At 42.4% G+C, this 144179-nt stretch overlaps 1 protein-coding gene across 10 annotated transcripts; it reads left to right on the top strand.

Moving 5' to 3' along the window:
• The first annotated feature begins 29668 nt into the window (after positions 1 to 29668).
• On the top strand, positions 29669 to 91828 carry Smad2 (SMAD family member 2). 10 transcript variants are annotated; one of them, XM_038330503.2, is made up of 13 exons: positions 29669 to 29849; positions 35863 to 35914; positions 50890 to 50995; positions 54170 to 54457; positions 72892 to 72981; positions 73949 to 74142; positions 74868 to 75002; positions 78223 to 78297; positions 84667 to 84720; positions 85658 to 85870; positions 88125 to 88262; positions 88456 to 88600; positions 90693 to 91828. In XM_038330503.2, the coding sequence occupies exons 4-13, from the start codon at positions 54222 to 54224 to the stop codon at positions 90814 to 90816; spliced, it is 1404 nt and encodes a 467-aa protein (XP_038186431.1). In that variant the 5' UTR covers positions 29669 to 29849; positions 35863 to 35914; positions 50890 to 50995; positions 54170 to 54221; the 3' UTR covers positions 90817 to 91828. The 10 variants fall into 10 exon arrangements, with proteins under 10 accessions (XP_038186431.1, XP_038186426.1, XP_038186429.1 ...); XM_038330502.2 differs by lacking the exons at positions 29669 to 29849; positions 50890 to 50995 and adding exons at positions 34647 to 34822; positions 38241 to 38315; XM_038330504.2 differs by lacking the exon at positions 29669 to 29849 and adding an exon at positions 34647 to 34822.
• The last annotated feature ends 52351 nt before the right edge of the window (positions 91829 to 144179 follow it).

Consider the following 144179-nt stretch of genomic DNA (forward strand, 5'->3'; position numbering starts at 1 on the left):
TGCCAGTTTGTGTGCATGCAATGCCCCTGGAGGCCAGAAGAGGGCATCAGAACCCTTGGAACTAGATTTACTCATGGTTGTCAGCCAACGGATGTGGGTACTGGGACCTGAACTTAGGTCCTCTGCAGGAGCAGTAAGTGTACTTAACTGCCCAGTCATCTCTTCTGAGCCACAGTCTCAGGTTATCGATAGAGGCAGAATAATAAATACAGCAGGCACTGACACGAAACAGACAAGTAGATTGAAGGGACAGATTAGAAATTCCGGACATAAACCCATGCGGCTATAGCCACTTGCTTTTTAACAGATACTCTGTGGTGGTTCGAATGAGAAATTTCCCTCATAGGTTCATGCATTTGACACTTGCTCTCCAGCTGGTGGTGCTGTTTGGGAAGGTAATAGAACCACTAGGAGGTGATGCCAAGCTGGAGGAAGTCCATCACTTTAAAGTTTTATAACCTGGCCCCACTCCTGTTCTCTCTCTGCTTCCTTTATGCAGATGAAATGTGACCAACCAGCTTCCAGCTTCTCCTCCTAGGCTTTCCCTGTTGCCACACCTTCCCTACAGTGATGGGCTCTATCCCTCTGGAACTGCAAACTAAAATAAATCCTCTCTTCCCCGAGTTACTTTTGGGTGTGGTATTTCATCTCAGAAACAGAAAAGTAACCAATGCAGATGCCAAAAGACTCACGGAAGAAAAGACGGCTTTTTTAGCAAATGGTGCCGGGGAAACTGGATATTTGCGTGTAAAAGAATAAAACTGAAAAGCTGACTCTTCATCTCTCATTGTGTGAAAAAAAATAAAAAAACAAACCCACCAACTTCAATTAGGTCAAAGACCCTAACTGTGAAATTCCTAGGGAGAAACGCTTTCAGACTAGGTTACAGGTGAGGAGTTTCTGAATAAGATTCTAGTAACTCGCAGCTAGAGAGATGGCTCAGGAGTTGAGAGCATTAACTATTTTTTCAGAGCACTAGAATTCAATTTCTTCCCATCACCCTCATGGCAGGTTTCAAGGGCCAACAACTCCAGTCCCAGGGGATGACGCCCTCTTCTGGCCTCTGAGAGCAGTGCACACAAGGTACAGACACCCATTCAGGCAAACACTCACACACAAAATAAAAATAAATATAATCTAAAAGAAATTTAGCTAGGCAGTGGTGGTACACACGTTTTATCCCAGCACTAAGAAGGCAGAGGTAGGTGGATCTTTGTGAGTTCAAGACCAGCCTGGTCTCCAGAGTGAGTTCCAGGACAGCCAGGACTACACAGAGAAATCCTGTCTCAAAAAATCATAACAAGGGCTGGAGAGATGGCTCAGTAGTTAAGAGCACCGCCTGCTCTTCCAAAGGTCCTGAGTTCAATTCCCAGCAACCACATGGTGGCTCACAACCATCTGTAATGAGATCTGGTGTCCTCTTGGGGCCTGCAGGCAGAGTACTGAGAATATTGTATACATAATAAATAAATAAATAAAAAGATTGAAAAAAGAAAAAATCAAAACAAAACAAATTAGAAAACAACAAAACCACACACACACACACACACAAACCAAAAACAAAAAGAGAATCCAGTCACTCAGGAAATAATGCCAGCTACTAACAAACAAAATCTCACACAATTAAAGACCTGTGGCGCAAAGGAATCCTTTAGCCAAGTGAAAACACGACCTATGGACCGGCAGAAACTTAGCTAGCTGTGTATCTCATGGGCAATTAACGTGAATACACAAAGAACTCAGAAGGTAAGTTCAGCAAGAAAGCAAACAGTCTAGCAAAATGGGCTAAACAGAGACTAGGAACTAAATAGAGAGTTCTCAAAAGAAGAAATACACATGGCCAATAAACAGCTGTAGATATGAGGGAAGTGCCAATTGAAACTACATTGAGACACCTTCTCACCTTGGTCAGGATGGCTTTTATCAATAAAGCAAAGGACACCAAATGCTGACCAGGGTGAGGGAGGGGAGAAGCTCTTGCTCAAGGTAGACGCACAAACTGGTGCAGCCACTATGGAAATCAGTGTGGAAGTTTCTCAGAGAGCTGAACCCAGCACTACCATATCCCAGATACACTATCTGGGCATATACCTAAATACTCCACATCCTGCTATAGAGAGATACCTGCTCTTACCTGTTCGTTGCAGTTCTGTTGTAATAGTAAGGATACAAAATCAACCTGGATGTCAATCAACCGATCAACAGATAATAAAAATGTGGTGCCTATATCCAATGGAATTTTATTCAGCCATAAGGAAAAATGAAATAATGTAATCTGTGGGGAAATGGATGGAACTGGGAAATTATATATCAAGTGAGGTACCCTGGCTTAGAAAGATAAACATTGTATGTTCTTGCTTGTATCTGGACCTTAACCTCAAATTTTATGTATTGGTATTGATGGGGAATGAGTGTGTATAGAGGCCAGGAAGCTAGGAAGAGACTCACAAGAGGAGAAAAGAAGCCTTAAGGGAAAGAGGTGGAGAGGGTTTGAAGGTGGAAGGATGGAGGCAGGAGATGAAAGGGTCCAACCAAGGATGTGGAGGAGGGTCAACCAAAAACAAGTATGTTTGGAAATACCATAAAGGAACCTTCTATTTTGCAAGCCAATTTTAAGAATGTTTAATTTACAAAATAATCTTTCTTGCAACGCACTCAAAACATACGGCATTAATTTCCATTTTTGTATAAACTATGAACTCAAAAATTCTTTTCAAGTCCCTCAGATTCCAGATAGCTAACCCTCACTTCTATCTGTTCCTTTGCCCGCTGGACAATGATCCGTGTCATCCCGGGCAAGGGAATGGACACGTTCACATCTGCTGTCAGCATAACTTCGTAAGGAGAGGACTTGTCAGATCCATTAAAGTTAAAAACATTTACACTCACTGGCAGAAGCCTTCCTGGCAGCATTGTCTGTAGTTTCACAAAACTGAACACAACTAAAAAAAAATGTACCGATATGGCATCGATGAAACAGATCCAAGTCCATTAATCCAACCAAATATGGATCGCCCGCCATCTATGAAGCTTGAGTTTTCCTGTGAGGAAATGGAGAGCCAGCAACTCACCGGGGACCTGTGCGCGGTCTTCAGTGCGTGCCTGGTGTATTCAGAGCAAGATTGGTGAAATGTGTGTAGACGGGGGTGCGTCTGACCTGCCTCTTCTTTTTGTTTGCCTTGGAAACTCAACGATGATTTTTATACTTTTAGATTATTGGGAGAAAAAGGCAAATATTACTTCACAGCCTATGCAAATCATGTTAAATTTCAAATCTCGGAGTCCATAAATCAAATCTAATTGGCATGCAGCTAGGCTGACTGACTGCTGCTCTCATGGCAGTGGAGGGTTTGGTTACAGTGGTGTACTCGCTGTGTCTTGGTAAATAAAGCTTGCCTGAAGATCAGAGCGCAGCAGCCAGACTAGTCAGCCATTCAGGCAGTGGTGGCACACAGCTTCAGTCTGAGCAGCCACTCTAGTTAGCCACAGAAGCCGGGCAGCAGTGGTGCACACCTTTAATCCTACGAAACAGGGAAAGACACAAAAGGTACGCGCTGCAGAGGATGCGCTGGCTCCCGTGTCGATGACAAACCCCACTGAAAGAAGCAGCAGCACGTAGGGTGGTGAGGGGCAGAGGTGATCTGTCCTATTCTCCCCCAGCCTCTCTTGATCCTCTGTGTTACCACAGTACATGGTCCAACCCAGAAAGTTAGCACTGGCACAATGCTGTTGCTTAAACCGCAGATTGCAGGATCCACCAGCTTCAGTCATGTCCCAGGCCAGGGTGCCACCCAAAGCTCCTTATTACCTTTGTTACTTCTGAGTTGCCAGTCTGCAATTACTCCTTGGTCCTCTGTAATCTCACCCACAGATTTCGGCCCTACCCCAAGAAAAGACCAGGATGTGACGAAGGAGGGGACCATACCTTGGAAGGGGACTGAATTCTGCTGTGGAATATTATTGCTAAGGTTTGAATGTGTCTCCCCCGAACTAGTGTACATGCTACATGCAAACCATCCATAACACAACTGTGCTGGGAGGTGGGACTGAATGGGAAGCATTTAGGTCATGAGGGTGGAGGCCTCATGAACAGGTTAACACCATCATTACAAGGCTTGAGGCTACAGATTCCACCTTTCGGTCTCTCTCAGCCTTGGGAAACCTTGTGCCATATTCTGCTGCAGCCAGAAGGCTCTTACCAGAAGCCAAACAAATACTGGTACCATGCTCTTGGACTTCCCAGAATCAACAACCAAGTACATTTCTCTCACTTAATCAGTTTCTCTGTCTGTCATCTAGTGACAGCTGCACAGAATGGACTAAGACAATTATGCCTTTGTATCCCCGGTGTATACAAACGGATGTCAAGAAAGCATTTAAAGCCAGGGACAGCAGTATAAACAGCATGAACCATCCATTTTTGAAAATGACATATATTCGTATAATTATATGTATTTTATATTCATGAAATGACGCTGGAAGGATATCAAAAAAATCGGCTCTGTCTGGGAATGGAAACTGAGTGGTTGAGTGTGTGAGAATTTGTTGTTTTGTAGGGGTTTCCCCTGCCTCTCTCTCTTTCAAATCCATGGCCTCTTTTTCTTTAATTGTTCACACACACACACACACTCACACTCGACTGTCATGTAATGAGTTGCATTACCTACCAAGATGGTAAAGATGATAATGATGATAAACCTATCGCATTTTGGAAAACCCCAGTTAAGGGCAGGTATGGAGGTTCTAAAAAGAGCAGCCTCTGGGAATCTCCCAGAGGAGAAAACCTGCAAGTAAGCACAACTCAGCCCTGTCCCAGTTTAGAGATTGTTTGTGTTGAGTCCCATGGGAGATAAGATTAGCAAGCGGATTATAAAGATGAAAGAGGGGTCATAATAACTGTTGATGGATAACAAGCACTGATCTATTATCTAGGGATGTACGTTCCTCGAATGTTCTAGAACTGCAGGTAAGCAGTTTGGCAGCTGGGTTTTGTCTTCATCGTGTAATTTTCCAGCTATGAGCTTGGGCAAGAACCTCCATTCCCCGGGGCCTCCCAGAGAAGCAACAAGCTTACACATTCAGTTTCCCTTCTTGCCTGATCCTGGGTGTTCGTGCACCAAACCACAGAGCCACGAATGCTCTGAAGGCTGGCTGGGGAACCAGCGAGTATGTCAAGGGAACCACAGCAGAAGTGGGCGAAGCCTCACGAGAATTACCATATCCTGTTTGTTGCGGGAGCTTCGCCAGACTCTTCACTGGGTTCCAGTGACTCATAGGATCCTCCCAGAACCACTCACCGCACCACAGATGGCGCCAGGGACTGGGGAGAGCCTCGCAGGGCCGTAAATCTCAGCGGCTCTAATCCCCGTCAGCACAGGCTTCATTAGGCAAGGGTGTGTTGGACTTTCATGCACACATAATTGATATCCGCGCAGGAGATGCCTGGATTTTGTCTTTAAAAATGATGAAATAGACAAGTCTGGAATTTTTATGGTGCTCTTCACTTTACAGAAAGTTAAGTTTAACCATGATGCTACCCTTCTGATCTTATCTAATAAAAGTATTTATTGTGTCTTTTATTGCAAAGGTAATGCATGCTTTTATACACAGGTAATTTTATATACCTTTTATGGAAAACATAGAACAATATAATAGCAAAAGTAAGATCCATGAAGTACCAGGTGCGGGTGGTACACACTTGTAACCCCAGCACTTTGAAGGCTGAGACAGGAGGATCACAAGTTTGAAGGCAAGCTACCAGTAGGGTGAGCCTGTCTTGAAAACAAAAAGTAAACAAAACATAAACAAACGACGATAAAGAAAAACTTCTGGAAGAAAGAGAAAAGGAAAGAAAGGCTGGATTAATCTGAGCACTGGGACGTGAGGCAGGAGGAAGGAAGGTGGAGGGAAGAAGGGAGGAGGGGAGGCTGTCAGTCAGGTCGCAGATTGTTCGAGATGCACTTTGCTATAGTAAGAAAAAGTAGTATTGCTGAGGCTTTGTACCGAACTGATTAAATATGGACAGTCCGTCATCATACCCTCAGGAGCCCCTCAGACTGGTCAGGGGAGAGCCTGGTACTCCCCTGAGGACAGTACCCCTGCCTCCTTTGATTTAAGTGCTAATTACTTCCCAGCAGCAACCCCCCTCCCCGCCCCGCGCTGCCCCCCTCCCCCCGACGCACACACACACACACACACACACACACACACACACACACACGCACAGTGTCAACTTCATGGAAACGCAATCTAAACCTGGTCCATTTGGAGGGCACCTGACCTCTTGGGATTGGCTGTGTTGGCGTTCACTGCTAAGTGTTCTGGGCTCACCAGTGTAGCCCCACTGGCTTCTATTAGGCTCCTGACCTCAGCACAGCGTATTTCCTCCTGGACATTGGGCTTCAAGTGATCCTTTGCTAGGTACAGGGAGGACATGGAGAACCAGAAGCTGATGGCCCATGCATCCATCCAGCTCCTGCCCAATTGCCTCAGTCTCCTCTGGGATCACTGTGTATCCATGTGATGGGCTGCCCCTAAACTCTGAATGCTGAAATGCTTTTCTGGCATACGATGAGAGGAAAAACGGGGGGGGGGGGGGGGGGGGGGGGTTGAAGTCCTGGCACCTGACCTTCTTGGCCCAATCAGCCTTTTTCCCTCTTCGTCCCATGGGAGCAAGATGGTCAGTTTTACTTTGGGCCCTCCACTGCAGCTGCACCACCTCTTGCCTTGTTCTCAGGTTGTCAGTTCTCAATAGTTCCAGGTCAGCGGAGAGGCTTCCCCAGAGCTAGGGACTGCAGGTTCTGAATCATCCAGAGCCAGGCCCTGACACAGGGCTTCAGGAATTGATCTGTCTTCCTTCTCCTGATTAAGTCTGCCTCTCAGGCCTTTTCCCATGCTATAAAACCCCATTGTGGATATCAAAAGCAAATTATGGGCTCTTTCTTTTAGTTACAGTAAAGCGATCTTATCTGTTCTGTCTCCCCCTCCCCCATGCTATCAATTCCTCTCTAATTTCATAGGCAGATTAAGGCAAAGTCGAAACACAGAACAAAAACTCAGTTTTACCTTAGCTATAACACTTTTTTCTGTATCATTTTGTGGGAGCATTTAGTAAGAATAAACAGTTTATGAGCCATGCCCTATTTACTCTTTGCATTCAATATACTTTTTGGGGGGTTAGGTTTTTTTGTTTGTTTGTTTGTTTTTTGTGTAACCCTGGCTGTTCTGGAACTTGCTCTGTAGACTAGGCTGGCCTTGAACTCACAGATCTGCCTGCCTCTGTCTCCTGTGTGCTGGGATTAAGCATCCCCAGATTCAGCATACCTTTTTCCTATAAATGTTTTTATTCTTAGGGTGTGCTTTAGGTAGAGAGACAATTCGTGCAATTTTGTTTCTTTTATGCTTAGAAAATGAACTCCAAGGCTATTTCACGTATATTGGTTATCTTTTTGATCATATTTTGATAACACTACAACTTTTTAATTTGTTTTTTCCCTTTCATACACTGAGAATTTATTTTAGAGTATCAAGGATGGTAAAAATCAAGCTTGCTCGGCTCTAAATTGCCACTTTCCCAGAATCCTTGGTGACTTCCTAGGAACTAATACATCACGGTTAGTAGAGCAGTTGGCCTTTTCTGGAGGCAAGGACACTAGCCTCTTATGTCTAAAGAATGGTTTCCCTTCTGAGCAATGGCTATAGAAGACTGGCAATGAGTCTAAGGATGCTTATGTTGCTGGAAAGTTCTTTGCTAATTTCCTTTGGAGATTGTTTTTGGAAGCAGCTTTTGGGCCACATAGGAAACCAGTCTTTCAAGTTAATAGCGCTTTCTCGGACCCCAAATTACATCCTGCGTCTTGATTATACCCCTTTTCCCAGGTAACGCGATTCAAATGGCTCCTTCCTGTTTCCAAAGAGGAAATACACTTGGAAGCATGCTGAAGACGGGGGATAAGTTGAACCTCTGTTCTATATGTTTATTTAAGTTAGTATTCTTATGGCTATGTTTGATGGCAGGAACAGGATATACACACACAAAGGAGGTGCCACTGTTTGGCTCTGTATTATGACTGTAACCATGAAGAAAAGCAAGAAAAAAAGCCATGTGTCTCTGGGAGGAAGATAGCCTTGGAAAGACACTGGCCTGCCGCCTCCAGGAAGACGAACAGGGGATCTTGGTGCTCTGAATTGGATTCACCACTGAGGCTGGTGAGTGGTTCCTGAAACACACTGAACTCTGGATATGAGCAGAGCCTATGGTTCTGTTGGATTTTTTCCTAAAGCCCTACACACTTCTAACAACACCGACTATAGGAAAAAATGACAACATGGATTCCCCCTGGATTTTATACATCTCCCAATTTTCTAATTGCTACAGCTACTGCCAACAACACACACTAAATCATGCCCCATAGGGAGAGGTCTCAGAACACACCACAGGATAGGACTGCAAATTTCAGTGATTACAAACAATTAAAGTGGGCAGCCAACATGTAATTTTCTTTTTAGGCATGGACAGAGAATAAGAAATGACTTCCTGGGTTGGGATGGAGAGGAACAGAACTGTTTCCCTTTGTGTAAAAAATCATACTTGATCAATTTGAGATTAAAGTCAGTGTGCCCTCCCCTATTTGCTTTTAAAATTGAGGGATGCAGACATTAGCGAAATTAAATTCACAGCTGCGTTAGCTGCAAATAACAAAAACATGCTATGTGATTTTGTGTAAGCAAAAACCAAGGATATTTCAGCTTGTAGGCAAAAACAGAGTTGGGCATCCCAATAAAGGGAGAGTCAGATACACCACTGGTTCTTCAGAATGATTGGAGCTTTGGTTCCAAAAATGACAGTATCATTCTTTCTTGCACACTTTAGCTTACTTCCACAGACTGTCTTCCTGCTGTCTCGCTTCAGACCTGCCTTTTCCATGTCAGAGTGGGTGTCTACCTAAGTTGAATTGTATTCAGTTCTAGAGTGCTTGCTCTATTGGTTCCAGTCTGCATTTAAAAGTCTCTCTGTTAGAATGACCACTCAAACTCTAGGACATCATTGGTACTATAAACTATATTGATGCCAACAAACGCCCTCACGGATTGGATTAATGGGTCTTGAGGAATGGCCCATTTTCTAAGTTGCATAAAAGTATCAGTGGGTGGTCTTAAGCAAGGACATTTAGATTTGCACAGGTTGGGCAAGGAGCCTGTCCCTAAACCTATAAATGAAAGTTGTTTAAGAATATTAGCGCCTCTGCAGAATCTCTACAGGTTAAAAAGAGGCCACTACTAGAGACGGAACAAGTCAATTGCGCTGAGCAAGCAAACCAAGACTGATCTTTGCTTAGAGTTGGGTATTCATTTCTTTTGACTTAGGAAGAATTTCTTGCTTTTGCTCATCTTCTTGCTAAACTAGAATTCTGCTAGGGTAACAACTCCGGTTCTCTATGTTCTCAGAGCAGGGGAAAATCCAACATCATTGTACTTTTAGTAAATGGTTACAAGGCTACACTCATTCATTAAGTAGTTAGCCTGAGTGTGGGATTGGTTGGCCTGTATTCCTTGACATCTGTACCATTCTTGTAAGATGCTTTGACCAGTGCCATTTCCAACACGAAGAGACCTAGTTTAGTGGACTTGGATAGGTCAGTCCTGACTCCACCACTGATTAGATGGCTACCTTAGAGCGCATACTTCAACCCTATATCTTCATCCACTCTTCTGAAACCTGGGAAAATGAAAATACCGATCACAGTATCCAGCATATCCATCTCACAAAGGATTGTGAAACCCAGAGAGGAAAACGAATGGATGAGTTTCTAGCATAGGAAGCATGGCAAACTATATTAGAAAGCCAAGGCTAACCTTAGACTTTGCTCAGTAATATGACTTCCACCATCAGAAAAGGACGGGCACTTCCTACAGTTGCTAACTCTGAACAGGACCCCCAGCTATAGACTTGACGCTGCTATCAGCTGTCTCTGCTGGGGACTGGAATGGTGATATGACCATTGCTACAGGAGGATTAAAGCAGGAGTGAATTAAGCAATCCCATGCCACATTAAATATGTGACCTAACAGACTAATGCTTTTCTACTAACCAAGCATAATTACTTCTGCTGTTATTGTGGACTTGGGCACACAAGAAAATATTTTTAATCAAGCCAGAAATAAAATCTTATGCATTTTTATTTTATTTTAGACAGGATCTCACAATGAAGTCTTGGTTGGCCTGGAGCTCACTGTGTAGACCAGACTGATCATAGCGATCTGCTTGTGTCTGCTTCCTGAGAGCTGGGATTAAAGGCGTGTGCCTCCACACCTGGCTTGTAATATTTATCCTTATTCTTGTTACTAATAGCTATGGATAGCATTTACAGGATCCTAAGCGATATCAGTCACAAGTTCTTGAGTATTTTCACGTGTGCCACACCGTGTTTAATTCTTCTCAGCAACCTCATTTGGTAAGGATCACTATTACTCTAGTTTAATAAAGCGACCTCCTACAACGGTGCTCCTATAGCTGGAGAGTGGAGTGGAGTGCTCCTATAGCTGGAGAGTGGAGCAGAGTGCTCCTCCTATAGCTGGAGTGGAGTGGAGTGCTCCTCCTATAGCTGGAGTGGAATGGAGTGCTCCTCCTATAGCTGGAGTGGAGTGGAGTGCTCCTCCTATAGCTGGAGTGGAGTGGAGTGCTCCTCCTATAGCTGGAGTGGAGTGGAGTGCTCCTCCTATAGCTGGAGTGGAGTGGAGTGCTCCTCCTATAGCTGGAGTGGAGTGCTCCTCCTATAGCTGGAGTGGAGTGGAGTGCTCCTATAGCTGGAGTGGAGTGGAGTGCTCCTCCTATAGCTGGAGTGGAATGGAGTGCTCCTATAGCTGGAGAGTGGAGTGGAGTGCTCTTCCTATAGCTGGAGTGGAGTGGAGTGCTCCTATAGCTGGAGTGGAATGGAGTGCTCCTATAGCTGGAGAGTGGAGTGGAGTGCTCCTCCTATAGCTGGAGTGGAGTGCTCCTCCTATAGCTGGAGTGGAGTGGAGTGCTCCTCCTATAGCTGGAGTGGAGGGGAGTGCTCCTCCTATAGCTGGAGAGTGGAGTGGAGTGCTCTTCCTATAGCTGGAGTGGAATGGAGTGCTCCTCCTATAGCTGGAGAGTGGAGTGGAGTGCTCCTCCTATAGCTGGAGAGTGGAATGGAGTGCTCCTCCTATAGCTGGAGAGTGGAGTGGAGTGCTCCTCCTATAGCTGGAGAGTGGAGTGGAGTGGAGTGCTCCTCCTATAGATGGAGTGGAGTGGAGTGCTCCTCCTATAGCTGGAGTGGAGTGGAGTGCTCCTCCTATAGCTGGAGTGGAGTGGAGTGCTCCTCCTATAGCTGGAGTGGAGTGGAGTGCTCCTATAGCTGGAGTGGAGTGGAGTGCTCCTCCTATAGCTGGAGTGGAGTGGAGTGCTCCTATAGCTGGAGTGGAGTGGAGTGCTCCTATAGCTGGAGAGTGGAGTGGAGTGCTCCTCCTATAGCTGGAGTGGAGTGGAGTGCTCCTCCTATAGCTGGAGTGGAGTGGAGTGCTCCTCCTATAGCTGGAGTGGAGTGGAGTGCTCCTCCTATAGCTGGAGAGTGGAGTGGAGTGCTCCTCCTATAGCTGGAGAGTGGAGTGGAGTGCTCCTCCTATAGCTGGAGAGTGGAGTGGAGTGCTCCTCCTATAGCTGGAGAGTGGAGTGGAGTGGAGTGCTCCTCCTATAGCTGGAGTGGAGTGGAGTGCTCCTCCTATAGCTGGAGAGTGGAGTAGAGTGCTCCTCCTATAGGTGTGCTCATCTATCACCACAGAAAGGATCTTCACATTCTAACATACTTCCTTCATCCCAGCCTAGATCTGCAATTCATTTTCTAACAGAGCAAATTTGTAGATCAGTTGCTGATTTTGATCATGCTTCTTTGGGTTATCATTGCTTTCTTCAAATGCCTTACAATGAGAGGGGTACTTGTTTATTTATTTAGCTTTGGTTTTTGACTCTATTCATTACTTAGTAGGTTTCAGTGTTTCTCTCTTCCTGCACCGAGCAGCTCATAAGGAATCAGCATTCCTGCTGTGGCCTGTGTGCTTCCTGTGCTCCAGATGGAGGCGGCAGGGGGGGGCAGCAGGGGACTTGTGGCTCTTGGATATTGGTTATGTTACCATAGCCAATATCTATCTCATCTTCCTCAGTTTCCCTCTTGTTTTCATCAAACCAGCAACCTTACACCAAATCCAGCAACAGTCTCACTGTGGATGCTGCCTGGAGTCCAGGAACCCAGGCAGCCACGGCTTGTGTCCTATTTACTATCTGATCCTCATGTTTTGTTTCTGGGCCATGCATGACACTTTTGATTTTGCTTTTGGGGTTAGTTGGGTTGGTTTCCTTTGTCACCATCCACAACTGCCCTGCTGGAGAATAAAGGGGTGCTTCAGGATTTACTGTCTCCCCTGGGGGAAGCTTCACACCACCAGGATTCTCTTACCTTCTCCTCTCCACCCCCAACTCTGTGTTCCCTAACTGGTGGCTCTCTGAGAACAACACAGATGGCTTCTGGCTGCAACCAAAGAGAAAAGGCGTCCTTCAATGGTGGGGTTCTGACAACCCCGGGAAACTATTCTGGGGGAGGGTTTACCCTTGACCTTCCTGCTCTCAGTCCCTTGATCCCTCCCCTCCAGGGATCTTACCTTCTGTCTCACTAAGCCACAGGCAAAGCAAAAATTTTAATTCCATATTTTTAAAGTATAGGATCACCCAGAGAGGAAACATTCCTCAGATTGAATATTAGTATGTATCCTTTGCTATATTCCACTAATGAAGATGAGTTATAAAACACAGAGTAAAATAGAAATATTATATTTTAATGCCATTAAATGGTAACATATAAATATTAAAATCTAAGAAATATAAAATTCCATACTCATGTATGTAGAGCACAAAGGTTGGTGTGGCCTAGCGTGCATTTCTGTTGCTGCAATAAACTGTGAGCAGGAGCAACACAGGGAGGAAAGGACTTGTATTTCAGCTTTGACTTTCAGGTCACACACCAACATTAAAGACAGAGCGGGAACTCAAAGCAGGAGCCTGGAGGAAGGAATTGAAACAGAACCCATGGAAGAATTCCTACTCCCAAGCTCCCTCCCTTAAGCTCAGCCAGCTTTCTTATCCATCCCTGGACCACCTGCCTAGGGATGATGCCGCAGAAAGTGGACAGACCTTCCTACCTCAGTTATCAACCAAGATGAAGCCCTACACGTTGGTTCTCAACCTTCGCAGTGCTGCGGCCCTTTAATACAGTCCCTCGTGCTGTGGTGACCCCGGGACACACAAGTCTTTGGTTGCTACTCTATAACTGTAACTCCGCTACTATCATGAATTGTAATGTAAATATCTGATATGCGACCCCCAAGGGGGCATCACCCACAGGTGGAGAACCACTGCCCTGCAGACATGGCCACAGACCAACCTGAAGCAGTTCTTCAATTTAAGTTCCCCTCTCCCAGGTGCCAAGCTGTGTGAAGTGAAGGATAGAAACTAACCAGGATATGGCCTGGATGTTTGCCAATGAGCTTCTAGGCAACAGAGTGACTAACAATTGACTTTTAAGTTTTCTTCTGGCAAAGAAAATCCTTCCTATTTCTTTAAGAAAAATAAACTTTTTTTTTTTTTCAAAAGACTTTGAATTATATGCACCTATGTATGCCAGTGGAGGCCAAAAGAAGGCGTTGGATCCCCTGGAACTGGACTTCGGGGCTGTTGAGAGTTAGCTAATGTGAGTGTTAGGAATCAAACTCAGAGCTTCTGCAGCAGCAACTGCTCTTAATCACTAAGCTTTCTCTCTGTCCCCAAGAAGTTAGTTTTTCTGGCAGGAAACTCTAAAGTACAGTGAAAGTCCTCGGCAGGGGGCAGCAGGAGGAGACTTAGATGATGCCTTCAGCAGCTTTGCCTCTGTGAACAAGGGAACAGTCAGAGGTCCTCCTGAGGAAGCCTCTAGGCACAGTGCCCATTAGCTGGCAAAGGGCAGAGTTCAGGTAAGCACAGGCAATCGTCTTGATGAGATGTTCTTGAACGCTCTCAGAACTTCATCCTCCTTGGCATCTGACCGAGCTCCATATCTGAACCTTGTATTAGATTACTTGGACCACGGGGCGAGAGGTGAAATTCCTTATTAGTCATTTTATTGTTGCTGCAGATGGAAGATAGGAATGCAATTCAAACCAGTATGTGTGTGGGGGTGGGGTGCAGGGGGCTAGCAAGTTATTCACGCTAAAAAGAACCAAATTGAAAAGTTGTGGAGGACGTGGAAATCTGGCTATGGAGACCCCTGACTGCAGGAAATCTCATACCACCAGGATCCTCTTCCTCTCCCATCTCCTCTTTGAATGCTGTGTTTTGTCCCCTACCAGCTTTCTCTCTGTGGTACAGCGCAGATGGCTGTATAGGGCTATGGGCGGCAACCAAAGAGAAAAGAATCCTTCTTCAGTGGATCAGGTTATAACAATCCTTCTAATGGTGGGGTTGCCCTGGCCTTGGCTTCTGTTCCTTGATTGTCACCCACATTGATCTTACCCTTGGCTTTACTAAGCCCTATGGTCACCTTGTAGTATTCAACGATAGTAGCACAGTCCCAGTGTAAAGCACCCCACTCCAGCTGCTCTTCCCAGCACCCTAACTCCACATTCTTGGGGTTTCCTGTGTCCTCTGATCCATAGACTCTGCCACTTCCCATGAGCAGGACACCATGAGCCTCACCCTCTCCTTGCCTCCTTCAGAAGCTGTGGTCCATCACTGTCCTAGCTTGATTACCTCACAGCCGACCCCGAGACAAAGATTTGGGAGTAATTTCTTGTGCATGTGGGCTGATCCCAGGAGACATTGGTTAGGTGTGAGGTCAGACAGGGAAGGAAGGGACACAAAACATGGAGTGCTCCACCTGTCCTGCTGAGGTTGCTCTCAGGGGCATTCATCTCCCAGTGCTGCCAGCTCACGTAAATGCAGATCAACAGGAAACTTGGGTTGAAAACTGCAGGCTGACACAGGAAACTAACTGCATTGGTACTGGAAGTCTAAAGAGCAAATGGGGTGTGGATGGCCAGTGTGATCACTTTTTCTCTTTTCATATTTTTATTAAAAATACTTTATTTTTCATTTTACATACCAACTCCAGTTCCTCCTCCCTCCCTTTCTTCCAGCCCCACCTCCTAACTTCCCATCCCCCATCCACTCCTCAGAGGGGCTAAGACCTTTCTTGGGGAGTCAGCAGGTCTGGTATGCCAACTTGAGGCAGGACCAAGCCCCTCCCAGGATCACTTTTGTGGAATCACCTTTGTCCCAGTAAAGTCCCAGTCCTGTTGAACATAATCTCTGCCTAAGCTGAGCGACGTGGCTGGAGGGAAGCCCAGACCTCCTGACTAGTTTCATGTTAAGATGTCCACCACTATCCACTAAATCTTCATATTCTCCCCAGTGCAGCTAAACACCTAAGGTCTTGTGCACTCTCTGCCTTCTCAAGGAACTGCAGGTCAGCACACCCCTTTTTCATGGATGATGCCTTCAGTTCCTTTGCTTCAACCTGAGAGAGCAAGGAGACCATCAGAGGTCATCCTGAGGAAGCCTCCAGGCACAGTGCCCGTCAGCGGGCAAAGGGTAGGCAGAGTTCAGGTAAACTCAGGCAATCATCTTCATGAGATGTTCTTGAATGCTCTCAGAACTTCATCCTCCTTGGCATCTGAAGGTGGCCCATGTCTGAACCTTGTACTGGATTACTTGGCCCATGGGGCGAGAGGTGAATTCCCTTATAGTCATTTTATCATTGTTGCTCATGACAGGAATGCCCTTTACAGTTTTTAGATTTTCTGCCGTGAAAATTTAATGCCATGGATACACTGTATGTCTGTTGCTCGACCACATGTATATGCGCTCTGTGCATAAGAGAAAGAAACCCAATGTTGTCCCCACTGAGAACATACACAGCCCTGAACCATCAATGCTGCTCTTAGTCCATAAAGAACTGGTTCCCACTCCCTAACCCCAGGTAAGCACCATTGCATGGTGTACCCATTCTCTTACACAACCAGTTCTCCTTTCGGGCCAGATCACACCTTCCAACCTACAAAAACCTTCCTTGTTCCATATTATTAAAGTCCTCCCTCAGGGAAGGTGAAATGGACCAGTGGGTGAAGGAACCTGCCTTGAAAACCAGCTAGAGATCATCCCCTGGAGCCCACTTAAAGGTGGAAGGAGAGAACCAAGTCCACAGAGTTGTCCTCTGAACTCTACTTGTACCCTGTAGTGAATGCGCACATGTGGAGATACACATGTGTGCATTTGTGCGCGCGCACACACACACCTAATCAACCCCCTCCCCAAATAAGCTTATTTATGCCAGTATTTCCCTTCACTTGACTGTCCCATTTCTATGTTTCCATTCTCTTTTACAAAAATAATACCAGAAGACTATGTACAGATTGTTAGTCGATAGGCAACGTCACAACCCGTTTGATGTGTGAGCGCAGGCGTGGCCAGATGACTCCAGCCACACAGCTTTGGTCTCAGCAGGGCTTTGCATCAGCTTCTGCAGAGCCACGGTGGATATGTAGAAAAGACCCATGAAAGTCAAGTGCTAGAGACTCCAACCTACTGCTGCTTGGCTGAGCTGGGTGGCTGATCACATGCCTGCACTTGGTGTGCTCGTCTTCACTCTCATCAGAAATGGTTGCTGATCTTGGGCAAATTGCTTGTCCTCTCCAGGGACTTCTGTGCTTCAGGAGAGAAATATCTTCTTTATGGGACTATTAGCAAATTAAACACGACAAAGGAGCCTTAAGTGTCATACATCCGTGCAATGACTACAGATTAACAGGAAACTCCCAGATTGAAAACTGCAGGTGGACACAAGAAACTAACATGCATCGGTGTTGGAAACGTAAAGGCAAGCTGGGCTATGGATGGCCAGTGTGATCACTTCTGAGGAGGCACCTTCGTCCTAGTGATTGTTCCTAGCTGCTTTATTTGAAAGAATTTTAAAAAATGGAAACAATCTAAATATTGATCAATGGGTAAATAAAATTGTAACATGTTCACATGATACTATGTAACAATAAAAAGAAATGAACATTTGGCAAACAAACACATTTAGGAATGAACTTTGAACCTTAGTAGCAGGTGACAGATGCTGACCATTTTCCTTTTCCAGTCTTCCTCCCTAATATGTCCTATTTTACCAGCTGAGCTAGAAGCTCTTGGTGCACAGTACCTTACTCTCCTCTGTATTCTTTATTACTCACTGAATGGCACATTGCTTATCATGTGAAATGCTTTTGTGTGTGTGTGAGAGAGAGTATTGATGCATGTACCAATGGGAGTGAGTACGTGTGTGCCTGCATGCATGTGTGTGTGCGCGCACACACACACACACACACTAACACACACCTGGGGGTGGGGCGGAGCTAGACACTGGGTATCTTCTCTCTCTCACTCTCTACCCCCACCCAGTTCCCTTGAAACAAGATCTCTCACCCAACCTGATACTTGCCATTTTGTTTAAACTACAGGCCAGCAAACTTCTGGGATGTTCTCGTTTCAGCCTCCCAATGTTGGGGTACAGGCACATGTAGCCATGGCCAGCTTTATGTGTGAGTGCTGGGGATTTGAACTCAGGTCATCAAGCCTCCACAGCAAGTGCTCTTACCTACAGAGTCTTCTCCCTAGTCCCATAGAGCTTTACTTGTTATATTCTCATGGTTCTTTCCTGATCTCATTGAGAGGATAGAAAGATTTCCAAAGCAAAAGAAGCTAAGGGCCTTCTTGGTTGAATTGGGTTAGGACTCTTAAGCAACATAGTTGTTGGACATTAGCTCAGTGGTAGAGTGCTTATAGCAGGAAAGAGGCCCTTGGTTTGATTCCCTGGCACCACACAAAGAATACATATATGATAAAAAATATCCATAGTACAGAGGTACTAGATAGTATTACATTATATGATTATTTATGTGATAAAAGCAGTATAGCTTTAAAAGTATATAGTGCTACAGTATCCACCCTGTGTAATATAGACCCAGTATATATCATATATAGGTGTATATATCATATATAGAGTAGTGTGCTAATGACAGATAGTAGGGCTGAGACTTAAAGTTGTTTTTTGGTACTTGTTCTTTGAAAGAAGTGAGTCATTAAAGCTGTCATATTTAAAATATTGTTGTCCCCCCCCTTTTGTTCATATCTCACCTGCTTTACTATTTAATCTCTGAAAGAGAAGGCCTGAGCACTAGGTAACATTCTGTAGCATCAGAGATCAGAGAACTCTCATTCATGTATTTGTTCGATAACAAAATTAAAACATAATAAGCTGGAACCAAATGGAAGTGTGTGTTAAGAGATAAACACACTGATTGTCATATGAAGACTGGGAGGTGAGCAATCCATGAATTCCTTTCCCCGTGTTTGTCTCCGAGGCTCACACACTCAGTGTGTATGTTTAAATCTGCTCAAACTTTCATTTTCTCCATCAAACAGAGGAGTTTTCCTTAACTTGGCAGTCAAACCCTTAACAGTGGGGCCCCTCTTTGTTCAGCTTCTCTCTACACCCTCTCCTCCTAACCAGACATGCACCTCATGTTTGGGCGTCTGTTTATGTTTATCTGGTTCTTTGCCTGGCTAACTTCAGTATCCTTTGCACTTCAGTTGGCTGCCCTGACCACCAAGACCAAGTGAACTGTCTCTCGTAACAGAATGACACGTCTTTGAGGACAGGTACCCTGTCCTGCTCTTTGACTTCCCAATAGAGCACACAGCTGATGTAGAACAGGTTTTCAAAATCATTTGCTAAAGAAGCTGGGGAGAACAATATAGCTCCCTGGCATCTTTTAGCCCAAGTCATTAAAATGCCATTAGCCAGACAATTGTTTCATTAGTTTGGTGAGCCAGTGTAGGCATAAGTGTGTGTGCGTATGTGTGTGTGTGTGTGCATGTGTGTGTAATATATATCTAAGCCACTACCATAGTAGTGAGCTGTGATATCCATACCTAGTCTTTTAGAATATTTGGCAGTGTTGGGCATCATACTTAGATAGAGAATCAGAAGGGCAGGGGCGTTTCCTAGCAAATCACTATGTGAAAAATAGAAGACTTAGCTCTGAAGTCTAACACAGACTTTGAATTTGATCCCTAGTATGGAGGGAAAAAAAGTAGAGAAACATATAGGAATTCTCAGAGCAGGGTTTTTTTTTTTTTTTTTTTTTTTTTTTTTTTTTTTTTTTTTTTTTTTTTTTTTTTTTTGGTTTTTCAAGACAGGGTTTCTCTGTGGCTTTGAAGCCTGTCCTGGAACTAGCTCTGTAGACCAGGTTGGTCTCGAACTCACAGAGATCCGCCTGCCTCTGCCTCCCGAGTGCTGGGATTAAAGGCGTGCGCCACCATCGCCTGGCTCTCAGAGCAGTTTTTTTCATAAGAAACAAAAAGTGAAGAATTCCTGAAAGTGATTATGATTCTATAAAATTTGGTGTCTGTGTAATCAAATATTATTTGGTTATGAAAAGGAAACAATATAAGAAGAATGGACCTTGAAAATACTATACCAAGTGAAGGATGCCACAGCCCCACCCCACCCCATATCGCATGACCCCACTTGTATTAATTATTCAGAATAGATAACTTCATGAAAGTTAAAAAACAGATAGTTGCCAGGCAGAGGTAGTGCATACCTTTAATCCCAGCACCCGGGAGGCAGAGGCAGGCGGATCTCTGTGAGTTTGAGGCCAGCCTGGTCTACAAGAGCTAGTTCCAGGACAGGCTCCAAAGCTACAGAGAAACCCTGTCTCGACCCCTCCCTCCACCAAACCAAACCAAACCAAACCAAACCAAACCAAACCAAACCAAATAAAACTAGATAGTGGACCAAGGTTGAGGACTGAACGTTTACAGAATGGGTTTGATGAAAACATGAAATTGTGGGGCTAGCTCTGTGATATACTAAAAGCCATAAACCTGAACATTTTAAATGATCAAGTTTCATAATAGGAGAAATAAATCCTAATAAAGCTTTTTTATTTGTTTGTTTTAAGTTATAGATGCTGGCACATGGTGCACATTTGTAATCCCAGCAAATGTCAGGCTGATGCCTCGGGAGGAGAGCCCCAAGTTCAAGGCTAGCCTGAGTTACTCTGGAAGACCCTGCTTAAACTAAAGTAAACCAAACCAAAGGGGCCATGTCCTTTGCCTGGCTCCAGGGATTAATCTAACTGGGGGTGGTGAGGAGATAGAGAAAAGACAGACACACAGACACATGTACTGGGCTCAGGTAGGCCTGGCTCTCTGGTGGAGAAACCTCAGTAACCTGGAAGCTCAGGTGTTTATTATATGCAGTTAAACAGAGGCGGATTATTGCACACAGCTGAACAAGAGGATAGGCTTATTGCACTGATAAATAAGAAGGCAGGGCTTCAAGAAGGCAGGTTTGGCTGTTCTCAGTAGGAGTGGTCTCTGTAGGGGAGTGGTTTCCAGGCTGTGAATATCTGGCAGGAGATAGCTATGACGGTCATTTTCTGCACACTATTGACATCTGCACACAGATTGGGGGAGGCTTTGCCATCCGTCTGAGCCTTACTTGAGGGCGGGGGGGGGGGTTGCCAACCCTCTGAGCTTTACTCAGGGGCGTGGTGCAGGGGAGGGGGAGGAGGCTTTACCATCCCTCTGAGCATTACTGGGGGGGGGGGGGGGGGGGGGGGCGGGCTTTACCATTTCCCATGGGACTGAGGTTATAGAGTACTTGGCATGGTTGTGCCCATGTCAGGAATACACACCTACTCAGGCCTTTATTCAGGGCTTCCTCAGCGCTTCACGCAAAGCAAAAGGAGTAGAGAATGTTTGCCGCAATAAACCTGAATATGTGTGAAAATACTTTTAAATGGTTGTTATGTGTGCTTCTTAGTGATAAACTACACCTCTAAAGCCTGGGTCTTAGAAACCTTATGCATTCAGAACAGAAAGCCTCAGGATGCCAGCAAAATGGATGTTGCATGATGAACTTAGGAGGAAGCTGCAGATGAGGTGAGCGGAAAGAGGGTTCAAGGGATACAGCACGACTAAACAAGAGTTTGGTGTAAAACGTAAACATGTGGAGAACGCAATTCAGAAACATGGTTGTTTAGCCACTTCTCTCTGGCGAGCTGCTTCAAATAGGAAGCCTTCCTCTCCAGCATCATAGCTGCACGTGGAGGGCAGAGGCTGAGCTGAGGGTCAGGATGAGGGTCCAAATCTGTGCTCTTCTTTGTTCACATTCCAGCCACTGTTCCTCAGGCCCTGCACCTAAGCCTGGTGAGGAAGTTTCAAGACTCAGACTCAACCTCAAAGCTCTCACTCTTGAGGGAAAGATGAAGGAGGGAGGAAAAGAAACACTGCTAAAGGGAACTCTGTGATAATGAGGACGGGCCCTCACCCATCTGGAGGAATAAGGAAGGTAGGGGGAGGGGAACCTAGAGCTGTGTGGCTTCCATGTCAGCTTTTGGCTGTCTGCACACATCCACCCCATCACTGTTCAAGTCAACAGTCCCCAGTGCACTCACCAAGGACACTCACAACCACTGGGTTACTTTTCTTCAGGATGACTGAATCCCAGAAAGATTTAAGGGGGTGGGGAGGTTAGTTTTGGCTCACAGTTTGGGAGGCACAGTCCATTGTTGCCCAGAGAGCAGCATGGTTGGGGTCATGTATACGGTGGTGGGAGCTCATGGTGTGGCTTGTTACATCTCAGCAGATCAGGATACAGAGGACCAAGGTGCAAGGGAGGCAAACCTCAAATGCAAGTACAGTCATATTTGGAGATGGGGCTTCTGTAGGGCAAGTGATTGATCATGGCTTTTCTCACTTCAATGGATTGATGCAATGAAGTGGTCATAAGTTATGGAATATGTAGATGATGGAAACTTTAGGAGGTACAGTCCCACTGGAGGAAGGAGGCCACTGAGGTGATGGAGGAGGCAATACCCAGTTGGAGAAGGAAGTCCTTGAGTGTGTGCTCATGAAGGTGAGATCTTATCCCTGCCCCTGTTCTATCCAGGTCACTTTTCCTTTGCTTTCTGGCTGCCATGAGGTGAATGGCTTTGCTTCAAGTGTTCCACTATGATGCTCTGCTTCAGCACAAACTCCTAATGGGGCCACGTGACATGGACTAAAGCCTCTGAAATCTTTAACCAAAATAAGTCTTGGTCCCTTAGTTGATTTTCTGAGGCACCGTTGCCAGGATGAAAACCCGAGACAGAAGGCATTCCTCACTTGCATGTTCCCTAGCACCTCACTGTGTTTCATTTGTAGAGTTTACAATGACTGCAGGAGAGAAGCAGCTCCCAGTGACAAAACAGAAGCCCCTAAGTGTCAGCTGCATACTTTTCCAATTCTTCCTGTGAAACAGCACCGATCGCAGTCTATGGCCGGCTAATCTAACGTGTCTGCTTACACATTATAAGAGACCTTTCAGACTATGCTAAGGACTTGTAGTTTCATCCTGGAAAATAAGGTAGTAGCATCAGATTTACATTTAGACAATATATTAGTGTTTTAAAGAGGCTGGCAGCCGGGGTGAGAATGAACTCGAGTAATATTAGTGTCAGGAAGTTAAGGAGCTACAGCAACGATTCCACTCTTTGATGACAGTGGGAACCACAACAGAGAGCCTGAAGAGATTTGGGAGATGCTAAGGTAGTAGAGCCAACAGGAATTCTGCTTTCATTGTGACACAAAGGAGCTAAGAAAGGAGGTAGCTCATGGATGACTCTAGGACCTAAGTATAGCAAGTAAGTGGTGATGTCGCTCATGCATTCACTTATTTCACAGACAATCAGGGCTTACTGTGATAGGGGCTGGCTGTAATGTCTGAATAAAGCAAAGCTGGCCTACCTTTGCTGCAATGCCCATGACTTTGATTAGCCTCAGTGTGATATATTCTCAGGTCTTTTAAGACATGCTATTTTGCTCCAGCCCATGGCCAATAGACTTAGTAAGTCCTTTATGGTTTAATTGCTGAGACCAACCAGTTTTATGCATCTGGCTTCTTTCTGCTACTTCTAGATTCTAGGGCATGGCACCTGGCTTTCTGAGTTGCTATGGAGAAACATGGATAACACAGCTGGAATCTTAGGGATGAACTTTGGCCAACTGGGTATAATGTCCCTTCCTACTTCAGATATCCCAAAGCACAATGACTACTCCATCATGATACTTGGAGATATCCTGTTTGAATGGGTTGTGGCACTTGTAGAGAGGAAGGCTGTTATTTCTTCAAGGCTTGTCCTGGATCATTGTTGGTACAGAACTGTATCACAATGCATTGTTTGTCAGTCTTTCTTGGCTTTTCATCTCCCTACTGATGTCCTGGACTCATATCTCCTAAATAAAGGAACTATACCATGTCTCAGGCTGTTTTCTAGAGAACTGAGCTAAGACACACAGTTTGAGCAAATAAAAATATAATAACTAGTTTAGCTTTGGTATACTGAGTCTGAGTGAAATTACCTATCCATTCAAAAATATTTGAGGGTCACTATGTATCCAGGAATTAAGGATGCTACAGGTGAGCCAGGTACACATGCTTAAGGACACTGTGGTGACAGAAGGCGATATGGCTCCTGGTCATGTGGAGTTTATATCAGCAGGAGGGTGAAAAAGATCAGTCCCTATATGGACATGATGATTCCAAATAGTGTTAAGCGTTTTAAGTATTAGAGTACATATGGAATATTTGTCTGTCACTAGAGGTTTAGGTGAGGGTAGAAAATTGGCCTCTGTTTTCACTGAGAATTAAACATGAGCTCATATGCATAGAATGTATGGGAATCGGAAGACTGAGGAGGTGAAAACTCGGAACAGTTGTTTGGCAGCATGGTGTGGGGAACAGTCAGAGTTGGTGGACAAAACCAGGAAGAAGATGCTGTGTGAGTGTTCACAGAACTCCGGGGGAGCCTGAGTCTCAGTTTCCTTCCCGGCAGAGTAAGAACATTCAATCAGGTTCCGTGGTTACATGGAGACAAGGAAGCGCTGACATGGGAGTCTTTCTGGAGCCTGAAACCCACCACTGTAGGCTTTAGGACAACAATAATTGGTTCTTTTCTACCATGAATTACATATGGCCCCTCACCAGCTAATACAATCACCAGACCCTCCAGCAAATGTCTTTGTCACAGTTAAGGACAAACAACTGGAGTTCATTAATTTAGTCATCAGGACACTGATTATGTACCTATTGTTAATTACATCAACCACGTTAAGTTCTCCATGAGAGCAATTATACTAACATGACTGACTCCTCAAGAGTCTTCTACCTTCATACACTTGTTCTGCTTAACATCAGCCTGGCTCAGCCAATATGGTCACACAGACTATTATAATCAAGGCATAAGGCCCTATTGTTGACATCTGACTAGCATATTATTCTCCTTCACAAAGAGCTTTAAACAATTTGTATATTGTTCTCTCAGGGTTTAGACATTGGCTTTTGTTTAGCTTTTTCCAAACATGTAGATCTCTGATAATGTTTAAATGCCTTGGCAGTAATGTTCAATCTACTGGAACTGCACTGCAATTTTCCAAATAACATTTCAACAATCATTTATGAATTCTCTAATGACCAATTAATGTAATAATCATTTGTGGATTTAAATATGTAAATGAGAATAATGTAATAGATTATCAGAGAATGAGAAATACAATTTATTTTGTCATACTATTTTCAACCAAAGTAAATTTGCCTTATAATTTTTAATTTGTAAAAACCCTACCTCTATGTCTCACTTTTTTCACTTAAAATAGATTTTTTTTCTCTCTCACATAATATATCCTGATTATGGTTTCCCCTACCTCTACTCCCAACCTCCCCTCTCATCTAAATCCACCCCCTTTCTGTCTCTCATTAGAAAACAAACAGGCTTTTAAGGGATAATAATAAAATAAGACAAAAACAAACAAATCAGAATAGGACAAAAGAAACAAACAGAAGAGAAACAGCCCAATGAAAGACATGAATCAGATGCAGACTAAGAGACCCACATGTTTATACACTCAGAGACCCTGTTAAAACACTAAACTGGAAGCCATAATATATGGGCCTGAATGACAGAAAAGAGAGAGACAGAAATAAAATTAAAAGATTAAAGAGAAAAAAGCCCTAGCATGATAGACAGGAGACAAGTAAACCTCCAGCGATGCCACTGAGTTCTTTCTGTGTTGGCCATCTCTTGCTGGGCATGCTGCCCGCTCTTAAGAGTAGTTTGTTTTCCCAGTGGGACTTCCTTGGAGAAAACTAAATTTTCATTTGCAAATGGCTATCAACTGGAGATTCCTTATGGTCTAGGGATGAGGAAACTGTGTCCACTTCTCCTTTCAGCTCTGGGATCCCCTCTGGTGCAGACCCATGCTGGTCCTGTGTACACTGCACACTCTCCTAGTCTCTGAGTTTAGATGTGTGTCAGCCTGTTGCACTTAGGAGGCCTTGTTTCCTTGGTGTCCTCCATCCCTCTGGCTCTTCTCCCTTTCTGCCTCCTCTTTCTCAGGGTTTCTTGAACCCTGAGGGAAGGGATTTGATGGAGACATCCTGCTTAGGGCTGAGTGTTCCAAGGGTTTTCATTCTCTGCATATTTCCTGGCTGTGGGTTTCTGTGTTTGTTCCCATCTGCTTCAGGAGGAGGCTTCTCTGATGATGTACTGATCCATGAGTATAGTAGAATGTTAGGAGTCATTTTGTCACTGTATTCCTCTAGGAAAATGGTAGTGTTGGTTATTCTCCAGGCCCCTGGGCTCTCTAGTCCCAGATCCCTAGTCACCCAGGTAGTGTTGAGTATTGGTTCCATTTTGTGGAGTGGGCCTTGAGTCAAATCAGAGATTGGTTAGTGACTCCCTCATGATTTGTGCCATCATTGCATTAGCATATCCTGCAGGCAGGACACGATTGTAGATCAAAGCATTTATAGCTGTGTTGGTGTTTACAGGTCTTCTTCGGTAGCCTGCAGGGTACCTTCCAGTACCAAGAGCACTAGTCAGTAAGGTCAAGGCTCTAGGTAGGTACCAGCTTTCTCTTTCAACAAAAGTCTATTTGTGTTACAATCTTTAATTCTCAAAAACTACCTCTTACCTCTCTCTCTCTCTCTCTCTAAGAGGGAATTTGGCCAAAGAATGAGAATATTCCATGATCAGCCAATACTTTTATGGTAGGTGCATAACAAATGCCTGATGAACACCTGTTGAATTTAATATTTCCCGTTTATATTCCTGTGGTTGTCTCCAGTATTTCCCATTAGATATTATTTCCTAGAAAAATCTAGCACGTAAATAAGGCACTTCTGCATTCTCTCTCCTCTTTCTGGGGTGTGTGTAGGTGTAAACATCATCAGTACAGATTTATTTCAAGCATGAAGATTCATTGTACTGGTACACAAATCTAGCTGAGATCGAATATCCTCATAATTTTTCAAAAAAAGTAACCACATAGTTGTTCTTTATAACTTTTGCCATAGTTGTTCTTTATAACTTTTTCTCAGGTTATCTCATTCAGTCAATATTGTTTCAGTTTCAAATAACCATATCTTTTCTTATGTAATAATATTCATTGCCACTTAGTCTCACCACAACAAGCAAACATCAGTCTTGAGAAGAGACCCAACAGTTACACAGAGAACTACAAAGAAGGATGGTACCCACTACACAGTGCAGACCTGTGATACACGTTACTTGCCGGCTGTGAAACACTGTATCTTATCCCTTATTAGCATGTTGGTAGGGGTGTGAGGAGGCAACTGGGAGGCAGCTGTTTTAACATTCAGAAGTTTACAATTTAGATGTGGAGACAAAGTAAGAACATATGAGAAGTTAAGAAACTCCCATTACTGTATGAATAAATCGTCGATCCAAACATTGATCCAGGTAAAGTCACGGTATGTGTGTAAATCAACATTAACAAAAAAAGAACACAGGTACTATAACTTTGGTCTGAGTAGACCGAAAGGGATTTCGAGATTTACAGATAGGACATGAACATGAGTTGGCTCTTTGGAAAAACTAATGCATGTATTATTATTTTTTAAGCCAAACTATACAAAAATTAACAATGGCATTTAAATTTTTTACTCATACCTCTCAGGCTTTTTCCAGAAAGTTATAATTTTTTTTGTCTTTCAAATGCACTTTTGAGTTGATTTAGGCTTAATTGATTTTATGCTGGCTTGAGAAATGAAGGGTTAAACTTGCTGTTCATTCATATAGAAAACCAGACTCATTCAATATCACTTATACAATAGGGACCTACTTATAGATCTTCAGGTACCCTAGTGGATTTCTAAGCTGATTGTTGCCATGGTAATCCTTGCTCCATGTGCCTTCAGCTTCTCTTGACCCACTTTGGTTTAGATGCATTTCTAACCGAAGGGGTAGCAGGCATGCTCCCATTTCAATCCCCTTGGAGACTACATTAGTAGCCAGGTTGCTCCTATTTCTTTCTTCAGTCCTCTAGATCCCCTTGGGCAGTGGTTCTCAATCTTGCTAATGTTGTGACCCTTTAATAGAGTTCCTCATATTGTAGTGACCCCCCACATAAAATTATTTCGCTGCTACTTCACAACTGAAATTTGACTACTGTTATGAATCATAATGTAATGATAGGCAGGGTATGATATTGTTGAGAACCACTGCTCTAGATCTTGGAAGGCTTTCTAAATGGAGGAGTTATGATCTCAAAGTCTGACACTTTGGAGAGATGGTTTAACTCCAATTCAAGAAGCATATTCTTCTAGAACATATTGCCCCTCTCCTTGACAATTACTCTTGTGACACCCAAATCCACATATGAATCACACAATTATATTTTATGATTCAAGACCACTTTTAAGAGGCCATTCTGTATTAAAGCTGTTGATTTCTATCAGTATAAAGAAGGGTTGCAAGCCAGAACCAGTTTTCCTACTTTCAACTTGAGCATCATTTGCCTTAACCACACCCCCAGGTAGCTTTGGAAGGTGGAGACCAGAGATCTCCTTAAGTGGTGCCTCTCAAACTTAACTTTTATTTTGGTGGTTCTGGGGGGGGGGGGTAAAACCAGGGTCTAGCGTGGGCCAGACAAGTGCTCTTCCAGTGAAGTACATCCTTGGCCCACAAACTATTAAAACGGGGTTATGTGGCCTTCCTCTAAAACTGTTAAACAGAAGAAACACCCAAAACCCTCCGTGAAGGGGAATTTCATGTTAGCATAAATATTTGTCCACAAAGGGAAGCTAATGATCCTTAATTTTCGTTTAGTTTCAGGTCTTGTTCTCTTCATGTTTACATTTATGATTTCATCAGCACATAACTATGTAAGTCGGTGTTATCACTGCAAGTGAGCTCCACTTTGTCAAAAGCCTTGGATTTGGATTAGCACTGCATGCAAAACCAGCTGGGATGCTCTTCCCAACTCTCCCATAACAGAGGTAGCGATTTTGAAAGCCTATTTAAAAAACCTGTAAATCTCGAGGAATGACCAAATAACTCAAGGTCCAAATGAAGGTTCCTCCTCTGGGATGCCCTCACATATGAGGACATCCCTCACTCGTAACTGCTTCAAGTTCCTGGACTGCTCTGTACTGCTAGTGAGGCTTACTGGATTAACTTGAAACTCCCAGGAAGCGTATGAAGAGGTAGGTTGCACGACAAACATTCAAGGAAACTGTCTTCTGGCATTGTCTTTACCACTAGCAACCTGAAAGAGGCATTTCAAATTTGGGTTTATTATGCTCCCTGTCTAACACAGGTGCTTTACACTGGGGCTCAATCTTTCAGCTGCCAGAGTTGAGTTAAAATCAAGATTACTGATGAATCTGTTTACAGCGATGTGGGCAGTCTTAAGTTTGGGGACTTTCTTCTTCCATAGGTAAAGGTGAAAAGTTGGGGCCTAGCAACAGGGGCACAGTGAAGGTAAAATGAAGCAGGGGCAGCAAATCCAAGAGTACACTTCTAGGGGCTCACACTTTACAGTGAGCATTCGGGACCCAAGGTCCGGGTTGGAGAAAAGCCCCTATCAGCTGCCCAGCATTAACCCCAAGCACTCAGACAAGAACTCTCTACTCCGCGGATTTTTGCCCCCGTTCCCCCACGAGGCTCCGCCCACTCATTTGCATAGGACACGCCCCTCTGCGACTAGCACTCGGTTTCTGCCGAGCTCTGCGGGCCCAGCGGCTCATACCGGGCTGGGGGCGGGCCCGGGCCCGAGCACGTGTCCACTCGGGCCTCACGACGGAGGTGGGCGAGAGCTTCGCCGCGGCGCTCCACCCAGAGGCGCCGAGGCGGGGGTCTGCGGGTGTGGCAGGCTGCGCGGCCTTCCGCGCGTCTCCACGAGCCCCGTGGGAGCGCGCCGGACACGAACTCCAGCGCCACCGCGGGCGGGCCACCCCACCCGGCCGCGCCTCGCCTCACGCTCGACGGGGAAGGCGGGACCAATCAGCGAGCGACGTCTCCCTTCCGATTCCAGGCCCCCCGACACGCTGCTCACACCCCGGGCTCCCCGTTCGCTGATTGGCTGCGTGTGCCGCCGGTCGGGCCGGAGGCGGGAGGCGGCGGCCCGCGCCTGCCCGCGCCCCGCTCGGCCCCCGGCCCTGCCCGCGGCGCCCGGCCTCCTTCCGTCCCTGCGGTGCTCCCTCCGTCTTCCGTGCGCGTCCCGCTCGGCCGGCGTGCCTCACGCCTAACGGGCGGCCGCGGGCGCCAATCAGCGGGCGGCAGGGTGCCAGCCCGGGGCTGCGCCGGCGAATCGGCGGGGCCCGCGGCTCGGGGAAGGAGGCGGGGCTACCGCGCGCGGCGGCGGAGGAGCTGCTCGCCAGCCTGCAGCTCGCGAGCGCTGTGCGAGCCGCCCGAAGGTAGGTGCTCGGCGGCCGCGGCCGGGGCGGGAGGGCGGAGGCGCGGGGTGCGGGCAAGGCCGGGGCGCGGGGACGCGCCGAGCGGAGCTGGCGGCGTCCTCCCTCCCTCCCCACCCGTCCGCTGGCCTCGGCGAGCGCGGGCCTGGGGGCGGGGCGGGGGCCCGCGGCGCAGTTCCGCCTGCGCGCGCCCACTCCTCCGGCGGCGCGGAGCCCGTCGGAAGAGGAAGGAACAAAAGGTCCGAGGCTCGGCTCGGACGGGGCGGGACCTGGCGCTGGGTGCAGGTAAAGCCGGGGCGCCGGGACTCCCGGGCAGGGGTGTGCGGGGCCGGGTCACGTGGCCGCCCGTGTGGGGTGTGGCGGGCCGTGGCGCGCGGGCCGGGGTCGGCGCCGTGGGCAGGGCCGCGAGCCCCCGCCCCGCCCAGCCTGCTTGCGGCCCGCTTCAATCCCAGCGCGGGGCCGCACTCGCGGTTTGCGTTGCAGAAGGGCCCGGGAGCCGACTTAGGGGCGTGTGGTACTTTGCTTCGCTTCCACTTTTTCCTTTTTTTTTTTTTTCGTCTTCAGTCCTCTTTCCTGTAGTCTTTGTTAACAGTCGCGTAACAGTCGCGGGTCCCGAATCGCAGTGTGGACTCACAAACACGCTCGTTGCTGAGACTCCCGGGCTCATCCTCCACGCACTTGGGAAAGTTGCTCCATGGGTACAGCCTATTAGTTTCTAATCACACGCCTTTCGGAAGCATGCTAATTGATTGCACATATTTCAGACTTGGTTTTCACAATCGGTGCTTGGATTATTTTGTTTTAGGGAGACTGTCCTTGGGTACTTTTGTCTTCTCACCCTTGCGTGTTATGGTTTCCTTGTGAACCTGAACAAAAGGAAAACAAAAATCGAGGTTGATTTTGTCATTCCTTCCTTTCGCCCTTAAAGGCAAATACTACCTGTTTGTTGGTTCACCAATTTAAAAGAAAATAAAAAATGACCAGGTGAAAATAATTCAGAAACAGCTTACCGCCTTATTGTCAGGCCTTGTTGGAATATTCTAAATGGTGATGTTCTAAACTAATAAAACGACATTGTAAATCAATGAATCATCAGGCAAACTTAGCTGAAGATCATCTTTTTAACGGTGGTACCCTGATATGTCAGTTTTCAGAGTCCCTTTTAGCTTTTGTGATTTCAGCTGACCCCTTAACATTGATAGAGAGGATGTTTCTCTTGAGCCTAACACAAGAATACCTTTGCTGCCATACTGGAAATATCTTTCCTATTAGTTTACTTTGATCCCTGTAAAAAGCAATTTTCTCCTTTACAGAGAAGTGTTAAGTAGTTAAAACGAAGTTGGAATAGTTTCAATTCATGAGTTATTGAAGCAGATGGAATCCAGACATGGAAGAAGTATTATAGTTTAAGGGTTTTTTTCCTTTCCTTCCATTTAACTATGAAACAACTCCATAAGGAATTTTTTTTCTATTAGGTCATTTGGCAAATGTTTATGTTAAATTCATAAAGTAATACTGTTATTTTTATAATTTCTTTGTTTTTGCATAAACTTACCTGAGGTGGTAAGAAAAATTGTTCTGATCTTTGGACATTTCTAGAGTGTCTGCTTACTTGCCTAATGTTAAAATCCAAGTGACTTAAATGAGTTGAAGGCTGCTCACTGGCCGGGCCTAAGGAATGTACTGAGATTGGCGTTTCCTGTATTGTAGCTGCATCTCAAGTGATTTCATGTTGTAGGTGTTCAGCAAAGTTTGGTTTTCACGGTTCTAAGGTGCTCGTCACTAAACAGCTATGCAATCTGTATGGTTTACAAAGTAATAGTCTTGGGGAAAACTGCAGAGTAATTTCCTGTTTGGGGCCTGTTAGGCTTGACTATGTGTTTGAACTCTCGGTAAGAATATTGGAGCTTGTTTTGTACACAGCCTTTTCCTTCAGGTGAACAGAGGTGGTACTGAATGAGGACAGCAATTGATACTATAGGTAACAATGTAGCTTTTACTCAGGACTTGGCCTTACCCGGAGGATGTACATGAGCAAACTAACTCAGTTTAGCTGCGTGAACTAGTGGATAAGGACCTTCTGAGTTTTTATATTCTGTCAAAACTATCAGATTTAACTTGTGGGCCTGTTTCCCTTCTTGCTGGGCTTTGATTCTGTTGGCTTAATGCTCTGGATTCCAGAAGCTGTGTTCGCAGCAGCCTTTTTTATACAGGTGCTTTTGTAGTGCACGCAGGAGCTGTATATAGTGCAGTCTGGCAGATGGAGGTTTATTCATATTCTTGGGACAAGAATCCTTTTTAGGGGGTGGAGAGAGGCATATCTTTTTGGATGCTTTGTCTGTGTAGAAGCAGAAAAGACATTTTTAGGCCATTGGTTTCTGTAAGTGCAAAATGTTTTTCACTAAGTATTGCAAAGGTGTGTCAGAAACAATATAAAGAATTTGGTATCAGTCTTACTGGACAAGTAACACTTGCCCACTTTCACACAAACTTTTTCTGTGGCTAGTCACACCAGTATTCCCAAGTGGAATTAGGAAAGTAAGAACTGTCTGATGACCAAGGCCCCAGAGTAAATTATGTTAGAGTTTATAAGTTGAGCCTGAGCATTCAATACATTCATTCATAGTAGATTCTTGAAGTATGCTTGCACTGCTTTCTATCAAGTGTAAAGGATGGCATTAGGGTAGATGGGATGTATTATCTCCTATGTCACTAAGAACAATCTCTTTGTTGGGGTGGGGGGTAGTATCTGCCACTTTGCAGTTCGTTCAAATTGAAGAAGATATGGCTGATCTTTGAGAAACATGCTTGTTGAGCAGATATATACAGTTGCTAAGCTTACTTTGGTCTCAGTTTGATTAACCATTGCCCTTAGTTAAACAGAGTGGTTAAGGAAAGAAAAGGAACTTGAGTCATTTGGGTTCCTGTGAAAGGAATATTGTATGCAAATAGTTAAGCTAAGAATGCGGGATTGGGCAGCATCATCATGTAGTGGAATGGCTGGCGGTGGAGCTTGGACTAAAAGCAGTAGGCTGGTATTTGGTTTCTCGGTTGTGGTATTGGGTAAATTAAACTCCCAAGTCTTGGTTTTCTTACTAAAAGTGGAAGAAGTAGCTTTTACCTCTTAAGATTGTTATAAAATTAGAGAACTGAGAGAGACCATTCTTTGAGACAGGAGTCTCTCAATTTAACATTCTTGTTCTTTAGTTAGTTATCTGGGCTCTTAATGCAAATGATTTGCTAATACTGTTATCCCCGACCTCCTATTAATTGGGATGAGAAACAGACATTGGACAATGAGGCCTTCAGCCTAGTTGTACAAGTTTGTATCTTAAATCATAGGGGAATCCTTTCAGGTCCTTAGTTAGAACCTGTTAGTATTTATTTAAAATGTTTTTGACAAAGTTATCTGGCATCTAAGTCCACAGTAGATTGAAACTAGTAGATGATGGGTAGTGTGGGAGGCTTCACAGGGTGTGGTGGGGAGTAGATAGGAGGATGGGGGACTTACAGCTTACTGTCTTTGTTAAGAGAAAACAGATAACAGCCTGGAGGGGATAGTAGAGATAATCTTCAAGACACAGAAGAGTATCCCAAACTTGACTAGCTTGTCTGGGGCCATTCAGAGCAGGGCCAGACCTGAAAGCCTAGCAGTAAATGTTCATCAGTTAACTTCAATATGGTTTGGGGAAAACCCTTTTAAACACCCTATTAACTACTAATATACTTAGATGATTATTCAGCATGGTTTACAGATGGGGCGGAGAGTATTGTGCTGTTGCCAAGGACTTCATGAAAGATCCACAGTACCTTGTATACAAGAGCTCTTTCTCAGGAAAGGTGACTTTCGGGATACAGCGTCAGATCTGGAGAGAAGTCCATCCTTTCTTTAGCCTGCTGGTGTTAGGTGAGAGTTTTCTTTCAGGCTTTGAGAAGCAGTATACTACAAATTTCCTGGACAGAGCAAATGTGAACAATGCACCCACCTCTGGTCAGGGTTTCTTGTTTCTTCATTTTATTAGCTTTGATTTTGAAAAAAAAAAAAAAAACCTTCCTGAGATAGGGTCTTACTGTGTAGATCAGATTTTCTCAAACTGGCCTCAAACTTTCTATGTAGCTCAGGCTGGCCTTGAACTCATTAATCCTTCTGACTCAGCCTACCAGGTGCTGAGATTACAGGTATAAGCCAATATGCCTGGCGACTTTGGTTATTTATTTGGGTCCTACTTCATACCTCAGGGTTATTTTATAAATCTCTGTCAAATAATTGTTGGTGACCTTTTAGTAAAGCACCCTTGCCTGACTAATGAAACTAATTGTTTTCATTAAAAATGCACCAGGACTGATTGCTTGTCACTGGTCAGTTTTGGTTATTTTTTGTAATGTAACGGTGATGCCTTTGGCTGTGATTCTAGATTTATGTCCTTAACTACGGTTTTTAATTCACTTCAGTAATTTGATTAAGAAAATAAAATTTTGTCAGTCCAGTTGGATTTAGGCCTTGCCTCTAGTTTGACCAGGTGGCTAGATGTGTTACGGTGATTTTTGTGTCTGTCCTCTTCCCTCACATCCTGCAGTGTGAGTGGTCTACAGCTCAGTCAGTTTTGCTTATTTTATTAATCTTAGTACAGTTGCCTGGGGATTTGATGTTTTAATGTTTGTTTTAAAAATATTCTTCATAGTTTTACACAAGCATAATATTCTTTGACCCCCCATTAGCTGTTATTTTCCCCCATCTCCCATCAAACCCCTTCCCAACAAAGATACCTTTCTACTTTGATGTTCTTTTATTTATTATAGGTGCTTGCATGTGCATGTGTTGTGGGTTATTTACTTGAAAAGAGATAACTTAGTAGTGACTGTGCCTCTGAGGAATATGACTCCCCTCCCAGCACTGTTGACTGCTTATCGCTATGGAACCTTATGAGCCCTTCCTCTGCCCATAATGGACTCTGGATGGTTCCAGTCTCGTGCAGGTATCACAGCAGCTGTGTGCTCGCTCATCACTGCTGCAGCCCCCATGCCCAGAAAATGGTGTTTCACAGCCGTCCTTCACATCTTCTGTTCTTCCTTCTTTTTCTTCTGCTTTCTCAACCATTGATATTCCCTGAGCCTTGGAGGAGAGTGATAAAGATGTCTTGTGTAGAGCTGAATACTCATCACATCTCTTATTCTGAGCACTTTGATGGGTTATGATCTATATGCTAACTGTCACCCACTCACTGCAGAAGCTAGTTTGTAATTATGTAGAAGGCGGTTGGATGCCTTGCCCATTTAGCAAACACCAGTAGTAGGTTCTTCCTTACCACCTGGTACCTCTCTAGTCAAGAGCTTTTTGTCAGGTTTACAGTGTCAGAAAGTAGTTGGTTCTCGCCTAACAGTCATGCCACTGTTGCACCTGTGGGCACATATTGCTTGGCAGGTTGATAACCTCAAAAGACTACAGCTAGATCAAAGAGTTGATTTTTCTTTCCCTTTCAGTACTGTAAAAGCTGGCAGGGGGAATCTTCCAGCTTAGTTATAACATGATTCCTTTATGTGCTTAAATCAAAGTGTGATATTTTTGGTAATAATCATCTAGTTCTGGTGATTAACCATGAGATATGGCAATAGCTTATACGTACACACACACATGTTGGAGGGGGTAGAGGTGGGATCTCTCTCATAATAACTAATAGAAAAGTATCTTATAGCCTGGCATTGGAGATTTATTTCATTTAATAATGCATGGCTTTCAGTAATAGCATTATCTACCTGTGCAGATACCCCCCTTCAAATTTTTATTTTATTTTTAAATTGTCTTACGAAGTAGTCGGTTTCCATATGACTCTTTCACACATCATTAGTTCAGTTAGCCCTCCCCCACCTCCTCATTCCCCCCATTTCCTCTCTAGCCTTGGCCTCTACAGACACTGTCTTTACAGCTGTACCCACGAAGAAATCCTGAACAGATTCTAAGTTTGTTGTTAACATTTGGAGCTTAATGTGAAATTATTACTGTTTTTTTGTTTTTTAGATGTACAAGCTTTGAAAATGTGGAGTTTGTTGGCCAAAAGTCTATAAAGTCTGTAAGTAGCTTTTATGCAGTTGCAGCTGAAGGAAGGCCTGTGTTTCTCTGAGTTATCTGCAAAGCCCCACTTCTTTCTCTTTTTTGGCTGGGTACCTGTAGGTTTAATGTATTCAGGAAGGAAGAATATTCTATGAAAAGACTCAAAATAATTTTTTAAATTGGTAGTAATAGTAGGAAGGGGGAGTGGGCATTCTTGCTCGCAGAGGCCTTTGAAGCTTGCTTGCAGAGCAGGAGTTTTATAGAAGCCTGGGCTGTGTGTGTGTCAGGTAGCAGTCAGATGTGGTACCTGTTTAGCACTTGAAGTACAGATGATTTGGCTGAGGAACTGAAGTTAGATTTTATGTTGTTTTAGTTAATTTTCATCTAACTTTAGATGGCTATATTATAGGTGTTGGCTGCTGTATTAGACATCACAGGCAAAGACCACTTTCACCATTGTAGAAAGTGGTATTGGCAGCAGCTGCTCTAGGTGTGCTGAGTTAAATTTGCAGCCTACAAGCACTGCCACGTGATTGATGTGGGACTACTAGGTGATGCTTTAAGAGTAGACAAAATAGACCTGGGACTGGAAAGGCCATTAAGAAAACATGGCACTTTGCTGACTTGCATTTGGGCCTGTGCAGTCTTGTGCTGGTGTGCATTTATGGTCTAGGATGCTTACGAGCTGATGATAGAGAAGCAGCTTCCACACAGCCTATTAAAAGTGTAAATTTGGCCAGCATGGAACAGGTAGTCTACACAGGACTCACTCCCTGTGTCAGCTTCACTGAACTAAATGAAACAGCTTGTCTACATAGAGCTCACCCCTTATGTGGGGTAGATTCATTGAACTAACTGCTTGCTTCAGGGGTTAGATCCAGACACATTTAGTTGTAACAGTTCATAAAATTGCACATGTGAATGTTTTCTTCTTGTTTGGAAGGCACATTACTTGCCATCTCTGTGAGGCTGCCTTAGGTTCTTCTTTACTAGTTTAAAACTTTGGAAGAAACCTGATTACTAAGAGAATTAAAGAATCTGCTTTTCATTTTTTAAAATATATATTTTAATTGGGGGGTAGTGGTGAGGTTTGAACCTACTAAGCAAACACCATTCCTGAGCTATATCCTCTACTCTGTTTTAATTTTAAAAATCCTTATTATTGCCTTCTTACTAGTGATTTCTTTGATTAACACAAGAAATTTCAGGTCATTGGTGATGTTTTTCTCTGTTTAGTGTACTGTGTTTGCCTATAGTCTAAACTAGTGATTCTTGTAGTATTTCCCTTGGAGCGTTGGATATCCTATAAGGCATTCATCATTCTCTTTTCAATTTTTTTTGTTAACATAATTAACTGTGAGTTTCTCTTAAAAATCTGTTATTTATTGTGCTGTATGATGTGGGTGTGAGTGCCAAGGTGCTCATGTGGAGGTCAGAGAAGAGTTTTATGGAGTTGGTTCTCTCTCTACCTTTTATAGGTTCTGTAGGAAGAATTAAGGTAATTGAGCTTGCAGTGACGACCCCACCTCAGTTTCTATTTTTTATATGTAGGATGTGTATGTGGAGGGGGAGGGGTGCACACACACAGGCCAGAACCTCAAGGACATGAGGTGTTTCCCGTCTCTGTCTTAGTCCTTTTAGATAGTGTCTCTGTTGAACCTGCAGCTTTCTGTTTTATACTTAAGCTGGTAGCCAGCAAGCTCCAGTGATGCTCCGTCTCTGTTCCCCTCCTACCTTTTTACATGGGTGCTGGGGATGCAAACTCAGGTACACATGCTTGTGCTGCAAGTGCTTTTACCCACTGAGCCACTTCGCCATTTCTGGTTTCTGTTGAAGTAAAAATTCAAGTATGTATTAGGGAATACTTTATATTCCTCAGCCATTTGAAAGAACAGTTTATATTATTTGCTCGCTCTCTCGTGTTCTCTCTCTCTCGTGTTCTCTCTCGTGTTCTCTCTCTCTCGTGTTCTCTCTCTCTCTCTCTCTCTCTCTCTCTCTCTCTCTCTCTCTTTCTCTCTGTGTGTGTGTGTATGTGTGTGTGTGTGTGTCTGTATGTCTGTCACCAGGGACTGTACCTGGAGTTTCTTGTATCCTAGACAAGTGCTCTATCACTGAGCTACCTCTCTAGCCCTGCATTTGCTTTCTGTATTTGACTCCTGCTTCTGTTCTCCATTTGAGCTTTTGGCAAGGATTTTTCTTGCCAGATTTTCTCCTATTCTCTTAGATGAAATGTCAAGTTTCATAGTCTTTTTCTCAAATGGTTGTGCTAGTTTCATCATCGTTTGCCAGAATGAACTATTTTATCCAAATACTGTTTGATTTGTTTGGTTGTTTACTTTTCCCAGACAAGGTCACCTTGTGTAGTCCAGGAGAGGAACTTGAGATCTTCCTGACTCAGCCTTTTAGTGCTGGGATCAAAGGTATGTGTGATCATGCCCACTCTTGGTTTCCTGTGGTGACATGCAAATATGCTAGTACAGACACAGGTTAGGACCATTTCTTCCACTTTAAACACACAGCAGTGTCAGATAAAATAGACTACATAGTTTCTCATGTGTTTAGTTGAGAAAGGGAGAGATGGTGATTGTAGGAAAAGTAAGTCAAAAGTCAAGCTTCTGGTTTATTGAAACATCTGCTTCAGAGGATACATAAGCCTTTGCCACTCACCTGCCTTTGCAAAGGCAAATAGTGCTACCAAGCTTTTGTTCACCCACAGGCACACTTGGACAAATACTGCCTTTTAGCACATTGTGGTCAAATATTATACTTGGAAGTTCATCTCATAGATTGTTTTATGTCAGTACATGATAAATGCCTTTTGTTCTGGTTATGTTAGCATTCAGATTTTATACATTTTACATGTTGTGTGTGTTGTGTTCACATTCACACTTGTGCATGCACATATCATGGTGTCCTTTTGGAGGTCACAAGACAGCTTATAGAAATTGGTTCTTCAACATAAGTATTTTGGGGATTATCTCAGGTCATCAGGCTTGGTGGCAAGTACCCTTTTTGTTTTCTTTTTGTTTTTTTTCGAGACAGGGTTTCTTTGTGTAACAGCCCTAACTGTCCAGAAACTAACTCTGTAGACCAGGCTGCCTTCGATCTCACAGAGATTTGCCTGCCTCTGCCTCCCAAGTGCTGGGATTTAAGATGTGGGCCACTAATGCCCAGAGGTGGCAAGTATCTTTACTCTTTTGCTGGGCATTTAAGTTGTTTTTAGTTTTTTGATACTAGAAACAGTGTGACAGCAGATCCTTACCTCGTTAAGTGCCTGTACAGCTGTGCCTCTTAGAGTAGTGGGCCAAAAATATCTGTCTTAGGGAAGGGTAGTTTAATAATTTCTGCATAGGTAATAGTTATACATATAGTACACAAATCAAAAGCAACAATATAGGAAATTGAAGTGCAAAGTAATTTCTCTCATCTCCTACATGTAGTTTTGCTTTGCAGAAATGTCCCTATTATTACTAGTTTCTTACATATTTTGGAGCTATTCTGTCTGGCATGATAGCCTTTAACTGTGTGTGGCTCAACAGCTCTTAAGATGGTTCATCTGAATTGTGATTGACTATAAGGATAGGATACACAGTGTTAGATTTCTAACAGTGCAAAACATAAAATGTAGAATGCCTCAGTGTTTTTACTACTCCGTAACAGTTAATTACAAAGAAATGCTTCCAGAAGTACAAGTAATTGGAAGGGAAAAGAGTGACAAGTTAGAGCTCATTAATATGAGACATGGCATGGTTTATGAATTCACCAAAGGTACATGCACGAACAGAAAAGGGGAGTTGGAACTTTATGAACTTTTGTGCATTAAAGAAAATAAAATGTGAAGATAATCCTCAAAATGAGAGATTATATTTGGAAGTAGTATATCTTATAAAGGTTTAGTGTCCAGAGTGTTTATTTAAAGAGTTCTAGAACAAAAGAATTAAATGGGTAAAAGGACTCAAATGGACATTTCTCTGAAGATGTACAGATGGACAGAGGCATTTGAAAATACACTCAGTAGCACTGATCACCACTAAATCAGAACACAGTGAGAGTCACCTCATTTCTGGGAGAATAGAAATTAGATTGAGAGTAATTGTTCAGTTAACTTAGTGCTGTGTTGGGAAAACCAGAGCCATTCTCGTCCTTTGATCTGTATGGCCTTTTTTTTCATCCCTCAACTTACAGCTTTGCCCTCAACATTGTGAGGTTTCCCTGTCATCAACTATAGCTAAGGTGGGCTTTGACCCTTTGCTGTACTTCAGTTGTGATGGCCTCTTTCATGTGGAGGCATCTATGCTCTAGTTTGGAGATTTTCCTTGGTTTCTTTGGCACCTTCCCCTCTGTTACCTCTGTTGTCTTTCTGGAATTACTGTTTGGACCTTGGACCTCAGAATTGCTCCACCTATTTCTTCACATTTCTGCTCTTTTTGTTTTCTACCTTTGGGGAGTTTTCATGTATTTTTTACTCTGTTGCTGTGTGTGTGGGTGGATGGGGTGATTGTTCTGTCTTCCTCAGCTACTACACTGAGAGTTCTCCTTTGTGCTCCCTCGGAGTGCATGCTGCTTTTGCGTCAGTGTTGCTCTGTGCTGCTCTGTCTTGATTGATTTTTTTTTCTCCTCTATGTAATATCAATTTTCTTGAAGCTCCTTTTTTGTTTTTGCCAGTTTTCTTCAGGTAGTCAATGATTGTATTTATGCTTCACCAAGAAGTTGGGGTCTGCAAAGCTGTAGAGAAACTGGAGATGTGGGGATACTTGTCTTCTTTAAGTCTTATGGACGACAGCTGAGTGGGCTGTTTGTAAGCTCTCAATGTTAGTGTGTGTATATCTTCTCTGAGGTTGATAGATAACCTATTGAAGAGTATTAAGAATCTAACCAATGAGGTAGAAGTCTGACTGTTCATGTTTAAAGGCCAGGACCCAACAGAGGACAGGGCTTGGGGAAGTCCTTAGTGTGTTCTTGTTCATTTACTGTCAGTGATACCTAGCCTAGGACATGTTTTACTCACAGAACAGTGAGACAGAAGCAGTCAGTTAACCTGTAGAGGTTTGGGAGTTACTTGAAGGATCTCATCTGGCCCTGTCAGTTTTATCTTCTCCCTCCCTCCTGACCCCCAGTTTCAGCTTGTGGGTTAGCCTGCTGTTTCTTAGCCTCCTGGGACTACAGCTGATCTAGAGTTAACAGTTCCTAAGTTATTTACAATTACTATTTGTCATTTTTCACCTATGAGATAGGTTCCCTTTTCCTTACCTAATCTCCCTATTCTTATGAGCCCTTTTTCTTTTTTTAAAAAAATTCACTTATTTTTAAGGGGAAGCATGGGGACTTATAGCTGTGTTGCACTAGGCTGGTCTTAAACTTGTGGATTTAAGAGATCATCTTTTGTAGCCTCCCTAGTAGCAGAGAGTTGGTATTTATCACTATACCTGGATCCTTTATTATTATTTATAATTTAAAGTGGCTTTTATTATTCCTTTTAATAGGCTATACTGTCTTTACTTGTAATCACTGAGTTCAAGTTTCCAATTCAAACAATTTTAAGAGTCATCTTTTGAAGAATTAAAATAGAATGTATAGTTTGATAAATCTGTTAGGATGAGCAGATATAAATGAATAAAAAATGATCATAAGGGAGTGATGGAGAAAAAGAATAAATATATAGAAATTAGAAAACAAAATAAAATGGTAGAACTTAAGTATATTTATAAGCCTGTGTATTTTAGTTACTTTCCTCCTGCTGTGTGTTAAAACACCATGTCCAATGCAGCTTAAAGAAGAAAGGACTTCTGACTAATACAGAAGAGTTTATGGTTCCAGAAAGATAAGAGTTGCCACTCCTGTGCATGTGGAGTGGAGGGGCGGAGCAGCTGAGAGCATTTTGAGAAGCAAGTAGAAAGCAGAGAGCAAACTAGGAATGGCATGTGGCTTTTGAAATGTCAAAGCCTGCCCCACTCCTTAGCAAAGCCATGCTTCCTAATGCTACCCAAACACCACCACCAATGTGGGGGGAACCAAGTATTCAAATGCCTGAAGCCATGGGGGGGCATTTCATTTAAAACACCATATCCAGGTATATAATTTTAGGTTAAGTTTACAGATGAAAGAAAAATGAAAAAATTCAACCAAATATTTTATTAGGAAAAAATTGAAAGTCTTAGGTTCTTGGGCTGAGTAGAGTTTTTGTTTTGTCTTGGAATATGTGCATATACATAAAAAGATGTCTTAGAGATGGGGCACAAGCCTGAGTATGAAATTTATTTATGTTTGTATATATCCTGTATGTATAGTATGATATTAATTTTGTACAGTATTTTTAATGAGCTTATACTTTGAAATCAAACACGTGAGGTCATGGATGTGAAATTCTGCATTTATAGTGTCATGTTGGACTAAAAAGTTTTACATTTTCAATTAGGACTTTGATTTGGAGAGATTCCTGAAAGTATGATTGCATAATTTAATAGTAAAAGAATGGAAAAGGATTTTCTCAGTAATCTATAAAGATAGACAGAATTAGAAGGATAAACATTTTATAGTAGGAATTTTAACATACCTCTGAGTTATTTAAGAAAAGATAGATTTTAAAAAGATACCAAGGTGCTGGATTCAGTCCTCATCACTGAGAAACAAGTCAGAAAAGCAAAAGTGTCCAGGTTTAGAGTGGGGCAGTTAGCAAGTACGCCACAATGACAGATATGTGGTCTTTTCAAGTAGTCATAGACTTGTACAAAAATTATGTGTTAGACTCCAAAGGAAGGGTTCAGAAATTCTTTGCTTAAATCACAATCTTTGGTTCCAGTGCAATTAAGTCAGCAACATAACAGTCCTCTAATCCATAGTTGATAGTAAAATACACACTTAAAAAAATGACGGGGTCTGCCTGCCACGGCATACTGGTGTAGTTTGTGCTTCTTCACAGTTACCTGGGGTTACAGATTGTACTCAGGTTGTCAGCTTGTTTGACAAGAGCACCTTGTTGTCCATAAAATACATACGTCTGAGTATGTGTGGAACCCCTCAGTGAAAACTAGAAAATATTTAGAATAGAATGATGAGGATACTGTTGCCCTAACCAGAGGAAGGAGTAGTAATGTATAGTTCAGTTAGCACGCTTGGGGTGTGTGCAACAGAAAAAAGTCCTGTGGTCGCAATGCAGTTAGTTCTATGAGGAACTTAGAAGCCTAAGGATTTGTTAGTAAATAACTTATGAGCATGGTGAAAGTTGGAGGTAAATGTTAATGTTGACTCAAAAAAAAAAAAAATAAAACCAGACCATAATTAATTGAAGTTAGCCTTAAATGTAAGGATGATTGAACATTAGCAAATTGGTAAATGAAATTCATTGCACTGACAAAATTATCACAGCAAAGGGGAATGCAGTAGGAAGGTCATGATGGAGGACAGGAGAAAATTGTAAAAATCAGCCCTTAAAGCAAAAATATTTAGAAAACTAGGAAGACAAGATTAGAATTTTTATATAACTGATAAGTGTACAGATCACACCAATAAACAAACAGCTGCATGAGTTGGAAAGGCAGAGTGAAGGATGTGAGAGACTTGGGTGAAAGGCTTTGTTGATTGAGATAGTTACAATAGAAACAGAATTCATCCAACCACATATTTAACATATTTTCTGTACAAATTATGCCTCAATAAAATTAATTTTAAAAACTGAAAGTCAATGTGTTTGTATTGTAACAAAGTTTAAAATTAAAAACCTTGTCATTTAAAATAACACAAGCTACCAAATACCTAGGAGCAAATATAACTCAGTTCAAATTATAGGAAAGAAATGTTTGCATTTATAGGAAGAAGCAGTATTGTAAAGCTGTCAGTATTCTCCAGTAATTCATTCCAGAGAGCATCTCAGCGGGGAGAAAGTTCATTCATTCACAGGTTCAGGTGTAGCAGCATGTAGCTTTGGGGTTAATACACAGTGGTATCTGCTTCAGGTGTAGACTACCAGAAGAAAACCAAAGAGCCCAGAAACACAGTCATACACTGTCAGAGAAAACTTGGAAGTTGTGGTGCTGGTGCACTTTGTGGTCTGTATCAAGGAGGGAAGATACTTTTATCTGTAAATCGGCTACTAGAAGGTGAAATGTTAAATGTGTTAGATACTTGGACAGTGATGCTGCTCTTTCTTTCGTTCTTTCTTTCTTTCGTTCTTTCTTTCGTTCTTTCTTTCTTTCTTTCTTTCTTTCTTGTAATTTTACTTTTTTAAAAAGATTTATTTATTATGTATATAGTATTCTGCCTATATATATCCTATAGGTCAGTAGAGGACACCAGATCTCATTACAGATGGTTGTGAGCAACCATGTGGTTGCTGGGAATTGAACTCAGCACCTCTGGAAGAGCAGTCAGTGCTCTTAACCTCTGAGCCACCTCTCTAGCCCCTAATTTTACTTTTTTAGTTTTTCAAGACAGGTTTCTCTGTAGCTTTGGAGCCTGTCCTGGAACTTGCCCTTGTAGACGAGGCTAGCCTCGAACCTACGAGATTTGCTTGCCTCTGTCTCTCAAGTGTTGGGATTAAAAGCGTGTGCTACCACCGCCCGGCAATACCACATTTCTTAATGATAGAAATAATGTGTACCATCAAATAATATTTAAAATAGCTGATACATCTGACCACACTAATGTGAAATGTTAAAATATACAAAGACCTTCAAAAATCACTTGCTGTCTGAAGATGTATAAAGCTTATGTAATTGAATATACAAGTGATTGTGGTAAACTAAGAAAGGATAGTGAATATGAACAAGGGGTTGCTAGGAATAGAACCCCAAATAGTCAGCAGTGGTGAAGATGTCACTAACGTCCTTATCATGACCCCATCCTATAGCTAAACTTAGAAGGTTCAGACAATGTCAGGTGATAATTGAATAGGCTCATAATTCTTTGGAGGGTTCGTAATTGGTATAACTACTTTGGTAGTACTTGATAAAATTGTTCATTTGTGAGTCCTCTGTACCATTTCTCCTTCTTGATAGTATGTTTCAAGGCTTTATTATATATTTAAGATGTTACAAACACAGAATCAAAACTTGTTACCTACCTTTTTCCTTCTGATTTTTAAAACTGATACTACCTTGGTTCTCCTCTGTCATGGTTCATTAGAGAAATAGAGTACAGCCTGCTGGGAGATGTCTCTGGAGTGTATGCATGAATGAATGCTCATTAGGTTACAGTATGAAGTGTGTTTGCTGAGGTACTCTCGGTTACAGAGTTTGAAAGTACTTGCACTAGGACAGCATTGACATGGTGTAGAAAGCGTGTGTACTAGAGCATACATGGAGTACTCCTGAGAGTAGAAACAGGGTCTCTAGTAACTGCCAAGACGACTCTCACCAATGGCCATGAGCCATGCAATGCCTTGCTGTGTTCAGCTAGAGTGAGAGAGCTAGGTAGGATACAGGTTTTTATATGTATAGGTCAGCACAGGTAGCTACTACATTGAGTGAAGAAAGTTAGTTGACCAGAGTTGGGTTCAACATAAGCTTATAAAGTGTACAAAATTTTAGATTACACAGTGTGGCAGAACCCCTAAGTGAACAGTGGCAGACAGGATGGTTCTTTCTGAGAAGCACCTAGAAGGGAATGGAAGTAGCAAGGTAGGGGTAGAACTTTTTTACTGTATTTGCATGCTTTATATTTGATGACCACATAGTCCTAACGTTTCACGGTGGGTCAAAAGGATAGGGACGTTTAATATGAAGTGTGTGTTCTTGGTGCTGGGAGTGGAATGCAGTGCTGCTTACACATACAGAGTAAGTCATACTTAGAACCTTGCTGTTTCTAACATCTCATCTCAATAATAAAGATAACTTGGAGGAATGAATAAATTTAGCTCAATGTATGAGACCTTTGTGGAAAAATTAGATGACATTTTGATGGATATTGAGTCCAAAATAACTACAAATACTACATTTTCATACACAAATGTATTCACAAACTTATTTCTGTAGGGCTTTTGTATGGAACTTCTGTATCCCAGAAGATAATATTAGAGGATGAAAAACCATCCTAGTCATTTGGAGGTTTTTGTTTGTTTGTTTTTAGAATGCATATTCTCTGGTATCATTTGCATCAAAATGGTTTAAAAAAAGAACAACGGTTGAAGTGCATTGGAGAGGAGTCACAGTACAATAAAATATGTAGATAATGCTGTTTGTAAAACTTGGAGATTTATCAATAATTAGAAGACTTGGTTAGAAACTCGATAGTCAGATCTTACCTAATTGAAACTTTCCAGTGAGTAATCTTGGGATCTCAGTTTTAGTAAGGTATTTTGTAAACTGTCTTTGGCAGTAAAGACTGTCTTTCTGTTCTTTCAAAACCCTCATTATATAACTACCACTTCTTGCTGGAGTTAGAAAGAGGTACCCTCTGAACTTAGTTTTTAGTTCTTGCAGATGCTAGAAAGCAAAACTCTTCATGCCAGTGAGCTGCTGCCACACTGTTGAAGAAAACCTTGCTATTCTATAAATGATTCATTCACATTTTTGTGGTAGGCTTTTAAGTTGAGTTTTTTTTTTTTTTTTGTTCCATTTGTATTCAACTTGGAACAAATTGCCATGTCTTGTCAATTTATTTTCAATGCATTTACATTTCAAGCAGTGGCTAAATACTTGTTAAAAGTACAATAAATGGCCACCCAGTATCAGTACCATGATAGGGAAAGTTATTGTTGGTAATTAAGTGTTTGCTTGATTCCAGATTGGTCATAATTGGTCCTTAAGATAAGGGACACATAATGTGGTAGCACAGGTCATGTCATTCAGCTAACTCAGAACAGGTTTATAGTTAAGGTATTTTCATTTTCATAAAGCAATTTTATAGAAAAAAAGTTGAGATATGCAAGGTCACATCTTCACTTGTAACTGCAGTGCAGCGGGGGAAGCTGCTGGGGTCTTCCTGAAGAGAAGTACGGGACTTGTGTTCTTGTTGATGGTCAGGAGGTTTAGTTATTTGTTTTGAGCCTAAATTCTTGTGACTGGAATAATTTGAACCAAGAATCTAGAAACTTTTTAGGTTTTTGAGACAGAGTTTCTCTGTGTAGCTTTGGAGCCCTTTCTGGAACTTCCTCTGTAAACCAGGCTGGGCCCCGAACTCATCGAGATCCACCTGTCTCTGCCTCTTGAGTGCTGGGATTAAAGGTGTGCACTACCACTGCCCGACTGAGTATAGAAACTTTCAAGATAAAGTCTTAGACTTTTCCTTTTCTGCCAGTTTTTCACAGGACATATGGATCAGCCACTAACCCAGGAAAAGGATTTATCCTAAAAGATCTCAGTAGCCACAGCAGGCTAAATGGCCTTGAAGCAAGCTGGTTCTGCTGGTCTACAATTGGTCTGCTAAGCTTGGCCCACTTGCCCGTGTGCCCTGTCTAGTCTCTCCCGCTTTACTGTATTTATGTGTGCGTAGCACATCTGCTTGTTTAACAGTGTGTATAAACTGATCCTGATACCTTGCTCTTGAGATTTACCCCCACACCGCCATGTTCCCCATGGTGTTGAATGCACCAGTGCATACTTGCCTGCTAGACCAGGAAACAAGCCCACATACCTTTGGATCATAAATGCCCACATCTAGTTGGTCATTAATTAGTACATGTGAATTGTCTCCAGAATTAGTCTTTTTTTTTTCCTTTCAGTGATTTTATTAGTATGGTCACAAGTTTGACACCTACAGGTCACTGTTCAGAGCTGATGACAGATACTGTAAAAAAAAAAAGTGAATTATTGAAGTATGGCAAGATTTAAAATGTCAGCTCAGAATGATCGTGCAACCCATGCATTGATGCCTGAGTCCTAATTGGAAGACCCCCTCTGCTCATCCTCATGGCTCTGTACTGTTTTTAAGGGCAACAGCGTTGAGCCTTCCCTGGAGCTTGGTGACGGACCACACCTAGTTTCAGCTTGCTGGGGTGAAAATATGACTATTGCTAATGCGAAATTACAGTCTTTCTGATGAGCACAAATTGTGCTGGGTTGAACCCTTTTCATGTTCTGTCACAGTGCTTCCAGAACCTACGTTCTAGTGATTAGCTCCTAAATTGTTTCCTCACTTCAGAAGACATGCTGAACTCACAGCCTGTGAGCTGAGACTTCTGCAGTACCTCTCCCATCCAAAGGTTGAATTAATCATATTCTCTGTACTAGAAAGAGACCGTGTCACATGGTGGTATATAGTTAGCGTCCCTAGAGCATACTTTGTGGTACAGTAAGAATACAACAGGACCATAAGTATGTTCTTTGCTTCCTGCTAGTGTTACAGAGATTATTGTGTATCTGATGGGGTTTTATATGTCTGCCTTTTTGTCAGATTGAAGCTTGATGTATTGTACTGTTGCTTGTGTTTTATCCGTCAGCTCCTGTTGGTAGTTGAACAGCTCTTGTTCTGATTGTTGCTCCTTTATTGCCTTATAGCTCCCCAGCTTAGCAGACTCTATCTGCCAACTGGGTCTGCTCTATTGCTAAGGAAAGTTCTAGAATCCAGTTAACTCTGCTTGCATATTTTGGTGTCTATAAACTTCGAAAGCTGTCAGTGCTGTCATGCAGTCTTGTTAGACAGACTAAATGTGTCCATAAATGGGACCTGGAGCTAAATTGATGGAGATCCTTGGGTGGATGTCCTGAATGAATCTTTGAGGCTCTGCTGGCTGCTTTTCCCTTCTGAGGGAAGTGAGTATGACTTTTAGTTTGATCCTGACAGTTGTTTCTAAGCAGCCTAGTTCTTCATTGAATCCCTGCTTTGAGAATGATCTTTTAAAAAGTGGAAAGTCCTTCTGAGAAGACGCCTAGTATGTTTTGTAATTTTTCGTTTTTACCATAGTGTAGCTCTGTTATGGCAGTCATAGCCAATAGCCTTAAATACATTTGTCTTGGTTGTTATTTGGGGTTTTAGTTTTGTCCTCAAAACAATAAACAAAAAATTTCCCCAGGCCTCTTGCAATTATGTGGCTCCCTGTCCTGCACACCCTGTAACAGGTTGTGGAAGACAACCCAGGCTTATATTTCTTGGAGAGGTAGTTTCTTCCCTTCTGGTGTTAGGGTCTTAGTGTGTACTGCTGTGGTGAAACTTCTGAGGTTTTGAAGACATTTAACTCATTTATCAGCGTCTTAGTATATTTGTTCACATGCTATTGCCCTTTTAATTGATTGTTAATCGATTTCTGTTTCACTCACAATACACATCTGAAAGTGCATAGTTCCAAGTTTTCAGCTCTGTGGGTTTGAATAGCTGTGTGCTCTCATGTGAGTGACGAGAAACAGTGTTACTGTCTCCAAAGGGTGCTTTGTGCCTTGGTAGGCATCCCATTCTGTTCCTTCATGCTTTTGAGACAGCCACTTTGTCTTCTGTCCCTAAATTAGTTCTGTCTGTTTTGGGAAGTCATAAATCATCAAACTGTGTATATATGGTGCTTTTGAGATTTACCCATGTTGTGTAAGTAGTTGGCTGGGTTTGTTTCTTGTTTGAATATACTACATTTCAAAATGTTGAAATGGTTTTGATAGTTTCAAGTTTGGGGCTATAGTAAATTATGGTTGTGAATATTTTTATTTGTATATATGTATATTTGCCTGTATGAGTTTATGTGCACCATGTGCTTACTGGTGCCCATGGAGGTCAGAGGGCATCACATCCACTGGAAGTGGTGGTTGTGAGCTACCTGATCTGGGTGCTGGGAGCTGAACTTGAGTCCTGAGAGGAGTAAGTGCTGTTAACCACTGAGCCATCACTCTAGCCCCTTACTACAAGCTTTTGTTTTTCTGAGACAGGGTTTCTCTTTGTATCCCTAGTTGTCCTGGAATTTGCTTCGTAGACCAGGCTGGTCTCAAACTCACAGAGATCTGCCTCCCTCTGCCTCCTGAGTGCTGGGATTAAAGGCACCACTGCCTGGCTTATTATGAGCATTCTTAACACAGCTCTCCTCCTCTCCATCTCTGTCCACAAGTGAATTTTGCCAAGCTAGCTTTGAGTTTGTAATCCTCCTGCCTCAGTCACCTGAGGGTTCAGATTACAGGCATCTATCACCAAGCTCAAGTTGTATAGGTCAGTTTTTAAAAATGAACATAGTTTCATATTTTTTTTGAAGAATTTGTTTACATTTATTTATTTTGGAGCAGGGGACATATGCTTGGAGTGCCAGCTTTGCTGACACCTGAGTTAGTCTGTTTGTGCTGTTTTAGGCAGTCAGTGTATGAGACTTTGTTACGGCACCAGTAGGATGTTAAGGTAGTCTGTGTTCTCACCAACTCTTGGCATTGTCAGAAAAATTTAGAACCATTGTAAGTGATGAAATAGTATTTCATTTTGGTTTTAATTTACATTTTTCTGACAGTAGTGGTATTAAATATCCCCTAGTATGATCTTTTACTCTCTTTGATTAAGTATTTGTAATAATTTGTTATTTAACAAATTATTTTCTTTATTAGTTTTATACATTCTAAATTATAGTCCATTGTCAGATACACATATTGTAAAACTTGCCCCAATCTGTGACTTGTCTATTTACCTTTCAGTGGAACTTTCACATAAGTATTCTTTAACTTGGATGGCTTACTTTATGAATTTATGGTTGGTGCTTTTTAAAGTTTTTAAGGTCATTTATACTCTTTTCTCCAGAGCTAAAGATTCTGTCCAGCCATGAACAATGATGTGAGGAAGTGGTAGGTGCTTTTCGTCTACATGTTGGAAAATTGTTGGAAAGTAGACTAACTTGGTACCTTAGTGGAAAGTAGGCTGTTAATCTGTAGGCTCTTCTGAGCGTCCTTGCCCACTAGAATCGTAGCCTTTCCCTCTGGACCTACTCTGTAATTACTAAGACTGTGTAGGCTTTTTAATTTTTGTTGTTGGTTCTTTTCAAGTCTTGAAATAAGGTAAGGTAGGTCACTTAGTTTCCTTTTTCATTCTCAAAATTGAGTTTGACTATTCTACATCTTTTTTGTTTCCATGTGAATTTTTAGTATTTTCCCCCTTGATCTGCAGGTCAAAGCTTCACCCTTGCTCTAAGTGCCTCTACCCACTGAACTGCACTTGGCTGGAGCTCAGCATGCTGAGACATTTCAAGTCGGGAAGACTAGACATTAAATAAGTATAATTAACATTTCTTCCTGGATGTTCTGGGATCCCCACCCTGTTCACACCTTTGTGGTTCGCTTTGGATACTTTAATTTGGCCTTTCTTCAAGTTCACTGTGTGAACTGATAAAGAATGACTTCAGGACATAAAGCTGGTACAAAAATCTAGTTTACAAAGTAGTACCATATGTAATAAATAGGACTGATATGGTGAGAGTGGGTAGAGATATATGTTTGTGTTCATAGCTGTAAAACAACAGATTAAAAAGCAAGACACTGATAGGATGGGCAGACACTTGTTATGTAGTGTGACTTTGGAAATGTATAAACATTTACATGATGGATATAAAATTTAAGGAAAAGAATAATCCTTAAGTGGAAGGCACAAAGAAATCTATCTCGCATTGCTGTCACTGCTGGAGAAAGTGACTATTTTAGGTGACTTTCTAAGGGAGTTTCCTGAGTGTCCTCAGTAGATAGAGATGTAAAGAAATCCTAAACTTTGTATTAAATAATCTTAGTTTTAGAAATTACATTGATATTATGTCAGACTTTTTTCTATATATAGTAAGATAATAAAAGTGACTATTCAAAACCAGTGTTAGAGAAAGGGACATGAGAATAAACCAGAGTTATAGTGCACTGAATGGATCCCACCCCCAACCTGCCCAGGACCTGTGATGTGATTTTATTTGGATAAAAGGTCTTTTGTCAGATACACTTACAGATCTTGAGATGAGGTTGTTCTGAGTCTTCCTGATGGACCTCCAAGCCCAGTGCCCTTATAAAGGTTTGTGGTAATGCATGACAGCAGCCCCAGGAAACTAATAGAAATAATAGACATTAAAATGAAATACTTAAGCATTTAACCCGATTTAACTTTAAGTAAATGTGTTTTAGGTTAAACACACAGCCCTAACTGATGAGGGAAAGTTCCTTTTAAAGAGTTATAGATAATAATGGATGGAATAGACTGAGAAAGTAACCCTAATAAATAGATCTTGCCACTGGTCATTAAAGGGTGATCAATCATATTGCATGGAAAGATGATAGAAGTTCTTAGCCTGCAAACTGGTACAGCAGGTAGAACATTGTTGGCTTGTAGATAAATAATGTGATACAGACCACACAGTGTCTATTGTTGGAGGTTGAAATAAAATCTAAAGTATGTATAGCTAACCTCCTGTTGTATGGATAGAAGAATAAATTTATGACCCCACAAGGAAAACAATTAGAGAATGTAAAATCACATAGATGTTACTTCCTGAATCAGTTTTATGAAGAAAAACAAAAGTTGAGGGTGGGGACTGTTGTAGATTTAAAGTGACTCAGGAAGCAAACTATCCAAATGATTTCCATTTTCTGTTTTGCACCTGGACTCAAAACAACCATAAGATGAAATTTTCCTTTGAACCAGCCAGGCAAATGATGGATAATAGATGTTACCAGGCTTTGATAAGGATCAAGAGGAGGATCTCTGTACTCTTCTTATGGGTCCTAAATTACAGAATTGAAATAGTTGTCAGAGATTTGCTTTTTTTGTTTTTGTTTTTAAGGAAAATTAAGGTAGTACCATACATATCTTAATCATTGCAACAAGTGGGATAAGGGTATTACTATTTCTAAAAGTAAATAATATTGTGTAAAAATGTATGTTCCAACAGAGTCTTATAGACATCTGTATCTCTGTCAGGATTGAGCTACCCGATGAAACAAAAGATGCAGTAGGTAAGAAAGATAAAGACTTTAGCTCACAGAGGTGAAGGGAGTTCCTAGGATGCTGCCGGTCAGAGTATTGTTAGTTCAGTTCAGAGTGGAACGATACAGAATAAAAAGCAGTCCATTGAAAATTTTTTTGATTTGTATAATTGAAAATTTAATGCAAGGGACTGGCATAGTGTTGGTGGTAAAGTGTTTAGAAAATAAACAAGTGAAAAAGCAAGTTATTTCTGATGAGTACCAAAAGGTACACAGAAACATGCTTACATAGTAACTTCTGGTCTCATCAGATAATGTACAAATAATTATTTATTACAGCTGCAAAGTGTTTTTCATAATAGGGGAAAGAAAAGTCAGTGGTGATGTAAAGGAATGAGCTCAACATTGTCCATGGGGAAATCAGTAGCTAATAGGGAAAAAGTAGCTAATGCCTGCACTTGATGCTTGAAGGGTTACTGTTACAAGCCTGTTCTTTGACATAAAAGATATCAGAGAATGGCATTTTGATGTAGGAAGCAAAATTGTTCTTAATTTTGTTGTGTATATTATTAGATAACAGTAAAGGGGCAGGAGAGATGGCTCAGAGGTTAATAGCACTGGCTACTCTTCCAGAGGTCCTGAGTTCAATTCCCACCACCACATGGTGGTTTACAACCATCTGTAATGAGATCTGGTGTCCTCTTCTGCCATGTGTAGCCAGAAAAAATCTAGGTAACAGTGAAAACGGGTGTTAGCAATAGGTAGAATTAAAGCTGACGAGGTTGAATAGAGCCTTTCTCCACAAGTGTGCTTGATTCTCTTTATTTTTAATGAAATTTTAAAATTTAAAAACCAGCTGGTAGTGGCACACACCTTTAATCCCAGCACTCGGGAGGCAGAGGCAGGTGGATCTCTGTGAGTTCGAGGCCAGCCTGGTCTACAGAATGAGCTCCAGGACAGGCTCCAAAACTATAGAGAAGCCCTGTCTTTAAAAACCAAAACTCTGTGAACAGTTTGTTTTTGTATATTTTAGGACTCCCTGGCCCTCATTGTTGGGACGGTTGAACCCAGAGCCTGTTCATGTTAGACAAATAGTCCACTACTTAATTATGTATATGCCAAGCCTTGATTTTTGCTAACTCTTTTGAAACTAGAATGAGGTTCTAAAAATGTAAAAAAATTATCTTTGTGAAAATATTTTAATTATTATCAAGTGTTAATTTGTAAAAATTTAATAGTAGAGAGAAATGGCTTTAGTAAAATTGTCCGGAGCATTTATAAAGATTTTTATTTGCAAAATTATAGTTGCTTAAGACTTTGAGTCGTTCTGATTTTTAAAAGGATTTGTTGCTACAATTCAGCATTTCACTGAATATAGAATTCCAGATTGAAGAATTTGAATTTCTGTTTGCTATGGTTTGCATTCGATAGCATGTTGAAATCACTACTTTAATTTAGTTTTAAAATTAATGTTTCAATGTCTTTTCTAGGGTATATTTACCAGGCTGTTTCTGAGTGTGGATTGTAACCTTTGGTAAGAAAATGTCGTCCATCTTGCCATTCACTCCGCCAGTGGTGAAAAGACTTCTGGGATGGAAAAAATCAGCCAGTGGGTCTGGAGGAGCAGGTGGAGGGGAACAGAACGGGCAGGAAGAAAAATGGTGTGAGAAAGCCGTGAAAAGTCTGGTGAAGAAGCTAAAGAAAACAGGACGATTAGATGAGCTTGAGAAAGCCATCACCACTCAGAACTGCAATACTAAATGTGTCACCATCCCCAGGTAAGTGAGGCGGGGCCGTGCGTGTGGAAGGCACCTGGAGAGAGGGCATCTGTACATAGTGGTCGTTAAAATACAGTTATTTTGTTCTCTTTAATCCTGTTTATTTTACAGTTTAGTTTCTTGAGTAGTGAAGTTTAGTCGAGCAATACTAGATTTGTTTTATTTTTATTACTTGAAGTTGTTTGCTATTCTCATCTCTATGATTGAAATTTGAATAGAGTCATTGAATGGGAGGGAAACGGATGCCCAAAGCTATCGCTGACAGGTACTGGCTAGTAGTTTCCTTCTTCCTTGGTCAATCAGTAAATAGTTAAAAGTGCTGCTGTCTCCTGATGAGACGCACACTCCAGCAGGGACTGTAGGTGAGGCCGCGCCTCAGAGACCGGACTTGTGCACTGGAAGGACCTGTTTCTCACAAGGTTGGAATTTTGAATAGAATTTTAATCATTTTATAGCTTAGTACCACAGTTAGGGTTGTGGCAGGTCATTTGGAAGCATGTTCCAGTGGTTTGTGTGTACATTACAGCTGCATATGTGTGTTCAAAAGACAGAATGTTCTGAGTGATGGCAATGCTATAGGCGGGGGCTGGCTGTGCTTGCTTCCAGTGAGCTTGGAGAGAGCCACACTCAGGGCCTACAGTGATGGAGCCCAGGAACACCAACCTTCCTCCTTGTCAGATGGAGTAGATTGTTTCTGCTTTTTTTGTAGACAGTCATTTTTACTTTGTTTATGTATATCTTAAGCTACCTTTCTTTGTTTGTTCTTTTGTTTTTAGAAATGCTGATATGCTTGGTGTGTGTATTATTTTTAGACAAATGGGGGCATAGTGATGAGCAGATAGAAAGTTTCTAAGTCAGTTTACCTGTTGAATAAGTGAACATAATTTGAGAAAATAATGAACTCAGAAGACAAATGCAGGGTTGGGATGCAAGCATGTGAGGCAGAGGTTGCATAGCTGTTTTGGCTGCAGAGGTCAGATTTGAGCTGGTTGCCAGGGGGACTGTCTTGTAGCCAGGGGAAAGGGCCAGTGTAAAGATTCCAAGGCAGAAAGGAAGAAAAAAAACCACTCAGCGTTTTAGGGAGCTGGGGAAGTTTGAAAGTTTGACTAAATAACATAAGGAGCAAATAGGGACTTTTTTTTTTTTTTCAAATTGCCTTTTAAAAAAAAATTTTCAAAAAGTGTATCCTACTGAGTTATTCTGGCCAACAGACAAATGCTGAGGGGAGAAGAGGTGGTGGTGCTGTGGGCAGGTGCAGGTGTGCGTGCGTGCGTGGGTGTGTGGGAATGTGAAGATGAGCTGTAGTGTCAGGACTGTCCATGCAGGGCAAGCAGAATTGGACTGACATGACTGTGCTGGGTCTCAGGATGACTGCAGCTGGCACGTGTTTGAAGTGGATATCACAGGACTCACAGCAAATCGGCTAAGATTAAGTCAAGTTTTGCTTGTTAAGTTTTCATTCTGTGGTTGGTAGCATTTAGTTTGTAAATAATTTAAGTGTCCACTGCTTGGCTCATATGTGCTGGACTTGCTGTTGAATCGCTTGCTTGTTGTAAAGGAGGTAAACTTACGTAATTCTGCAGGGATAGTACTTATTAGGAAAGAAACACGCCCAGGGACCTCCATCCAAAGGAAGCCCTGGGAAGCTTTGTCCCAGGGAGTCTCTGTGGTGGAGAGTAGAAATTAATCAGGAGAAACCGGTTTCAACAGGAGTAGCTCTGGAATGGAGGTGGTAGAAGTTGGGGACAAGGGACTGGTGAAGGATTGCTCAGTCCCAGTGAGAAGATATCCTTAGAGTATAAACCGAGGGGCTAGTGATGGTGGAGCCGATTCTGAAAGTAGCAGGAGCCCACAGCATGCTGTGCAGGGACTTCAGACTGCACCTGAGTGTTACTCAGAAGGATGGAATTGTTGAAATCTTAAATTCAGAAGACCCAGAAGTCAGCTTAATTTTGTTGTCTTTACAGTTTTGTTGTTTTCTAGTGGTGCTAAGGATTGACTAGAGGGCCTACACGTTAGGCGAGTACTCTACTACTGACTACATCGCCACTCTTAGTTCTCTGTCTCCCACCACCACCTGGCTTATTAGTCATTGCTTAATTATTAAATATCCTTAAACAGTAAGTTTTAATTGAAATTCAGTCACCTCAGTTATGAAGTGTAAAAGATGGGAAGTGAGCGTGGGAAAGGTAATTTCGGCTACATGAGTTCATGAGTGTTGTGGGTAATCTAAGGCCAGTTCAAACAGCTATCTCAAACGTGATACAAAATGTAGTTAACCTCATTCACTTTCAAATGCAACTAAGTTGTTAATACAATCAATACCTTAAGACTTTACAAGCCTAAAATTACAAGGTCACTTGGTGGAGAACATACTGGCTTACAATATAGCAAGTGTTTACAACTAAAATAATTGTTTTGTTGACTTGGAGTAGTTTCCAAACCCTTTGTGCCCTTTGCCCTACTAATACAGAGTGGGATTAAAATTGCCCAGAACAGCCCTGGCTTTCTGTTCTCCTATTCCCCCACCTCCAGCTGCCTCAGAGAGTTAGAAGCTGGAAAGATAGCAGCACTAGTCAGCTGTCTTACTATGCTGTGCAGTGGAACAGATGGCGCAGAGCCATTTATGTGGAACTGGACCAACCTGGGCCAACCAACACAGTTGCAGGAAATTCTCCTGTCTCTGCGTTTTTAAGAGCAGGGAAAGGGAGAAAACTCAGTCATAAAATCATAATAGGAATCGAGTCAGGGAAGAAACTAAAAACCATTAAGTATTTTTTGCTATAATAAAATAAAGCAAAATCAAAACCTCTGATGGGAATGGAGTTATAAAATTAAGAACAAGTTATAGGACCTAAAATAACAATTCCATAGTAGCCATAGCCATTATGCATACATGTGTGGGAACCCAGAGGTCATGTAATAACTTTTTTAGTTTTTCATCCTAAGGAAACAGCTAAAGGAACAGTCAGAGATTCCTCATGTTCTTGGCAATGATTTCCACTGAAGAAAAGAATTTATTGAAATCCTCTTAGTTTCTTTAACTCTGATAACAAAGAAAACTTATCCAGCTTGTTTTCTGCCACAGCTGAACAAGGATGGTAAAACAGAAAGCTCTCCTGGTCTCAGAGTAAACAGCTGCAGAGTTACAGATACTAACTACAGTTCCTTGGTTTATTCGGTAAAACTCAGGTGATAATTGCAGGACAAGGTTAAGTTTATCACATACTACAGGATGCTGCCATGACAGAAAACTTAATACTACACACTTGAAGATGAACCAAGAAAATTTTCTGTTAGACTCACCATTTGTACTGAGAAACTGCAACTAAGTATATTTATAGTTTGATAAAGCATGTATTAAAAATGTTAGGTTTAATCATGTAACTTTTTAAAAAGAGGTATACCAAGTTTTTAATGGTAGTTACTTATGGGTGGACAAGAGAAAGAAATGCTCTGTTATCTCTTCCTACTGTTATCTGTAAAAGTGCTTTACCCTTAGAGTTAATACAGTTTAAATAATGTTAATAATGTTTAAATAGGATTTAGGACAGTTTAATTCTTGTCTCCTTAATCTACCTGTTGTTCATGTTTGTATTTTTCTCTGTATTGTTCCAGTTTTAGTTTATGTGCTGCTGAAGTTAGCACCATGTATAGTGTTCTTTGAAGTCAATTTTTCTCTTAAAATACACTTTTGAACTGGACCTGGTGGCCTGCAGTCTCAGTGCTTAGAGGCGGATGAGATGGTGAATTCCACAAAGTCTGGGCTACATACACAGCAAGACCCTATCTCAAGAAAAAGAAAACAAAACCCAATTTAAAATAAAAAGACAAGTTTATTGTTTTAGGATTCTTTTACACATAGCACACACGTCCTGCTCCAGAACTGTTTACTTAGAACATGGAAGCAGTATGTATATGGTTGAAAGTCAGCCTAGAATATATTGTTGGAAAAAGTATCACAGGTCTTCTCTTTCACCCAGTTACCCTCCCAGTAAAGGTCATATTGCTTGTTAGGCTGGTGTCCCTTCAGGACAGTAAGTTTCTAATGTGATCATTGATACTTGGTTTTTCTTTTGCATCTTCTAAACTTTTAAACATCAGAGTAATCAAAAGAATTTGTTCAGATTGTCAACTTCTTTTCTGGTATCATATTCATATGCTTTTACATGTCTGGGTAAATGAGAATACTTGGAAGTTATTTGAAACCCAAACTGTAGTATTCTTTTATTCCTAAACATGGGTGTTTACTTCAGAAGAGGCTAATTCTCCCTCCCATTTATGCATTGTGCAGGTTAGGTGTGGTTCTGAGTGGATCACTAATGGGAGAGCTCTTTGATTGCCTGGTTTTGAGTTAGCTTACCCAGTACTGAGACTGGATCCTAACAAAGTGGATTTGACTTTACTGCTTCCTCGTGTGGGAAAGGTGTGTGAATGTGTTCACAGTCCTGTTTCTGCCCAGAGAGAGTTGTAAGATAAAGCATAGGTCATGAGTAGAATCTATTTGTTTTATTGTTGTTGTTGTTAAATATTTTATTTATTTATTATGTATACAATATTCTGTCTGTGTGTATGCCTGCAGGCCAGAAGAGGGCACTAGACCTCATTGCAGATGGTTGTGAGCCACCATGTGGTTACTGGGAATTGAACTCAGGACCTTTGGAAGAGCAGGCAGTGCTCTTAACCTCTGAGCCATCTCTCCAGCCCCAGTAGAGTCTATCTAAAACAAACACATACTCCACATCTTCACTTTCCTTTTATGTTTTTCAGATGGATATACATTAATTGTAGACATTTAATTGTCTTACCCATCCTGCATAGAAAAGGTTTTGTTAAGGCAACATTGTATTATGTAAAATTTAGTTAATTCAAATATATAGTTTATTTGTAAAACCAATAAGATCAGTGACTATAAATTCAAGAGTAGAACTTTGAGGTTATAAGTAATGATACTTTTTATCAGCCTTAGCGTGCAATTACAGTTTTTATATTCTGTTTATAAATTGTGAAAGTGCTTAGGTCGTGGTTAAGGATCCCATAAAATGCTTTGAAAGGCACTTATGAGATTCCTAATGGTTTTCAGATGCCTACATTAAGGTTTTCAAGGGGTCTCCTGTTATAACACATTCAAAGCCCTTTTGTATATCTAATATATTCAGACATGAAAGTTTTTTTTAATCGTGCGCGTGTGTATGTATGTATATGTGTGTGTATATATGTATGTGTATACACACATGCGCACATGACAGCATTCATGCGGCTGCTAGAGAACAGCGTCAGGTGGCATTCTTGCTGTCCACCTTATATGAGACAAGGTTTTCATGTTTTCCCATTGTGTGTATCGGGCTAGCTGGGTCACAAGTTTTCAGGGAACTGTCTTTGCCTCCCACCTGCCCTTAGGAGTCCTGGAATTAGAGGTGCTCATACCGTGTCTGAATTTTGGGTTCTGGAAATTTCAACTGAGACTCATGTTCTTGCAACAAGTTGCTTTTAAACACCGAGCCATTGCCCCCGCCCACACAGAATTTATTTTATTTTTATCATCACTTCATTAGAGACACCAGCCTTAGGACCTTTGATCTTTTGTAAAAATTAGCGAATTATGCTCAGATTAAACAGCTCCTATAATATTAGTTTTTAACATGTGAGGCAAGATAGCAAAAATCTTTCTTGTGCCATAATTTATTGTGTTGACTTCAGGGAGAAACTCATCCTAGCTAAAGTAGTACTGACAACCATTTTGTTTGTTTCCAATTTTAACTGGAGCTATTTCAGTTGCACACACTTTTCCTGTATGGCTAACTGCATTCTGGTCAGGTCATAATCATTCGGGACAGTCTTTAGGAGTACTGGTTACTCTTTTTTCCCTCTGGTCTGCAGTAGAGTACTTAGGGGCTTGTGGAGTCGCCCCTGATGACACAGGTAAGCACGGCACCTGTGGAAAGTGTAGTGGAGACATAGTAAGACACCACTTTAGGTTATCTTATGTTACTTTACATCTTCTCTGTACTTGGGCTACAATTAAATGTCTCTACTATTGCAAGTCTTGGCATTCTTTTTTCCTTTCACTCCTTTTGAATTTTTAGGTTTTTTTTCCTTTTGACATGCCTTATTAGTTACTGATTTTATTTTTGTATTTGTGGTAGATGGTACCAGTCTATAGTTATGTATAATAAGTTCTTCAGATGATCCTTGGTTTTAGTTTTTTATATGGAGTATACTAAACTGTCCATTTTATCTTTTTCATGACATTTATAATTACATTAAAGTGTTTTCCAGCTCTTAATATCTGGAACATCTTATTTGTCTACTAATACTGCCTGATTGTTGTTTAAATTATTACTCACATTTTCCTACTTCTTCAAATGTCATGTAAATTTGGTTGTATTTCTATCACATAGCATAAAAACATTCAAATACAGAAGAAATTGTAATTGGTGCAAATGTTAATTTCATGAAAGTAATCTACCAGTGTAAGGTAGATGGTGAGAGAGGCTAATCGAAATGCATTAAGTCTGGTTGCATTTTAATTGGATGTAGGTCTGTGTTGCCTTACACCTCATCTACAAACAGTGCTCTCCTGGGATTTTGATATAAAACCTGTTAGACTGTCATCTAATCCCTCAAACTCTAGCAAGTTTACTTTTGTCTCTTTCTACTCTGAGTTTAGTTCTTTGTCATCAGCCTTAAAACTGCTAAGCATCTTGAAGGGAGAGACTTGTGAATGTCAAAAACTGTACTGCATTCTTTTCCTTAGGAGGGATGTCCCCCAGACTAGGGCTAGCCCTCAACATGTGCCTAGAACCTACAGTGAACCATGTGGGGAGACATGGACAGATGTTCAATTTACTTCCAGAGCTTTCTCCTTTCACAGTTACAGCTCATTTTGGATTCCATTATTCCACGTGCTCTCCATTGTCTCTGGACAAGATTTTTTTATTTTTTGTTTTTCTTAGAAAAGGAATACTGAACAGAGCTGGAACATTGACCAGCTGTGTCCTGCTTCTGTCCAACCTGCTGGCAGGACTAACACTATTAAGATGGAAGTCAGACCACAGATCTGAGAACAGTGGATTGTCACCGATGTTCACAGTTGAAGTGTCACAGTATTCCTGTATGACTTGCACAGAGGGTTTCCTGAGACAAGTATTGTTACACATGCACACGCAGTTTTCAGTCTTAGAGTGTGTGTGTGTTTGTGTCTTTGTGTGCATGGGTATGCACATCATATCATGTAACAGGTGTGATGGTCAGAGGGCAGTTTGAAGGAATTGGTTCTTTTCTTTAACCATGTGGGAACCTAGGTGTTAAACTTAGGTCATTGGACTTGGCAGCAAGCTCCCCTTTACCCATTGAGCCATCTTGATAGCTTAAGCATTATTATACTTAAACCTGTCACTCACTTGTAGACCATGTAAAATAGAACTTGACTAAAGAGAGTAGGGTCTGTGGTAGTATTTCTCCTGGTCTTCAAACTGAAGGTCTTCAAAATGATTTCTCAGTTTGTTTGGTGTCTGCTGAGGTTTGAGAGATGCATAGATTAGTACCTGACGTCTTGGAGAGGCTTAAAAAGTGTGAAGCCAGCCAGAGCTGTTCTTTATAGCATTATCGTAAAGAAAGTTCATGATTAGAGTGGCCTGCCTTTTTGGGTGTGATGGGTCAAAGATGCAAATGTTATCCCAGGGACTGAATAGATAGCAAGATAGTGAAAGTTATGTTGAAAGGAAGAAGAAAACCCAACGCTGGGTCTGCACAATCTAGGCATAATGGTCCGAGAAGTTAGCTCCTGTCCAAATGTAGAGGGAAGAGAATCAGCATTAGGGTGTTTGACTTGTGCAAGGCCTCACCTTCTTGTCAAATCAGAACCCTTGTTAATCCTGCACTCGGCAGGCTGTAGAAGTGACACCTGGACAGTCCAGGGAAGATGGAGTATAGTTAAATGTTGTACAAGATTTTGATTTAGATCAGGCAGAATTTTTAATTCCTAAAAGTATTTGCCATGTATAAGTGTCTGGACATGACAGGAAACCTTGTGATAGCTTTAGGGAATACTGTTTGACATGGTAGCACTGGGCAGTGGGAGGAGGGCTTTCACCAAGGCCAGCGTATTCCGTGTGTTGTGTGTCTTCCTTTGGAACTGAGTTCCATGTTGGATGGAGACAAAGAAACACGAGGTTGGAGGGACATTACAAGCATTTGTAAGACACTTTATTTTCAGAAAATATTTTATTGTAACCATTTTTAATTGGGATATCCTTTTTTATCATCATTCTGCTATATTGTGTGTGTGTGTGTGTATGTGTGTGTACGTGTGTGTACATGTACATACAATATGTACACTTGTGTTTTCAGGTGTGTGGAGGACAGAAGTGACAGTGGACAGGAGTCACTGAGGTAGAGCTCACTGAATTGTAGCCCCCTGATTCAGGAAGACTTGGCCAGTCATCGAGTAGCAGGATGACCTATCTGCCTTTCCAGCACTGGGATTCCAGGCATCTGCTGCTGTGCCTAACTTGTTCCCAGGCGCTGTGTCTAAACTCAAGTCATGCTGGAGTGGCAAGCACTTCACCAGCTGAGCTGCGTTTTCAGCTTTGGTGTAGGCTTTGTTCTCATGAACACTGCTTTGGGGTTGTTACCGGATATGTTACGGGAAGTACGCTTTGGAAACTCCGGGATACCTGATCAGTAGATGCTGAAATGAGACCTGAAGCACGTTCGGAGACACTAACATCAATCATCTTGGCCTTTTCCTTTTAAAACTACCCTTTAGGCTCTTGCCTGTATTTCAGAGGATATAGTTTCTCCTAACTTTGCTAGGGTGGTAGGGGATAGGGAGGGGTGTTAATGGAAAATTATTTTCATTTAGGTAGAGGAAGATAGATACTAAGCAAAAGTTTATAATGAAAATGTTAACTTAGTTTTCTCACGCCAGGCATGCTTCATGTCTTTAACCCCAGCACTCCAGAGGCAGAGGCAGGTGGATCTCTGTGAGTTGGAACCAACCAACCTGGTTTACATAGTGATAGTGAATCTGGGCCAGCCACATAGTGAGACATTGTCTCAAATAAATAAATGAAAAGATTTTTTCCTGTTACTTGTGTATGCTGGCTTCTGACAGCTGCATCTTAGGGATAAATAGAGGGCAGTCTGCACATTCCCTGAACAGTTAATCTTGGCATGTGAAAACCCTTGCTTTATAAGTGGGAGTTGGTTTCCATTTGGTGGTATGCTAAATATTGAATCTTAGTTGTTACATTATAAAGACATTTAAAAACCATTTATTTGTAGAGGAGTAGGTATGTAGAAGTCAGAAAACAACTTATATAAGTATGTGGGTCCTAGAGTTTGAACTCAGGTCATCTGGGTTGACTGCAAGCTGCTTTACCCACTGATCCATCTCTTAGTCCCTTAAAAGCATTTCTTTACAACCAAATTAGAGAATTGCAGAAATCTATGCCTTGACTTTTACAAGATTCCATTTTTTATTAGTCATCCCTGTCTTATGTCTGGTGTATATTCCAGGTTTTTCTGCATCTAATTTGAAAGATTAAAGTGATATATTTTTATTAGGATTTTTCTCCATTTGTGATACTATTTTTTGAATTGTTAAAAACTATATGTGAAAATAAAATTAGAAAGCCCATATGCTGTATTATTAAAGTCTGTACTCTTTTCATCATTGGCTGTATTTTTTAAGTAAAAAGTTCATAATTTTCAAGTGGCTTGAGATAATCCCACAAACCATTTTTAGACTTGATACTAAGTTATTTCAATGGCCAAGGATGTTGTATGTCTGTGGTAGTTTTCAAAGACAGGGAACATGTAGAAATATCTCAAGTTGCATTGTGACAACACTTATAGGTAGACAGAAAAGATATTGGAAGCATTTCCCTTTTGGGTCTGTCTGTATCTTAAGTTTCCCCTTTGGGTCTGTCTGTATCTAAGACAAAGAAGGGCACAGGCATTGACCATGATGTCTCTAAAAGGTTAGAGGTTAGTATTTGTTAGAAACATAGATAAAAATTGTTGGCATGTACTCAGGTGATGTTCAATAAAAGGAAATTACTTCATAATTGAGGATAATGTATATTATGCTAACTGTGACATAGGTATTGTAAATCACTGAGTTGACAGCAGAGAAACCTGAAGGTTAAGATCAAACGCATCTTAGCAAAACTCATAGTCCATTTATATGCCCAGCAGATTGGAGTCTCTTACCTCATTAAGAACATTTAAGAAAAGAGATGGCATACATTTAATTACAGAAGACTTTAAGATCAGCAACTAGACAAAAGCACTTATTCCTGTGTTTTGGTTCATTATTTCAGTGGAGAAATTGAGTTCAGTGAGTTAATGGAAAGTCTAGAAAACAAAGGTAAAGGAGTGGATCACCTTTCTTTCTGTGCAGAGAAAAGCAAATGAGTAAATTCAGCGAGGCACGGCTGTCCTTCACAGATGCATTGTCTATCTGAAGCCAGTAATATTTTACAAATACTAACTCAAACAAATGGAAGTGTGATAATAAGAAAACAATTGATTAAAATACCTAGGAATACAGTCTGCCTAAAGGATATAAAATCTAAGATCGCTCCATGACATTTCAAAGCTTTGCCAAGAGAAATCAAAGAAAGGAAGGAAGAATCAGATGTTATCTAGCATGGTCAGATCTGTCTTTCTTTTAGACTGACACTGTGTCACATGGCAAGCTGCGTGAGCTGAAGTAGCATAAGGTGATAGAGACACAAGAAACAAATTTTAGATGACATTTGCCAGCGGGAAGAAGAGAAAATGAATGATTTGGTAGATTTTGCTTTTATTCACACAAAGTTGCAGAACCCACTATGTCTGACCTAAAGTACCACAAGGCACACTGGGCACACACAGCACTGAAAATGGAGACCAGAATCCCAGTAAAGAATGGACTACACAGGGGAGCCCCACATATTTTTAAATGGTGTCATGTGCGAGGCAAGCAGACTTACGGCAACCTGCTGAAGATTAAATAAATAGCTTATTCGTTTGTTGATTATTTATTTATTTGGTTTTTGGAGACAGGGTTTCCTAGAGCTCTGGAACAGTGGGTATCTGTATGGAAGGAAGAGCTTGACCCTCTGTCACACTGTCTCAGAAAATTCTAGGTGAATCATGCTTCTCACCCAGGAGTTAAAACCATAAAATGTGTTTAGGGAAACACATTAGGGAGTCACTACATTTTATATTTGTGGCTTGAGGGTGAAAAGGCTCTCTCTTTAAAGGGCACTAACGTCAAGAGAAAGTTACACCCAGTTGTGTTGGTGTTAAAAGCTGCTCCCCAGAAAAGTTTTTAAAAGAATAGGCCAGAGAGAGAAAAACATGCAAGACATATTTAGAAAGAGGATTAGACGCAGAGTTTGTAAGGAACTCTATAATTCAGTAGTGAGAGATGGGCGGCTCAGGTTTTAAATGGACAGATTGAGATATGTCACAAAAGATACAAAGGACCAGCTGGGACAGGGAAATGCAGTGTCACTAGAAAACTAGAACTGACACTGTGAGGAAATAACCAGCGTACAGTCACCAGAATAATTAAATTGACTGTCCCTGGAGCGCTCAGGTAATGAGGGAGTACATCCACTCAGGAAGAAGGGTGTCCATTTTCAGTAAGTCAAGTACGCATCTGGTTATATCACAGGAATTCTAGGTAGTTCCCAACACCAGTCGGAAACTGTCCACAGTGGATGTATGTGTTCCACAACTTTTGTCCTGACAGTTACAGCCTGCTGACAGGTTGGGTATGTATTGGTTAGAAAACAGTGACTAAAGAAACTGTTCTGTTCAGGGAATGGAGAGCTCAGCAAACACATAGAAAGAATTGTGCCCTGCATCAACATAAATAAATTTTAGAACCATTGTGTTGAATGAGTCAGGCTGAACCCCAGAAGTGTACAGTATTTAATTCCATTTCTATGGCATTCAGGAAGACTCTTAAGGTGAGAAAGAGAGTTTAGCAGTTACCCTGACAGTAGGAAATAGAGGGGTAAAACAGTTAACTGAGAAAGGGTCATGAGGGATGGGTTTTTAGACAGTTAAAAATAACACAATTTATGTATTTTATAAAACTAAAAAAAATCCATTAAGGTTTGTGCTATACAGTATAAATTTTGCAAGTGAACCAATAAAGCATAGTTAATGTGCTGATGTGTTATATATTGATTTGAAATATCTACCATATCTTTTTTCTCTGTTAGTATTGAGTTTTGACAGTGTGCTAGGCACATTAGAATATTGAAAAAAATCTCCATACCAAGTCCTTGAGGTGCTTACATTCTAAAAGGAGAGAGAAACGGAGGGAGGGAGGGAAGGAGGGAGGGTCGGTCAAGATGCCAATTTTGGTGGTATTTTTTATAAAAAGCAGAGGAATTACTCTCTGGTGAGCTTTAGGCATTACTTTAACCTTGTTACTTAGAGATGAAGGAGAGGGAAGACAACCAGTTCATCATCTCAGGAGGAGAGTTTGTGGGGTGCAAGCAGAGCAAGGAGGGTTCTTAGATACTGAGTGGACCTAGATTCTTCACAGGGCTTTCCCCAAGTCCAAGGCCACCAAGGAGGAACCGTTGGTGATAAAATGAGGTTATAAAAGGGAAGTAATCTGTGCCTGACAAATTGAAGGAAGAATCAAGATTGAGGACAGGTTATAAGAATTTCAAGAGACCTTTTAAGAGATGGGACTCTGAATTCCTGATCCTCCTTTCTCCACCTTCCAAGTGTGGACTTGTAGACATGTGCCACCTCTCACTCAGTTTTTGCATTGCTGGGAATTGAACCTAGGGCTTTGTACATAGTAGGAAGGCAATCTACCAGCTAAGCCATGCCCTCCACTCCCCTAGAAATCCTTAAAGCCAAATCTTAGAACTTAGAGTTAAAGTCATTCAGTGCCATGCTGGGCCAAGACCTGCCTGCCCTGGCTGTCCTAGAACTTGTGCCTGGTCTATATTGTAGTTTCTTGAGTTAGAAAGTAGAATTTTATATTTTAATGGAATTTATTTCTTTTTCGTCAGTGAGAACTCACTCATTGTGTTCATCTGTTTCCTTTGCTAATATATTAAGACAAGAGTTCCAAAGCTCCTTTCTTGGTATGATAGAAGGAACAAGAAAAGTTCATGGAGAGGACTGGGAGGAGGGCACAGGCAAGCTCAAGGATATGAGTGCCATCCCAGTACCTAGTGGGGTGAACAGAGACAGGTGAAACCCCGGGACTCACTGATCACCAACCTAACCAACTAGGTGAGTTCCAGACCAGCGAGAAACTGTCATAAAAATACAGTGAATGTGCCTGGGGAGATGCATAGTGGGTAAAAGCAACTGGCTACTCAAGCCTGGCAACCCGAGTTCAGATCCCAGAGCCCTCATAAACACCAGTGTAGCAGCAGTGCAGTCTGCCATCCCAGTGTATCCCTGTTGGGAGCTGGGAGGTGAGATAGCAGAATTTCTAGAAGCTCTTGGGCCAGATCAAGTAGTGTCTGAGATGCCCTGTTACAAATAAAAACAACAACAACAACAAAAACCACGAAGAGAGGACAGACATCTGGGTGTCCTCGTTATCAGTAGGTTTCATACAGGTGCGTAGCTCCTGGAGACCAGCTCCCAAGGCTGTCTTCATGCACACACACTCTCGCCAGGTAGATGTCTTGTCCATTTGTGTAGGTTGGTGGCAGGTAGAGTATTCAGTTGTTTCTACTTTGTTCCCTTTGTTATTATGATCATCATTGACTTCTCAGTTTATTTAAAATACAAACTTGGAAATACTTAAAAATGAAAGAACCAATTAGTCATCACTAAAAGTAATTATGGCTTCTTAGTTACAGATTTCTTCCCTACAAATCCATATTAAGTGATATGTATATTACTCATCAAGAGCTAGAGCCTTGAATGAAGCTTGTTTTGTTGAGGCCCTTCTCTAATTGATTGACCGATTTAATTTTGTTCAATTTTCAACCTGCTTTCATTTTTTCATGGGGTATCCTATATTCTTGCCCACTTTGATTTGCAGAGGAGACATTCTCTTTAGACAAAGAACGTTATAAAAAACAAAATGCTCAAACAGTGGTTGTTTAGTTATAGTTGTAAATCATACAAATAGTATGAATAGAAAAACAGTTTAAAGATTTGTTGGGTTTGGGAAGTATGTCTTTTTTTTGCTCAAAGTTAGTGCTTTTTTTCTTTTTCTCCCCCCCCCCCCTTCCAAATTTCCAAGTGTCCCCCAACCTTGAACTCAGAGATCTACCTGCTTGTATTTCCCGAGTACCGGACACAAGGCATAAGCACTCATTGTTGGTGCTTCTTTTCCTTTTCTTCTGTAATACTGGAAATTACACGTAAGATACTTACACGTGCCAGAAAAGCAAGTTACAGATGAGCTATAGGCCCTTACTGTGTAACTCAGGCTCGCTTTGAATTTGCTATGTAACCCAGGCAGGCCTCAAACTCAAATGTAATCCAGGGTAGCCTGAAACCTGTGGTCAGTTTTTGTTCTGGTAAAGCAGGTTTGTACTAGAGGCCCAGTAAGTGAGTGCTTTCTTGAACTGAGTTCTTACTGCCTCTTTTTATTGTTCAGTAGAATGTATATGCACAAATATACATGTATTTCATGAAAAAGTATGTTAACACAAACATGTTCATGGGTATTTGAAATGAAGTACAAAATGTTAGTTTATAAAATATGTATTCTAGGATACAGCTTACAAATTACATGTTAGATTTCAAATTGGGCTTCAAATGTGAGCTTATTGTTATTTTAGATGAAGAAAATTTATGTGTAGGGAGGATTTGGTATATGAGCACAGGTGCCTTGGTGTGAGTGTCAGACAGCTTCTAGGAGTCGGTTCTTTCCTTCCATCTGGCTGAGACAGGATCTGCTGTTGCTCTGCCATACTGCATGCTCCATGGGTGCTGGGATCACGTACTGGACACCCCTACATCTGGCTTTTAGATATGTGGTTTTGGGTTGACTTCAGGTTGTCAGGCTTTTGTGGCAAGTGCTTTCACTGCTGAACCATTAGGCAGGCCAAGAAAAAATTTAAGTATGTTAGTTGCAGTAATTCCTTGAGTGTGATTAGTAGGGAAAGTTGATAAGGATTTCTTCCAAGTTTATTGCTAAATAATTTCGTGAATACAGTGATAAATAGTATGTCTGTATGCTGACGAATATGGTTATCATATTTGTGCCCTTAGGGTTTTAATCGATGCTTCATTTCTCCTTTCTATGCCCGTTTTCTTCAGGGTGAATATAGAAGCAAGAAAGCTATATAATCCATCTGTGATAATATGCCCTAGAGAAACTGTTCCATACAAAGAACTATGGGACTTTGCATAAGATGCAAACACAAGTGTGCTTGCTCATCTGTCTTTATAGTAATGCAAGGAGATCATTGTAGATGGTCTGTGGTCTGTTATATCATATTTCACGTACATATGGTAGTCTTCATAAATTGTATTAGTAAACTATTAAATTTAGTCAGAAGTTATTAGACCATTTTCTTTTGGTATGATTTTCAACAGCTAAGTTGTTTTACAATGTTCTGTAGTTAGGCAGTCAAATAAACTTGGAAATGGAGAGTTGATGTGTTTGGGGTATTGGTGTCATTGTTAGAGAAAATAAAATTTGTCAGCCTTCCAGTACTACAAAACAGACAGGACAATAACAAAAACCCCTGTTTCTTTAGGACACTTTATTTCATATTGCTTGTCTTTTCAGAATCTAGACTTTCCTCTACTGTTGGCAACCGTTGCATTATCAGTTCTTTGCGCTTTTCCGAGTACTGGTTTCCTCAACCCCTGTGGATTTGTTCATGTGTGTCAGTCAAGGATTCATGCATAGGTCATAGTTTGAAGAGTCCTCCCCAGTGGCTCCTTTATTTACTTATCGTTAAGCTGCAGTTTTATGTGTGAGTTCTGGTTATCCTGAGTTACTGAGACTGAGGGTTTCCCTCAAGTACAAAGTCTTGGGAATGCAGCTCTCATCCAATGCAGAATTCCTTACCCGCAAGTTGACACCTTTCAGTTTGCATGCTTCTGGTCTTTCTACTTTGTTTTTAAATGCTTTTTATATTTGGTTGGTTAAAACTGTGGTTTGAGGAAAATTACCTAATTGCTGGAAGTGGAGTCTGCTCTGCGCTAGTATGCTCTCTGTCTGTGTACTTTTGAGCTGAGGAGGATTTGTGATGTAGGATCAGTCTCTCCTCAGCCTTCCGGTGGCTCTTACTTATTGTGTTATGCTTGGAGAATCTTGTCTGGATCATAAAATCAATGAATTTCTCTTTATGTGCCTTTGTCTTTAATTATGTTAAAGTTGTGTCTTTAATAACTACACATACTTTAGTTGCTTTGTACATTACACAGTGGATCCGTTTTAGAGTGTTTGGCTGGATGTGGTGATGTACAACCATAATCCCAGCCCTTGGGAGGCTGAACCAGGTTTGTGTGTTTCAAGCCAGCTTGAACTACTTATGAAAGAAGCAAGCAGGCAAACATTTTGCTAGCCAGCATTGATGTTTTTAAATAAGCTTTTCAGTTTGAGGGAATGGAGCAGGTGAGAAAAGGTGAGAGGCGTGACCGGGGTCAGGCTGAGGTAGACTAAGGTCTGTGTCATGTCTGTCCATTCATGTTCTTACCCGTTGCTCTTTATTTACTTTATTTCACACCCAGTAGAACACAGTTTAAGTGCTTTGTGCCCTAGACTATGGTGGTCCTGTTGTTCTCATAGGAGCCTGAGTGAGATATTCTTCTAATGCAATGGCGGGCCGTTATTTTCCTTTAATCAGCTGCATACTATTCATTTCAGTTCAAAATCACAAGAGGAAGATCTATATTATTCTTTTATTTTTTTCCCATTTGTAGTATGGTGATGTTTGTACTATTAAAAAGTGAGACTGTCTAAAACATAACAGGGCAATACAGGAAAATTTCTAAGTATTTCCCCTTTTCCTCTCTCCTTCTGTCCCTCTCTTTCTTCCCTTTCCCAGCAACTGTTTAATTCTAGTTACTTTGCACTCTAAATCAGGGGTGTCCTGCAACCAAATAGCATTTTAAGGGGCCCTGGGTCAGTCTAGATTAGTGGTTCTCAACCTGTGGGTCATGACCCCTTGGGGGGTCAAAAGACCCTTTCATAAGGGTCACCTCAGACCATCAGAAAACACAGATATTTACATTATGATTCATAACAGTAGAAAAATTCCAGTTACAATGTAGCAACAAAATAATTTTATGGTTGGGGAGGTCACTGCAATGAGGAACTGTATTGAAGGGGTGCAGCATAGGAAGGTTGAGAGCCACTCCTCAGATTGTCCCTAGCCTCAGGAGAGCTTGTGCTTTCCCACTGCCCTTCGCTGATCCAGTTATCTAACTAGTGGTAAGAAAATGTGAGATTTAATCAGTCATTTATTCTTAAAGGTTATTAGAAATGTTCCCTTTTTCTCAAATTTTGTTGATTTTGGTAGTATGTGTGAAGTGGAATTGAATTTCAAAAAATATATTTGACTAATTTAAAGAGTATAGCTTCATAGCTGAAAGATAAGGTCACTAAAACTCCATTCTGAAAGTTCCATTTCAGTTCTTCCCTTTGCCCACAGGCCAGTAGGTACTTTGAGATGAAGTAGTAATAGTGATTTTGACTTGCCAATACTCTGGAAAGATGCGAAAAGAAACTTGAAGATGTGCTGTATTGAGTGACTTTAGTGTATCTACGGTGCCCGTTATAGATGATGGCAAGAAAACAATTACAGCTTTCAGTGAAACTGAATCTCTTTAAGTAGTACAAATGGATAACTGGGACATTTTAATCCTGGGCATGTCTGGTTGGTTTATTTTACTTATTTGTTTTTGAGACAGGATCTCATAGACTAGACTGGCCTTGAATTTACTGAGTAGCCTAGGCAAGCATTGAATTCCTCTTCTTCCTACCTCTATCCTCCAAGTGCTGGGAATGCAGGTGTGTGCTACCACACTCAAATGATAAGTATTTATTTTCAGTGGGACTGTTTCTATATTAAAAGCACCAGTTGACAGCTATTTTTAATTGAAATGGGTTTGTTGTTGCTGTTTTTTTTTAAACTGAGTAATGAACTGAAGCCTTGTTAGTGGGGTTGATGGCATAGGATGAAGTCTTTGAGTAGAGGAAGTTGGAATGGATGTTATAGGTATGATTGCATTAGGTTAGTGAGCATTGGTGTTCTCATATAAAAACATAATCATAACTTATCTGGAGTCACATGTTCCATTTATTGGCTTCCTTCATATAGAAAATATAGTGGCCAGCAGTGACCCATGGTGGGTGAAGCCATGTATATCTTCTGGGTGAAGGAAGTGTTCTGTACATTCTCCATGCTTTGCATCATGGTACTTTGAATAACCATGCTTCCATGTTCACATCAACTTTTTGTTTTTCAATTTATGCACAGCACTTGCTCTGAAATTTGGGGACTGAGTACACCAAATACGGTAGATCAGTGGGATACAACAGGCCTTTACAGCTTCTCTGAACAAACCAGGTGAATATTCTGCCCTCTCTGAACCCTAGAGACCTGGTGGGAGGGTGTGCTTTGGAAGACCTCGACGGGGTTGCGTAGCGTAACTTTTGCCTAGGATGTTAACTTATTGTAAAGAAGGCATAGCATGTAAATTATCTGCTTGCCAGTATTAAAAATATATTAAATGTTTCAACTGATGTTTTGGTCAATGCAATTTTAGTTTTGAATCTTTAAATGATTGTGTCCCATAAAAAAATAAGTCCTTTTTATAGCTCTATACTCACTGTAATCCAAGATTAGACAGATTTGTTATTGGCCTAATTTTTAAGTAGATTCTAGTTTTTTCTAAATTTCTTGTTAATTTCATTGTTATACTAGTATCTGATGAACGCTTACATCACAATTAACAGTTGGCTAACTTGTTTTTCTGTCATCTTTTTTTTTAATCACTTCATTCTCTTGTAAGCCCATTGGTATTTGTCCATTTCATCTCACGTTCATCACCATCCGCATTTCTGTGTGAGCCTCATAAGTAAGCCTCAGATATCAAAAGTCACACTTGAATGACAACGTTAGTCCCAGTAAGTTACTGTCACATCATTGTTGGTATTTACCACCATTTTCATACTACTTCCTTTTTTTGACAACCAGTTGCTTCAGAATTAATGCCTTTGAGGATTTAGCTTATTAAAAATAGACATGAAATTTTCAAGTATAACCACATAACACTTTGTAGACCACCTGCCCACAAGGCTAGCCTTCCACTGGCATGTGAATTGTTATACACACACTGAAGACAGGTGCTAGTGCCGCTGCTTGCTTGATCAGATCCAAGCCTGAGTGCACTGTTCTTCCTGAATATCACTAAAGCTAACTCAGTGGCCGTGGTTTCCTTCATTGTGCTCTTAGTGTATTTATTCATCCCTTTTGATGACATCTAGTCTCTCCTTCTAAAAATGCCTTCCTCTTTCCCCTTGCTTCCAAATAGGTCTCTTGATGGCCGTCTTCAGGTTTCGCATCGGAAAGGGTTGCCACATGTTATATATTGCCGGTTATGGCGCTGGCCAGACCTTCACAGTCATCATGAGCTCAAGGCAATTGAAAACTGCGAATATGCTTTTAATCTGAAAAAAGATGAAGTGTGCGTAAATCCTTACCACTACCAGAGAGTTGAGACACCAGGTAGGAAAACTAGGTGGTTTTTGGTTTTGTTTTCCTGATTTTAAATTAAAAGGCTGACTGAAGGCTAATATTTCTTGTGCCTCCGGGAACTTTTAATGTAAAATTGTAATAAACTTTCTTGAGTATATTATTTGGTGGAAGTTTTAAATGCTTTCTTATTTTTTTAAACTCATGGAAAAGGGGCATATCCACTTCCTGGGAATGTACTCTGTTGGACAGACAGTGTGTATCCAGGGAATTTCACAGACTCGCTGTCTGCTGAAAGTGGTCATGTGTCTTTCTGGTCCCATCTTCAGCATCCACTCTGACTGCTTTCAGAGTGGTAGCATTTTTAGAGAAGGAATAGAGTGAAGTTTATGTAGGACTTTGGATTTAGCGAGCAAAAAAATCCTATATTCTTAGAAAAATTTTTACATCTGAGTTTAGTGATGACTTTTCACTCGCCATTTCTAGTGGAATTTTATAAATTCTTATGGTAATATAGTATTGACAGGGTCAGATCGTTCCCAAAGTAAAAAATAAACCTTAGTTTGGGAACTTAAATGGTGAGTTACATAAGTCAGCTCCATGATGAGATTTGTCAGGTTCTTAATGTCATAATACCAGACAGGTGAGCCAAGACTTTGAAAAGTGAAGCTGCTGCCTTCTGTCTGTGAGGACCTTGAGTTAAGACCCCTCCCCTTTAGCACACTGGCCACTAACTCTGATTTCTTTAACTCCTGCAGTTTTGCCTCCAGTATTAGTGCCTCGGCACACAGAGATCCTAACAGAGCTGCCGCCTCTGGATGATTATACCCACTCCATCCCAGAAAACACTAATTTCCCAGCAGGAATTGAGCCACAGAGTAATTACATCCCAGGTATTTTTGCCTTGAAAATCTCTTAAAACTTAGGTAAATAGCAATCTTGTAACAAATGCCAAGTGTTAGTAATGTGGTTTAATTTTCAAAATGTTCTTGGCTCTGGGTGGAGAAGTCTGATTTGCGGGGATGGTTTTGTGCAGGGTCTGCGCCCAACACATTAAATGGTTTATCTCAATAAGAGGTTTACTCTTAATTTCCTTTTCTTTCCAGTGACTTTAAACAAAATACTCTGAGGAGTAGGAAAAAGATCCTAGTAAGTTTGTCATAGCTGCTAAAGTAGAGAGGAGTCCAGAGCGTGATCATACTATGTCCCTGGAACAGACATAACCATGCATCTCTAAGCAGTCATTTCCCATGGGGAATTTGCTGATGCTTATGGCGAATAAACACTTAGTACGTGCAGTATTTTAGTTTTATAGATAGCAACACATTGAGGAAAATAAAGCGCTTGATTATGTTTCTCCTGGGCCTTAGGTAATTCTGCTGAAAAAAATGAGTGAATTCAGCAACGTGTTTCTCAAATTCTTTGGTAAAAACTGTTTGTGGAGTATGTGGGGTGAAAGGAGGGGGACAACTGGATTCAGTTGTCCTTTTCCACCTTTGCTTGAATGCCGGACATTGAAGAGGTTGCCAGGCCTGTGTGGCAGTCACTGTACCTGCTGAGCTATTTTGCTGGAGCTCAGATTCTGCTCTTATCTCTTGTTATGTGACCCAGTAATATTTCACGATTCAGTACCAACTCCTATAGTTTTTATTGTTTACTAGAAAAAAAGATACTTATTCTTTGTTTGCAGAAACTGATCAGGAACTATTTGTGTTCTGAAGTCTTTTAATCCCTGCCTGCCTGCCTCTTCCATTCCCCTCATCTTTTTCTGATTTTTTTTATCCCATTCCAGCTTTTATTTTATGCAATAAAAATATGCAGGGAATCAAAGACTTTTATTTGGCATATTACATTATAAAAATGATATTTGTCCATTGAAGATAATTTTTAAATTATTAGGGAAAAATGAGTTTTATTGGTTTTAATAGCTTATTTAAGTATTGATTTATTTCAAAAGACTACATTTTAAGGGCTTCTGTCCTATGCCAACCTGCTTTTAGCCCCCAGGTGCTAGCATATAGAAACTTTTTGTGATATTAGTAAAGAAGAGGAGTAAGGTGAGGCAAGAGAAGAATCGTAAATGGAAACATTTCCTTTTTGGGAGAATTGAGTATCTGTTATACACTGGCTAGAAGTGGAGTGGGAATGTGTGTGTGACACGAAGTGAAGCATTTAAGTCTTTCACGTGGCAGCTGCTGTTACTTCATGAGGCAAACAAATTAAAATGTGTGCGTATCGCAGTCTTCTGAGACACACACCAGCGAATTACTTGTAATATTATTCAGAATGCTTTATCGTTTAATGTTAAGAGGTTTAGGCGCCTTTTTTTCTTTATTCTTTTAACTATTTAGATGTTAGTGTTTTATAAAGTAGCAAAATAGAAGGGAAATGCACCAGTTTTTCTGGACATTCAGGCTTTTCAGCTCCCATTGACAGCAAAACCAAAGAATTTACTTTTGTTTCTTTTTAAAATTTTTATTTTTAATATAATATTTGAACAAATATTAGATTTGAATAAATATAAATAAAATACAATTTTTTATTACTGTAAAGTATACGTAACATGTATGTCTATTTGCATGTCAGTGCAGATACCCACAGAATTCAGAAGGGGGTATTGACTTCCCTAGAGTTGAGTCACCTGACCTAGTGCTGGAACTGAGTTCAGGTTCTTTGCAAGAATAATACCTGCTAGCCGGGCGGTGGTGGCGCACGCCTTTAATCCCAGCACTCGGGAGGCAGAGGCAGGCGGATCTCTGTGAGTTCGAGACCAGCCTGGTCTACAAGAGCTAGTTCCAGGATAGGCTTCAAAGCTACAGAGAAACCCTGTCTCGAAAAACCGAAAAAAAAAAAAAAAAAAAAAGAATAATACCTGCTCTTAACTTCTGAGCCATTGCTCCAGTCCCACAAAAGAACTTTTATCATTATTTTAATGCTAATAGCTTATCAGTTTATAAATAAATAATAACGGAGGATGGTAATAAAATGAGATAAAGTGTCTTAAAGTTAAGGTTTTTACATCTTAGACCTTTAAAACACCAGTGTTGAGACTATCGGATCTCAACTTTTAAAATTTTCTTACATTTAATATTTAAAATAGTGTGTATTTTTATTTTTTATTTGGATCTATGAAGATACTTTTTTTTTGTTTTTACATACTGACTTCTAAATGAGAATGGGGGAGGCAGTTTGTTTTAAAGACAGATTGACTCTTATTGTGTAGACCAGATCTGCCTCGAACTTACAGGGATCCTCCTGCCTTTGCCTCCTTGAATAATGTCAGAATCTTTTTTCTGTTGTGTGTCTGCATTATTTTGAGTTATTGTTAAAAATTGAAAATGATACTGTTGAAATTTTTTTGACTTTTACTATTAAAATTACAAATGATAAAATTGTATGCATGTTTTTATTATCTTTGAAATTTACTAAGTTTTATAGGTGCCTCCTGAATGTAAACATTTTATTCCAAAAATGTGTTGGAAATGATATTAGAATCCTAATATTTTCAACAAGTATTTTATGTTGTTTTGGCTTCAGGCATTTAGAACCGTCAGGCAGTTAGAAATCTAAGCAGGGGTGGTGGATTCAGGGTAGGTCAATCCTGAGTTAGGCTACTGTAACCTGCTCAGTACAGTTTAGTGTATTTTGAAATCCCAGCTTTGTGTACATCAGTCTTCTCCCAAGTGACTGTCCGTGCCTGTACATGGTGTCCACTAGTTAAAAAGAGCGAGAATACTAATGTCTTTGAATCCTACTGAGAGGTATCTTTGTAGTTAAGCTCTTGACTGTTTCAGAATACATACACATGAGCCAGATGTTAAATAATGTGTAAGAAAATATGCCAGGAAAACTGGGTTTTGTTACAGGTCTGCTTTAGGGATTCATCTACAAGATACAGATTAGACCTTCAGTTGTGGACCAAGTTTTGCTGTTTATAATGATGTATATGTATACACATAGAGAGTAGTATCTAAGTTTGCTTTTAATTATGTTTCATGTGTGTGTACACACACACACATATATGCATCCTTTTTTTTTGGTTTTCTCATTGCTTGCATATGGTAACTGGGAGAAAAAGCTGAAATCAAATCAGCTATATTTGATTTGTTGTAGAAACGCCACCACCTGGATATATCAGTGAAGATGGAGAAACAAGTGATCAACAGTTGAACCAAAGTATGGACACAGGTAAATATGAACTTTTCAGTAATTGGTCATTGAGTTGACTTTCTGTGATCTCAGAGCATATCACAAGATTCAGCTAACCACAAATCAAGAATTTTTGAAAATAAAACTTGATTCTGGGGCCTAGTAAGTTGGCTGAGTGGCTAAAGGTGTTTGCTGTCATGACTGCTCAGGTTTGATCCTTAGAACCACAGAATAGAAGAAGCATGGAACGTGCATGCCCACGCAGTAGCTACCCATCCCAGGGTGAGAAAGCAAACTGTTGGTTCAGGAGCAATGTTTGCTAACTCTTAGAGAGTTGGAATATGTACTCGAAAAGTGAACCTCACCTATCTTGACAGTACCTGAGCTGCCGAATGGGTACTTGATGTTGTCAAAAAAATGAATTGTACCACTCCACAGTTGCTAGATATTTCTCTTACCAGACAAAGTACTCAGTGTCCTCCCCCAAGTATTCTACACTGCTTTCAAAGTTTCAGTCACCCTGTGAATAAACACCTTTCATAATAGACCATGTCATCTTAGTCACCTGCCTTTAAGAACGATGTGAGAACTGAAGAGGGAGACCAGCTTTTCTGTGCTTCTTTAATTTAATAGCAAGTTCTGAATTAATAGTAAATGTTTACATAAAGTACATTGTTCCTGATCTAAATTTGATTAATTTCTGATAATTAACTATTATGTCCAGTGTTGGGGAAGTTTTAGCATATAGTAGTGAATATTACATACTCCAAAACTTTAAGCTGTTTGTCAAGTAATAAATGCTAAAGCCCAGGGAAACCAAGTAGGGTACCTTTGAAAATGCTTTGATGTTATTGTCTAGCTTGATTTATTATTCAACCTGTCTTATTTTAAGGATTAGTTTGTCTCTTAGTCACTGTTCTGTTGCTGTGGAGAGACTCTGACCAACTTTTAGGCAACTCTTAGGAAAGAAAGTATTTAGTTGGGGGCATCCGTAACTATTTTAGAATTTTAGTCCGTAAGCATCATGGCAGGAAGCATGGCTGCACACTGGCAGATGCTGAAGCAGTAGCTGAGAGCTTCATCCCCATCCATAGGTGGAGAGTATCCAGTGATATATTTCCTCCAACAAGGCCACACCTCCTAATTCTTTTAATCCTTTTTAAATAATGCCACTCCCTGGTGACTAGGAGGCAAATATTTGAGCCAGTGGGGACCAAATCTTAGTCAAACCACCACAGTTAGTAATCCAAACTGGCTTGAAATTTACTGTGTGATCTAGGCTGCCCTCTAACTCAGATCAACTTGCCATAACATTGGAGTGGTTGAACTGTAGGCATAAGCTGCCTTCTCTAGCCTATCTAAATTATTCTTAAATGGATTATTATTAATGTTAGGGAAGGGGAGAGCTTTCTATCAATTTTGTTGTTTGACTCCTTCCATCTGTTAGATGCCCAGGAGAGATGCCTCTGTTGTAGTCTGACTGTAAGAGTGGTAGATAAAAAGATAGATGATAATCTAATGATGATTGAAAATAGCAATTTACATATGTTAGTGTATATGATACTTGGATTTTCAAATATGTATCCTTGCTCAGTATGCTTCAGTGACATTATCTTCGCACTGTGGTAAGTAGCTATTACCATGGCATTGAAAGTGGGTACCATATAAAACTGAACATCATACATCACAAGTGAATCAGTATTTCATACTTCTAGATATCTGTATTAAGAACATGACTGTTCCTTATTAGTGAGGTTGTGGAAAAACTGGAGCACTTATATATTACTGATAATGTAAATTGTTGTAACTATTTTAGGAAAGTTGGTTTTTCTTCAAAAACTAAATATAAGATTACTACGTAGTCCCGTCATTTCACTCCTAGATCTATACCCAAGAGAATTTAAACAGGTCCATGTAAAACTCGCAAGAATGTTTGTGTTGTAAACATTATATATTTCATTTCACAAATGGAAACAACCCAGATGTCTACCACATTTTGAATGGGTGAACAACATGAAGTGTGTCCTACAGTAGACGTATGGCCTGAAACCTGTGAGAGAGCATGGCCCTACTGGCACCTTTGAGAGTAATATTAAGCCATTCAATTTGTGGTACTTTGTTATATAAGTTAAAGTTGGTTAATATAAAGCTAATAAGGTTTTGAGAATGTATTACTAATAATGATAACTTGTATTTAATAGTTTGTGAACTTTGTAGGTACTTAATATATTATTTTTAATTTTTTTGCTTTAAGCTTTGAGACAGAATCACACAAGATGGCGTAAAACCCATCAGATTAGACTAGTTCTAGATTCGCAGGCACCATCCTGCCTCAGTCTCTCTAGTTGCTGGGATTACAGGCATGTACCACCATACTAGGCCATGTTGTATTTTTGTTTCTTGGTTTTTCAAGACAGGGTTTTTCTATGTAACAGCCCTATCTGTCCTGGAACTCATTTTGTAGATCAGGCTGGCTTCGCTGGGCACTGGGATTAAAGCCTTGCACCTCTACTTGGCTCATGTCACATATTTTAAGCATACAAAAAATTTTGAGATGAAAGGATAAACTTAAGTAACTAGAAAATAGCCTACAATTTTTTTCTTAGGATCCAGTTTTGTACTTGGAGCCCACATGAAGGTAAAGGAGACAAGAAGCTACAGAGTTGGCCTCTGACCTCCTGGCATACATGTTACACACAGTCATGTTCTAAAGGAAAATAACAATATTTTTTATTATTTATGATTGTAGAATAAAGACATGCATAATTTCCTATTAAGGAAGACTGTTAGCTGAATATTTTATACATGTTCTTTATATGATTGAAAAAGTTCTATTCATTAGTTTATTGATTAATGATAGAAAACTCTAGGGTCTCATGCATGCTAGGCAAGCCTCTTACCACTCTTAGTACTCAGTTCAATTCCTATATTCTGTGAGATGGAGTCTCCAAAGTGGTTTTCCTAATGATAGTGTTAAGTGTGGGCAGGGTGTTTTTTTTGTTTTGGGGTGTGTGTGTGTGTGTGTGTGTGTGTGTAGGTCACTATAGCTGTAGGTAGCTAGGTTTAGTTCTGGGTCCTCTATTTGCTTTCTTCAGTCAGTGTGTAGTTTGAGCTTTTACAGTTGTGGCTCTATAGTACAACTACCGCACTCCGCATGCAATACTGAGTCTGGTTCTTTGGTACTTACTCAAGTGAATTGAAAACACATCCTCCACAGAAAAATGTGACCTTGGGCACTTATAGTAGCTTGACCATTTAAAAAATTTTGGACAAAACAAAGATGTTGATAAATTGTGATACATTCATACAGTGTCAGGTCATTCAGCATGAGGAAGAAATGACAACATAGGGTGAAACTTTAAATATATATACTAAATGAAAAATGGTGATCTGTACAGGACACATACATACTGTGTAATTTCAGCTGCCAGACTTCCCGAAAAGGCAGGCCATTTTCTAACAGAAAGCTTAAGGTTATAGAGTAAGAAGAATTGAGTAGATAAAGCCATAAGGCAATTAGGCTGATGTCTGTGATAGTAAAAATGGAGGTGCATATTATACATTTGTCAAAACCTACAGATAATAAATACAAGGATGGGCCTTGTTGTAAACTGTGGGCTTTTGATAATAATACATGTTTAGCAATTATAGCATATCTACCATTGGGGTCTGGGAGCATGGATAGAGAGACAGGTATATATGAGACTTTTTTTCCACTTGATACTCAATTTTGGTATGACCCTAGAAATACTCTAAAAAGGAAATTGAGTTTTTTATTTTGTTTTGTTTTGTAATGAAGTTTTAATATCACCTTTAAAGTTACCTTAAAGTGGGTCCCAGAACTGGGGAAAGTGTTTACAAATGCATGAGATTTCTAGGAACTGTTTTAATTTAAAAACATAGATGTCAAAAGAGGGAGAAAAGATAGTAATTAATAAGAATAAAAGTGGGTGAAAATACTTACAAATAAAAAAAAGATAAAAGAACCATCCTTTTAAGGATGTTAATTTGGCAGCTATCACCACACAGTAATAGTGAAAAAAAAAAATACAACTTGTAAGTTCTTGGTGGGGCTAAAGGTTTTGGTAGTGAACCTTTATACTTAAGAAAACACACAGTGCTTCTTTGCTGAGGAACTCATCCTACAAACATGCATGAACTTGTAAGCAAAGGATACACACAAATTTTTTTTGGATATGTTAGCTGAGACTTCCTGTCTCATTTACAATATGAGTGTTTGTTTCATTGATCAGTTACCACTTGTTTAAAAGAATGCTTTCTAAAAAGATTGTGTTGTTTGCTTGATTTAAGTTTTAAAATTTATAATGAGCCTTTTGTCACACCTGACAAATTAACAAACGGCAAGCTTACTGGTTACTTCTAATAAGTGTCTTAGATATGTAAATGTTAGAAGATAGGAATGATTGGGCAGCTCTTTCATCTCCAGTTGTTTATATCTACTTCAGGAAATACCGTGGATTTTGTTTCATTGTTCTAAGCCTATTTTGACCTTTCTCATTTGTACCTGTTGTGATTTGTCAACGTTTTTTAGAAAATGAAAAAAGGGACATGATTGTGTAATATAATTGTTTTCTAAAAACTAGTGTTTGCCAGATTGTACTCTGTTCTGTATCTGCGGTGACTGCTTCTTTACTTGTGCCCCCATGCTGTTGTATGTACTGTTGGTAGGGTGAATGGGGCAGAGTGCTATTACCTCACCTCCCTGCTCTCCTTCTGTACTGTGGCGTACAGTTGCGCTGGAAGCATGTGGAGCATGGTCTTTTTCATGATCTTTTTTTTTAGATTTATTTATTTATTATGTATACGGTGTTCTGTCTGTATGCTTACTGGCCAGAAGAGGGCACCAGATCTCATTACAGATGGCTGTGAGCCACCATGTGGTTGCTGGGAATTGAACTCAGGACCTCTGGAAGAGTAGTCAGTGCTCTTAACCTCTGAGCCATCTCCAGCCCTTCATGATCTTTTTGAGACTTTGCCTAAACATATAGAGGGTGCTGCTCATGGGATTGCCACAAATCTAATCACAGAACCTTCTGGCTGTCTCATGTGTTAACTAATTCTTACTATCTTACTTGAGACTGATGCAGAAGTTCTGAATTAGTGATTTATTGTTTCAGCTCTAACCAAGCCAAGTGTCCTGCTTAGTGGGAAAACCCTAGACACAATACAGACAAGTGTGTCCATTCTCAAAGCTGTTTATTAAAATGTGACGTGATCCCCAATATAGGCTTCATTGTCAACCTTAGAATCGAGTCACCAAACAAATGACCAAATGTTCTGCAGCCCTGATTGATACTCCGACCTTCCTATAGGTCGGTAAGTGATCAGTGCGAGAGGAGATTGAGCAAAAGCAGATGTCACAAAACTGAACTAAAAAATAAAGTAAGAGCTATGTAAATGAAAATGTCCATTTAAGACAGGGCTACTTAGCCTGACATGGTGGCACACATCTTGAATCCAGCACTCAGGAGGCAGAAGCAGGTGGATCTCTCTGAGTTGAAAGCCAGCCTGGTCTACAGTGTGAATTCTAGGAGAGCTAGAGCTTCATTATTGAGACTCTGCCTCAAAATACAATCAAATAAAAAGACAGGGTCTTGTGTAGCCCACCTGTACTTATTTCCACCTGGCTCTGTAGCTGACGCTGGCCTTCAACTCCTGATCTTCTGCTTCTGCCTGCTAAAGGTGGGATTACAGGCATGCACTACCATCCGGATTAAGACTACACTTGTGCAGACCGTGTTTTTGTCTGTTGTCAGTTATACCTTGGTGGTGTTAATGGGAATGTGTCCTAGTACTATCTTTGTGGATGATAATTTAGCCAGGATCTATCAAAATTGCAAAGGCACCAACCTTTTGACCTGGCATTTTTTTGAGTTCCTTTCAGAAAAACTGGGGCTAACCAGAGGTGCGAGATCAGTTGCAGTCTTGGTTCCTAAAGTCAGCAGTCATCTCTCAATTACTGTGATGTAAGTTAAGTTAGGCCACCAGCTGATACAGGGAAGCTAGGAGAGCAATACAGGAACAGCGCCACAAATGGTTTCTAATGAGACAACTCATGAGCATGTTTAGAACTGTTACTATGTGTCTTGAGAAGGGGGGACACAAAGCAGAAGTATAGTCGCTGATGTATTTCATAAACTATTTCTGGAAAGATACACAAAGAGCTGTCAGTAGTGGGCTCCTCTGGGTCGTGAGAAGACCAGTCAGTTTATATGAACCTCATGTTGTAGCCCCTGGCCGGATTAAACTAAAATAAGTCATGTGTTTTTTATCCTTGGGCTGTAGTTATCTGTATATTTATTATTGGTGAAAAAGTCAGAACCATTTTATTGGTACTTGATTGTAAGTTCCGGAGAAATGTCAATATTCTTTTCTTCTCTGATGTAGGCTCCCCAGCTGAGCTGTCTCCTACCACTCTCTCTCCTGTCAATCACAGCTTGGGTAAGTTGCTGTTACTTCCTACTATTTTCACTGGATTAAAGAAAGTCCTCTCTGGGAATTATTTTTGTATGTATCAAAAAATTATTCATATGGTTTATATCAGTGACATTAGGAAGGATGGATATAATGTGCTGCTGCTGCTTTCTATTGCAGGAGTTTATAAGACAGTCTGAGTCATTGAAACTGTTCTTTATGAAGTTGTATAGGTTTTGATGGGTGTTTATTTCGGATGTATCATACAAATTGTCTTGTTATTTTTCCTCTTGTGATCTTCCTTATGATACATCTCAGTGAAAATGACAAGTTAGTTGCATGTGATACGCATTTTCTGTTAGTGAGTTGTCCACTGATGCCAAACCCTGCACACTTGTCCTTGACTCTGCTTCTTACATTTATGAAGGTAGACAATGTCAGGGAGTGTGCTTCTTATGTGTAGGAAGGTAGACCGTGTCAGGAAGTGTGCTTCTTATGTGTAGGAAGGTAGACCGTGTCAGGGAGTGTTTGTTTCTCCCACCCTAATATCTCTTCTTTGTGTAGCTTTCGACTTTACTCGGCTTTATGTTTTGTCCTATTTGGAATTGCCTTCTCAATGTGTTTTAGAAATGCACCCAACCACAACAGGCTTGACCCATAGTCTGGTTTTTTTTTTTTTATTTTTATTTTTGTTTGTTTGTTTTCAACAAGAACTAGATGAAAACTAATAAATAATCCAACATAAATTAACTTTATGAGATGGGGAAATTTTTAAAGATTGTGTATCTGGTGTGATCTATGGAAATAAATTTTATATGAAACACTGAAAATCTGGTCTAATCTGTTTAAACCAGTGTAGATGCTAACACAGTGACTTCCTGAGCCAGCCTGTCGCCATGGAGTGTGTCCATGGCGTTCACTCGGTTTCATATTGAGTTGTTCATACAGCATCTCTTCCCTTCAGATCTGCAGCCTGTTACCTACTCGGAGCCTGCCTTTTGGTGTTCGATAGCGTATTATGAACTGAACCAGAGGGTTGGAGAGACCTTCCATGCCTCACAGCCCTCGCTTACTGTGGATGGCTTTACAGACCCATCGAACTCGGAGAGGTTCTGCTTGGGTTTGCTCTCCAATGTTAATCGAAATGCTACTGTAGAAATGACAAGAAGGCATATAGGTATGTCTTACTTTCTTTGTGTGGAAAGAAAAGTTCAGTTTACTCATAGTGTAGACAGTATGTGGTATTAGGTCTAAAGTTTGTATGAAAAAGCCCAACTTAGTCTCCATCTGTAAACTGCTTTAATAGGGCCTTGATGATTCTTAATCTACAAACTTTTGTCTTTTTTTGGTTTGTTTGTATTTGACACTCTTGATAGTGAGAAGTCCTTTGATAAGTATATATTAAAAGTGATTAACTTGCTCAGTCTCTTTTAGTCAAAAAAGGGCAATGTTTAGTCTTGATCTTTTTCATTTTTCCCCTCCTCAGTGATTTTATATCTAATTCAGAATGCAGTCTGGAGCTTCAAAATAGAGTGGAGGATTTCTGACAGTCCCATGAAGCACATTGGCCTGTGTGAGGTCAGCACTGCTTTCCCAGTCATGCTGGGTGGGATGCTGCGTGCTGCTCCTCCACAGTAGAAAGTGGAACATTCTGGAGAAGAGATGAGGTGTAGACCTGAGAATCGAGACAGGAAAGAAACTTGTCAAACTGTGAAATATTCCCACTTGCTCCTAATTTAAGTTTGAAAATGGTTATATTTCATAGATCTTGTTTGCGTTAATAGATTTGTTGTTGTAAGTTTTTAAAAGATCAACACATTTTTGTCTTTTGTCTTTTCGAAGGGACCACCACCCAGCTCTCAGATAAATCACACATGGACTCTTATTCTTAGTTATGAATGTCCAGCCTAGCTTGACTTACTTCTTGCCAGCTTTTCTTAAATTATACCTTTTGCTTCAGGGCTTTTTATTTCTCTTACTTCTGTGTATCTTCCATTCACTCATACTCCGTGGCTGACTGGGTGGCTGGATGGTTGGCCCCCCCGGTGTCCTTTTCTCCTTGTTCTTTTGCTCCTTCCCTTTCTCAAATTTCTCCTATTTATCCTCTCTGCCTGCCAGTCCTGCCTCAACACTGGCTGTTTAGCTCTTTAGTGGACCATTAGGTGTTTTAGACAGACAAGGAATCACAGCTTCACAGAGTTAAACAAACGCAGCATAAAAAAAGCAGCACATATTTACATCATTAAACGTTCCACAGCATAAACAAAAGTAACACAACTGTAAATAATACTCCCCAACACATTCTATCTCAGTTTTCTTAGTGTTTTGTTTTTAACTGGAGGGGAAAAGTGTAGAGCTGCAGATCTGAGCATTGTCTGGTCAGTTCTTTACCTTCTGTTTGGGATTAACCATTTCCTCCTGCAAAAACGATGTTGATTACCAAAAGTTGATGCATTATGAAGTGATAATGGCTAGGGAATGTGTTGGCTTTATGTGCACTTCTCAAATTTGATTACGTTAGGTCATCTTGTGTCCAGGAGCAGTTCCCCTGATTTTATCTACACTGTTTTATTTTCCGTGTTTTTATTAGATCTTTATGTTTTTAAAAAAATTAGTGGTTTCCTCTGCCCTTGCTCCCAGCAAAATTTTAGTTCACTATAATTTTAGATTACCTTTTACATTTTTAAAACTTTGGATTGTTTATCATGTGATCAGGGAATAGTCTGAAAAGTCTACCTTTGTTCTTATTGGCTATTCTTCCCACCCACCCCTGTGTTGAGTGTTTAATCGAGGATTGTGTTAGTGCTACACAGGCGCACTATCTGGGTGCATCCTCCAGCGTGAACCCTATCTGTTATTGATAACTAATGCATGGTTGGTGTTTCACAGTTCGAGTCCTCAGACAGTAGGAGGGCAACAACTGCATTTCGCCTCTGCATACGGTTTGCTGGTTGTCTCACTGCTGCATGCCAGGCTGATCTGCTGCACTTCGGTTTTTGTCTGCAGTATGTGTGATTGCATTACAAAGTAGACATTTGCATAGCAGTGTAGATGAGATAGTTTTGAGTCTTTTCTTAGCCTAGTGGTGTCTTTAAGGAAAATTTGCCCAAATGTTAGTTAAGGTTTTCAAAATTAGCTCAATTTTTAAACAAATTTTAAAGCAGCAAGTGATTTTGTATGAAACTGTCTCACTGTTGTGTACTTTTTCTATATTAAAATGTTTTTCATGAGTGTTACTTTGAAAAAAACAGAATTACTGTTAAAATTTCTTGGGGAAATGCTGTGGTCTATTTCAGAATTACAGCTCAGGAGGAAAGCATGACAGTGAGAAAAGGTCAAGGAAATACCTTAGAATTCCTTCTAGATGCTTCTCTCAGGAACACCTAAGAGAGTTAAGTGTTCTGAAACTAACCATGTGTGTTTTGTTTTAGGAAGGGGAGTACGCTTGTATTACATAGGTGGGGAAGTTTTTGCCGAGTGCCTAAGTGATAGTGCAATCTTTGTGCAGAGCCCCAACTGTAACCAGAGATATGGCTGGCACCCTGCAACAGTGTGTAAAATTCCTCCAGGTATGGATTCACCTACGTAAATAAACAGTCACAATAACATAAGTCATATCAGCTTACTTCACTAACTTTCTAATTGCTAATGATTTTAGGAATTAGGAACTAAATTGCATGCTCGTTCTAAAACATAAATTCCCTTTAAAACTGTTTTCTAATAAGGATACTGTTTTTATATCTTATTATTTCTCAATTCTAGGCTGTAACCTGAAGATCTTCAACAACCAAGAATTTGCAGCTCTTCTGGCTCAGTCTGTCAATCAGGGTTTTGAAGCCGTTTATCAGCTAACTCGAATGTGCACCATAAGAATGAGTTTTGTGAAGGGATGGGGAGCAGAGTACCGGTATGGAGCCCATGCTCAGTTTCTAGTCTTCACTCCGGTTATCTGTGTTCCCTGTTGCATCTTCTGTAGCTCGTTATATCTGTTTTGTACAGATCTTTATGTGGAATGATAAAAGAAAGCGGGTTAAGGACATAGCTCAGTTAGTGGAATGCTTTGTTATCATGCATGAGGTGCTGAATTCAGTCTTTAGAAACAAACCAGGTGCTACGACGTATTCAAGGCCATGATAAGCTACATGAAGTCCTTAGTTAAGAAAGTTGGAGGCCTGAAGATATGAAACTGAAAAATTATGTACTTGTATTATAGGAGACTTGACTAAATTGTGTGTAAACATGCATTTTAACATAATGTAGAATGTTAAGTGCCATAAAGGGTGGATTCGAAAGGTTAGGTCATTTAATCATAGATGTCTTTACTTAGTACTCAGAGAACGCTCTCTGATTGGAGTGTCATGTGATTTAGGTTCTAGAAGATGCATATGGATTTCAAGAGATAGGAAAGGACAATATGGGAAACTAATTCCAATAGCAGAGTAGCAGTATGATTAGAAGTAGAGCTGGACAGTTAAGTTGAGATCAGCGGAGTAAGTGACCTCCTCCCTCATCTGTGGTCTCACAGTGCATTATCCCAGTCAGTCGATGTTCGTGTGCTTATGTCTCCAGCCTACTGTACATGCAAGCACAGCAGAAATTCTCGGGCATGGAAACTCAAATGCCTGTACTTGGAAGTTGGCTAGAGCATACTGAAAACCCGTGAGCAGGGCAGCGATTCCGTGTGCTGCAGAACTCTACATACATTCTCGGACGTTTAGTTCCCCCCCCCCCACACACACACATTTAGATAATGTGTATATGTGTGTATCTTGTGTATATATGGATCTATGTGTGAATGTAGGTGCCTGTGAAGTTCAGGTGTAAACTGGGAGTTACTGGTGTTTGAGTTGCCAGATGTGGGTGCTGCAAACTCAGTTCAGTCCTCTGAGAGAGCAGTGCACACTCTTTAACTATCTAGCCATCTCCAGCCCCTATTTTTCCAGTCCTGAATGCTATTGGGCATGAATTGTTTGCAGATGGAGAGCTGATAATAGCCTTTTCTCATGTTTATAGGATGTCATGTTGAAAACTCAAAAGTAAATGTATTAACTGACACTGTAGCAAATAAGATAGAGCTAAATCCAATGCCGAAGACAGTAGTAACAAGATGTTCTGTGATCCAGGGAATAGGCAATGGCCCCTTTGTTAAAGCACCAGAAGATTCTAATTTTGCTTTTTAAACGAGAAGCCCAAGGGATGTTGCTGACAAAGATGTTGCTCATTTTGTCTCTAGAGAAAAGTCAGTTCCAAGTCTTAACATTGTATGGCAAGGAATTAGTTTGGGTTAGCAGGCTTTAAATTTGATTATTTTTGACTTAAACTTATTTGATACATTTAAAAGTAGGATGACCTTATGTGTCAGTTTCCTTAGGGCACTCTTTCCTGGTTTATGTTTCTCCTTCCTGCCTCATTAATAGTACTACCTAAATTCTCTCTCATACGTATCCTGTGACTATACTAATTTAACTTGAGAAGAAAAGGATGTTTTTGTAAATCTTTTGAAAAGATGAAATTCTGGGGAGATGGCTCAGTTGGTAAAAGTGCTTGCTATATAAGCATAAGAACCTGAGACTGATCCCTAAGACTCCTGGGAACCAGACATGTCTGCATGGAATGGTGTTGGGATTTGGGGACAGATAGATCCTAGGAACTTGCTGGCCAGCCATTCTAGCTAGTATAGGGAGCTTCAGGTTCAATGGATGACCCTGACTCAAGGGAACAAGGTAAAGAATAATTGAGGAAGACACTCAACCCAAACTGTTTCCCCCATACAGCTCCTCTGGCCTCTACATTCACTTGTACACACACATGCGCATACATGTACCCCACATAAATAGATACAGTTTTTGAAAAAAAAAAAACTCATTACATCATTTTAGTAATAAAAATTATTTTCAAACTATAATTCTATATACCAAATAGATATTTATTCTAAAAAGTAGATTTTATTATGTACAGCCTTTTAACTTCCTAATTATTTTTTGTGTTCTTTCAAACAGGAGGCAGACAGTAACAAGTACTCCTTGCTGGATTGAACTTCATCTGAATGGCCCTCTGCAGTGGTTGGACAAAGTATTAACTCAGATGGGATCCCCTTCAGTGCGATGCTCGAGCATGTCATAAAGCCCATCACTAGTCGAGTCCATCAAGAGACTTCGTGTAACAACCTCTCTGTCATAGTATTTGTGTATGATCCCGTGGACTGTTTGCTATCCAAAAATTCCAGAGTGAAAACAGCACTTGAGGTCTCATCAGTTAAAGCACCTTGTGGAATCTGTTTCCTATATTTGAATATTAGATGGGAAAATTAGTGTCTAGAAATGCCCTCCCCAAAAGGGGAAGAAAAGACTTAAAGACTTGTGATGTCTTGTTGGGCATAAGACAGTGTCCCAAAGGTTATTAATAACAGTAGTAGTTATGTGTACAGGTAATGTATCCAGACCCAGTATTGCAGTACTATGCTGTTTGTATACATTTTTAGTTTGCATAACTGAGGTGTGTGTGCTGCTTCTTGGTCTAGGCAAGCCTTTATAAAGTTACAGTACCTGATCTGTTATTCCCACTCTCCGTTATTTTTGTGTCTTTTTTAATATATAATATATATATATATTAAGATTTTCAAATTATCGTTTAGAAGCAGATTTTCCTTGTAGAAACTAATTTTTCTGCCTTTTACCAAAAATAAACAAACTTGGGGGAAGAAAAGTGGATTAGCTTGGAAATCCTTGACCTTTATGTGTCCAATGGATCTTAGCAATCATTCTTTCTGTGTGTATTTATTTCCTGCTTAATTTCATTAGAAGGAAACCTTACTGGAAACTTCCGGGCTCTTCATCCCATTTCTGTTCTGATACAAAACAATACAGCATGATGTCATTGTGGTAAATAGTTGCACTGATGGCTACTAGGGTAGTTAATCCTGGGTCCAGTGAAGGTTTGTGGGGAGTAGGCCTCTTGTCTTAGAACCAGACTCCCCAGATGATAATGGACTTGTATAACCTGTTGGTCTGTTACACTTTCGTCTCAGAACATGCACAGGTCACAGTATAATTATTTTCAGGGCTACTCTAGAATCATATCAGTATGTGTTTCCTTCTTCCAAAGCCAGTCTAATAATAAAGGATCTTTCTGTAAAGGCAGCTGACCTTCTGCCTCATTTCGCTTAACTACCAGATTGTATTACAAAACGGACCTTTGGCAAATGTACTTGTTTCTGCAAATACATAAGCATGACACCGAGGTGTGGTCAGTAGGTGGGGCCGTCTGTTTTCAAAGTGTGCTGTATGTGATTCATAAATGGGACGTTATATTACCTAACTTCAAAATTTCAAAGGTTGGGAACTAAGCCGTTATCAAGATTTTTAGCCTGCTTTTACCTGCAGTCTGAGTTCTTGACTAATCCTGTGTGTGTGTGGGTCATGGACCTTTCTGCTCTGCAATAAGGGGATTCCAGCTGTTCTGGTACTCCTCCGCTTTGCAGCACACAGCAGTCATGTTCAGTCTTGACTCCCGTCTCGTTTGCAGCTCCATACAAATGGAGAATACTTCCTGATCTCCTTTTTGTAAATTTTCATATTTTTGCAGACAAATACCTTTGGTACTTACTCTTTGAAACCATACTCATATGTATGTACAGATAATCATTTTCGATGCTTTTCAACATTTGTTGTTTTCTATTTGATATTTCCCATTTTCTTATATTTGTGTGTGTATGTATGTGTTCATGTAAATTTGGTATAGTAATTTTTTTATTCAAATATTTATTGTTCACCTGTTAATGTGCCATGAACTTTCTTAACCTTTGGGTGAAGGTGAACAAGATAGCTCTAGTTCCTGCCTTTGCTGAGATAGCAGTTGACTTAGCCCATGCTCAAGTGTCTGTAGGAGGTACACAGGGTACTGTTTAGAGTATGACAGATAGGATGCTTCTGGTAGGGCACCAGGAAGGCATCTGGGAAAGTGGTGCTTGAGCTAACACCTAACCTAAAAGGGGTGAGCCATGTGAAGAGCTGAGGGAGATCAGCACTGAAGCCACAGCATCAGCCCCAAAGGCTATTGGGTATCATCATTACATACATACCTGCATACACCCAACTGTAAAAACGAGAGTGGCTCTTCAGCTTGTAATTTGTTGAAGGTGGCACTGCTTTGTGATAGGCTGCTCGTCATCTCACTGTATTCCAATCCCCAGATCTTTGTTCCTAACAACCCTCTCTCATGTGAAGATTCACCAGTGTGGAAAGCTGCTGTTTGCTTCTGGACTTGTTGCTGCACACTGATTATCACTGCTTCTGCTGCCCATCTTGGGAGAGAGGAAATGTCCTGGGCATCATTGTTTCTGAGCTGCTGGAGAAAATCATAGTAAACTGCCCCTCATTGGACGTTTTCACAGATTGAAAAGCTTGTGCTGTCGAGACAGTTCGGGGCCGCAGATGGCTTTGGAAGTGGTGGAAGGTTATCATATCAGGCAGGCTAAAGTGATGCTGGCAGTGGTACAATCTCCATGGTTTGGGTTCCAGATGATACCCAGGGCCTCCTCTTGGTTGATTTGTCCTGATTTAAGTTACCTGCATTATTTAGCATCTCTGATCAATGGTAATTTGAAAACCTTTTTTAGGCCAGTCTTTGGAATACCACTGAATTGGGCTCTGATTTAAAGACGCTTTCCTGCTAGAGTCTGAGCCGTACCGGTTAACACTGACTGCATCGTGGTGTACATTTAGTTAGTCAGCATAGTTTTCTGATGCCTGTTGTTTTTCCAGCCACTGTGATTCTGCGACAATGTCCTGGCCCTTGAATTGGGCTTAGTCCTGTGGGAATTACTAATGCTTTCAGGGCCTGTCACTTTGCCAAAAGGGATCTGCATGTGTTTTCTTTCTTTTTTCTTTTTTATTTTTATTTTTTTGGTTTTTTTGAGACAGGGTTTCTCTGTGGCTTTGGAGGCATGTGTTTTCTTAAGAACTAAATTCTTTAATTCTATATTCTATATTTGCAGATTGTTTAATATCTAGGACTTTTTTTTACCTTAAACGATATGAAATTTAGTGTAGTAGTATAGTTCATTTGTTTTTTAAGCTGTCAGATTTCCCCTTGGTTTCTTTTAACTTGACATTGGTTGTGCCTTGGTTGTTAATTTATCCAGACTAAGACTCCAGTCGTGTTAGTAGGCTTTGCCAGTCGAAATCAAAGAAAGCAAATGCCCTTTTGGTTTCTCTACCTCATCCAAGAGCTGCCCGAGTGTATCTCTAAAATATTTTTTTCAAAGATTGTTAAGTACTTGGAACAGTTAGGAGTCCTTTTTTGCTGAGGGTAGCTAGGCTGGTAGTGGGGTATAAAGTACCATGAGACAATCTAAGCTGGCTCTTTCAGTTTGCCCTGTTTGTTCCCTCTGCAACTTTCTCAAGTGTATCTTCACAGGGCAAGCCAAGGACCCTTTTCCTACTGTGGCTTAAGGCCTTGGCGACTTAATACATCCCACTCCTTATTTGTCTCCTTGCTGTGTGCCACACTTTGCTCCCCAGGCTCCCATGCTCCGTGCCCTCCCGTCAGCTGTGGTTTTCTTGTTCATCAGTGTTTCTCCCTTAGGACTGTGCACTTCTTCGCAGTCAGGCTACGATTCCTCGGGCTGCTGTTTTAATTGTACAAATTGTTCTGGAATTTAATATAATTTAGATGGTAACAGCATCTCCATCCCTGTTTGGGGGAATTCTGAATTGTCAGTTTTAGCACAATCAGAAGATGATATGTGGTCTTCAGAGAGACAGATACCTGCTGTTAGTTCTTTTTCTCTTTTCAAGTTTCCTCAACTGTTAGATTTTTTTCAGATTACCTTTTATCTGAAGGAGATAGAGGGACAAATTATTTCTTGGAGTAATTTATGTATTTCCCTTCAAAACTTGGAGCCGTAAAATACTGAGTTAATCTCATGAATGCTTTTGTGATAAGACCTAGTTTCATGTGTGTGTGACCTCCTGGGCAGTATAGCTAGCTTGTATATATGAGAGCTGCCTCAACGTTTTAGTTGTATTTAGAAAGTACACACATAGACTCTCAGAAAAACTAATAGCAGGGTCATCTTAACAGTGATGAGTGATTATGTTGTTTAAATCTCAGATCTCAGTAAAGACAGCCTCATTTGCTTGTAGACCTTATCCTATGTGACACAATCAGTATATTTAAAATGAAGTCTACCACAGTCCTGATTTGATGGTTCAGCTGTTATGCTGATGTTTAGGCCCTGCGGTAAAAATCATGGGAAATTCATTACCCCCAGTAAAGCTATTCCTCTTCCCTAACCTGTCCACCCAGTGCTGAGGGGTAACTTGAATAGCATGGCAGATTATATTCTTCATTTGTTCTCCACCCCTGTGAGATGCTGCTTCAGAGACTGAGAAGTCAAGCTCCTTGTACCTAATGCTCACTTAAATGAAGGTGCTTCAGGCCTGACTGTCTTGGCTATGGTCAATAGACATGATTTTCTAAGGCATTGGGGGCCTCTGTTTGCTAATACCTCAGTGTTCCTTAGCTTGCTTCTGTTAGTCTTCGTGTGGACCCCAAGTTTGACAAATGCTAGAGATATAGGATCCTTAGGAAGAAGTTTGGTGGTGGTGAGACGGGCTTATTAGCTCTGTACATGGGACTGCGGCATTTTTATTTTGGTTGTTTTGTTTTTGAGAAAAAATGACATTCTTCTGCCTCTCAAGAAAAAAACTTCAAAATTTCTGGTTCACTGCCTTTGAGTGGAAGGTAAGAATTTGTTTTCTGCCAGGCAGTGGTGGCACACACCTTTAATCCCAGCACTCGGGAGGCAGAGGCAGGTGGATCTCTGAGTTTGAGGCCAGCCTGGTCTACAAAGCAAGTTCCAGGACAGACAGGGCTACACAGAGAAACCTTGTTTTGAAGAACAAAGATTTTGTTCCCCATTTCTGACTTAAAATAATCATTGAATAATAAATTCCACAACATAGTGATTTAAGAACAAATGCAAAGCTTTAGAATTAACAGAAAACACTGATTATTACACTTTCCAACCAGCTGCTACCCTTCCAGCTGTGACTTTAGGGTTCTTGGCTGGTTGCATTAATAAAGGTATTAAGTTTTCCCTTTGCAGTTGTATCATAGGGTTGGCTTTGGGAGTGTTTGTGGGATAAAGGCTTACAAAAGTCTTCTTCCTGGGGGAAGTCCCTAAGAAAATGTCTCTTTGACACTCTCAGTGTTGACACCCGTGGACCTGGCTGAGAAGAAACTGGCTGCAAAGGGACAGTGCTTGGTTGGTGCACATCTGTCTTCACCTCAGGAGTATAGGCGGGTATTGGCTTGTAGAGGAAGTTTACAGGGATTAGTTTAAATCTGGAGAATAGTTATATGTAACATTTAGGTAACATGCATGGATTTTGATTTAAAAGTAACCAGTTTTTGGAAGACACCAGATTCAACCTGTGAATTTGCCCACGTGTATACACATACATAACCAGCCTTTTTCTTGACAGAATGCAAAACTCAGATTGGGCACAGGTTTGACCAGCTTTACCTCAGACTCCACTTAAGCTTTTCTTGACCTTAATGTTTTAAGGCAGAAGTATTTGACTTTTTTAATCAATGGCAGTGATTTGTAAAACTCAGTACTTTCTAGTGGGCTAAACCAAGAGAACCCACAGGGACTGGGACCGCAGCATTGCAGGAAGCCAAATCAAAAAGCTTTGGAGAAGTGCTGTTACTCCCCGCCCCCAAGGCCAACCTTCCTGAGAGCACAGTATACAGTGGTGTAACTCTGGGTCTTTACCTTCAGTTGACTGTCTTCATACATGAAACAAGAATGCAGGAGAAGCCGGCATTGAAGGTTTTCACATTTTAAAAGGATGTAAAAAACATACAAGGAACTGGAATATTCATTTAGCTCAGAAAATCTCAACATATGGTAAAATACTATGTAACTGGGCAGAGCAGGAGACAGGAAGTCTTGTCTGCAAATGGGTTTCAAGAGTGAAGTCCGGTGCACCACCACTAATTGATAACTAGCCTTTCAGTGTTTCTGGGCGTCTAGCAGTGTAGCCAGTTTGGAGGAAGTAGCCTTTAGCAAGACAACTGAAAGCCTGATGTTCCTAATGCACTTGGAAATTCTTTTCTCTAGGCCTGTTAAGGAAGGTGACCAGCCTTGCTGTGCCTGGGACAAGTGTCCCAGATGTGCAACACTCAGTGCTAGACCAAAGTAAGTCCCAGGGGTCCTGGGAAGAGTTGTTCACCTAAGGTGTCCTCAGGATTGATTCTCATATTGATGTCATTATAATTGATACTGCAGTGGGTTACCCCATGGTTGTCAACGTTTTCAGTGTTTCCAGGATTGACCTGTGTGCCCCTCTAATCGCTTACTACTATGAATGCAACCTAAGATTTACAATAAATAACAAAAGTAGCGAATAGAGTTGTTTTGAAAAAGAGAAATGGGAAAAAGGAAATTGGAAGGTAGCAACTAGATGCTATAGATCTGTGTAGGTGTGAGTACATTTTGTGTCCTTATGAGGTGAAGTTTAAATGTTTTGTAACATGGAAACAATGTGATTATAGATTTTCTTTCTCATAGGGGAAAACATGGTCTTCGATGCCTTGGTTTATTTCGCAGTCTGTCCTGCTCAAGAAGCCAGAATGTGATACTGTGTTTTTGGTAAACGTTGTCTTAAAATTACTTAATGTGTCAACCAAAAGCAGGTAAAGGAATCAGTGCCCTGATAGAGTTGGAGCTGTTTGCTCTCAAGTCTTACGTCCTCCTACTCTCAAGGTGCTTACCAGCTAGACTGAGTGTGGGAGCCAAGGGTTTTCTAAAACGCCATGGACTCCGTAATGTAGTATGGCAGACGTGAACCCTGTTGCTGTTCTCTGGTAGTCCTTTGTGACCGATCTCTGCACACTGTGATGATGGAGATGTTAAGTGTGTTATTTGTGAACCTTCTCTTCACGAAAGTCAAGACAATGACGTGGGGGGTTTTTTTGTTATTGTTGTTTTTGTTTTTTTTGTTTTTTTTTTAAAATTAAACAGTGAGCTGAGGCTTTATAGGTGGTTTCAAGTAAAAATTGTGAAATACTTATTTCCCGTCCACACCAAATACTTAAGTCTATTTAATGTATTAAAGAAATAGTTCTGCTTAAGAAAATGTTGCCTAAATGTTCTGTGATTTCTGGTCAATTTTTATACCGATCTGTGTGCATCTCTGTGTGTTCTCTTTCTACTTTTGCTCTACTGTGTACTGTTGCCATTGGAAGGTGGTCGATTTTCCTAGCATTAAAAAGAACATTTGAGTTATTTTCCATGTCATTATGGGATCAGATTTGTTTAGATTTTGGTGTAAGGTGATCTTTTTTTTCTGGGGTGATTACATTATGGTGTCTACAGTTTATATTATGTGAATGCAAAAATGTGGATTTTGCATGTGCAGGTATGAGAGAGAGTGTGTTTAAATTGTGACACACAGAAAAATTTGCTTTGTTCCTTTCTCAGACAGGTTGGCCCTGCTTACCCAAAACACACTGCATAGTATTAGTTTCATGTTTTAATTTCAGTATGCCTGAGGCAAATTAATGATAATAGATAACATTTACATTTAAACAAAATATGGTGAAATTCAAGTTTGCCCTGAAAATGTGTGTGTGTGCGCGCGCGCATGTGTGCAAGTGTGCAGTTTCTATATTTTTTTTAAGGTCTCTCTCCTTGAAAAGACCCAGAGAACCTAATTGTGCAGGTACATCGTAATCATCATGAAGTAATTGAGAAGCATCCTGGTTAAACCATGCTTCCTATGGCTGAATCTGTGTTTTCCTCATTTGTGGTCATTCTGCAAGTCATTTTAACCAAGCTTCAGAGTTAAGGAAAAGAGAACCTCAAAAGCTGAGGTGCACAACCCTATTTGGCATTGAACAGACCAAGCATTAAGTTAATACTTTTTATTGGGAGAAAAACCTAAACTGCTTTACTACTAAAATTGCTATAGCACTTAACTGTAAACAGTGGAAAAGACCCTTGCTAACATTCTTGCTGCAGCATCTCTTTAGGTAATATGACAAGTGTCCATCCCTGCCTTAGGACAGCTATTGACCAGCCTGCTGTCCTGCTGGTTCTTTGTATTAGAGATCACGTGACCATGTTTGTATGAAGTGGCAGATGAGGGGAACCATTAAGCCTTGTATTTGGGCTCTTACTGCTTGCACATCCCTCTTTTCCTCAGTGTAAATTGAATTCCTTCAGTACAGGAAACAATCAGCTGATATCATCTGGTGAAGAGGTAGTAGGATGAAGACTACATTGGCTATTCAGGTTTATACTCGGGCTAGCAAGAGGACTCAATGGATAAAGGCCCTTGCTATGCAGACTCCTACACCTGAACTTGATCTCTCAAACTCACAGAAAGGTGAAGAGAAGACTGACTACAGAGTGGTCTTCTGATTTCCATATGTGTGCCCACTCTTAAACCATACATAGAATAAGAACCTAAGAGCATTTGGATCTTCCTCCTCTCCTTCCACTCCTCTGGGCTCCTTCCCATGATCTCATGGGCTCCACCTTCATTTTTTGACAGATTTCTTTTCATCAAAATATCAAGTCCTAAAATTGAGATGGTCACAGATAGGACTCTAAAGCAAACTTCTTCAGTGAAGAGCTTTTTGAATATTTCTAAAAATCCTTTTAACTGATCGTTTGTTGAAAAAAAAAGTTCATACTGCACTGCACACATGAGGACTATAGTATTTGCATTCTTAAACATTAATAGAAGTCAAGGTCATTGAATGTGGCTTCAAGTAAGTTCAGGGCTAAGTCAGTGAGTGATAGACCAAGCATTTTCCCAGGAAGCTTGAGAGTAGAATGTTTACCATAATAGTTAAAATGTAAGTAGGATTTGCAATTGTAACTTGTCAGGAGTGTTTTTGGCTCTTGTTTTGGCCTTTTCTGCCTCATAGTACTGTTTATTACTATAAAAGTTCTAAAATTGAGAAGAGATGTGATCCCAGAGCAAAGAAAAGGTGCTTCTGAACACATGGTTCAGGAAGGACATGGTGAGTGCATTAAGGATTTGACTTAGGGAGTAATTTGGAGTGGGTTAACATGAGGTCTTGGAATGCGCCTTGTGCGGATGTGTTGACAAAGGTTTCTGTCCCACCACGTCCCGCAGGCATTAAGTCCCAAAGAAATACACAGAGGTCTACATTAATTATAAACTGGTTGGCCTAGTAGCTCAGGCTTCTTATTAACTAATTCTTACTACAACTTCACTCAGTATTCTTGTCTGTGTTAGCCATGTGGCTTGGTACCTTTTTTGACGAGGCAGTCACATCTTGCTTCCTCTGTGACTGGATGATGACTGCAGACTGACTCTTTCCTCTTCCCAGAATTCTCCTGTTCTCCTTGCCCCACCTCTACTTCCTGCCTGGCTACTGGCCAATCAGCATTTTATTAAAGAAGTACAAGAAACAGATCTTTACAGGGTAAAAACCATTGTCCTACAGCATGAATGACAGCGCAAGAAACCCCAGACATTGCTTATTAAGCATCCATTGAAGGTGCGGAGCAGAAGATTGTCAACCATAAGCTTCCATAAAGATCACATCTGATAACAGTCTGGAGGGCAATACCAGGGATGGCTTAGGTCTACCTGCTGAGACTGCTTCTGAGCAGTCAGGAACATGGCCGTGGGGGACATTAGCTGAAGATGGGGTGCTCTGGAGTGCAGTGTGCTGTGTTGCACCAGTAACCTCTCTGCACCAGAAAATGTTATTTGTTTACATGGCTGAAATTTGTTAGGGAACTCCCTGAGTCTTGAGTGTGTTTGATGGTAGCAAACTGCCAGTCTTTAACCACTTGCCCAACAGCAATTTGCTTGTTGAACTTCAGCTGCAGGTTTGTGTCCTCTGCTTTTAAATTGTAAGTTGTTTTCGTAAGAGATCTTGTCCCCTTTGACTTGTTACTGGCACTGTTTAATCACACTATTATGTAAATGCCATGAAATGAGCCCATTTTCCATTGGAATAAAGTATTTTAGTAGCAGCGTCTAGCTGCCCCTTTCTGTTAATAGTTTTACCTAAGAACTACAGTTACTTCAACTTTGAAGTCAAGCTCTGGTGTGTGGCATTTTAGAACCCTCTTGGTCAACCTTGAACGCATTCTGTATGGAATTGAATTTTATAGAAATAATTGAATGTTTTCATCTGTAACAGAATTAGTGGCCTGTAAAGCACTGTGGTTTCTTGCAGTGCTCTGCAGTTGTTAAAGGAGGAACTTTATTACAGGCTACCTGCTAAGGGAAGCAAAAGGCACAGAAAAGTATTGTTTCCAGAATGAGAATCACTGATAAGAATGTTAGAAAATTTTAACTTTTAAAAGCATTCTGTCCCCCATCCTATTATTTAAGTGCCCCAATATTTAAGGTTTAAATAAAACTAAATACAGGTGAATAAAATCAAACTAAACTTTGGAGGTCTAAATTTTGGTGCTCAGTCTTTATAACAATTTATATTGGTACAGTTTTATTTGCCAGAATGTCAACTTCTTTCTCTGTCCTGCTTTTACTTTTTTACATTCTGTTCCTTCCCCTCTATAATTAAAGAAACCTTTAGAAAAATACATTATCGTAGAATACATAATTGTTGGTACTTGCTAAGTACGAAATGCCAGGAGAGTGAGATTTCCATCACAAGTGAATGGGTGTTTCATGTGTCCAGAACTTTTCCAGTTTATTTCTGACCATTACAGCCGCAGGTATGCCTTTCCTCCAACCAGCATGGCCACTGAGGGTAGTAGTTCTTCATGTGCTTAACATAATCATACAGATTTAAGTGTCTGGGTCATGGGAGAATCTGTATGATTTAAAAGTGTCCTGAGTGTTTCTCAACAAAAGAAGTAGCAGCATCTAAAGACTGTTTAAGAACACAGAAAGGAATGCTTGAAAAGTGTGCTATAATTATCACTATCTTCGGTGATGGGGCAAATCTCGAAGGCCTTCAGCCTTCAGAGATTTAAACAATGTTGTAATAGTTGTAAGCCTTGGTTGTCATTTCCCATGTAGTGTGGAGGACAGCGGTCTGATTATGCCTATTTCTGTGATTAAAGCATTTCATTATTCTGTCTTAAATTTCCCTGTTTCCTGAATTCTCTCATAGGGGGGTATTGATCCTGAAGATCCTGAAGATGGTTAAGGGATGAAATGTGAGCATTTGAGCTCTGAACATAGAGAGCATGGAGTCGTACTAGCTACTTCACAGTCTGAAATGCAGGGAGATAGTAACTCAGTGTCAAATTCGGAGGAAGGAATTACAACCACAGAACCTCAGCAGCAAGTGTCAGCTGTGTGGCAGCAGCATTCTGCTTACCTTGAGTGTCTAGAACAACCTTATCTGCTTGGCCATACATATTGTGCCCTCAGTAGTAGGACTTGGCATTTTCCTTTGTGTACTTTGTCCTCACTCTAGTGCATTCTCGAAGGCTGGACAACGTGGACACGCCCAGTCCACATGACCTTTGAGTCTGCACGATCCATGCTAACTAGCACTGGTCAAAAATAAGCCATGAGGTCAGGTACACGGTGAAAACGGCTTCATTTCTGAGTTGAACAAAGCGTGGAGAAAATCACAAGGAATGTGGGGAGTTGGGGTCTTGGAAATCCCTCTGCCAGGCCCTTGGTTTGTTGCTGTATAGTGGCCAGGCAAGAGGCAGATGGAGAGACTGAAGATACCTCAGAGTTTACAATGTTCATTTGGTTAGAAGTATTTTAATTTATAGAACATAAAATCAATACACATCTTTATAACGCCCTGCAAAGAGTTTAAACCAAAGATTTGGTCTCAGAATTACCAGTGTACCTGGCTGTTGTCATGTGACTAGAAGAACTTCTGGTTCTCTTTAGAATAAAGTTCTCACCTTATAACGGAGGCAGAAGGATCCAGAGAAACAACTTCTGCATAGCGAACACTGATGCCACTTCCAGAGCCTATGTGGGATTTCCCTCATGCAAAGATATGGCCTGCTGTACTTCTGCTGTCCACTTGTAGAAGCTGCAAGTGCTTAAGGAAGCATTATTGATAAGGTTCAGCAATGATGTGACATATAAAAATTTGGGGTGCTTTCACCATGGGTTTTGTTTGTTTTTTTTAAGGCCAGTTACCCATGCCCTTGCCCATGCCTACCTGTTCTATATTAGCAGAGTCTAGCTAGCTTCTGTGGTCAACGAGGTCAGAGTTACCAAGTTGATCACTTATATTGTGCCCAGCATTGCCTACTGTGGCTTTAGAAGACTGAGGGCATTGCTTGATATATATTTAAATGGGCTTCCCTGCCCCGCATTCTGCCTGCAAGTCCCAAAACTTACTTGACAATCACATTCCTGTAAATACACCAAAATATTTTGTGGTCTTTAACTGGCAGCTAGTGTCGGATTTTTTTTTTTTTAACTTTTTCTGATCCCAAACTATCCTAATTCTAAAGTACCACCACCAGCAAAAATCACCTGAAGTCCAACAGCCAGAGAGAACCATTGTTTGGTGTGTATATTTCTCTATAGTTATGTGTGCACAACTGGAAATAGTTGGTGCTTCCCCCGAAGGCCATTCAGCAGGGAAATTACCAGTCACAAGAAGAAAAAAAGTGCAGGAATCCAAACATCAAGCCATAATAAATTTGTGTAACTTTATAGCTTAGGCTAAGGACTGCAAAAGGTCTCTTTTGTTCTATTTAAATTTGGTGTTTGGGATTAAATATAAAAACTAAAATGTGTCATGTGTTTGGTTTTTCTTTAAACATACCTAATGTTTTCTGTAAGTGTGTTTGGAGCAAAACATTTTGTCCATTGCAAATGAAAATGTACAATGAGCTAGAGTTTGCTCAGCTAGCAACAGCATTCAGATACACTGAACAGCTCATCAGATATGTATATAGTGTTGAACTAGTTTAATATAGCATGAGGATGTGAACACTTGTTAAGGTTTTGATAAGTTGCTCAGATGCTAGGTCAGAATATGTCATTTTAAGTGTTTGCAATTAAATGTACTTTTAGGGTATTAGTTTTTGGGTGTTTTCTATAGCTTCACAATTAGGGTCTGAAAGGATGGCTCAGTGCTTAAGAGTACCAGCTGCTCTTCAGGGGACCTGGATTCAATTCCTAGTACCCACATGGCAGCTCAAAACCATCTGTAATTCCAGTCTCAGGGCGTCTGATGCCCTCATCTGAGCTCCATAGGCTCTGCATGCATGTGATAACACAGACCGGTGGTTTTGAATAATAATGGTCCCCATAGACTCATATTTGAATGCTTGGTTCCTCAGTTAGTGGGATTGTTTGAAAGAGATTAGGGGATGTGGCCTTGAAGGAAAGTATTTCACTGGGTTCAAACTTAGTTTTCATAAGCCCACACTAGTCCCAATGTGTCTGCCTGCTGGCTGTGAATCAGGATGTGAAGCTCTCAGCTACCAGAGCTGCCTTGGTCATGGTGTCTTTTCATAGCAATAGAACAGTAACTAAGACACAGTATATTCATGCGAATATAAACATCTAAAACCTAAAAAAGGCTAATTACATAAAAGCATCTCAAATTGTTTAGTAAGTAGAGTTCAGATTTCCTGTCCCCCCCCCCCCAAAAAAAAGAAGGTCCCTAGCTGTGGTGGCACATGCCTATTATCCCAGCACTCAAGAGGCAGAGGCGGGTGAATCTCTGAGTTTAAGGCCAGTCTCTATAGAGCCAGTCCAAAGACAGGCAGGGGCTACCCAGAGAACCCTGTCTCAAAAAAAAATTCTATGTCAGCATTTTCACCGTCCTCCCTGTTTCCTCAGTGGGTGCTAACATTCTCGAGGGAAACTGACTGATCTCTAGACCCATGAGATCATTGGTGAGGTGCACCTTCAGAGCTCAAATGGTGACTCCTGCTAGCCTCACTGTTGCTAAAACACCCCTCCTCAAGCTCCTCTCTTGACACTTTAGCTCAGTGAGGCAGAAGTCAAGTCTTGTGTTTGCTAAGTTGTGCTCTGAGCCCTTAGCTCAGCAAGGCATTTAGAGAATTCCATTACGTCACCATTTTCAGCTTCATTTCCTATGGTACACAGGCTCTGTAACTCCTCTAGAAGTGAAAAGATGCAGGGTGCTGGTAGCGCAAGCCTTTAGTCCTAACACTCGGGAGGCAGAGGCAGGTGAATCTCCAGACCAGCCTGGCCTACAGGAGCTAGGTCCAGGGCAGTCTCCAAAGCTACAGCAAAACTCTGTCTCAAAAAAAAGGAAAAAGGAAAGAATAAAAAGACAACTTTGCTGTTGCCCATCTCTATTGTTCCCAACCAAGGCTGTTCAGACAGCCAGTCTTATCTAATTTTGGCTCATCCATCTTGACTGTGGTCACTTCTTCATTTTCCACAGTTGCCCTTGGGTGCTTGGCTCTGAGAGGGAAGGGACATGATGGTCTTATTTTAATCTGCTTTCTCTTTCTGAGACCTTTTTTCTGGCTGGAAGTGAACCCATTTCCTCCAACCAGATGCCTCTACATCTTACCCAGGTATCTTCCATCTAAGGCTTAGAGTATACAGCTCATGTTCTGTCCTCCAAAGTTGTTCTTGCTGTGTGAAGGGAACTCTTAAAGTTTAGAGTTCCCTTACTCAACAAACTCGCCTTTGAACACTGGATGCACACATTGGCAGTCCAGGCCCAGAAAAGCAGTGAGTGCAGAGATTCATTGCTGCTCAAGGTGTTGAGAAGAGCTATGTGCTTAGACCTAAACAGAACGTTTACACCACCCTAAGACTCGGAACATGGGGAAAGGGAGCAGAAAGGAAAATGAAGTGGGAAGATAGGGAGGAGAAGAGCTGGAAGAGGGTGTCTTGGTGCTAGCATTTGATTTGCTCTGCCCTGGGCCTGTTGACTGCTAGGCATGGATTGGAAACAGGGTTTAGGGGGCTGGGCTCCTCCCTGGTAACTATGGGCTACTATCTCTGAAGAGAAGAGGCAGTCATTACATTCCATTGCGTGCTCAACAGGGAGCCCTGCAGTCTCAATGACTAGTTCCAAAACTGTTCACAGATAATCCTGGTTAAAATCAGTGAGTCTTACGTAAAAAGATGTGAGTGTGGAGGAGGGACGTGTGGGGAGGAGGAGGTCTACTTGAGTAGGAAAGAGAAGAGAGAGTAGGCATGAGATCAGCACATTATATACATGTATGAAATTATCAAAGAACAAGTTTAGTCGATCAAAAGATGTTACATAGCCATTTCTGGATTAGGGAGAATGGCTCAGTGGTGGAGCATTAGCGTAGGCCCTGGGTTCTGTCCCTAGCACCTCACTACTACCAATTACATCCACAGAGAAAACAATATGACACATACTCTGGAGACGAGTTGAGTGGTGGCTGTTAATATTAAGACTCCAGTATCCACCATCTCCTTTGCTACAACTCCAGGCTTCCTGGCTCACCTTTATTGAAAAGATGGTGGGAGTAGGCATAAGGAAATAAGTCGTTGAAGTACGGCCCAACACAGACATTATTGCTCTGGGTTTGCTTTCTGGTTCTAGTGTTTGCACTTATTTGGATTTTAAGGACCTTGAATGTCATTTTCCTGATGGACTGAAGTGGCATTGTTCTCTTCAAAAGAAGTTCGGATGCCATCTCTATCATGAACCATGTCTGTCCTCCCCAGATTCTGACCCACCCTAGGCCCGGCTTTGCCCTTTTGTTCATGCCAGTGCACACACTGAGCAGCAATTGGGACGGTGCATCCAGGGTCCCCTTGCTCACTTGGGAGTGCCTTTCTGCTTTGGAAAGTTTTTTGGCCTTACTTTGAATTTCGGATTCACTTGTATTTAAAACTCATGAGGTCTTCGATAACCACCTGTGTTGAAAATGTCCCCCCGACCACCTTTTTATAGCAATAACTGACATTAGCACTTGGTTGTTCGTGGGATGTGTTCATGCACAAAAATACCAAGTAAGGCCTGTGGGGGGCAGTGATGGACATGTTAAAGTCCTAAATGAGGGGGGTTCAAGAGAGGGGTCTTTAGATTTAATTAATAACACCTTAGTCACTAAATCCCTTGAGGTTAGATACTAGATCCGTTTCCCCCAATTTATATATGTGTGTGTGTAAGGGAGGGGGAATGGGAAAGAGGGAGAAAGAGATACTGATGGTGCTAATCAAATACAAAGTCGTATACTCACCATTAAATTGTAACTCCGTCCATTTGTGTGTATCTTGTACAGAGCAAGAATGAAAAGAAAGAAAAAAAGCCCATAGGTCGCCGGATGGGTGCTCAGAGGATCTGATTGGACGGATTGATGGTCTTGGGATGCCTTCCTTCCTAAAAGCTCATATTTTTTTAGTTTTTTCCTTCACCATACTTGGTAGGCTGTCCCTCCCCCTTTTCTCTGTGCGTAGGATCTGTGGTATTTTGAGTGTAACTGGCCCTCATAAGCTCACGGGGAACAGTGCTATTAGGAGCTGTGGCCTTGCTGAAATAGGTGTAGCCCTGTTAGCGGAAGTGTGTCACTGGGGGGTGGGGGTGAGGTAGACTTTATGGTCTCTTGCTCAAGCTTTCCCCAGTGTGACACTCAGACCATTTCTTACTGCCTGCAAGATGAAGGACTCTCAGCTACCTCACCAGCACCGTGTCTGCTTGCGTGTCACCGTGCTCCCCACCATGATGATACTGGACTGAACCTTTAACTGTAAGTGAACCACCCCAGTTAAATGTTTCCCTTAATGAGAGTTGCTGCAGTGATGGTGTCTCCCCTAAGAGAGAAGTTGGTACCAGGGACGGGGGTATTTGCTGAGATGGGCCTGACCATGTTTGTGTTTGAAGGAATCTGGACCTTGGGACTCTGGATTAGAAAAACAGTTGAACGCTTTAAGTGCTGTTTAATAGGCCATGGCAATATGAACATGGAAGACAATACTGTTAAATGTGATTTGATGGGCCGTGGGGAGAAGAAGTGTGGAGGCTCAAGAGTTACAGGGGAGAAGTGCCTAGAGATTGTTCTTACGATATTTTGCTGAAGAAAGTGACTGCTTTTTACCCTTGTCTGAAAACTTTGCCTGTAGTTAAAGAATTTTGGATTAATTCTCTTGGTAGAAGAAATCTCAAAACAGCCTAGTATAGACTCTGTTGTGTGGATATTAGCGGTAACTCTAATGAAGATTTATAATGAAAAGGAACAAGCCAAGCAGAGTAAATTACGAAATATAAAATTTAAGAAAAAAAAAGGAGCACCAGGCAGTGGAATGGAACTAAATCCTGTGTTCAAGAAGATAAACGGATTAAGAAATGGAATAAAGGGAGTGGTGACTTCAGGGCAAGATCCCACCCAGCTAAGTTTCTAGTTCCTGAAAAGGAACTAAAGAAAATTTAGAGCTGGGTGTGGTAGTGTGTGCACACATTTAATCCCAGCACTAGGAAAGCAGAGGCTGGCAGAGCTCTGAGTTTGAGGCTAGCCTGGTCTACAGAGTAAATTCAAGACAGCTGAGCTTAGGCAGTAAAAGTAACAATCAAAACCAGAAAGCTGATGAAGATGTAATTGAACATGGGGGCCATGTGCCCCAGCAAACAACAGAATGTGGCAGCTTCGGCCACATGGTACTGGCTTTAGAGTTAAGGACAGAAGAAGCAAGTTATGGAATTTGCGTCTGTGCCTAAAGAAAGCTGCTGAGGCCAGGCTAGTGTCAGGGTGTCCCTGAATGGAGGCCTAGAGAGGCCATTAGGTAACGCTGGGAATTTGAAGCCTGGATTGCCTTGGAGATCCCAAGATGTTAGAGATGCCAGAGTCATGAGATACCTGTGGACAGCTGCTAACAGGGAGTTTAAACAACCCAAGAGAAAGAAGTGTGCAGCAGTCAGCAGAGCTAAACAGTGTTGGGAGATCGGAAGAGCATTGGAGATGCAGAGTTTGGAGTTTGCCCAGCTGGTTTTTGGTCTTGCTTTGGTCCAGTATTTCCCCACTATGCTCTCTTCTCTACATTTTGGAATGGTAATGAATAGCCTGTGCCATTAAATATTGAAAGTATGTGATCTTTGTTTTTATTTTGATTTTACAGGGGATTACAGTTAAGAAATTGCATGAATTTGGGGCTTTTTTTTTCCTTCAAGACAGGGTTTCTCTGTGTAGCTTTGTGGCCTGTTCTGGAAGTCACTCTGTAGACCAGACAGCCTTGAATTCACAGAGATCTGCCTACCTCTGCTTCCAAAGTGCTGGGATTAGCCGGGCAAACTTTGGACTTTTAAACATTGTTGAAACTGTGATATACTATGGGGAATTTTGAAGTTGGACTAAATGCATTTTGCACTGTGATATTATTTAAAGCTTATGAGGGCCAGGGAGTGGAATGTGGTAATTTGAATGTAATTGCTCCCCATAAGCGCATAGAGAATGGCTCTATTAGGTGGTATGACCTTGTTGAAGTAGGTCTAGCCTAGTTGGAGGAAGTGTGTCTCTGTGGGAGCAGGCTTTGAGGTCTCAAAGTTTCTCTCAATATGACTTTCAGACTGTTTCCTGTTGCCTGCAAGATGTAGGACTCCCAGCTACTTCGTCAGCCCCATGTTTCCCTTTGAGTCACCATGTTCCATGATAATGGATTGAACCTCTGAACTGTAACAGAGCCACCCCAATTAAATGTTTTCCTTTATAAGAGTTGCTCTGGTCATGGTGTCTCTTCACAGCAACAGAAACCCTAAAACAGGGTTCATGTTGATCAGTGGCTGTTCTTTGCTTTTTGGGGATTACAAGTTCTAATGAGCTGTGAAGTACCTGGTGGCCATGGATGGGCAGACTATAAGTGTGGAGATCCTCAGCCTGACCCTGAAAACCGGTGGACAGCATCTTATTGTTAGTGCACATTTGGAAGTAGCAGCTAGATGCCACATGGGTCTCAGCTAAAACTGTAGCTACTGCAGTTTGGTTTCCTTTCTTTGTATGTGTGCACTTGTTTTTTTTTTTTTTTTTTTTTTTTTTGCATTGCTAGGGATCAAAATGAGGATCCGTGCATGCTAAACAACCACTCTCCCACTGAGCTACATCCCCGTCCTGTACGGTTGTCCTAATGGCACCTCATGTCTCTCTACTACTTGTGGTATGGAGGTGTACCCAGAAGTCAGTCATCACCATCTTTGGAAAGACACTGGCTTTGCTCTGGCTTGAGAAACCATGATTTGCAACATGTGGTATATGGAAGATGATGCTGCGTGTAGAAAGCGGTTCAAGAGAGTCGTCGTCAGGGTGACGAGGGGGTTGTGATGTGATGGCTCAATGGGCACAGGCACCTGCCTGCAAAGTCTGACCACCTGAGTTCAATCCCCAGGTCATACCGAGTGGGTGGGAACTCGCTCCTGCAAGTTGACCTCTGACACCCACACAGGCACCATGGCAAATACAGCACCTCTCCCTCATACATGCACACACATAGGCACATAAAAGTTTTCAAATGCCATAAAAAGCATGAGAGCTCAGTCATGGCTTTTGCTGGTGCGTGAGGATATTTTAATTGCAGGTCTAAAATCAGATGTGTTAGCTGACCAGTGGGAGAAATACTGTCCCTACGGGGAGAACCTTGGCTGCTGGTTGCCACCAGAGCAAATCATAAGGCAAGGTGGGGGATCTGATGCACAGAGGTTGCAGGGGAGCTGTCAGAATGACCAAAGTGGGGAAGAAAGCAGGGAGAGTTGGCCAAGAGCCCTATTACACAGATGTATGGGCTCTGGGTGGGGCGGGGTGGTGGGAGTGGGAACAAAACATGAGGGAAAAAAGAAAATCCCAGAAAGTTCTGGACCAGGGAAATGGCTTAGCTGGGGAAGTTTGTTATCACACACACGCACACACACACACACACACACACACACACACACACACACACACACACACACACACACACATATATATATATATATATATATATATATATATATATATATATATATATATATATCTTGAAACCTGCCTTGTTCTTGGCATTCCTAGTAAGGTAATTTCTTTCTAGGACAAGAAGCCTATACCTGGTGTATGGTGTTCCATGATGGCACTTAGCTCGGATGGTTTGGGCAGCCCTCTGACTTTAGTCTAAAAAGAAATGTGTTTTGACTGTATAATCACTAGCCTTCACGGGAACATTGTCTTTGGGATGGTTGTTAGCAACTGGGTATCTTTGGGAGACTCCCTCCTGCAGTCCACTCAACTCCAGATTTAAGGATTCCAGACTGTGTGTCAAAAGGAAGTGCTAGCTTGTTTCTATTGGTCTGGGGATTGTAACAGAGCTGTCTGCTTCAGTAACAGGTTCATGGTGGGAAAGCATGTCAGCTCCCTACAAACTTGCTCATTAGGCAAGGAGAGCGGGGCTGCACTCATCAATGGTTGGGGAAACAGAGGCGATTTTAAGAGGATTACAGACAGGAGAATATCAGCTGCCAACCAAGCTCTTAGAAGATGAACCACTCCCCTTTCTCAGGCTCTGACCTGGCGGGAAAAGGAGTCTGAGAAACCTGGAACAGACTTGAGTGCTTAATGGTCTTTCTGTTTCTGGGTCCTCCTTGGGTACTGAGAGAGGAGGGTGCAGGCAGGGAGCCCCTCTTTCGGAGTTTTGTAGCACACCTCGTCTGGCTATTCTACTCAGCAGCCCCCTGTGGCTTTCCTTAACTTATGCCTTGCTCAGCTTTCATGCCAGCCCCCTCCCACCTCCCACTGCCCGCCTGGAAAGCAGATAGCTTTTTGCCACCAACAGACATCTGCCATGGGCTTTATGCAAGGCTTCCAGGCTGGCTGTGTGATCAGAGACTGTCTCTGTAGTATCACAGCTGACCTCCATCCTCATCAAGGTACCACAGGGCACCGTGCCCATCCAGCAGTGATAGTGTAAGGGTGTTGCTGAGTGTTGAGGTCTGCCAGTACCTCAAGATCTTTACTAGGCCAGCAGGCAGACTGCTGGAACAACCACAAATTATTCAGTTGGTTGCCATATAAGGTGCCAGTTGGTGTTGGCAATGAAAGCAGAAATGAAGTAATGAGACTGCCTTTTCTTTGTGGCTCATAAATAAACCTTATATCAGTTTGGGCAGAGAAGTCTAGAAATGTTTTGAGCACAGAAGTGTGTAGGTGGTCTTGGGTAAGGCTCATGTGCCGGATACCACGTTAAGAGCTGGCAGATAAAATCCATGGGAGCCACTGCTTTGGATTGAGTTGGTGTTCAGACCCCAACAGTCCAAATCAAAATGAAGTCTTCTAAGCTAAGTACCTGGGACTTTAATAAATCGGATTGCTTATCTGACCTTCTAAGAAATCGTGAGAAAGATGATGGGGACTGGACATGATTGTGTGCAAAGAAGCAAGAAGCAATGTCGGTATGGCTTCTGGCCTTTTAGGATGGCTTAATGTCTTCAGGAGACTGTCTGAGGTAATTTTGACTTCTTCCTGGTCTCAAGATGGTAAGAGGGGGACACCAGGAGCAATGCATAATGATTCCAAAGGGCTTCATAAGCTGGTGAGTGGAGTGAAGTCTTAAAATGTGGATAATGAGCTGGTGTAGTGGCAAATGTCTTTAATCCCAGCTCTTGGAGGGCAGAAGAAAGAGAATCTTTAGGACTTTGAGGCCAGTCTGGTCTACATAGCATGTTCCGATTCAGCCAGGACTACTTAGAGAGAATCTGTCTAAAACAAATAACAACAACAACTTTTTTTAAAATGTAGGTAATCCCTTTGATTTTAGAAACTGAGCCCTCTTGGGAGTAAGCTTTCTGGTATATGCTATAGGAAAGGCTTACTCTGTATATATGAGAGATGTATGTTATCTGAAGCAAGGAGCTCCAGAGGTTCAGGCGGGAGTATTCTGTTAGAGTACTATGTGACGTGATTTCGTACACAATACTGAGCTGCAGTTTGATAAAGAATAATAGCACAGTAAACATATTGTGAAATAGCACTGAACATATGAGTTCAGTTATCAATAGGGCATTTACTATTGTAATTTTCCTATGTGATTTTGTGGGCCCTCTGTAAAATACAAGATGAGAGATAGGTACATTTTGAGCCTGGTGAGTGAGAGGCGATGTGTGTGGGTATGTGAGAGAGGGGTAGGGATCTGGAGGGTTACCCTGAGAGATCACTTTGGGTGAGATACTGTGGTGGTAGTCCTTGGGAGAACAGAGGTGTGCACTTGTGTGTGTGTGTGTGTGTGTGTGTGTGTGTGATATCAGAGAATAAATGAGTGAGTTAACTAATTTCCAAGACAAAGCTGGACAGCAGGCAAGAGGATGACTGGAGGGAGAAGATCCCCGGCTACAGCTCCTGTGCTGGCAGAAGGAGCACAGAAAACGGGCTAGGGCGTGGGGCAAGTGGATTTGTTTCCATGATGATGCTGATGAGAACTGGGTCAGTACCAGGTTGGCACTCGGAGACTGAAGGTTTCTTCCCCACTCGTCACCATCTGCCCTCGGTCTTGACAGTGCCCTTGTCTTGGGGACTGCAAGGCAATTTTATTGAGCTGAGTTCTTTGGGACGCAGATGGCCAAGGAGGACAGGACACTTATCCCCTGCTCCTATCAGCTGTGTCAGGCCACATGGGCCCCGAACGATAGCCAATTTTTGCTGCTTCCCACCTACGTGACAAAAGATCTTCTAATGTTCTTCCTGCTTTTCAATAGGACATAAACATGCCGAGAATGAAATGGGAAAAGTCTGTAAGAGAGTAGCCATTAAAGTCTCTTTATTCCCCCTCAAAGACATCACCATTACCAGTTTATATTCTATCCTTCCAAGACATAGCTCATGACCAAAGACACAACTGTATGATTCATCCCTCCTTAAATGCTCTATTTATTCTAGAGTCTGTGTCATTTATTATTTCTTAGAAATTATTTCATGTTAGTGAGTTAAGAATGCACTCATTTCTTTTGCCAACTGCATACTATTCCACCGTGTGAATGCGTTCTAACATATTCAATTAGTCCCCTGCTGTCGAACACATATTGTTGCCAGTGTTTTACTATTATAAATTATGTTTCATTGAGTAACATTATACTTATGTCATTTTGCATATGCAAATAAGACAAATTCTCCATGGTAGAATTGTTGGGCCAAATTGTTTGCAATTTTGAGTTACTGCAGAATTGCCTCCATAAAGCTCTCTCATTGTACACCACCACTAGCTATGACTAAGGGTACCTGTCCTCCTTAACCCAAGGCACTGGAAAAAACTAGTTCAACCAAGTTTTCTCCTCCTAAGAAGGGACTAGTTAGTAGGAGAAATGTGATCTTTCAAAAAAGCAAGTCCGATCACTTCACGCCCCTCATTATTTCCCTGCTGCTGCAAGGACGAAGCCAAAGCCCCTTAACCTGGCCACAGCTCCCCGTGACCTAGACATGATGCCACTCTCTGCTCCTACCTCTCATGTTCCCCTTAGATACACCGCTGTGTTTCAGTTTCCTCGACTTTCTCGTTTGCCCTGGAATGTGCCAACTTTGGCCCGCCTTCAAGGTTCTATGCTTACTGGGTCCTCCATGATCATATTTGATCTTAGTGTCTCCCATATTATATAGATTTCTATCTAAAATCCATAACTTCAGATCTCAGAGGAGTTGACATTAATATCAAACTTTAGAATGGTTTCCAGTGGAGAAAATAGAGCATCTTCTCACAAGTGATGCCAGTCAATAAATCCGTGGAAATCACCATTACCTAGCTACCATTATTCTAACTGATTCAGGCTGGATCCACCAATGAACACCAAAACTAGTAAGTGAAACATGGTTGGGGGTCTAGATAATTGCACAGATAATTTGTTAGTTATATAAAGGGAGGAAAAGTACCCTTTATCATGAAAAGATATGGCAGACCAATCTGCAATAATCAGTACGGCCTTCTGGTGTGAAATATGAGAGAGATGCCTCTTTGGTGCCTTTACCTCCAACACACAGAACCCCACCATAATCATGGTGTGACAGCAAAACATATCTCAAGCTCTGGAGGCCTATGAAATAATTATAAACGAAAGAGCAACGCTAAACTTTAGAAATGATTATAAAAGTGGTGGATGTTTTGTTGCTACCTGTCTCTTTGGCTTTTTAAAGCGGGGACTGATGTTTCATCACAGCCATAGTAACCCTAACTAAGACAGATACTAACCCAAGAAAAGGCAAACTGATTGTTCTCAACGGGGGATGCTGGTGTTTTCACTTTGAGTACGAAGCTGCCGATAACCCAGTCCGACTAGAAGAATGGGGAATGGGCTGTGGGGATAAGGGACATCCAGAGCTGAGTTCTTAGTATGTTTCCTTCATCCCAGTGCAACTGTTGGCTTAGCAGCTGGGCATGTCAGTGTGATGTCAGGGAATGACAAGGCTGGAGTTGTAAAGTGTGGACCCCAGTGCGTGTAGCCGATGGCCACTTAGGTAATGCACATGGCTAGCAAGGAGGTAGAGACGTTTTCGTGGATCATCTAAAGTTCAAGGGTTGGCACTGGTAAGGAGACTGGTGGGGGTGATGTTGGAGGGCTAATGTTCTTGAGATGACATTGCATGGGAGAAAAGAGGGTTTCAAATATTACTAGCGAGTAAAAAAGACAAAGAACGGAAAGATTATTAGATTAGAATTACGGACATTGTTGGTAACAACATAATACCGGTTTCTGTAAGCAGTGGACCAAATCCCACGTGATTCAGACCAAGAAAGAATGAGCTGAGGAAGTTGAGACAGGACAGTGAAACCATTTCCAGAGTTTTGCCAATAATAAGTGCAGAGGAATAAGGTGGACGAGTGAGGGTTTCTGTAGATGAGGGTTGAGAAACATCTGGTTCACAGAGAAGGACTCAGTGGAGAGAGAAAAGCAGTGGGCTATGCCTGCCATGATAGGCAGCAGGATACTGAAGTGGGGAATAGGGCAAGGGTAGAAGCATGGGCACACAAGCGCAGTGGCGAGCTGCCGCTGACTGAACAAGTTCCGTTGTGGCTGTGTAGGAAAGACTAACTAAGACTCTAGACTAAAGGCTAGAGCGAAGGGGAGGGCTGTCACACATCAAGAAGGACCGAGAAGACACAAGAATGATATAAGTGTGACGGAACCGAGCACCGGAGAATGTTGCTGGCACCCCCAGAATCCAGCATTTGCACACGAAAACATTCTGCAGGCCCTTTGAGGAAAAGCTACCCGCATGATGCCGCCAACCCTGAGCGCTAAACCTGCAGCAAGCTATGCACGCAGGAACTTATGAGACAATATGTGTAAGCTATGGCCTGGTGCCTCTGCTCAAGACTTCCATGTCACAGGGGAGGCTGATCCACCAATCTGGGCGCTGGCGTGAAGAAAATAGGGGCAGCCACAGCCCAGAGCTCTGGACCTGGTTGGAGTGCCACGTGATCCTTGCGAGTGGAAAGCCCTGAGCGCTGGAGGTGTTGGCTCAATGCTGACTGAAAAGCCCACCTGTCCTGGAGTCTCCTCAGCCGTCTTTCTCTGTCTGCGTGCGACACTGAGAGGGAGAGGGGGCCCTTGTTACAAACAATAGTGGGGGATCCAAGGGGTAGGGGACACAGGACACCAGATGAGGGTGTGTTGATTAGAGGCTAAGTAAGGAAACAGAAAGCAAGTGAAATGTCCAGCTCACCCCGTGAGACACTCCTTTATGTTTACAAGATGGTGCCAGAGACAAGCAGGAACAAATCATTTCCCTGCTCAGGTCCCCAAGGAGAATGCGTTCTTGTGTCTAGTCAGAACTTTTGGCATCAAAAGACAAAGCTTCAGGTTTTTCTAAAGTTTTTGTTTTGCTTTTGTGTTGGAGCCTTGCAGTGCTGTCCCTGGCTGGTCTTGGACTTAAGATTACACACTACTGTGCCTAAGTAGGATTTATCTCCTCTCCCACGCCTGTATGCATGCACGCACACGTGCGCACACATGTGTGTGCGAACATACACGCAAAGGGCAGAAGACACTGTTGAGTGATCTGCTTTGTCGTTCTTCACCTTATTCCTCTCACTGAGCCTAGGGTTAGGCTGGTTACTAGTAAGTACCAGTGACCCCTGCCTCCTAAGTGTTGGGTTATGGGAACTCACTCCCTTGATGGCTCTTGTACCTGGCAGCTGGGGATTCAGACTCAGGTCCTTACTCTTACCCAACTGAGCCACCTCCCCAGCCCTGCTTGGCCTTCATTCCAGCACCCTGGAGATAGAGGGAAGGGAGTGGGGGACAATAAGCTCCCTGCCTGCTGAGGGATTTCTGCTCTTAAAACACCACACACATTCTTAGATGAGGACGGTCCTGTGGGGCCACTCACCCTCCACATCCATCCAGACAGAAACAGGGGCCATATTATCATGGAAACTGTGTTGTCCAGGCTCTACTCTGACTGAGTACAGCCTCACTCTGTCTACAACCCTACTCTCACCGATTGCAGCCCCACTCTGTCCGACTGTAGCCCCACTCTGTCCGACTGTAGCCCCACTCTGACTGACTGTAGCCCCACTCTGACTGACTGTAACCCCACTCTGGCTAACTACAGCCCCACTCTGTCTGACTGTAGCCCCACTAGGTCTGACTGTAGCCCCATTCTGACTGACTGTAGCCCCACTCTGACTACAGCCCCACTCCATCTGACTACAGACCCATTTTGTCCGACTGTAGCCCCACTCTGTCTGACTGTAGCCCCACTCTGTCTGACTGTAGCTCCACTCTGACTGACTGTAGCCCCACTCTGTCTAATTGTAGCTCCATCCTTACTCTGTGTCTGTATCTCGGAGCTACCTGGGAACAAGACTCCCTTTCTGCACCGCCCCTACCACCCCATTGGAGAAGCCAGGGGTCCCTGCCCAGCCGTGGACCACCTCTTACCCAGCCATGCGCAGAGGAATTTGCTGTCATTTCTGCACACTTCTCCCAGTCTCTGGCCCCTCTGGCCAAAGACCTACGTGTTCTTTTGCCCTTCAGCTGTCACATTCAGTACAGCTCAGCTGGGCCCCTTGTTTACCCTCAGTTGGATTTTCACTGAAGTTGGGGTTATGTGTGAGGTAACTCCGGAACTATAGGGTGGGGAGGGGCAATCCTGTCTTCCAAGATGTTGTTTCAAGTTCCCATAGTCTTCTGGTTTGTGTGGAGGTGACCTCACAAAGTCCCCCAACTCGGAAAGGACCAGGGAGTGTTTGACAGACAGAGCTGGTCCTCTGGGAAGGGCACAGGGCAGGTTGATGAAAAGGAGCAACCTAGGGCCAGTCTTGTCATGGGATCCTGAGCCCAGTGCCCTTTCCACTGTCCTGCATCCCAGAGACAGCCATCCCTGCCAGACTTCCTTTGGCCCATTGGCCTCCACAAACCACTGTGCCTGGCCGAGGGGCCAGGCTAGGTTTGCGCAGTTGGTACTGGGATATCAGGGGCAGTAGCAGTAGCAGCCCTGTCTTGCCTCTGTGACTCTCCAGTCTCTCCTATAGGAGGGCCCCATGTATATACTTTACAGAACCCTATTTGCTCAAGAATCTGAAATCGTATCTCAGGCCGCTTTAAATGAACTCCCAGTTCCTGGTGAATGGCTCTTCTTTGCTGCAGTCTCCCCGTGGGCTTTTAGCTTCTGTGGCTCACCACAATGGTTCTGAGAGGGCAGGACTCATGTCAAGACCTGCCTGGTTGTAGGCCTTCTCCAGCCACAGGGAAAGAAAGCTTTTCAAGATCTGGCTGGGCAGGAGGGCCAGCTGCCAAGGCCCTGACTCACCACCACCCTGGAGACTTGGGCACAAGCCAGCCTTGGTTTTCCCAGGTATGAAATGGGTACAGGACATTTGCTGCCGTGGGAGGGTCTGGAGGGCTATAATTAGAAGAGGCTGCGTGAATCCCTGTGAGCATTGAGATGGGGCATCCTGAGGAGGCCAGCCAAGACAGCATGAATTTGAACTGGTTTGGGGAGTTCGGAAATTCCTGTGGCGGAGAGGATGACTGTGGGTGAGGGGAGAATGGAACGGAACGGCAACTCTGCAAGAGCCATCTTAGCACACACCAAAGCCCTCTCACAATTCAATCAAGTTGCTTCTGTTCATACCAAAAGGGCCTTTTTAAAACACAATTAGGCTCTGTTTTATTATGTGTGACAGACGAGGCCATTAACCATTCCGACTATTAAATCAGACTTCATTAAAAAAAATGGAAGAAACTGTAAATTGCCTTGGGTCACGATCGTTTAGAGCTGAGACATTTCAGAGAAAAACATTAGGGAGCTCAGGACCATGAGGAACTTAATCAATCTGACATTGCACGTTGGGGCGGGCCTGTGTGCCCCAGCTCCTCTCACCCTCTTCCACAGTCGGTTCTTGAGGCAGGAGGCTGCCAGTCCCAGCCTCTCTTTTTCTCTAGAGGAGTATGAAAACCCCAGCAATAACGTGGCTATTTGGGAAGACAGAATCTGCCTTATTAGAGGGGTTTATAGCCGCAAGATACAGAAACACACACCTTACATTTTATGTTTTTCCACCCAAAAGGGACTTTGGAGCTATAACACTGTTCTGGGTGGTGTGCGCAGTGTAGCTCTGGTACCCCGAAACAGGGCTGGGGGGCTCCAATGGACGTTCCTGACTTTTGGACTTCTTTTGTTCCTCTGCACCCCGGTACCAGCTGGTAGCTCCTTGGTGGGTCTTGAGGAGAAGTTCCGTGCTGGGGTGAACCTGGTCCTCCTCTTTCTACGTGGGTGGAAGGAGAGGGTCACACAGCTGATGGGGAACAAAAAAAAACAGGAGAGGGGCAGCCCATTCCCTCTCTTCCATCGGCCCCCACCGGACCAGAGCAAAGCCAGTGTCTCCTCCCAACAGTGGGCCTGGCCTGGGTGCAGGACTCAGGAGAGGTGGGGGAAGGAGTTGGGTTTAAAGTACATTCAGGCATTGAAAGGGCTGATGCTGGAGGGAAGGCAGAGAACTCTCAAGGCTGGTTTAGGCCGTGGGAAAGTGGGCAAAGAAGGTCCTAAATGTTGAGGAAATGGGAGTCTTGGCTAAACAAGTGTTTCCCAATGGGGTGGGACAAGGTGGGGTGGGATGCCGTGGGATGGGGGTATAGAGGGAGGGGCTGATTTCCAAATCCTTGATTGCTCCTTACTCCAGCTCCTCCCTAGTGAGTAAGAGGCAACAGGGCCCACTTGAGACTCAGCTCATCTTCTTTCTTTGGTCACCTGTATAGGGCTCCTCTCCCCCCCCCAGGAAGCCTATCAGGCCTGCTCACTCGGTCTGATCTCTGTCAGTACCTCGTTCCTTCGCTCAGTCTCTTCAGTGTCTAGACACTTCCTCCCACAGCACCGTCATCACGACATTGGAGGTGGAGACTTTGTTCTGTCGCTTAGTGTTCCTCCATCACGGTGATCAGCAGGGCCGGTGCTCAGTACCTGCGGGTGGGACCACGGTAGGAAGGACAGTGATCCTATTCTGGGCTCACCCCTCTCCAGCTCTGGGCAGCTGCCCTGGGAGTGCTGGGTCCCTACATGGCTGCATCATCATCTTCTCAAGACTGTCCGAGCTGTGTGGCTTCAGCTGACATTTGTGAGAGCATGGGGCAAATGTGCAAGACTTGCGGTTGAATGCAATGTTTCATTGGGCCATTACAGTATCTGTGGCTTTCTGCAAAGGCAGCTCCTATTCTTATGGTACGAACTCTAAAATAGAAGTTTTAAAAGATGCTAGCCGGGCAGCCCCACCCCTAAGTGAAGCATTCCAGGCAATTAATGACTGCTGAGGGAGGGAGAATCAGTTGTCTCCAGAGATGAGGCCCCTAATTCATTATCCAAGTGGTCAGCCCTAAAGAAACAATATACATTTAAGCAACACTAAATGGACGCAGCAGGTTGTGTTAGCATATTTCTTTGATTACATATGTAACGATAATAATTAAAGACAAAGGGGCCATGGATTTGAGAAACGTGAGAGATGTGGGAGGAGCTGGGGGAGGGGAGGAAGATGATGTAAATATAACATACGTATATAAAAATAGTTTTTAAAAGCTAGCCCTGGGCAATGATATCGAAGTGATTCTGTCCTGGGGCTGTGATGGAACCCATCAGCAAATCAGCCACAAGATCTTGTCTTGCAGAAGAAGAGAGGACTGTTGTCTCCAGCTCCATCTTTGTTCCTGCTTCCAGACTGGAGAAAGTGTCCCACCCAGCATAGGCAGGGAAACATGGACCAGACCAGATCCAGCCAAGCATCCACCCCCTCCCCTGCATGCTTCCTGCATGTCACTCATCAGGTGCCCCAGTGCCCTGGAGACTCCCTGTTGCCAAGTGTTGTGATTTTAGTCCTGGCTCTGTTTTTCCTTCCTGGAGACCAGAGCCTTCCTGACACTGGTCACACACAGGCTCTTCCTTTGTGCTCTGAGGCCATTTCCTGCAAAGACAGCTCCCAGGGGAGGTCCCAGTCACCAGGTACTGTGGTAAGGACCTGGGCGGGGCAGGGGTCCTGCTATTGTTTGCTTTGGCTCTCCACTTAGGGTTTGGTCAAAGCCAATTCTGTCCTGGCCTGAACACAGCTAAGCGGGGCCCGCCTTGGCAGGCCCCAGGGTACTCTGGCAGATGCCATCATTTCGTATTTTTCTCTCTGAGAAAGTCCTCTGTGTTTGCAGGACAAAAGACTTCCTGCCAACCCCCCCGCCCCCCCCCCCCCCCCCCCCCCGTCTGCCCACTAACAAGGCTCGATGCAGGGAGAGGACCAGCAAGAACGTGCTGCGTGCCCTCAGGCGAGTGGATCCTGATGCCCGGTATCCAGCTCCTTGAGCTCTGACCTAGGAGCCAAACAGCTGCCTTTCTGCAGCCCGAGTGGTCCTTGCTATCCTCATCTCCCTGGCCCCACTTCTTCTATTAAGTGAGGATTTAAAAGAAAATACTGAAAAAACATAAGATGATGTTTGTCAGCCCCAACGAAAGGGGCCTGATGCAAAGGTCAGGTTAGCTGAGGTGGGAGCTATGGCTGGGAGCCACGGGGTCGGGAGCACCCCGCAGTTTCAAGGCTGTGCTATTTTTAGGCTTCACAGAGTGACTCTGTGCTTCTCTTGGTAAAGCCATCTTGGGGAGGGTCAGCTAGACAGACATTACAGCCTTTAGCAGGAGGTAAGTTAAAATACTGAAACCGTGGCTAAGATTAATGTTCTAAAACTTTACGGTACTTGCCATACCATAGTTTACCACCAGGGGCACTGTCTGCCTTCAGCCGTCCAGGTGGAGTAGGTTAGAATGAGCCCCTCCCTCCACGAGTTCAACTGGTACAGACAATTCAGGTAACCAGATTTCTTTCCCATGGATGAGGAGAGTTGGAGGAGTTAGTTACTGGGAGCCAGAATTCAATTTAAAGCTAATCTGTTCTTCCCCTGAATCACCAGGAGAGATAGCTAAGGATTAGACCATTTAAATAAAGCCAAGAAAGAAGGCTTAACTTCCCTGCTGAAAATGAAAAATGCAAATTAAAATCCCATCAACATACCATTTCATACCCATGAGCTTGGCACAATTGTACACGGTCTGATAGAGCCAGCTCTAATGGGGTGGGGTGGAGTTCAGGTGCACCAGTAGGAGGCAAAGCCACAGAAGCCACTTTCAAGAGGTGGTTAGGAGCAGCCAGAAGAACTGAGGATGTTCTCCTTGTTCCGGGTCACTCCCAAGTCTATGTTGTAGAGGAGAACAAGAAACCTGATAGGAAAGGAATGTTTTTGCAACAACAAAACAAAAGAAAAAAAGAGAAGTTGTTTTAGCTGCCCATTTATTCAGCATCTAAAATGGACGAACTGTAGACGTATGTACCGACATGAATATGTCTCAGAACTGTAGACGTATGTACCGACATGAATATGTCTCAGAGACCAGTTGTGGTGTAGAAAGAGACTGCAGAGGGAGTAGTCAGTTGGGTGGCACTATATAAAGTTTTAAACATGTAATAAAAGGTGGCTATAAAAGGTGCTTGGATACTCTCAGCATATTTTTTATTGCTTTGATAAATATCATATTGGATAAAATTTTAATTTTATTTTATGTTTTACTCCCACCCGTGTACCTTGTAATTTTACTTTTATATTTTATGTCTGTACCACATGTGTTCAGTGGCTGCGGAGTCCAAAAGGGTGTGGCAGATCCCCTGGAACTAGAGTTTGGTTGTAAGACACCTGATGTGAGTGCTGGGAATCAAAGCCACGGTCCTCCAGAAGAGCAGCTACAGCTTTTAGCAGCAGAACCAGCTCTCCATCCCCTAGATTTTAAAATACAGAATTCTGATTATGGTCCCTAAGGGTGGAAAGTCCAAATAGAGGGACCACATCTGGATAGGGGAGCTGCATCTGGATAGAGGAGCCACATCTGGATGGGGGGCCACATCTGGATATAGAGACCACATCTGGGTAGAGGGGGATCATCTGAGTAGAGGGGATGCATCTGGATAGAGGGGTTGCATCTGGATAGAGAGGCCACATCTGGATAGAGGGGTTGCATCTGGATAGAGAGGCCACATCTGGATAGGGGGGCTTCATCTTGGTAGAGGGGTTGCATCTAGATAGAGGAATCACATCTAGATAGAGGGGCCACATCAGGCAAGGGCAGTAATGAGGAAACTGGAGAAGGAGACTATCTCCTTCTAACCTGGAAGGAGGTTGGAGGCCAGAAGAGATGGCAAGAGATATGGAGGGTATGGTGGCTTCACCTGCTCCACCTTAGCCTGTGAGTTACCCTTTGCACACGAGGTCACTGAAAGTAAAATTAATTAACACGGGGTTGTTTGGTGTGCTTAAAGCCAATGTACCAGTGTTTTTACACAAAAGGGGATTTGGGACCCAGACACATGATGTTTTGCTGGAGGCAAAATATGGTGATGGGTACACCAACAAGGAGTGATGAGATTACCAGTAAACCTCCAGAAATGAGAGAGAGAGAGAGAGAGAGAGAGAGAGAGAGAGAGAGAGAGAGAGAGAGAGAGAGAGAGAGTTCTCACTCTGCTGACACTTGTCTTAGACTTCCTGCCTTCTTTACCGAGACAATGTGTTTTTGCTGTTTAAGGTTTCCAGCCTTTGTGTTTTGCTGTGGTGGCCCCAGCAGACAAACACAGTCTAAACTAGCACTTCATGAATGAGAGGCCGAGGACCTGAGCCTCTGAGAGCTGTGGACATACAGCCCCCCGAGAACACAAGCCAACACCTGGCTTCTCTGCCCACACCGCAGGCTTGGATATGTCTTCTGTGTCAGCCGCATCCCCTCACAGGCTGGGAACAGCACATGTTGCGTGTGTTCTATGAAGTGTGGCGTGGCACAAGCGCTTTCTGGGTGGTCTAATCCTGAACTTCATCTAGATGGCGTTTGGGAAAAGCAACACATCTCACTTATCGCTCCTCAGAGATCATATAACAAGCTAGACTCACACCATGACCCCACCATAAAGCCTGCAGCCTTCTGGGTAATTAGAGCAAGTTAGGCATGTTTAGCGGCTTAATTTATCGAACCTATGGCATGGCTGTGGCCTTCTGATCCTGGATTCCTTCCTTCTGTGGGTGTGGATGGTCGTGAATGTCTCTGAGAACTGTTCCTTCTCCTGGAGTCCAGCTGCACCCTTACTACAGCATCCAACTATGAAATTTGGAAGCTGAGCAATGGGGAATGTGTAGTCATGGAAAGGATAGGGACAGGCATTAGGAGGTCCTCTCTCCATCTCTCTAGCTATATGTGTGGTCTTGGCAAGCTGGGTACCATCTGTGTTCAGCATTCTCAGCAGCACAGAGGAGACTAGTAAGTAGGGGCGGGGTGGCGACTAGCTCTTTCCAATCCTGAAGGAGATCAAGAGGTCAGCAGAGATGGTAACAGATACCCAGGGTAGGGTGGCTCCACCCACAGCTTTGAGTGTTTTTAAAAAAACCTAAATAGGCCTGCCAAGATAGTTCGGGTGGGTAAAGTCACTTGCTGCTCAGACCAATGACCCAAGTTGGGTCTCTCGAACCCACATGGTGGAGGGAAAGAACCAGCTCACACAGGTTGACTTCTGAACTCCGCATGTGAATCATGGCAGGCATGCCCATACAACAAATCAATTAAAATGTAAAAACAGAAACCCTATCTATAGGCAGGTTCCTTTCTCATGTGTCTGAGCAGGCTTCTCGAATATTGGCATCTCTCAGGTCAGACTCACTATCCTCTCTAATTAGCAGAAAACATAAATTAGGTGAAAACATAAATCTAATTAGGTGAAAACATAAAACACACACACGGATTCTAAACTTGTACAAGTTAGCTGATAAAGAACTTTTTAAAAGGAGAGGTTCAAAACAGAACATTTTTTCTTTTTGGTTTTTCAAGACATGGTTTCTCTGTGTAGCCGTGGCTGTCCTAGAACTCACTCTGTAGACCAGGCTGGCCTCCAACTCACGTGCCTCTGCCTCCCAAGTGCTGGGATTAAGGGTGTGTACCACCCCTGCCTGGCCAAAATGGGAACTTTTTAAAGGATGTTTTTGGTTTAAAACAAAGAAGTGCAGTTCCTTGGCCAGGTCTCCCACCTGCCTCCTGCTCCAGGAGCCTATCCCGCCCCATCTCAGTGACTAAACTAGGTACTTTTGCATCCCTGTGACCTGAACACCCAGAGAACAACGTAAGGAGAATTATTTGGCTAGCTCATGGTTTCAGGGGTGCTAGTCTGTCTGGATGGGAAGAGCATATAAGAAGCACAGCAGCTTGGGAGCAGAGAAAGGGTACACAGGAAGGGGTGAAGGCAAGGTATAGCCCCAGGACATGTTCCCAGTGACCTGCATCCTTCCCATAGCATCCTCTAACTCTTCATCACCTTTAGTCATGCTCATCAATAAATCTGTCCACATATAGGTCAAGACCTCAGCATCCAATCACTTCCCCAAAGCTTATCTGGTAACCTAGACCCATACATGAAAAGGTACGGGGGACGTTTCCTTAACCAAACCATGATCTAGGTAGGAGGTACCCTCCATCTGTGACTCATCTCTGAGTTGTCAAGGCGGTACGTGGAAGTTCCCTGCATTATAAAAATACTTGGGGACCAGATAGATGGCTCAGGAGCTGTTCTTCCAGAGGAACCAGAATACTGGCTGTTCTTCCAGAGGAACCAGGTTCAGTTCCCGGCACCGACCTGGCAGCTCACAACTGTCTTTAACTCCAATTCCAGGGAATCCAACGCTTTCACAGAGACACACATACAGGCAAAACTCCCATGGACATAAAAAGAAATCATGAATTAAAAAGAAATAAAATCACTTTAAATTATCACAAGTGGGAACCATAATATTGGGAGAAGAAATGTTTAGGTAATTTTTTCTAAAGTAGCACAACCTAGTCTCATCTTGCTGCAGACTATCATTCAAGGTCACTTGACCCGGAAGTTTTCAACTTTAACTTGCTGACGGATGCCAGGGCCATGCTTGATGGATGAAGCTGGCCTTTGTTTGCCTTTGCGATGATGTGGCACCCCTTCCTGTGTGAAATTCCTGCAGCATGGGGATAGTTATGGGCACAATCATCCAGAGTCCAGGGCTGTGAGTTCTTCCAGCTGTGGCCAGAGGTTCTTGTGTTGTGGTATGAGGTTCCACAAGGAAGAGGCACAGAGGTGGTTTGTTAGATCTCTGGTACAAGGCAGAAAAGCGAGTCCCGTAAGCTTTCCTCCTTAAGGGTACTATTGCACCAGAGCGTTCCCCCCCCCTCCCCCCCGGAGAGCTTGTAAACCGTGGATCCCAGATGGTAGCCCTACGGGACAGAAGAACAAAACGCACCTGCAGTGAGAAAGAGAATTGTTTTCTTCAGCTCTAAAGGATCAGTTTCCAGAGCTTCCGTGGGGTTAAGGCTGACTTTGAAGGCAGGAGCTGGAGACTACTAAAGACCTAGGCTTGAGTGGACCTATGTAATAGCTCCAAGGTGATCATGACCCACCAGGGTACAGTGATGAAAACCTTCCAGAGATCACTTCTAGCTGCCTCCATCAGATTAGCCTCTAGACAAGTCTGTAGGACATTTTCTTGATTAATGATTGAAGTGGGGAGACCTAACCCATTGTGGGTGGTGTCATCCCTGGGCTGGCAGTCCTGGATTCTATAAGAAAGCAGGTTGAGCAAGTCATGAGGAGCAAGTCATGAAGAGCAAGTCAGTAAGCAGCTCACCTCCATGGCTTATGCAGCAACTCCCACCTCCAGACTCCGGCCTTGAGTTCCTGCCCTTCAATGATGAGTTAGGACGTGGGCGTTTCTGACCCCAAACCCTAAATCCACAGGGACTCTTTTCTTCCTTTTCTTGCACTTCTGATTATCTTTGATAACTCTGTCACAAATACCTCTCTTAAGTCTTGCTAAATCTCCCATTTTAGCAGAGAGAGAGAGAGAGAGAGAGAGAGAGAGAGAGAGAGAGAGAGAGAGAGAGAGAGAGAGAGAGAGAGAGAGAGAGAGACTTGGATTTAGCAAGCCTCAGTGCTTTGGCAGGCAAGGGCATCTGACTATAATTTTTGGGCATTGTTTCACTTCCATAGTATTTATTTTTAGGTTACCATTTGCTTAAAGTCAGTGATACTGCCTTTCCATTTACAATAGTGACAGGAGGCCACTTTCCTTTTTAAGTGACTTGCTTGGGTAGAAACAATTAAGTCAATTGAAAGATATTAAGTGACTAAGAGAACAGGTTCTATCTGAAACAATGTGACAATGCTAAGGAGGTGGACTGGCAGCTGACAAAAGTCTGGGAGACAAGGCTATAGACTGGGCTGCTTCAGAGAATTTCTTCTCAATACTGCTTCCTCTGACATTTAAGGCTCTTGATTTTGATGATTCAAATTATTCTTAGAATGGGTTTTCCTAACTTCTCAAATCGGTGATTCAACAAATATCCCTACAGACCAAGCGTCATAGAGTGTGTGGCTCTGAAGTCAGACTCTCTGGCTCTTCAGATTTCTGGTTGTGGGATGCTTGGCAAATGTGCGGACCTGTCTGTTTTCAGCATCCCGTTCACAATATGGAGCTGAAGATGTTATGTGACAAAGTGTGGAGAGCCCTGAGTAGTGTTTGGTATCCATCAGGTGTGCAACAAATGCTGGCGGTGGTGATTCTTGCTAGTGTGACTTAAAGGCACTAATAAGGCGGTGCCGAGAGTAACCTGCTAAATATTTGGAGTGAAATAACTGTTTTGATGAGCAGAGAGTCTCATGTCTTAGTGGGAAGATGAGTCATGTTTGGCATAAGACATATACAAACGCTGTGCTCAACATGTCAACGCAAGAACAATGGCCACAGAAGGTCTTGGCAAAGGTCAAAAACTGAAGCTGGAAACTCTTCTGTGTTATGTGACCTTGAATTTTGATCACAAAGAAGGAGGTATCAGATGACTATGAAAAGAAGGAAGCTATAGCGTCTATTTTCTTTTGTAAAATCTTTCTTTAACTTGTCTTTATTTTATTCTATGTGTAGGGATGTATTTGTTGCCTGTGCACCAGTGTGTGTCTGGTACCCAAGGAGGCCAAAAGAGGGCACCAGATACCCTGGAATTGGAGCTACAGCCAGTAGTGAGCTGCTACGTGGGTGCTGGCAATTGAACCTGGAAGAGCAGCCCATGCTCTTAATCACAGAGCCGTCTCTCCAGCCACTGTAGCATCTGTTTTTGTACAATTAGAGTTTAATGAAGGGCTTTGTGAGAACTGTCAATCCAACACTTGTCCTGAAATAGAAAACTTTTATTGTAGAGAAACAAAATAAAGGACACTATTCTACTGATGCCAGATGAAGTAGTGGGAAGTTGGGAATATCTCAGCTAAGACTACACCACTAAGCACGTCGGACAGGCACATGGCCTCCATGGCCTAGATCACTGCCTGCCATGGATCACATACCTGGGAGTCAAATAGGTGTTAGATTCTAGATAGACTAGAATAGTTCTAGTCCTTGGTTGGTAACTAATCACATCTGTTAGTTTCCTTCCTCATTTTAAGCCAAACCCATAGACTGCCTCAGAAACCTTTAGCCTTTAATTAATATTCATCCCAGAAGGCAACAGGAAGTAGGGGATTAAGATACATAGCCAAGTCTCAACTTATCCAAGATATTGGAAGGTCATGGGCCTTGGAGTTGCGCGGATCTTGGCTCAAGCTCTCTGAATTACTTGCTGCTAGGGAGTTTGGGGGTTAATTTCTTACCCTCCTGATCCTCAGATTTTACAGCTGTAAAATGAGCAGAAAAAATAATTTTTGAATAGGGATGCCGAAGAAACAAAGGATAATATATTGAGTAGGCAACACACACACACACGCACATGGCAAATAGATACAGTGTACATGAAAAATGCTTAGGACCTCCCACAATGATGAATTAGTTATCAGATAAATTTTACCCATCAAACTAGCAAAGGTTCAAAGGCTAACAACCCCTATCATTGGTGAGGGGGCCAAGAAATGATCACTCTCTTCCACGCTTGATGGGAGGATGAGAACAATGGCTTCTTACTCTGGAATAGTTCCTATTTATAGAGGAGTGGCTATGGAGTGCAGAGCGTTTGTCTACAGCCTTCACCTGGCTCCTCTGAACACCAGTAACCTATAGTACCCTGGCTCCACCATCTGAAGAGAGATGAATGTAGCTAACAATCTAACCAATGCAATCCAATATGGGTTAACAATGGCAAATATGTCGTTTGTATTTTCCAGTTTTTGTACTGGGATCCCCCAAGGAGGGTCAGGGGATCTTAGACTGATTATGAAAGCAAGGAAGGACCCTTTGAGAGGGGCGGCCTCTTGTGCCCCTCCCAACTGTTTTGATTGCTAACGACCAGCTGGAAGGAAAATACCCATAGCTAGAAAACTGTAAGTGGGACCAACAGGCAGCTGGGGAAGAGGAGGGCCCTGGGATTCTATAAAATGTCCAACCCAGAGGTCCCCGGCAGAGTCCCAACCTTGGGGTTGTTCAATCCAGATGGGAGTGGTTTGTCTGCCATGATAAAGTCTGTGGTTTTCATGCTCCTTTCTCTCTCTGTGGCCGTAGCTTCTCTGTTCCCCACATCTGGGGTCCTTGCCCCCTCATCCAGTCACTTCCGCTTTCTCCGCACCTGCGCTTTTGTGTGCTGTGCTCGCTGCTTGTGGGTTCGCTGCCTTTGCTACTTTCGTGTTTCTCCCTAATGTCCAATCCCTTGTTTGTCCCACGAACGAACTTAACAGATCCCCTAGACACCCTCCTCACACCAAGACCCCTATAGCATTTGCTTTGTGTTCCCGGACCCCAGCCAGGGCATCGTCATGTTTTCATGAATTCCCTCCTGTTTTTCCTGCACCGATCCTCGTGTTTTCTTCGGTCCTTTCCAACTGCGATGTCCTCTGGCCCCTTTCCCTGTCTTCTCTTCCCGTCAGCTCTCCTGCAGTGCTTCACAGACACACCCAGAGGTATGTCTCGTTGCTGTTCCTACGTCTAGCCATGTTGACCATCGCAATTAACCATCACATCTCGTTTGGATATTTTGTAGGATGATCTTCAATTTGGGTTTGTCTGATGCCTCCCCATGATTAGACCAAGATTATAGGCTTTGAGGAAAGGAGTAGAGAGGTGAGATGTTATTCTCATCAAAGAGCCCATGATGTCATTATATCTTACGTCCAGTAATTTTATCTTCTGTCACTTGCTGAAGATGGTGTCAGCTAAGTTTCTCCACTATACCATCAATATATTTACCTTTATATGCTATTTGTTACAACAGGTTCCCAGAGTCCAACACACATTGGGAGGGTAATTAAAATCTGCCTCTCGAAGAGAGATGTGTCAGAGTTTGTGAATGTGGCCATGGAAATTAGTAAATATTTTGAGGAGGATACTTTGAAACTACTTCCTGTTTTTTCTCAAGCCTTTGTCCACTAATTTTAGCATGTATTGCTGGATTCTACCCACAGTGATTGCTATTGTGATGATGTAGTGGTGACCTAGTCCCTGTGTTTGCTCTACATTTATTAGTTGGTATTCTTAGAAGAGCGAGCTCTCTTTCCCAGTTATTTGCTCAATCATTTGGTTTTTCTGTGTGGGATACTTGATGTTTATTTTGTTCTTTGAGATATAATCCAGCACAGTTTTACAGGGAACACTCTCTCAGGTGTATACTGTTGGGTGACTCTTGCTGGGGAATGTGAACAGATATCTGCTTATCTCAGATAGCCCATCTACAGACCAAAAAGCAAAGCAAAGCAAACCAACCAACCAACCAAACAAACACAAACTCAAAACCAAACCAAACCAAACCAAAAACCCCACAGATTCTACTGGAGTCCAGTTTGGTTTACTGATATTTATTGGGGGTACTTATGGAATTATGGGTAAAGGAATATGGATGACCCAAAGGCAGCCACATTATCAGAAAGCTAAAGCTCTGGAGCTGTCTGCATGACTTGTAGACAGATGGGCGTGATGGAGAGAGTTCTCGCTCCCAGAGCCTTTACTGCGTATCGACCTTGGCATTGAAGGGTCTTGTGAATCTTCTAAGTTTCAGAGGCTTCCTGAGATTAGTAAGTTGTTTACCTCCTGAGTCCTAAGGGTGCTCCCCTTCTAGGATAGAATGATCCAGTTTGAAACTTCTGGAATCTTAACAAGCCCCTGCCAGGGTGGAAAAATTTCAATTCAGAGGCTATAATTATACAACATAATTATTCTTTGACATTTCCCTTCTAATATTTCCTAACCCTTCTTTTATATAATCAATTATTTATTTGTATCAGAATGGACTAATAGTCATTTATTTTATTCTTGGGGGTATAATTCAATACAACTTTCAGAGTGGTATATATCCTTTGGCATGCTCATATATGCATGTGTGACTGTAGCCGGCAATTTTGTTGTTTCTGTGGCCCAGATGTCTGATACAGACAACTTTGTGCAGTTTCGGAGGGCGACCTGAACTTGCATGCTTGATCAGAACCTCGCTGGCTGGTTCTGTTTACCTCACGACAGATAGGAACCAGAGAGAGAAATGTAGGAAAAAGTCAGGGTAAGATATAGCCTCGAGGATACATCCAGTGACCTGCTTGAGTCAATCAGGCCCATCTTCCACTTTTTACCACCCCTCTATAACCATCATATTACGGCTCCACTAAGGACTTAGTTCATTGATTAGGCAGTGTCCCGAGGATACAATCAGTTCTCCAATGCCCCTCATCTGGTAAAGAAGTTCTGACAACATGAAGCTATGGGGAATATTTCATATTCAAACGACAACAATGGTATATATGCATACACATACGTAGACTGCATGCATATGGTATACATACATGCACATACATAGACTTCATACATATGATATATATGCATACACATACATAGACTGCATACATATGATATATATGCATACACATACATAGACTGCATGCATATGTGTAGTTGTACCACAGCCATACACGGAACATTTTCAATAGACTTATATGGGAAGGAAAGGTCTTCAGACTGTAAGGAAACTATACAACAGGGGAGCCCAGACCCTCTGAAGAGAAGACCACCGAGGGCAAACATTTGGATAAATAAATAAAATTCAGTTTCCCCTCTAATAACACATGGCTATTTACAAAAAGTATCTGCATTTATTAGAGCATCTAGTACATGTAACACATGCATCATATGTTGAGCACATAAACCACAATGGCATGAAGAGTGCTGTGCGTGCATTAGAAGAAGGGAGCAGATGCAGCTGCAGGGTTGTGAAATGTCTGTTATGTACAAAGTGTGTGATAGTAACTCCCAGAGAAACAAGAGTGTCTTCTGTAATCCCTGGAGCAGCCTCTAAAAGTAACACAAGTAGTTGAAGTTGAAAAGGGAACAGACACAGTAAAATGGGATTCTAAAATGTCTTCAAACAGTGCAAAGTGGGAAAGAAAGTGAAAACAGAGGCACCAAATCCCCAAACTTGATCAAACCAGAACACCAAAAGCAGAACGGAGAGCAAATGATGAAATGGTAGAACTAATTTCAATCACATTAATAATTAAATTGAAATATATTATCCAGCCCAATTAAGGAGTTGCTATTCCTGGACAATGTGCTGAGAATGAGAGACTTTGAACTCAGCCCTAAATGTGATATCGCTATCAAATTCTTCCCTTCAAGGCCCAGCAACCTGTGCAGAAGAAGAGAAGGAAAGAGTAGAGAGCCGGAGGGGATGGGTGACTCCAAGGAAACCAACTTCCAGACACAACAGAGCTGATGCATGTATGAACTCATAACAACTGTGACCGCATGCACAAACAAGGACTACACAGGTTCAAGTCAGACAAGGGGAAGCAGACACAAGTCCCAGCACTAATGAAGAAGCTATTTGGGATTGATACCTGCTGGGGGAGGGACAGTCAGTCTTCTCGAATGGAGTCTCGCTGGGTATGTCAACCGTGACACTCTAAGGCAGGTCCCATGTCCAGGAGTAATTGACCAACACAAAATGAACTCCATGGTGTGTGTGTGTGTGAGAGAGAGAGAGGTGGGGGAGGGGAGGAGGAGGGGAAGAGGGAGAGGGAGCGCTTTTCTGCTTGCTATTTTTAATCTTATTGGTTTGTTTGGATTTTCAGTTTTTTGAAGAACATGAAGTAGCATTGGTAGGGAGGTGGGCAAGATTTGGGAGGAGTTAGGAGAGGAGAAAATATGATCAAAATATATGATATGAAAACATTTTTAAATTAAGTGGTCACTGTCCCCATTACAATTGCCACCATTTTCACCCAGACTGTACAAACACGAGGCCGTGCTTTGGTGTGATCCATCCTTTTAGAAGATCCCTCAATCTCTAGTGTCCAGGAGTGGCTTTGGGTTGTCTGCAGGCCAACGGCAGACACTTCTAAACCGTTGTCTGTCTGCTCTTTCTGAGTGCCCAGGGTGCGGCTCACCTTGAGCAGCGAAGAATCAGCCAGAAGAGGGCACACCAGCCATGGGTTCTATCTTAACCAGTGCCTCAGTTTCCTCTGGAAGAGATTTTAAAAGATAATCACAGGTACAGTACACATTTTAAGTTCCATACACAGAACTTGTGAAAATCAGCATCTTTGAATCAATAAGGACAAGTGATGGGGAACCTTGTTAGCCAACCATCTTTAAGAGGTGGGTCTTAGTTAAGGCGTGGCTTCACTGGGACTCAGGGTAAAAAGGTGTGCACCTCCCTGTGTGCCCTCTCTGCGCCCTTTCCTGCGGGACATTGCTGTGCTTGGATTTCTCATTTCCTGTTTCGTGAGTTTTCCCCTTATAATAAATAAAATATAATTGTTTCATCCTTAGCTAGCCTGGTTATTTATACAGATGTGTGTGTGTGTGTGTGTCCAGCCTGAGTTACCTCTGCAGGGGTGGGTGGGCTTGAAGCAGCCGCAGGAGCAGTTGGCTCTTAGCTCCCCCTCTATTCCAGCAGATGGCTGCTTCATGTTCTTATTTTAGCATTTGAAACCAGCCTCCTGGAATCTGTGTCCTCACCACCGGCAAATGATAGTATTCCCAAAAGCTTGTTTTTATGGAGGAAAATCCAGCTAAGCCTGGTCCACTGGTCCTGCCAGCTTAATAAAAATTACAGAATTGCATTAGGGGGAAAGTCTTTCATCGCTCAGAGCTGCAGGGCTGTGTGTGGGGAGAGCACCTTGAAATAGCCTCTGGATGCTTAAATTTAGGGATAGAAAATGAAGTCATCTTTAAAACACTATTTGCAGAGCTGGAGAGATGGCTCTGTGATTAGGAGCACTCACTGCTTTTACAGAGGATCTGGGTTCAATTCCCAGCACCCACAGGGTGGTTCACAATGGTCTGTAACTCCTCCAGTTCCAGTGTACTTCCTGAGGAACCAGCACACCTGTGGTGCACATGAACACATGCAAGCGGTCATGTGTACACTGAAATAAAACACTCTCCGATAGTCAGAAAGTTTGCAATTTTCTTTCTCCAGAGCCCAGGAAGTAGAGTAGAAAGTGAAAAGGTCAGGGGTCATGGAGTCTTGCCCCGTGCTGCTCAGCTGTGGTGACTTCCAGAATGTTGCCAAGCCTCTGCTTTATTGTTTGTAAAATGATCACGGCACATAGAAAATATTCTACAGATACAGTTTTCTTCCCTGACTCTGCTATTTTCTGTCTATCTAATACCACCGTACAAGCCGTCCGCAAACCTCTTGATTGAGATGACAGAACATCCATTCAGCAAAAGAGCTTCCTCTGTGGCGGGTGCTGTTCTCATCCTGTAAAATCCTTTTCCTGCGTGGGGCTGCCCTTCACCACCTGCTTCCAGTGAATGGAAGGCACATGCGTGATGCAATGTCTTTGGTCCCTTTATCAGAGTTTGGGCCTTTGGTTTTGATACTGTTACTGGTGGCTGAGGTCTGGGCTGCATACTTCCAGGTTCTTAGCCTCTTATCCCAGTGATTGAAAATAGGGACTCACAGATTTGCTGAAGAGGCAAGATAGCTTTATTTAGATCAAAGCAATAGTGGGGGCTGTAGAGGGAGACACTGTCAGCATCGACAGGTGAGTACCTAAGGGTCCCAGTTATCACCTGGGACTTCCTTTTATGGGGGTTAAGAGAAGGTCACTAAGGAGTACGGTTTAGACTGGTCTCTATTTTGGTTGACAGTTTGGGTCATATATACATTTTTCCCTTCTCACAATGCATTTGATTTTAATTAAATGCACTAATTAATTATGCACAGGCATACTGACACAGGGAAGACTGCTTGGAAGGTTACTAGAAGACAAAGTTTTGTCTTACTATACTCTCAGCCAAAACCTGTTCAGACTGGGCTAGCCCTTCTATTCCTCATACCCAGATACGTTGGAAGTATATTTAATATAAATTGTCTAAATTTGATTGTTACGAGAGATGGGGAAACTCATACCATTGTTTAAAGATTGGTGTAGCTTGGTTTGAGGGAGTTCTGAAGTTGCCAGGTGCATTGTTTGAAGGGGGAAGGTGTATATAGTACCGGCCGGCGAAGACACTAGGCTGCCGAGTGCATCAGCCCAAACTGAATGGGGCCCTAAGCTAAACCATCCCTATGCCTGCCTGAGTGCTGCTCCCTTCACTGCTGTCTTGTAGGCTGCCATGAGAGAGAGAGAGAGAGAGAGAGAGAGAGAGAGAGAGAGAGAGAGAGAGAGAGAGAGAGAGAGAGAGAGGTGCCCAAGTGACCACAGCTGAAAGCTAGAACTCAGCAGTCCCCCAGGGAAAGGAAACCAATTAGTGACAGCTTGTGACTGCTTGGGAGAGAGCCCTTCCCGGTGCACGTTGGGGTAGTGCAGACAACACGGTCAGTCTGAGACAGGCTCTGACACACACACGTGCACATACGCACACACACACACACAAACCCGGTAACTTACACACATGTTCCTCACCTACAAAGGCTGTGAGAAAACCAGCTTTGTCTTAACCACTAATTTCGTTATGGTGTTCGTTATGCAGCAGAGATAGCTAAGGCCTTGGGAATCTGCATTTTCTGAAGGACACGGAGGGATAATATAACCTCTTTTTCTTAACAGCTGAGGGTAGATCCAAGACTGAGGACAAAGTCATGTGGAGGCTTCTCATTGCACAGTTGGCTGGAGCACACACGTGTTCTCCACCTGAGGCTTTCTGCTAACTTGAGGAGGGTCCCTGAGGCAGGAGAAAGGGGAAGAGAAGGAAGGGGAGGGGAGTGGGACTGAGTGAGGAGAAAGAGAGAATGGGGGGTGGGGCAGGAGAGGACAGAGGCTGCAGAGAGCCAGGTTAGGGGGAAGAAAATTCAGACAGACAAGTGGGGTAAAATATAGAAAAGACTAGAAACCACAAAGGATAAAGAAAACGAAGGCCCAGTCGCTGCCAGATTAAGTAAATGAAATTTGACACTTTCTAATAGTTGCTTTACGGGAAAATAATTTGCATACTATGGAGTTTGAATGTAACTGGTGCCCATAAACTCATAGGGAGTGGCACTATTAGGAGGTGTGGCTCTGGTGGAGTAGGTGCGGCCTTGTTGGAGGAAGTGTGTCTCAGTTCACTTCCTGCTGCTATGGATCAAGGTGCAGAACTGAGTCTCAGCTCCTTCTCCAGCACCACGTCTGCCTGCGCACCGCCATGTCCCTCCATGATGATAATGGACTAAACCTCTAAAACTGTAAGCCACCCCAATTAAATGTTTTAATTTATGGGTTGCCATGGTCATGGTGTCTTTTTGCAGCAATAGAAACCCTAAGACACCTACCATAAAGTTAAAGTGTACGACTTAATGGATTCACAGAGTCACTGCAATTCGTTTTAAAACATCTTCATCACCCTGATATGAAATCTTGCTCCCTCTAGAATAAGCACTAGCAGTAATGACTACCTATCCCCCAGCCCAACTGCCAGCACTGGCACAAATCTGTCTCTGTAGTGCCCACTCTGTAGCTTTGAGCTGTCTCTTAAAACATAGGGTAGAGCAGTGACCACTGCTTGTGGGGTCCCTACAGCTGCCACATTGGCTGTTGCCAGCCACGTATTTTCTTACCTGCTCCTTGGGAATGTCCTATTCCTTTTCTTCCCCACCTTGCTTTCTCCTACTCTCTCTCAGGCTCAGCTTAAACATCCTGTTATCAAGAAAAACTTGTTTTTTCCTCCTTTGCTCTTTCAGACCCCTCATTTTATATCTACAGAGCACATTTCTTGATGCTCACCACTTGGTTGAGGTTAATTATGACTGCAATTATCTGTTAGAAATAAATAGCATTGATGTATATGTCTGTGTGTGCCTGAGTGTATGTATGTGCACCGTGTGTGTATGTGTGTGTGTGTGTGTGTGTGTGTGTGTGTGCAGCTGCCCGAGGCTGCCAGAAGAGAGTATTGGATGCTCTGAAGCTGGAGTGAGAGGTGGTTGTGAGTCACCTGATGTGACGCTGTGGGAATCGCTCTCAAGGTGGAGAGGAGTCTGCATGCTATCCAATGTCTTCCTCTCCAGAGGATGTAGAGCCAGGCATGGTGGTGTATGCCTATACTCCCAGCACTGGGAAGGCCAAGCAGTTCAGCGTTAGCCTGGGGCTACACAGTGAGATGCTCTGTAAGAAAACAACAAAACAAATAAGAGGCAGAACTGTTTGTGATTAATTTGGAAAGTGTTTTTGTCAAGAGCTAAAATGGTGACAATTGATGGCTCGCAGGAATCTTGGCTCACTCACGAATGGATTCACTAGGAGTTCACAACCTGGTTGTATGCAGTTGAAGCAGCATCATGTGGTGAATTTGAGAAGTGACAATGACTACCATGTAGCTTTGTCACATAGCTTGTTCACCATGTATGAATATGAGTTTGACCTGGATCTCCTTAGATCACTATGGGTCTTATTGATAGGTGGTCCTGCCATGTGTTTCAATAGCTCCTTGATTTTTCATCATAAATTTACTGGGTGAGGCCTACACATCTCTAACAGGCTGGACAGGATCTTCAATCATGGCTTATTTTGGACCCCAGCTGTAATGCTTTTGCTCAGAACTGCTCTCAGCTGAACCATAAGGCTGCATTAGGAACTGTTGTCTTGTTTCATCTCAGCTCGTAACTTACAGATGCAGGGGTGAGCACTTTGTCAGTAGAGCCCAACCATTCACATCTGTAGTTAGAGACCAAGGGAGGCTGACAGCCCTATGGTCTTCTGCCTTGGCAGGACTTGAGGCTTTGGGTCTATTTCTGAGACATACAAGAAGACTAATATTAAACTTTGGAGGCAGAGGCTTGGGAAGGAGTTAGAGAAGAAATCTAAGTCCAAGAAACTGTCCTGTGCCAATGAGGATGAGATACTGGTTTCCTTCCTTTCATCGCTGTTTCTCTATAGACTCTAAGTGCCTTGGATAGTAACCAACATGTGCAGAATGCACAAGAAAACTCACTCACGGGATGCTCATGAAAACTCCTCACGGGATGCTCATGAAAACTCCTCATGGGATGCACACGGAGACTCATGGGTTGCACATGAAAACTCCTCATGGGATGCACATGAAGACTCAGGGGATGCACATGAAGACTCCTCATGGGATGCACATGAAAACTCCTCATGGGATGCACGTGAATTTCAGGGGATGTACATGAAAACTCAAGGGATGCTCATGAAAACTCCTTATGGGATGCACATGGAAACTCATGGAATACACATGAAACTCTTCATGGGATACATATGAAGACTCTTGGGATGCACATGGAGACTCATATGAAGACTCATGGGATGCATATGAAGACTTGGAATACTCAAAACACACCTCAGTGAGGGTTTTTTTTTTTTATTGAGAGTGGGGAAAAGAGAAAGATGAGGACAATAGAGAAGCCAAGGCTCAGTGGAGGGAAGACCAAGGTGACTGGTGAGGTAGAGAATGCTCTGCGTTCTGTCTTGGCATCTCCTGCCAGTTTCTCTGATCTCTAGGGCGTCACTGACATGGTTCCTGCGCTACACTTCAAGGGCCCCATATTGTCACATCCTGCTTCCACTCTTCCGCTGTCCCTGACTATATGCTGTAAGGCAGGGTTTGAGTGTGACTGGACCTTTCAGAGCCCAGCTGTGCATGACCCAAGGGTCTAAAAACACCTGACATTGTGGCGCACGCCTTTAATCCTAGCACTCGGGAGGCAGAGGCAGGCGGATCTCTGTGAGTTCGAGACCAGCCTGGTCTACAAGAGCTAGTTCCAGGACAGGCTCCAAAACCACAGAGAAACCCTGTCTCGAAAAATTAAAAAAAAAAAAAAAAAACAAACACCTGACATGGTCATGTAAGATCAATCTGGGGTAATGCCTGTGCGTTCATTATCTCTTGCCCATGATGATTAATGACACAGACTCTCACTGGAGTGTGCAAAATAGCAAGCAAGTTTTATTAAGAATTACACAATTCTTCATGGTGATACACGTCTTTGATCCCAGCTTTCAAGAGGCAAAGGCAGGTGGATCTCTGCACCATTGAGCCAGCCTCATCTACATGGTGAATTCCAGGTCATCCAGGGCTGAATAGAGAAACCCCATCTCAATAACACCAGTAACCACCACCACCAACAGAAAAGCGGGAAAGTAAGAAGAAGAAGCCCCAGAGAGTGGAGGGATTTCTCAGAGGAGAAAGAGCCTTCAAATTCCTTTGTCTAAGGTTTTTAACATGGCTAAAGAAGAAACTGGACAAAAACTGATGCCATCTCTGTTCTGATTGGTTAATTTCCTGGGCTAATGTGGGCCAAGCCAATGCAGGGTCTACATATTCTCTTGATGCCTGTCCTCCTGGCCTCAGGGGAGATAATGGCGCACTGTTCACGAGCTGCCCGCCCACTGTCTGTCTCAGACTCTGACTTTGATAACTTTTGGCCTCGACTGTCTGGTAGCTGTAATTCTCTTGGCCAGCATTACTGCCCTCTGACCTTGCAGGTGTCTCAAGTGCTGTTGATGACACTAGGCTCTCATATTTACCTCACCCGCTTGCAGCTCTGCTGTGACTGACTGAACTCTAATCCAGCCACCAATGGCGGCTGCAGCCTCTCTTGGTTACCTCATGGTTAGCTCCTTGCCTGCAGGTGGTCTCTGGAAACAGGGATCTTTCTTAGACACTACCTGCATTTAGTCTACTACAGTGACCTGATTAAAAGCAAGACTATGAGAGGATAATAGTGCTGTACCAATGTCCCTCAAGGGCGTCTGGGGGCGGGAGAAGTCCTGGCAGACTGCCTCCCTGGTCCAGGAACCCGTCCTTCCTCCTGTCTGTCTAGCTTGGTTATCTCCTATTGAAACACAAGCCCTCGTATCCATCTTCCCCAGTGTTCCCGGGTTAACCCTCACTCTTCTCACTCACCCAGCCCCTGTTCTCACCGCAGCAAACATCAGTAACTTGCAGTTTAACCCTAGGCCCTTCCTACATAGTCTGGAAGGCTGCTTTCCCCCTCCCTGCTCACACTGCGGGCGCCTAGGAGCCTGGCTTCCCTTCTCAGCCAGAAGAGGGCAGCAGATCCCACTATAGATGGTTATGAGTCACCAAGTGATTTCTGGGAATTGAACTCAGGTCCTCTGGAAGAGCAGCCAGCGCTTAGCGTCTCTTCAGCTCCCAGACAACACTCTTCATTGTTATCCTCAGTGTAAGTTGCTTTAGTGAATTGATGTGCATTTTAGTCCATTTTAAAAGTCTGAATATTAGACATTTTCTTATTCTTAACATTTTTTTCCTTCTTGACATTTTTTTCTGGGTATAGATAGAATTGTAAATATTTTTCTCTTGGCTCTTAGAAGATATCATCTGTCCTCCATCTTTTTAGTCAGTGGGCCTTTAGATATACCTTTTTGGGGACTGCTTTTTGATATTTTTATCTATGCATTTTCTTTTCACCAGATTTTTAAAAATGACTTTAGTTCTTCCATTAATTTGGAAAAGCCTCAACTATTTTTTTTCTTCTCAGATTGCTTGTACTCTGTGCCCATCCCCAGGGTTGTCATTGCTTATTGTGTTGGGTTTCCCCATGCATCCCTCGCTCTTAGGCGTTTTCTATTCTTTTTCTCTTCACAAATATAAGTGTGTGTATGTGTGCATGTGTGTGTGTTTGTGTATGGGGGGTGAGGGTCACAGAGCAGAAGTCTTGGAGGACTGGGATTGGGCTTGGGATCTGATCACTTTCCCACCTGGTCTTCCAAAACACCTGGCTCTTTGGTGGTGGAAGGGACTGGGATCTTATATCTATATCTATATCTATATCTATATCTATATCTATATCTATATCTATATCTATATCTATAGAGAGAGAGGGGGTAGGAGGGAGATGGGGAAGGGAGGTGGAAGTGGAAGGGGAGAGAGAACATTGGGAATGGCATGAATCTTTTGAAACCTCAAAGCCCGCCAGTAGTGACTCACCTCCTCCAAGGCCACACCTCCTAATCCTTCCCAAATAGTTCTAATAACTAGGTGTTCTCATTCAAACCACCACAGGATCCTAGAAGTTTCTTTTGGGTGGAGGTGGCTGGAAGTAAAACTAACTGACTCTCATGGATACTAAGACAAGTGCCTAGCACTAACCCTACCCTTGGCCTCCTGCGTTGACTGAGATTTCTGTCCTGCCCGGTTCTACAGCTTTTCAGTCCCAAAGAAAAACACAGAGGTCTGCATTAATCATAAACTGGTTGTCCTAGTAACTCAAGCTTCTTATTAATTAGTTCTTATATCTTAAATTAGCTCATTATTCTTGTGGCTTGGTGCCTTCAACAGTGAGGCATTCTCATCTTGCTTGCTCTGTGTCTGAGTGACAACTGCAGACTGAATCTTTCCTCTTCCCAGAATTCTCCTGTTCTCATCGCCCCACCTCTACTTCCTGCCTGGTTACCCCACTTATAATTCCTGCCTGACTACTGGCCAATCACCATTTTATTAAACAAGTTCAGGAAACAAATCTTTACAGGGTAAAACCATTGTCCCACAGCACTCCTGGGATGCATTCTGGGCATTTTGTTCTGCTGGGGATGTAGCATTAAACAATGCTCCCAGCCTTCGCCTTCTGGATTTGCTTTGGAGGCCAAGGTGAGGTGAGAAGCCCACCACCTTTTCTCTGTGATGTGAGCCAGATTATAGTCTTGATATCAGCAGCCACGCTGCAAACCCTCAGAGCCTCACACGTTATGGTTACTCATGTGTATTTATTACTTAAAAACCTTACCCAGAGGATTATCTGGCCCAGGTCCCTGTATTTAAGTACTTTGTTTTATTTACAGAGGAGGTCCAAAGAGGATCATTGACTGCATGGTTAGTCACACACCCTGCTTTTCCCTAGGGTTTGCTCGGTTCTTGTCTCCCCCATTACCTTCTTTATTGTAATTCCCATTAAGGCTGGCCTTTTCCTGAATTTTTATAGCCGTTAGCCTGAATCAATATTTTATCATTCAAACAGAAATGATAATAATATGCATTTAGAAACCGTTTCTTGCCTGCCAAACACTGTGCTGTGTGTTTAGTACTTCTAATGAGTTCCTCACGACCTTCCTTTGAGAAAGACATTTTAATTATTCCCATGTTACAAGAGAGGCATCTGGGCTCACAGGGAATGGATAATGGACCTAGGACCTCACAACTTGTAAGTGGCAGAGCCAGGATTTGAACCCCGGAGGTGTTGCTTGGAACTGTGCCTGAGAGGAGCATTGTGCTACTTTTTCTTTTCTTTTCTTTTCTTTTCTTTTCTTTTCTTTTCTTTTCTTTTCTTTTCCCTTCCCTTCCCTTCCCTTCCCTTCCCTTCCCTTCCCTTCCCTTCCCTTCCCTTCTCCTTCCTTCCTTCCTTCCTTCCTTCCTTCCTTCCTTCCTTCCTTCCTTGCTTCCCCCTCTCTCTCTCTTTCTGTTTTTTTCTTTCTATTTTGGTTTTTTGAGACAGTTTTTTTGTAGCACTGTCTGTCCTGGAACTAGTTCTGTAGACCAGGCTGGTTTCGAACTCACAGAGATCTGCCTCTGCCTCTGAGTGCTGGGATTAAAGCATGCACCACCACCACCTGGCATGTTGCATTATTTCTGTTGCACTGTGGTAGTGCAAGTGCTTTCAGGTGCAAGAAGCATGTAATAAGTTTTTTTTGTGTTTGATACTCTGTGTACTCCCAATGACTTGGCATAGTACCTCATATATGGTTGTTATTTATTGAAACTTTACCCTGAAATTTTATCAGTTGCACTGCTATGCCTAAAGTGCCACTAGATGGCGCTAAACCCCAGCGAGTGGACAGTGGCTGCTACTCAGCCCTTGGTTCCTTACAGTGGAGTGGAGGCAGTCCATTAAGAAGTTGGTGAAGGAAAAACTCACAGCTCCTGGGAAGAGAGGGGAGAGAGGAGCACTCACTGACTTCACTGGTGCCTGACGTTGCTTCCCAGAGCCCCTGGCAGTAAGAAAAATGGGATCCAAGAGTGGAGAAGAAGCCAGTGGAGACAGGGCCAGTTCACAGCAACATACTTTCAGGCTCCTAGTGGGGGGCACCTGCCTCTCTTCCTTCCCAGGGCCACAGTGTGTAAATGGCCAGCCACACGCAGATGCCAGTCCCATTGTTTCTAGTGGCACTCCTGCATTGTTGAGGTTTGGGTGTTGGGTGGGAGCAGGCCTGTGGCTGGCTCCCCTCTCACTGTCTGTCCTCTGCCACAATCCTCTCCCATGACCATCTCAGCACGCGGTCCTATTTGGCCTGGTCAAGTCCTGGTGGTGAACACAAGTTCAGAGTCATGTGAATGATGGCGATGTCCCACACCAGTAGGAATCAATTTTAGATGGGTACCCATGGATGGTGTCTGTCCTGGTCAGGGAGAGCTTTCTGGAGGAGGAGGTCCCCATAGGAGGATCTGTAACCTTAGGTGTCAGACCTTGGTTCTTGGTGCTAGTTTAACTTGGCAGGAAACAAAACACAAAAAAAAAGAAAAAGAAAAGAAAAGGAGACAAACAACCAAACCATACCAAACCACACCAAAGCAAACCACACAGGCTGTTAGGAGACCCTGACCGAGGCCATGAATTATCTGTGAGCAGTGGCTTCATCTCAGACTGAGCTCCCCTTCTGTAGGATAATTGCATTTGTTGCCCATGCCAGAATGTTCTAGTGTGTAAAAGAGTACTATTAAGAATTTCCCTGAGCCCGGCGGTG

The sequence above is a fragment of the Arvicola amphibius genome, chromosome 5 (assembly GCF_903992535.2).
Source record: "Arvicola amphibius chromosome 5, mArvAmp1.2, whole genome shotgun sequence".
NCBI lineage: Eukaryota > Metazoa > Chordata > Mammalia > Rodentia > Cricetidae > Arvicola > Arvicola amphibius.

Bases quoted from the DNA above. Each gene is read 5' to 3' on its own strand.
- Smad2 (XM_038330503.2), top strand. From the start codon at position 54,222: ATGTCGTCCATCTTGCCATTCACTCCGCCAGTGGTGAAAAGACTTCTG. The intron at 75,003-78,222 runs GTATTTTTGCCT...GATTTGTTGTAG, and splicing joins ACAGAGTAATTACATCCCAG to AAACGCCACCACCTGGATAT. The intron at 88,601-90,692 runs GTATGGAGCCCA...TCTTTCAAACAG, and splicing joins GGATGGGGAGCAGAGTACCG to GAGGCAGACAGTAACAAGTA.